The sequence below is a fragment of the Telopea speciosissima genome, chromosome 3 (genome assembly GCF_018873765.1).
Source record: "Telopea speciosissima isolate NSW1024214 ecotype Mountain lineage chromosome 3, Tspe_v1, whole genome shotgun sequence".
NCBI lineage: Eukaryota > Viridiplantae > Streptophyta > Magnoliopsida > Proteales > Proteaceae > Telopea > Telopea speciosissima.
Window position 1 is genome coordinate 14,379,508 of NC_057918.1, and position 139,357 is coordinate 14,518,864.

At 37.7% G+C, this 139,357-nt stretch overlaps 17 protein-coding genes and 2 long non-coding RNA genes across 22 annotated transcripts; 7 read left to right on the forward strand and 12 right to left on the reverse strand.

Moving 5' to 3' along the window:
• Positions 1-363: 363 nt before the first annotated feature.
• On the reverse strand, positions 364-1,479 carry LOC122656677. Its single transcript, XR_006332137.1, has 3 exons — positions 1,390-1,479; positions 651-884; positions 364-509 (listed from the first exon to the last, which is right to left on the reverse strand). It is a non-coding gene; the product is annotated as an uncharacterized LOC122656677 (long non-coding RNA).
• Positions 1,480-2,343: 864 nt separating this feature from the next.
• Positions 2,344-5,136, reverse strand: LOC122656670 (exocyst complex component EXO70E2). The gene has a single exon (XM_043851283.1). The coding sequence runs from the start codon at positions 4,512-4,514 to the stop codon at positions 2,571-2,573; it is 1,944 nt and encodes a 647-aa protein (XP_043707218.1). The 5' UTR covers positions 4,515-5,136; the 3' UTR covers positions 2,344-2,570.
• A 7,389-nt stretch (positions 5,137-12,525) lies between these two features.
• On the reverse strand, positions 12,526-16,810 carry LOC122656676 (serine carboxypeptidase-like 25). The gene is made up of 8 exons (XM_043851291.1): positions 16,499-16,810; positions 16,204-16,416; positions 14,847-15,022; positions 14,375-14,665; positions 13,868-13,998; positions 13,135-13,230; positions 12,921-13,026; positions 12,526-12,669 (listed from the first exon to the last, which is right to left on the reverse strand). The coding sequence occupies exons 1-8, from the start codon at positions 16,746-16,748 to the stop codon at positions 12,526-12,528; spliced, it is 1,407 nt and encodes a 468-aa protein (XP_043707226.1). The 5' UTR covers positions 16,749-16,810.
• Positions 16,811-21,181: 4,371 nt separating this feature from the next.
• Positions 21,182-53,330, reverse strand: LOC122656671 (serine carboxypeptidase-like 25). 2 transcript variants are annotated; one of them, XM_043851286.1, is made up of 8 exons: positions 52,966-53,330; positions 52,038-52,241; positions 51,094-51,269; positions 50,225-50,518; positions 49,966-50,096; positions 49,761-49,856; positions 49,551-49,656; positions 21,182-21,384 (listed from the first exon to the last, which is right to left on the reverse strand). In XM_043851286.1, exons 1-8 carry the CDS (start codon positions 53,261-53,263, stop codon positions 21,241-21,243), a joined length of 1,449 nt encoding a protein of 482 aa, XP_043707221.1. In that variant the 5' UTR covers positions 53,264-53,330; the 3' UTR covers positions 21,182-21,240. The 2 variants fall into 2 exon arrangements, with proteins under 2 accessions (XP_043707221.1, XP_043707219.1); XM_043851284.1 differs by lacking the exon at positions 21,182-21,384 and adding an exon at positions 49,258-49,455 and having other exon boundaries at positions 52,966-53,325.
• On the reverse strand, positions 21,447-24,969 carry LOC122653764 (serine carboxypeptidase-like 25). Its single transcript, XM_043847702.1, has 7 exons — positions 24,711-24,969; positions 23,625-23,828; positions 23,069-23,244; positions 22,537-22,824; positions 22,262-22,395; positions 22,031-22,126; positions 21,447-21,597 (listed from the first exon to the last, which is right to left on the reverse strand). Exons 1-7 carry the CDS (start codon positions 24,967-24,969, stop codon positions 21,447-21,449), a joined length of 1,308 nt encoding a protein of 435 aa, XP_043703637.1.
• On the reverse strand, positions 28,383-31,931 carry LOC122653766 (serine carboxypeptidase-like 25). Its single transcript, XM_043847703.1, has 8 exons — positions 31,646-31,931; positions 30,562-30,765; positions 30,214-30,389; positions 29,660-29,970; positions 29,409-29,531; positions 29,178-29,273; positions 28,635-28,740; positions 28,383-28,526 (listed from the first exon to the last, which is right to left on the reverse strand). The coding sequence occupies exons 1-8, from the start codon at positions 31,911-31,913 to the stop codon at positions 28,383-28,385; spliced, it is 1,428 nt and encodes a 475-aa protein (XP_043703638.1). The 5' UTR covers positions 31,914-31,931.
• LOC122656675 (serine carboxypeptidase-like 25) lies at positions 36,177-39,274 on the reverse strand. Its single transcript, XM_043851290.1, has 8 exons — positions 39,004-39,274; positions 38,629-38,829; positions 38,338-38,513; positions 37,819-38,100; positions 37,362-37,492; positions 36,713-36,805; positions 36,514-36,619; positions 36,177-36,385 (listed from the first exon to the last, which is right to left on the reverse strand). Exons 1-8 carry the CDS (start codon positions 39,272-39,274, stop codon positions 36,242-36,244), a joined length of 1,404 nt encoding a protein of 467 aa, XP_043707225.1. The 3' UTR covers positions 36,177-36,241.
• Positions 37,897-49,659, forward strand: LOC122656678. Its single transcript, XR_006332138.1, has 3 exons — positions 37,897-37,908; positions 38,838-38,841; positions 49,524-49,659. It is a non-coding gene; the product is annotated as an uncharacterized LOC122656678 (long non-coding RNA).
• Positions 41,391-45,075, reverse strand: LOC122656674 (serine carboxypeptidase-like 25). Its single transcript, XM_043851289.1, has 8 exons — positions 44,745-45,075; positions 43,574-43,777; positions 43,083-43,258; positions 42,563-42,844; positions 42,330-42,466; positions 41,904-41,993; positions 41,695-41,800; positions 41,391-41,612 (listed from the first exon to the last, which is right to left on the reverse strand). Exons 1-8 carry the CDS (start codon positions 45,028-45,030, stop codon positions 41,469-41,471), a joined length of 1,425 nt encoding a protein of 474 aa, XP_043707224.1. The 5' UTR covers positions 45,031-45,075; the 3' UTR covers positions 41,391-41,468.
• LOC122656672 lies at positions 47,922-48,619 on the forward strand. Its single transcript, XM_043851287.1, has 3 exons — positions 47,922-48,182; positions 48,288-48,393; positions 48,513-48,619. The coding sequence occupies exons 1-3, from the start codon at positions 47,956-47,958 to the stop codon at positions 48,555-48,557; spliced, it is 378 nt and encodes a 125-aa protein (XP_043707222.1). The 5' UTR covers positions 47,922-47,955; the 3' UTR covers positions 48,558-48,619.
• A 6,291-nt stretch (positions 53,331-59,621) lies between the features above and the next one.
• Positions 59,622-60,487, forward strand: LOC122656673. Its single transcript, XM_043851288.1, has 3 exons — positions 59,622-59,890; positions 59,984-60,089; positions 60,257-60,487. Exons 1-3 carry the CDS (start codon positions 59,703-59,705, stop codon positions 60,299-60,301), a joined length of 339 nt encoding a protein of 112 aa, XP_043707223.1. The 5' UTR covers positions 59,622-59,702; the 3' UTR covers positions 60,302-60,487.
• Positions 60,488-61,565: 1,078 nt separating this feature from the next.
• Positions 61,566-64,110, reverse strand: LOC122654443 (protein CHLORORESPIRATORY REDUCTION 7, chloroplastic). Its single transcript, XM_043848528.1, has 3 exons — positions 63,976-64,110; positions 62,826-62,953; positions 61,566-61,998 (listed from the first exon to the last, which is right to left on the reverse strand). Exons 1-3 carry the CDS (start codon positions 64,073-64,075, stop codon positions 61,726-61,728), a joined length of 501 nt encoding a protein of 166 aa, XP_043704463.1. The 5' UTR covers positions 64,076-64,110; the 3' UTR covers positions 61,566-61,725.
• A 2,879-nt stretch (positions 64,111-66,989) lies between these two features.
• LOC122654442 lies at positions 66,990-69,636 on the forward strand. 2 transcript variants are annotated; one of them, XM_043848526.1, is made up of 3 exons: positions 66,990-67,903; positions 68,557-68,817; positions 69,312-69,636. In XM_043848526.1, exons 1-3 carry the CDS (start codon positions 67,113-67,115, stop codon positions 69,481-69,483), a joined length of 1,224 nt encoding a protein of 407 aa, XP_043704461.1. In that variant the 5' UTR covers positions 66,990-67,112; the 3' UTR covers positions 69,484-69,636. The 2 variants fall into 2 exon arrangements, with proteins under 2 accessions (XP_043704461.1, XP_043704462.1); XM_043848527.1 differs by lacking the exon at positions 68,557-68,817 and having other exon boundaries at positions 66,992-67,903; positions 69,312-69,634.
• A 2,429-nt stretch (positions 69,637-72,065) lies between these two features.
• On the forward strand, positions 72,066-76,131 carry LOC122654445 (replication protein A 70 kDa DNA-binding subunit B). The gene is made up of 12 exons (XM_043848531.1): positions 72,066-72,283; positions 72,750-72,896; positions 72,985-73,140; positions 73,357-73,534; positions 73,651-73,921; positions 74,037-74,139; positions 74,220-74,344; positions 74,445-74,523; positions 74,636-74,783; positions 74,994-75,154; positions 75,252-75,372; positions 75,664-76,131. Exons 1-12 carry the CDS (start codon positions 72,153-72,155, stop codon positions 75,853-75,855), a joined length of 1,812 nt encoding a protein of 603 aa, XP_043704466.1. The 5' UTR covers positions 72,066-72,152; the 3' UTR covers positions 75,856-76,131.
• A 4,582-nt stretch (positions 76,132-80,713) lies between these two features.
• LOC122654437 (LRR receptor-like serine/threonine-protein kinase RPK2) lies at positions 80,714-84,600 on the forward strand. Its single transcript, XM_043848521.1, is given in 2 exon segments — positions 80,714-83,183; positions 83,185-84,600. Coding segments are annotated over 2 exon segments (3,444 nt in total). The 5' UTR covers positions 80,714-80,810; the 3' UTR covers positions 84,256-84,600.
• Positions 84,601-89,216: 4,616 nt separating this feature from the next.
• LOC122654439 (glycerophosphodiester phosphodiesterase GDPD6-like) lies at positions 89,217-96,912 on the reverse strand. 2 transcript variants are annotated; one of them, XM_043848524.1, is made up of 8 exons: positions 96,877-96,912; positions 95,210-95,388; positions 94,469-94,652; positions 94,114-94,188; positions 92,277-92,386; positions 91,815-92,033; positions 90,203-90,358; positions 89,217-89,498 (listed from the first exon to the last, which is right to left on the reverse strand). In XM_043848524.1, the coding sequence occupies exons 1-8, from the start codon at positions 96,890-96,892 to the stop codon at positions 89,259-89,261; spliced, it is 1,179 nt and encodes a 392-aa protein (XP_043704459.1). In that variant the 5' UTR covers positions 96,893-96,912; the 3' UTR covers positions 89,217-89,258. The 2 variants fall into 2 exon arrangements, with proteins under 2 accessions (XP_043704459.1, XP_043704458.1); XM_043848523.1 differs by lacking the exon at positions 96,877-96,912 and adding an exon at positions 96,677-96,781.
• Positions 96,913-101,950: 5,038 nt separating this feature from the next.
• Positions 101,951-105,065, forward strand: LOC122654877 (LRR receptor-like serine/threonine-protein kinase RPK2). The gene has a single exon (XM_043849144.1). It carries the CDS (start codon positions 101,951-101,953, stop codon positions 104,717-104,719), a length of 2,769 nt encoding a protein of 922 aa, XP_043705079.1. The 3' UTR covers positions 104,720-105,065.
• Positions 105,066-109,686: 4,621 nt separating this feature from the next.
• On the reverse strand, positions 109,687-117,268 carry LOC122654438 (glycerophosphodiester phosphodiesterase GDPD6-like). Its single transcript, XM_043848522.1, has 8 exons — positions 117,152-117,268; positions 115,685-115,863; positions 114,944-115,127; positions 114,588-114,662; positions 112,750-112,859; positions 112,288-112,506; positions 110,671-110,826; positions 109,687-109,963 (listed from the first exon to the last, which is right to left on the reverse strand). The coding sequence occupies exons 1-8, from the start codon at positions 117,246-117,248 to the stop codon at positions 109,724-109,726; spliced, it is 1,260 nt and encodes a 419-aa protein (XP_043704457.1). The 5' UTR covers positions 117,249-117,268; the 3' UTR covers positions 109,687-109,723.
• A 7,170-nt stretch (positions 117,269-124,438) lies between these two features.
• LOC122654440 (ninja-family protein AFP3) lies at positions 124,439-127,225 on the reverse strand. The gene is made up of 3 exons (XM_043848525.1): positions 126,631-127,225; positions 126,343-126,594; positions 124,439-125,104 (listed from the first exon to the last, which is right to left on the reverse strand). The coding sequence occupies exons 1-3, from the start codon at positions 127,178-127,180 to the stop codon at positions 124,686-124,688; spliced, it is 1,221 nt and encodes a 406-aa protein (XP_043704460.1). The 5' UTR covers positions 127,181-127,225; the 3' UTR covers positions 124,439-124,685.
• Between the last annotated feature and the right edge of the window lie 12,132 nt (positions 127,226-139,357).

Consider the following 139,357-nt stretch of genomic DNA (forward strand, 5'->3'; position numbering starts at 1 on the left):
ACCAAGACGAGTTATACTTTATCGCAATCAAACAGACGCAACAAGGGGAGCAAAAACGGGATACAGTCAAACACCATGAAAACTTGCTAGCAAAATGATCAGAGTCAAAAACAAGAAAATTGACTCACTGAATGTAGTAAATATTAAACATCAGAAACCATATCTTTTTCACCCTGAGGTACAAAATCAAATTCAACCAAAAAAATCCTCATCTGATTCAATTATCAGTATTAAAATAAGGCCGTATTTTAAAAAATATAGCCTTATTATCCACGTCTGGGAAAATAAAATATAACTAGAAAATGGAATATCTATACCTGATTTCAGGCTTTCACCACCCAAAATGTCTTCCTATCAACCAAGCATCTGAAGCAAGCTGAAATTACCTCCAGCATTACTCTCATTCCCTCCAAGGACTGAAAACAAAGTACCCAACTAGTAACTGCACATCTGCACCAGACCTCTGAACATGCATTCTATGCTGTGAGAGAACCATAGAATTTGTTCACCTGTCGGAAGTAATTCAAATTCAAACCATGAAAAAAAGGGGGAATCCATGATATAAAGCTCCAGAAAACTAGAATTAAAAAAGGGCAGAGAAGCATAGGTGAAATCTTATTTTTGCATAGATTTAAGCCTTCAATTCTTACCTTCATGTGGATTTAGGTTAAGTTCTGTCTAATTGCCTGACCACTCTGTTAGCTATTCATCAGATGATGAAGCTGGTTTTCAAAGAAAAAGAGGAAAAGACTATTGCTTGTCTTCAACTGCACCAGGGGTGTGTGCAAATGATAACGGAAGGACAGGACTTCACAGTGCAGAGAGAACAAGAGTGGATATGGTGGCACCAGTGCAGCTGATGTCTTCACAGAGACAGCTGTGGCCTTCTAATGTCCAATTGACTCCATAATTCCCAATAAATTCACAAGGAAAATAAAAATTATGAAAAATGGGGAATGGCATAAGAAAGTTCTCGTGAAACAGTACAACTCCTCCGTACTCTACAGTATTGATGAGCAAAATTATTAAGAAAGGCATAAGAGGGAAAATGTTGTGCCAAAAGTAGTATCTCTTTATCAGGTTCTAAAAGTGGAATAAAGCACATAAGTTGTAAACTAGGATTTACAAATGTCAACTTGTAGGGGAGCTAGTCTACTATTGAATTAACAATGCCCACAAACTTAATCATTCAGCTACAGAGCTACTACACCCACTTGTATTTGTACAAAACACTGGCAAACCTATCACTTAGAGCCCATCAGACATACATTCTAATTGGGCTCCCTTTTTTTATAGGTAAAAACCATGTAAAGGAAAATTTTAAAGTAATAACTCTAATTCTTTTGTACTGAGTTTACTCTGAGTATTTTCCTTTGATGTTGTTCTTACCTGGAAACAACTGGAGCCCACGAAAACATTTTGTGCATGCTTGGCACAAGCATTGAGCATAGTCCCACACCCACCTGATGCCTGTTGCCCTTCTCTTCTCAGCCCCCAGAAGACCAAAAACCACATGACCATTCCAATGCATTTTTTTCGTCACAAGCATCCCAATGGCATGTCATGTCCCAATTTGCACTTGGAAGCTACCTACCACAACGTGGGCTTAAACATTTTTTATTGGTGCATGAACCATTTTCTTTGTAGGCAAACTTAAACCTGAGGAATAAAAGCCAAACAAAAACCAAAAGTTCGAGAGTACAGGCAATCTTAGTCTTCCATCTCTACCTGTTAGGCCATACAAAACAAATATCTTGAAACAGTAAAATTTTTATTTTTATTTTTTATTTTTGCGAGGTGTGGGGTTAGAAAACAGAAGAAAGTTATATGAGGAATAGGATATGTAGACTAGTGTAGTTCTCTAATGATTGAGTTGGCTCTAAAGAAGGAATTCAGGGGGTTGGATGCCAGCCAGCTGAGCATGGTTTCCATGCTTTTCTGTTCAGGGATGACAACTGAAGGAATGGTGGGTCTTATCCAGTTTTTATCACTGTGGTATCAGATGTAAATTATACCTTAAGGATAGGAAAAGAGGTTCAAGGGTGGAGGATGTGGGAGTTGTCAGAGTTATGACTTGCATTTTCAACTAAAATTTGACATGATCATATCTTAAAAGGTAGAAGATTGAGCTGTTCCCACAAAAATCCAATCCTCAAGAAGCTTCACCCTCAGCAATAATAACCTGATGGGATATGCTTGATCCTGACTCAATCACCGATGATTCAAGATAATAATGGGTTCCCAACATTATTGTTCTGTCCAAAAATTTGAACTGATGTACAAAACAGAAGTCAGGGACTAAAAGAGATAAAGTATCAAAAGCAGTAATGAAGCTGCATAATGTAAGTACAAACCAATAATTATACTTTCATTTGCAAGTCATAAAATTACAACAGCCAAAGTTTTCTTTAAAACCTACAGCTCCACCAGTATGATACAATACATGAAGCAACGTACCATTAATGTCCAAGTTTATGGACATGAACAACAACCATGAAATTATGGAAATAGAGAAAGACAAAAGAAAGGAAGAAACAATAAACTCTGAAACTCAACAATTGTTGAGTTCTTCACCTCCTGCGGGGTGTGTGCAATGATTTTGGGGACCCCTCAAAGAGATCCAAGAGGAAATTCTGCAGATCATCTGCATTGTACTTGATGTACTTGTCACTTTGCCTCCCACCATCCAGATGACTGGCATATCTCCCCACAAATGTCCGGTATGCCTGGATAACTTTCAGTGACACTGAGATCCGTAGATCCTCCCGAAGCTGAGGATCTGGGATCAACCACACTGTCTGGTTCTTGTAAACCTCCTCAAAAGCTAGATTAAAATTTCTAAACCGCTCTTTAAGAACTATTTTCGAGACAGAATTTGAACCTGGGTTGCAGATCCCCTCATCCTTCAGTAAAGAAAGGATAGAACTCCAAGTGGCTCTCTCATAACTCATTGCATGCTGCTGGAATTTCCTGTTGTGTTGTCGGATCCAATTATCCCCAAAAAGGGCTCCAAGTTCAGAACCCTTAACCTTTTGAACCATGTAACAGATGTTATTCATCAGGAAAAAGTGTTGCAGAGACTCATCCCTGTACAACCTGGATTTACCATCAAGGTTGGACTCTAGAACTGAAGTGATTGACCGTATATGGTGAGCCATGGAAGTACTGGAAGACGAGCACTTGTTCTCATTCTCCTCCTCTACAACAGGGTTGGTATTAGACAGTGAGGAAGCAGGATATTCATCATGGTTCTCAAGAAGACAATTAAGGGTATCACTGTAATCAGTAAGGACCTTGATGTAATTCATGACATATTTGGTCAGAGGGTGGATCCCACCTCCGGCAAAGGGATTCGTGGATGTGTTCGATTCAATTGCATTCTCAAATTCAAGAAAAGTACCCAGAACAGAATCACCCAATCTCCTTAGGACCTCATGGCACTCAATTCTGATTGAAGAACCAGTCTCATCAGAGAAAAGAGTTTCAATATCAGGGAGAAGTTCAGCCAGCACGTCGTACATGTCAAGAATCTTAAACAACTTTTCTGGTTGACGGGGACCAACTGCTATAGCATCACCAAAATTTAGGAGTTGCAACATTGAACCCTTTGATACCTCAGCAAAACAAACTGAATTAACTGATGCAAACTCCCCCAGTATCTGGTCGCAAAGCTGTTTCTCACTGGCAAGGTAAACACGCACAAAGATCTTCACTGCTCGTATCCATTTCTTGATCATGCAATTCAAGCTACTCCACTCCATCTTTAGCACATCTTCGATACTCAGTTTCTCCACTTCAAGAATGAATAAGCACTCATCCACCGCATCTTTTCGGATGCTAATGTAAGCCTGACAACATTCCTGATCATAATTTGATGCGACCATTGAACTTGCAATGCATTTGAGGTCAGGAATTACATCTGGATGGATCAAATCTATGATGAATTCCTCCAAGCCTTTGGAGGTAGTACTATCTCTACGAAGCGAGTCATTGCCCGAGTCATCTTCGACTGAGATGGTCGATTCCACGTCCACAAAATCTACTTCACAGCAACGGAAGGGCTTATGCTCAGGTTCAAAAGGTTGCCTATTCTGCACAAGTATGTGACTGAACTCTTCCTCAAGCTTAGCCATTCCCATTTGAAGAACACTGTGAGCCCGGTTAAGGAGCTTCACTGCTTCATTTTCATTCAAAGATAAAGTCCCCAAACTTTCCGTCAATCTTCGGACTTCCTCCACAGCTTGAAGATACTCAGAAGCTTCCCCTGAGCTGGAGTCCCATATCGACTGATCAGATTCCCAACTAGCAATCTTCTCCTGAACAGAGTCAAGTCGTTTTTCAATCTCATTTATCTCTCTCTTGTTTGCTGACAGTAGAGTCATGGTGGACAATCGAGAGCCAAGTTCTTCCAGAATTTTCTTCACATCATCAGTCAAGTTACTATTTGTCCCTAATGCCGTTACAATGTGTTGTGCCGCTGCAATGACATGATCGTCATCTTTACAATCTGCCATAGCATGTAAACTAGAGCAGCAAGAATCACGTGGCCCAAATGAAGCCTTGAATTCCTGAAACCAAAGCTATCTCCTAGAATGAAAACTGAAATGCTTCTTGCCAAATCCGAACTCAAGCTGGCATGTGGCGTAATGGAATAATAGTGACAGGAATTTGGGAACTTCCCAACAGTGAAAAGATCCACTATCCAGTAGGCATGATTAAGAAATTGAAATTAGATTGAAACAATCAAAATAGATCCCCTCACAAGAAGCAAATAAATTGAGAGGAACTGCAGAGAAGGTGTTTGGGAACAATTTCACAAAATTTGATCAGAGAACGACAAAGAGTCAAGTGCAAGAATTTCAGGAACCTCTCTTGTATAATCACAAATCGATGGAAGAACGGAATAGAAATAAAAGGACCAAAAGAGAGTGAAGATACCAAAATCAGTTGCCTAGAAAAAGGAGTAAACCCACCAGTTTCTTCTGAGCTACTGTTTTAATCTCGAACAAGCAACTACGGATATGAAGAGAAATTGGAAGCTTTTGTCAGTTCCCAATGCGCAGGAGACCCTTACAGCTGCGTGACCAATTACTTAAGATCTTAAAAAAGACCCAATAATATTGGACACAGAACCTTCAAAGTTCAAACCCATGTAAAAACTACACACTCTTGCCACTATTCCTTCGTTTTGAAATCCTTTCGTCCTCCAGAAAATAAGATCCTCGCAGACAGTAGAAAATCAAAGCTGAGACAATCGAACAAGGATCCCTACGAACTTCAAATACTTAACCAACAGAGAATCGAGCAGTAATTTGAGCAAGAAATTGTAAATGCTCGAAAACTTCACACAAGATTCAACCAAAACCCTTAATTGTTCGTTGTTGGAAATCAATAGATACCCAAAAAGAAAACCAAAATAGAATTTTGGAGCTTATAAAGAGAAGTGATTGGCGTGCAAAACAACAACAAATCAAATTAACAATATCTGACAGGAATCATCAGAGAAATTAGATAAGAAATAACGTGGAAGCTAACAGAGATAGAAACTATATAAAGAGGAAACAGAAAGAAAGCGAGAAGGAAAAAACCTCAAAACCCTCTTCGGAGAAACTTCTTCTATGGCGTATTTATCCAACTTCAACTCTTTTGTACGGAGGCTTGGGGGAAGGGCTCACAGATTCACAGCTGTTTTGAAAATGTTGACTAAAATATATGAATTGTCCAAAATGGTCTTAGTTCAGTAGTGTAATTACAAAATTACCATTGATTTTTTCCACTATTTCTGCATTCAATTTTGACTTACATTTATCTTTCAATGTTTCTTTTCTTTAAAAACATTAGTAGTAGAAGTCTTCTTCAAAATTTTTGAAAATTTCAACCTTCTAGTAAACATTGAATTGAAAATGGAATAAGTTTGAAGAGGTGGGGTTTGTTTAATATTTGATATAAAACAAGTGGAGTATGTTTTATAGATGATCTTGTCCATAAGATATTCATGAATGGTTTATCTATTTGAATCACATAGTGGGTCCACGTGGGACGAAGGAAGAATTGATGGGTTTAGGTGAGTTGGAATGAACATGGAGAAGAGTGGGAAAAGCATTATCGATTTTATATAATAAAAAATAAAATAATTATGATTTTAGATGAATGTATTTTTCTTTTATCTACGGTGGAATAAAACTTTCTCTAGAGTCAAATGATTCAAGTTTCAATTCAATTGACGTTGATCAAGTGATAAAGATTTAATTCATAAAAATCCAAGATCACGAGAAAGTGTGTTAAATGTTTAGAATGCCAAGAAGGTTCATGATTATAAATAAACATTCTTTCATATATCGAATGGTTAAAATTGATATAGCACTTCCACATGGCGCAACTAGGTGTGAGTCACATATACTTTATGGGCGGGATTATCGATAAAACCTTTTGCCTGAAATAAGTTTATCATCTGGTGAAGTCAAACAAGTATACCTGGGAACTAGGAAGCAAACCAAAATGCTATTATAGATTTTAATCTTAGTCTCATATCGTCTGAAAAAAGGAATAGTTTTACTAGTGACACTTAATTTTCGTCAGAAGGTCATGTTGCAGCTACCTCCCACATCCACCTCATTGGTTAAACTTCACAGAACAAGTAGCTGAAATGGTTTTTCAAGGATACCAGAGTCTTGAAGTAAACTATGCAGGTTGGTCGTTCATTATCTTGCTAAATGGGAGTCTCAACTTTTGTGTAGCCGGTTTTGTTTGTTTGTTTTTTTTTTTTTTTTTGTTTTTTTGTTTTTTTTTTGAAGACAAGAGAGGTATCCGACTTTAATAATTGTGAATATGCATCTGAAGTTGTGAGTATTTAGAATGGGCTTGAGATAGCGACGGACCAGGGATTGCAGATTAAAAAAGTGTGGTGTGCTTCTCAAGAGATAGCTAACTTCCTCCCATATCCATCAACCAAGCCTTGGCCATGGTACGCCTGTACTTAAGGAGCTGTTACGTATAAATAGTTTAGGCCAAGATATAAATTATAGGTCCTCTCCACATCCATTTTGTCAATTATTAGCTGGTATTCTGGCCAAATCCGCTAGTATGTCCAAAGCAATGTACATGTTTTGTTGATAGTTTCTCTAATATATATTTCCCTTTTCATAAAAAAAAACCAAAAAAGTAGCTGAAATGGTTATAAAATGAATGCAGCAATGTCTTATAAGAATATAAAAGTGCTAAATTAGTTAGGATCAATGTGAATGATATTTTTATAGGTGTATTTAGAACATGTAACGTTCTTTTGACCATTCATTGTCTTATTCTCAAAAGATTTTAAGTAAAGATAAATGAAAAATATTTTCAAAATAATTTGAAAATGACTTAAATCATATCATTTTCAAGGAGTGTCATTGTCGATTTTTTTTCCTGTCTTGTTTCCTACCCGGTATAGTGGTCCAGTTCCTCTCATAGGAAGGCGGAAATGACGTTTTAACCTCCGTCAGGCAGTGTGTTTGAGCAGGGGGTTAGGTCGTCATTTCTCACCCCTTATGAGAGGAACTAGACGTGCCAAATAGAAAATAAGAGACGATAATGATCCATCATTGTCTTACGATCTTTTCAACTACACATGAAATGATAAAATTTAATCCTCGTTCAAAAAAACAAGTGAACAAATTTATTAAACTAAAGAGAGTAAAAAGGTAAAAATACCAATTATTTGAGACCTTAAACCAAGGTGTCAATAAGAAATTCCCTTAAAAAAAAAAATCCCTTGTTACTACGAAATAAATAAATAAATAAAATCTGAAACTAATAGTGTTTTATAATTATTAGAGAGAGTGATTTCCTAATTTAGCGGTCTTAATTCAATATTTCGGGATGTGTTAGATAGTGAATTGAGCATGGAACAAAAACTCGACCGAAACCTGTTGAAACCACCGAGTTAACTCGGTTTCCAAGGTTTCGAGACGAGTTGAAGGGGGATTTTTTAAAATCCCTGGATTCGATCGGGTTTTGATGGTTTCGACTCTTTTCGAACATATTTCGGTGGTTTCAACACATATGCCCATTAAAACTAGGAGAAACTTGGCTCGAAACTAGGACAATCAGGTATTTATGCCAGAAACCAGGACAGACACTTAGTTATGTCTAATATCATTTAAGTAAATGATATTTACTTAAGATATTATTCATAAATAAGCAAATACCCCCTGTTTGAATCCAATAAAAATAGTTAAAAAATAAAATTCTAAAAAGAAAAAAAGTCAATCCCCCAGTTCAAGAACAAAAATCAGATTTTCGACGATAGGTGCAATTTTCAACTTTCTAATGCTGAGGTTTTCTCAAATCTAAAAATTCTATAAATCTTAATATGGTAAAACATTGCTAAAAACCAAAAGTGCGGTAAATATTCATTTGTTTTGATGTCTAAAAACATATTTTCATTCAAAGCAATTTGACAGAATTCACGTACGCCAAATTAAGTTTGACCGGTACATAACTTCTTCAATATAAATCAGATTTAAGTAATATTTAATTTATTGAAAAGCTGTCAAAACAAAGCTTTATAACAAATCCAAGATTGTTTATATCTCATTTATATTGAAGGAGTTATGTTCCGGTCAAACCTTATTTGATACCATGTCCAAGAACAATATACAGTATCAAACTTGAATCAAAACCACAAGTAATATTTGTAGTGTTCTCTATGTGAAATTAATACATGGATTGAGTTTAAAGTATAAAAAATAGGCAACACAACAAGAATCAGGGGGAAAAAAAAAATAACTTTTGGGCCTCGAAACCAAGGTTCAAGTTAGCTAGGAGAAAGTCCCAAGTTTCGATCGAAATATGGTTGAAATCGAGACGAACTCGTTTTCTGGCTGGTCAAAACCTAGTCGAAACCCGAGTTTTAGAACCTTGGAATTGAATAATCAATTCAATCTTTCAATTATTAAACATTATTTGTTTCAAATTTAATTGGTCGGTCTCAGTTCAATCTTTCGGGGAGTGCTAGATATTGAATTGAGTAATAAATTCAATCTTTCAATTATTAAACACAATTGGGATTTTCTTATTGACAATTGCTCCACATAGTTCTCCGTCGTCATTTCGCCCTTCTCTGTGTTTGGACGAAGCAAACAAACAACGGGCAGAGAGAAGATTCCTTGAAAGGTAACATGACCCCTACGCCAGCGAAGGGCAATGGAAGCGTCGACAGAAGCATTAATAAGGACGAGATTTTTGCCTTTCAGGCTTCCATAGGGGGTGAGGCGATCATTTCGCCCCCCCCCCTCCCCATGTGTCTGGGTGCAACCTATGCTCCCGGATACCATAGGGGGCAAAATGACCTCCCCACCCCTCATGAAAGGCAAAAATTCCACCCTCAAGATGCTGATGCACATACTCTCAAAGACTGTTTCATGCACTGGCTCCTGCGCTCCCCCACAGTGAACACTCTCCTGTGTATATATATTTTACCACATTGTACTTAACTACTTATTTGTCTTTTATCTCGGCTGGTACAAAACAAGGAGTTCCTTGGGTAGGCCCATGCCAAACATAGACTTTATAACCACACGAAGTAGGGATTTTCCACCTAGTTTTTTTTTGGTTAAATGGTCCCAAAAAACCTAGACATGTCTCCAAGTTAGAGCACTTATAACACAATTATTGTGAGGAAAATGAGCTGATACAAATGGAATAGGTCCAATTCTTTTTTTCTTTTGTTTTAGTACTTCTCTAGTTTTAAATTTATGTAGAAACATTAATGACTTAGGAGATGGCATTATCATCAACAATCTCAATAAATCATAGGTACATAGACATGTAATTTGTCTTGTAGGACAAAAGAAGTTTCATATCACAACCATCATTAGTAACTGCTCTCGAACAATTAGGATATTATTTATTTATTTTTTTTTAAATTCAAGTTTTAATTCTAGTTGTAACATGATGTTAGGGGATTCAAATTAACATCTTCTCAGAAAAAATATTATAAGAGGAGTATACACGAACGTTCTTTGTCTGGGAACACATCTAGGTGCAGGCCGTGCCCAACACATGGGGCAGGACAAGGACACGATTTGGGTCATTGGGATTTTGGGGGGGAGGAGGATGGTCACTTAAAGAAGCTTTTTTGTTTTTTTTTTTGAGAATGAAAAGGGAAATTGACCCAGTCAATGTCATGAAAAGGGGGAAAGGGTGTCCACAGTATTCGGCTTGACAAATGAATCAAAGGAAGAAGTTTTCCATGGAGATAGATTACTCAGTCTTTTTTTTCTATTATTTTCTCTTTCCTATACAAACCTGTGGTCCTAGTAGATATTATGTGTTTTGGGTACATTACATGTCATTTCTGGTTTTCAAACAAAACTCAAATCATCTTCTGGTTTTTTAAAATACTCAAATTACCTCATGTATTAGACCTCAATATGACAAATTAGTCCCTACCATTAGTTTTATGCTGTTAAGTGATGATGTCAATCAGTTAAATAAATTTAAATCCCTAAACTATCCTTGATCAGTATTAATTCTAATGTTTAAGTACAAGGATAAAATATTCCTTTCACACCAATAACTAACAATAGACTAATACCGTTACTATAAAGGGGGACGGATGAGTATTTTCAAAAATCAAGGGGTGATTTGAGTTTCGTTTGAAAACCAACGGTTGATATGTAAGTTAACTTATAGAGATTTTTTTTTGGGTTGAACTTATAGAGACAGAGTATCGTTCAAGGCTCCACCTCCTTAGCTTTACTAGCTAACCACTTAAACCAACTTATCAAAAAAAAAAAAAAAACCACTTAAACCACAAAACTACCTCATGCTTTATTTTAAATATTAAAAAATTATTATTATTTCAAATTAAAAATAAAGTATTCAAAACAATAGAAAGACATCTTTTTGGCCACGCCATTTCCAGTGGTCGTACATAGATGATATCGTTCTTGTGTTGCCATTGGTGTGATGTGAAAGATAATATCTCTAGATGACGTGGGAAACCCTCTCCCATAAATTAAAATTGAACCTTAAAGTTGTCGAACAATAATTTTTGATTGATGATAAATAGATATGACTTTTGTTCTCCATACCATAGAAAATTAAGAACAATGAGTTAAATATATTCAACTTTTTACCTTGTGTTCTAAACTGCTGGATTATGGAATGCTTACGACCTCACCACTAGAGGACCATTGCATTTAGATGGAATCATATGATCCTCTCATAGTAGATATTTATTTCAATCGTTTAAAATGTTGAATAAAATTGATTTATAGATTGCTATGCTTTTTTATTAAAATTTGTCACAAAATATAGCATTACTTGTGCACCATTTATCTACCATTTTTTTAATGGAAGATAAATATCTGCCATTCGAAATATATATAAAGATGCCAGTTGACATTCATGTGTCTTAGGTTGTGTTTGGTATGCATTCTATGCCGATTTTTCATTTTTGAATTGGATGATAAAACAACTATTTTTATCGTCTGTAAAATGCAAAATCGACCTAAAATGCATTTCAAGAATGCTTACCAAACACAGTGTTACCAAACGCAGTGTTAGTGTACATGTGATTGTTTGTGTGCGTGTATATGTCTATATTAAATTGAAGATAGCTAATAAAGGGCGCACCCAGTGGATGAGACTTCTCCCACTTGAGGTCTGAGGAAGATCATAACTCATAATGAAAGCAACCTTACAATTAGGATGTGCCACCCTTGCACTACATACAAGTCCTAAATTTGGTAGGTTTATGGTTCTGGTTGCGTTAGTTTGGGCTGGCCAGATCCAACTTAGAACGAAATTTCAATTATTTTTTTATGTTTTCCTTTAATTTTCTCTTCGAAATTTTTATAAAATCATATTTGCAATTTGTAACTCCAAATTTTGTAATCTATATGTTGTTGGAAAGCTTATTCCTAGTACTATCTACTAATGTTAAAAATAAATTTTTTTTTTTGGCCTAAATGAATTATAAAAAATTATTTAAAAGTGAATTCCACAAGTCAATATTGGAATATTTCATGAAAGGGAGAATGTTCGAGGGTGCAGGCTGTGCCCAGACATATAGGGGTGGGCGCAATGACCACCCTACCCCCTTGAGTGGCGGGCCTATGTGTCTGGGCGCATCCTGCGCTGTGGCACAGAGAGCATGAGCCCTTCATGAAATATAGTCTTTTGAAGTATTTTTTCAAACCATTTTCAACTACGAGGGTTTCATAATGAGAAACCACCTAACCATGAAACTTAAAAGACCGATTTCAACGAAGTTTTACTTGTTAACCCTATCAGGGGCAATTTAGTAATTTAACACCTGTAAAACATTTTAAGGTGAACCGGGGCACCAAGAACAAATCCACCAAAATAGAGGAAACTTTATAGAGCAATGGATGTAGTGAGAACATCAAATATCACCTACTTTTCTCTCCTTATAATTCCCTCAATTGAGATGGAAGTCAATACAAGCCATACAAGCTACACAAATAACCTTCTTGAGATAAATTACATTTTTCTTGGTCAAAGAATGGATTTCTCCTATAATTTTGGTAGAGGTGTCCCACTTAGAAATGATTTGATGAGCTGAAGGGCTTCTTGGGGTTTATAAAGTGGGACTTCATGACCTGCCCCCCTCACTGTTGCAAAGGTTAGCCCTTCATATACCTCTGTCCATCCTCCCACCTTCACAAAACCATAAACAATCATTCATTCCCCTTAGATAAGCACTTATAAGCATACAATTCAAGAAAACCTTTAGGCAGTGTTTGGTATGCATTCTAGGTGGATTTCGCATTCTCGGATGATAAAAACAACTATTTTTATCATTCGAGAATGCAAAATCGAGCATAGCAAACACAACATTACTGTCCTCCATAGCAAACACAACATTACTGTCATCTGTAAATCAATAGTAATAGTAGTGGTAGTAGTACCTGGTTGTTCACATACCATGGATACCATGGAATTTTGGTTGTCAAATTAAGCTGAGCAAGGGAGTATTTGGTGGAAGTAACCGACACCACAGAATCCACGTCACCACTGTAATTAATGTACAGTTTTATAGTAAAACCATCAATTAATAAAGAAGTAAGAATGAGTAAGAAATATTGAGAAGCTTGGAATTAATAATGTGCAGTAGACACCAACCTGTACACCCAAATTTTCAAACCACCAGCAATCATCTCATTGTAGATTGGCAGAATCGAAAGATCTGAGTCTTTCCACTGTTGATTTAGATCCCAACTGCAGTAAATATATGGACACTTATTAGAATTAAATTATCAGGTAATCACTTGAAAATGGATCAGAACAGTTTATGAGAATGGACTGCGTATGTATTAAGCTTCCATCTTAACACCAATTGGTTCAAAGTGGAATGACCTCTTGTGGTTCTTATACTTGAAAGTTGGAGCACTCAAAACCAATGTGAGATTATTACCTCAATACTCCCCTTTATGTGCAGGCCTTCTTGGGCTCTGTCTTTGTGGGTGGAGTAGGGGATCGATATCGTCTCTTGTTCCTTGCTCGAGGGAGGTTAAAACGTCATTTTCACCTCCCTATGAGAGGAACTGGACCACTGTACCGGGTAGGGAATAGGACAGAAAAAAAATTCATGGAATAGGGTCCATCGTCGTCAGAGGCTCAATGTATCCGCTTTGATACCATATTAAGCTTTCATCTTAAAACCAATTGATTCAAAGTAGAATGGGCTCTTATGGCTCTTCTTATACTTGACAGTCGGAACACCCAATACTTGATGTGGGGTTATTACCTCAATAATATGTCAGCTTAACTAATATATGAAGCTTTCTCCAATAAGAAATTATTCAAGAAAACAATGTAAAAAACTGAAAAGAGAAAGAAAGATAAAAAGGGTTACTTGCAAGCACTCCATTTATAAGGGATTTTAGTTGTGTTGGCATGGAGGGCTTTCTGCACATCTGGTCTGTTGTAATAAATCTCAGCATAATTTTCTGTACAAGGATCAAATCCTGCCATCTGTCCGGGAATCTGATTTAAAAAAAAAAAAAAAAATCAAGAGGCAAAGAAATGTTAAGATTGTAGCCAACAAATTCAGATATATATGGATGATCAGTCTTGAACATCTCGGTCTCGGTATAGGTTGGATCGGATTGATCGATACTGATCGGGATCGCCCAAACTCGGACAAATATGACACTTTTGTCTTTGTTTTTTTATTAAAAAGCTTTTTTTAAAAAAATTTTTACCCTTGTCTGTATAGTTGGAACGAATCGATAGTAGGATCGGTCTCGACCAATTTCAATCCGATCCAACCAAAATCGACCGATCCGATCTGATACCTCAAACCATGGTCTTGAAGGATTTCATTTTGTTGTTTATAAATATTTCAGTTTAGTAAAAATACCGAAAAAGGTAGTAGATGAGGCAAATGCAAGATCCTTTGGGCAGCATTATTGGTGCCACTTGATGACTTGATGCATCTAGGTACAAATATGTTGTAGCGATCAATTTGTCCAATTTCTTTCGCGACGTATTGATTTATCAATTTACACGCAACCGAACCGTTGTTTTTTGTATGGTAATCGCATTTGTTGAGTAGCTGTCTATGCGATTCATCAGAGATAAGGGCATGGGTCCACAAGTAGTCGACTAAGCCAAGGTTATCTTGGTTGTTGTCTATAAGTGCGTTACCAACCTACAAGACAAAGACATTTTTTGTAGGTAAAGTGAGACAGACTATGAAATACCACTTACGGGTCCAATCCAAAAGCCTGAAGCTATTAGGTTGGGAAGTCCAGTTGTATATGAAGATACATCCAAGGTTCCAAATAATTGATGCGAGATTATATATATACTCAAGAAGATAGAAAGATTACCATTATCCCTTTGAGATTTATAGGATACTTAGTCCTTGAATTATATGTCATAATCTCTTTGGCCAATTGGGGTACGTAATGCCCGGCATAGCTCTCTCCCGTCAAATAAATATCTCGTTGTTTGTAGTGTGGAAACCGGTCCAACCATCTGATAACGAATTCCAATGCCTCCGTTGCTGAAACACAACTTCCATCAATTAGATCATACATACTACTATACTAAATGAATTACTTAAAATGCTCTTTAATTAATTTAAATGAAATCTAGAACATTAATGTAGGACTAATAATAAGGGAAAATTTCATATACCTCCCTTGCATTGAGGTATGACTAATATACACTTAATTTCACCCGTGAGGTTTGGAAAATTTCACGTACCTCCATTGTTTTCTAAACTAAGTAACAAAAACAACCAGTTTGTTAACGGTACACGTTAAACATTAAAATTGTGTTTTAATTGACCAAAATACCCTCATCTTCCCCAAATCGTTTAAGATTTGAATAAACTTGCAACTTATTTTTCCCAAAACATTTCCCCAAAACTTGCAACTCATCTTTCCCCAAACCTGCAAATTCACTTCAATGGTTTCAAGTTTAAGAAAAAAATAAATTCAAATAGATCTTCACAAGCCAGATTCATGCTCGCCATTAATCGAAAGGAAGAAGAAATCAAGCCGAACCAAGAATTGAAAAAGGAAGACTCAGAAGAATGGTTTTGAAACCCTCTACTCTCTTTTGATTCCGGTCTAAACTATGCATGCCTTGTTCATGAAAGATCGATGAATTGAACAAGGCACTGGGAGCATCTTTCTTACCCCTGAGTGTCCCAGAGTTTAACGGATCAACTAAGGCCTTTACTGCATTGGAACGCAAGCAATTTTTATCTTGTATTCTTCCAATACCGATAGACTAAATAAAGTTGTAGAAGAGTTCTCTATTTTAACGTTTAAAAGGCACCGAAATCAAGGAAGGGTTTCAAGGCCTGTAGCATCCACAGAAAGGTGGCTGCTACTGTTGATGGCAGCAAACTCGATTGAGATATGAGAGAGAGAGAATCTTCAACAGTCCCTCTCTTCCGATTCCTCCTTGTTTTCCTTGAAACCCTCTTCTGAAACTCAATATTTTAAGGGTTTTTTTTTTTTTTTTTTTTTTCCAAAACCCCTAAACGATTTAGGGAAGATGAGGCCATTTTGATCAATTAACACAATTTTAACAGGTAATGTCTACAGTTAATGGAATGTAAGACCAGACAAACGAGTGAAACAACAATCGAAGTGATCAAAACCACATAAATAAGGTAGCATTCTTATGGAATTTCCCTTTAACCATAATGAAATCAGTAAGTGGATCATATACCAGTGCGTTGATCGCCTGTGTTGAGGATATCGGACGTTGCGTTGGTTGTGTTGGTGTAAGAGAAGCCGACGCCGGCCGGAGATTCAATGAAAAGTAGGTTGGCTACAGTGTTCCATGAGAACTTATTGAGGTACAAACCCGTCCCATTCTTCTTGATCTTGAATGGGCCTATCTCCTCCGAAGCTCCAAAAGCCAACGAAGAGCAACCAGGCCCTGTATATAGAGTAAATCAGAGAGGGCTGAGAGTGGAAAACAAGAGAGGATCGAGAGAGAGAGAGAGAGAGAGAGAGATGACCTCCATTGAACCAAATGACCAAAGGTTTGGACTCAGGGAGAGAAACTGCTTCAGTGTGCCAAGAGAAAAGAGCTCTGCCGGCCACTTTATTAACAGTAACATAGCCAGAGTAATGCTGAAATGAGACTTTGGGTTGTCCTGGAAGTTTAATTATTCGATCTGCTTCTGCTTCTCCTTCTGCCCCAGTTGACACAACAAGGAATATATAGGCCATGGCCACAAATAGTATCTCCCTCTTACCCGAAGCCATGCCTATCACTATGAAGTCCAAAAGACTTCAAGTATTGGAGGAAGAAGAAGAAGAAGAAGCAGAGGTGAGAAGGGCAATATCTTATTAATTAAGTCTAGGAAGGAAGTTGTCCAAGAGAGCTTTATCTATGTATGGGTTAAATGAGAGTTAGTTTTAATAACCCGAGTCCTTAGGAGATAGGAGGACCTGAAGATACGTTGGGATATGGTTGGTTATCTTCTTAAGTTGTAAGAAGTGGCTTTAAAAAGTCTTAATTTTAAGGGTAGGTCTTGATTGAAGGAGTCCTTCAAATGGGTGAAATTGGAGGAATTAGGGAGTGTCTTTAGGAGTTTGACTCGAGTCTGGATCAGGGTCCTAATAACACAAAGACCCTAACTAACATCCTTGTACGGTTTGTGATTTGATTCGAGATGATGAATTGGACCCGGGAACCGGGACCCAAGACCCGCAGTTTCATTGGACCTCCAACAAATTGATTCAGACCTAGAATTGCATCATATTATTTATTTATTTTAGTTTACGATTAATTGTTTAATGTTATTGAACGTAGTTTTAAGATTCTTATTATTTCAGATTTTTATTTAGTTAATGAGTCAGTTCAAGCCTATGGATAGTTATTTAATAAATATAGATTCTCAAGGAATAGAGTTTTCTAAGGTGGATGAAGTCAAATTTGGCTCCCATCCAGCCCCGTGGCAGGAGTTGGAGGATCCAGCCTAGCCAAAACATGGGTGTTTGGGTCATTTCATAGGCAGGCCTCACCCTATGAAATGACCAAACCCCTCTGTTTTGGCTGGGCTGGAGGAAAGCCAGGTTTGATGAAATCTCCAAGAGTTGTCTCCCAAAAGAGAGTGGAAGGGGTGGTTAAAGTACTACTCCATGTTAAGAAAACAATGCCCAGAAGTGGCGATTTGCAGAAGAAAATGAAAAAAATAGAGAAGATACACAACGCATAACACCAAAGATTTACATGGTTCACCCCCAACATGGAAGCTACATCCACGGCTGAGCAATAGAACAGATTTCACTATTTTGAAATGTTACAAAGCCTCTCTTACAGCCCTCCCAGAGAAAAGAACATTATATAGAGAAGCTCTAACCCAGAAAGTACAGAATTGCCCCTAGAGCCCCAAAAAGACCAACTAGTCAGGGTCGGACCAAAACATAACATATGTCTCAAAACATATCGATTCGAAGGTTTCGACGAGCTCTACACAACTCACAGTCTTTGGCGATGATGTATCCACTTTTTAAGCCATCTGAGATAGTTTCGAGGCTGAAATGACCCTCCGAAAATCCTCAACCACTTTCTGGGAACAAAATCAGGCAGCACCAATAACACTCCATTGTACCAAGGAAACCAACCATAATTGAGGTTACCTTGATTAAGCTTATTTTCTCTTCACAATCTCAACCTTATGATTTAATTAGGTGGGTGGTTAAGCTTGACTAGGGTTTGTTTAGGTTTTTTTGTTTCCCTTTAAATATGTAAAAGGAGAACAAGACAAATGCATATTGAATTGAATTTGGAGTTTATCCTTTTTGAAGTCTTGAAGAACTTTTTCTCTTCTAAGCCTTGAAGATCGAGCTTGAAGACATGTCTAGAAGAGCTTGTATCGTGCTGATTGAAAATATCCCCACCTTCTATCATTCCTTGAAGAGTTGGTATTTAGTTTCAACATATATATATATAGAACTAAAGCCTCAATGTTTATACCTTCAACATATATCTATGCTAAGCCTTTTCCTTATTTTGTTTTCAAAATAATATGCTATCAATCCTTCGAAAATAATCAAACAATGCTAATTGGGCCTTCATTCACCACATACATATGGAGCGACCAATCGTTTCTCAGCACAAGATGCATGGCCGGCTGTGTAATAGTATGTTCTGACTTCTGAGAACTAGCCCGGTCATGGTCATGGATCAGGCTGGTCCAATCCCGATAACTGGAGAGAAATTACCTCTAAAATATGATCAATTGGAGAGAAGTTGCAAGGTTCTGGCGATTTGATGCATTATGGGTACTCGTGGAGGTTTAAAAATTAAAAGGGGAAATATCATCCCCTCCCCTCTAAGTATCCATAATATCAATCTGGTACCTAAGTTTTGAATAATAATAATAATGCGTCCTTTACTTTTGAAAGGTTCTATCAACCATACCTAAGTTGTTGTGTTAAAACAACAATTCAAAAGACGATATTACCCTTTAATTGACTAACGTCATATTTTTTCTTTTCTTCATCCTCTGGTCTTCTAATTCTTCTTCTGCACCACCATCATCGCCACCACTGCCGCCGCCAATCCTCTTCCACCGCCAACACCACCACCACCGCCGAAACCCATTCAACTCTAGGAACTAATTCAAGAAATTCCTACACAGATTATGTATCTACTGATAATTTACGGAGTTGTTCAGGAAAAATTGGATTCGAACAAAGGGACTACCAGTAACAATTAGATCTAAGAGCGCCCACGGAGAAATCAAAACCCTTCATTCACTGAAAATAAAGGAATAAAAGAAAACCAAAATCTCATTACAGCGTAGAACATCAGATCTAGAAGAAGCAAAAACTAAAATAGATCTAACAGGATCATAAAGGACAATCGTTCTCAAAATCATCCATCCTCTGCAACACCCATCCTCAAACTGCAACCCCACCTCTTAAGGGTACCTAATGACCTCCCTCAACAACAAACCCGGCAAGAGTTTCAGAGATCTGAAACTATCCCTGGCGGTAAACAATGCTCAGGTTTGATTTCCAAATTAGTACATTAGAGTAGGAATGGAATTTGGGGCTGAAACTACAAAGATTGATTCGCTCAAAGGAGGGTTTCCTTGGGGTATAGGAGGATCGATTATCAATTATGGCTGGTTGCAAGTGTTGGTGGAACAGAGGTAAGAGGAGGTGCGTTACAAGGAGTCAACGGAAAAGTAGGGAGAAGGAGAAGAATAGAGAGAGAAGAGGGAGCACACTCACCGGTTCTTGGTTGCAACCAACGAACTCAACCTTGCAACACGAACCCCCACCCCTGTTCTTCATCCAAACCACTACCCCATCCTCTGCAATTTCACCCACAATCCCACACTATGTTATTCCCTCCAACGTTAAGGTTGTGTCAATTGAAAGTTAAAACTTCTGATTACATCCGATTGTCTTTTGCCCAAAACATAAGGTCATAAAACTGAATACACTAATTTTTCTTTGCTCGGATGAAATCTTCCCACATTCAATTACAACCCTCGCAGTTATTATTAGCCAATGTCCTAGTTGTTAGAAGATGGAAATGGGTTTCCGCGGTGGTGGAAGAGGATCGGCGGCAGCAGTGGTGGCGATGATGGTGGTGCTAGGGAAAAAGAAGAGGAAGAAGAGGAAATGGGGTTTTAGGGTTGAAGAGGGCAAAATTGGAATAAAATTACATTAAGAGTAATCTAGGGTTTTGAAAAAATTAAAAATACCCATGTCATCAATTAATGGCGTTTTTTAACGATTAGGGTATGATTGATAGTCTTTAAAAAGAAGGGGAGGGCATTATCATTTTTCAAAACTTGGGAATTAGGTTGATATTAAGGAAACTTAGAGGGGAGAGGGATGATATTTCCCCAAATTAAAATCAAGGGTAAATTAAAGATCACCCCCTGGTTTTCAATCGAAACTTAGATCACCCCCTAAAATGACAAATTAGTCCATAACGTTAGTTTTATGCTGTTAAGTGATGATGTCAGCCAGTAAAATAAATTTATATCCCTAAATCGCCCTTGACCAATATTGAAGATGAAGGAAGGATAGTATTATAAATTTAATTCTAATGTTTTAGTGCAAGGGTAAAATAGTCTTTTCACACCAATAACTAACAGCAGACTAACATCATTATTGTAGAGGGGGGACATTTGAGTTTTATCAAAAATCAGGGGGTGATCTATAATTTATCCTAAAATCAAATGTTACGATCCCATATCAGTGAGTTGATATGGTAAAGTCGCAGACTATCAAGGTTTGAACCAGCATTACCAACAGTAGAGCCAACAACAAAAAGATAATTTTATGGATCATTTGTAGGGATAATCCGATTGCATGTGATCCGTATTCTATCTGTATTTGATCCGTTTACATCCTTAATCCTTTGTCGCGTACATTAAACAAAGATCATCGTAATATTAAATAGTAAATATACATAAACGAGGTGGTCAACCATTTTTTACTTAGAAAGGCATAAGTTTATCACTTTAGTAATGGATCTATTGAGAACATCAAATATCACCAATTAACCTTTCTTTCCTTATTCCCTCAATTGAGATGCTAGTCATTACAAGCAATACAAGACACAGAAATAAGCTTCTTCAAATCGAACTTTCTTTTCTCTCTTATCCCTTCTTGCTTTTCCTTTTTTTTTTTTTCCCCGGCCTTATAATAAATTGCAAATTTCTTGGTCAAAGAATAGATTAATCGAAATTTTGAAGAATATGATCTGCTCCCAAAGAAGTCTCTCCTATTTTGGCGGTAGAGGTGTCCCTCTTAGAAATGATTTGATGAGCTGAAAGCCTTCTTTGGGTCTGGTAGATGGCACTTCATGACCTGCCCCCCTCACTGTTGCAAAGGTTAGCCCTTCATATATCTCTGTCCATCCTCCCACCTTCACAAACCATAAACAAAAAATTCCCTTAGATAAGAACTTATAAGCATACAAGAGAGCCTTTAATTAGTGTCATCTGTAAATCTATAGTAGTAGTGTAGTAGTACCTGATTGTTCAGGTACCATGGATACCATGGTGTTTTGGTTGTCAAATTAAGCTGAGCAAGGGAGTACTTGGTGGCAGTAACTGGCACCATCGCATCCGCATCACCACTGAAACAGAGAATGTTGAGTAGGAAATATTAAGAATCCTAACACCATACAAAACTCTAGAACACGATAAATAATGTCCACAATATGGGGATTGAATGTACCTTGTATCGTGCGTGCGTATATTGATGATGAATAATTTAAAAAAAAAAAAAACCAACTTAGACTTAAGTCTTCTAGAGCCTTCTGTCACTCCAGACATCTTTTCTTTGTGGGAGAAAGATCGGGGGAAAATATGACAGAAGTTACAGGGACCAAGACTAATATATATAATATTATCCCAACCCTAATCTCAGTTTTACAATGAGTTGGGTTGGCCTATCTCTGTGTGTGTGACAAATCCAACCGGTTTATTCATAGACTCCAACTAATTAACTGACTAACCCAATAATTAATTACGCCCACATATATAGAAACTTCTAACATCGACACCAACCTGAACACCCAAATTCTCAAACCAGCAGCAATCATCTCTTTGTAGATTGGCAAAACTGAATAAGCTCGGTCATTCCAATTATCATGTAGAATGTGACTGCAGTTAATATATGGTCACTTATTAGAATTAAATTATCGAATAATTATTTGAAAAATGGATGAGAAAAATATATGAGAATTGCATTCAAAGGTGGAATATAAGGAATGGGTTAAGAAAATAATGTAAACTCACTTGCAAGTAGTCCATTTATAAGAGATTTGGGTTGTGTTGGCATGGAGGGCTTTCTGCACATCAGGTCTGTTGTAATAAATCTTAGCATAATTTTCTGTACAAGGATCAAATCCTGAAATCTGCCTTGAGGAAATCTGGGTTGAGAACATTTTTTTTTTTTTTTTTAAAAAAAAAAAAAAAGAAAAAAAAGGCAAATATTATATTTTTCAGAAACATAACATCATAGAATGATCATATCAGTATTTTAAGAAGTTGATTTTGTTATTTATAAATACCGAAAAAAATCGCTGAGGGATACGCTGAATCCTGTGGTTATGAGGAGTAATGGTGTCAATAATTGAATAGCCGCAGGTAGGTCCATATATATTGTATATGTCAATATTTCCCTTCTCTGTGTCTGCATAATCGTACGCTGCGTAACACTCATCCGTGTCATTTTCTTTATGGAAGTCGCATTTCTTGAGTATTTGCTTATACGTTTCATCAGAGATTAAGGCATGGCTCAACCAGTAGTCTACTGTGCCAAGGGTATCATAGTACTTGTCTATAACTGCATTCCCAACCTACAAATTCAGACATTTGTTTTTGTTTATTTTTAATAAGTGAATTCTCTCTAATAATTAAATATATATGAAATCCATTTGAGGGTTTTAATCCAAAAGCTTAAGCTATTAGATGGAGATATATAGTCCAATTCTATATGAAGACACATCGACACTACAAGAAATCTCATTTTTTGTGATGGAATCATCAAGTGATAAAAAAAAACCAAAAAAGGAAATAGAAGGTAGAAATTAAGATTATTACCATTATCCCTTTAAGATTTATAAAAAACTTAGTCCTTGAATTATATGTCATAATCTCTTTGGCCAATTGGGGAACGTAATGCCCGGCAAAGCTCTCTCCCGTCAAATAAATCTCTCGTTGTTTGTAATGTGGAAACCGATCCAACCATCGGATAACGAATTTCAATGCCTCCTTTGCTGAATCATAACATTCATCAATTAGATCATACATTATATATACTACTATACCAAATGAATTACTTAAATTGCTCTTTAATTTATTTAGTAAATAAAATCTAGAACTTCCATTATAGCAATTATAATTATCATGTAATTAAGACCAGGCCTAAACATGGATGGTAATCATGATAAATGCATTTGAGTACTCAGCATAAGGTATCATTCTTATGTGATTTCCTCTTAAACCATAAAATTAGTAATCAGCTAAACTATCATAAATGATGTACTTAACCATAGAAGAGAAATGTACATAAACATAAACATCCCAATCCATATGATTTCATTAATTATCATCATAATTTGAAGAGAAAGAAAACTAAAAGTGTGGGGTTATATACCAGTGCGTGTATCGCCTGAGGTGTTGAAATCGGACGATGTGTTGGTGTAAGAAAAGCCGACGCCGGCCGGAGATTCAATGAAAAGTAGGTTAGCTACAGTGTTCCATGAGAACTTATTGAGGTACAAACCAGTCCCATTCTTCTTGATCTTGAATGGGCCTATCTCCTCCGAAGCTCCAAAAGCAATTGAAGAGCAGCCGGGCCCTGTATAGATAATAAATTAGTTCCACTGTTAGTTGTTATTTTCTCCATCAACTGTACTGACTTGGCAACATAAAATGGGCATACCCAGTGCATGAAGCTCCTGCAGCTTCGGGGTCTGGGGAAAGTCATAATATATGCCAGTCTTACCTCTGTTTTAACAGAGAGTCCCTTTCCAGACTCGAACTCTCGTGACCTTTTGGTCACAATGTAGCAACCTTACCTTTGCACCAAGGCTTGACCTCTAAAACAATCGCAAAACGCATTTGAACCTCTCAGTTAGAAAGGATCAAAGGCTTGACATATGGAGTTAAGCAAAATACACACCTAAAAATAATTAGGGAAACAAGACTATGTCTGGGAAGCATAGATCCTGCGTCCAGACACGTCATGGGGTGAAATGACTACACCTCCCCCCCCCCCCATGAAACATAGAATTAAATTCCACCAATGTTAGCGCTTCAATCAGCAATCCCATTGGCCCTTGTGCTGGTGCAGGGGTTGCGCTCCTTGACAAAAAAAACTTTTCCCCAAATGATCGATTATATATATTTGTCTTGTTATTATGTTGTTTCTTAGCAATTTGGCTGAAACCCGGGTTGCAACCAAGTTTCTGCTGCCCCCAATCCTAGGCGCAAACTTGGAATAATCTCTTTTCTTTTTGGATTCAAAAATACCCTCTTAGATTTTGGTATTTTCCAAAATACCCTTCAAGACTCCAAATCGGCACCTACAATTAATTGGGACAGCAGCCAATTTTCATCCTCCCGCTAATGCATGTGATAGTCTCATTTTTTGTTTTTTTAGTTCTTCACCCCCACACCTATTAGATGAAGTGAAAACCCACATCAAAAGATTTAAGAGAGAGAGAGAGCAAAAAGAGACCTCCATTGAACCAAATGACCAAAGGTTTGGACTCAGGGTGAGAAACAGCTTCAGTGAGCCAATAGAAGAGAGCTCTGCCGGCCTCTTTATTAACAGTGACATAGCCAGAGTAGTGCTTAAATGAGACTTTGGGTTGTCCAGGAAGTTTTATTATTCGATCGGCTTCTGCTTCTCCTCCTCCTCCTTTTCCTGCTGACACAAGAAGGAATAAATAATAGGCCATGGCCACCAATAGTATCTCCCTCTTACCCACAGCCATGGCTATTACCATGAACTCTCCAAGAAGAAGAAGAAGAAGCAGAAGCAGAGGTTAAAAGGTTATGGACACCAGCATATGTTATATAATGTTCTTGTTTACAAGCCCGGCCACATAAATCGTAATGAAGTGGCAGTATCTTGTCCAACGGAAAATTCTCTCTTCAATGTGCAATTTCCTCAATTCCATTTAATAGGGGAGGTGGACCCTACTTGAACAGTGTGTTCGGGCAGGGGGTAGGGTGGTCATTTTGGCACTCTCTATCAGATGGAATTGAGAAAATTGACGGGCAGGTAAATTGAGGAAATAAAGATCCGTTAGGAGATTATAATTAGGGGATCTTATACTTCGGGATATGGTTGGTTTTGTTCTTAATTTGTAAGAATTGGTTAATTTGAAGAAGTCTTTAACGGTAGGTCTCCAAGGAGTCATTTTCAGGGATGGATGCAAATCCTAAGTTGTCGGAATTTTAGAGCGTCTTTATAATTAGAACAGAGTTTTAAGAATTGAGAATTCACTCTCTTGGATTCCATATGTGCGCCTAAGAACGTATGAGAATGATTCTCAGGAGAACCTGATGAACTAGTCTTAAGAATCGATTTGGGCCAATGATTGATTCCGTGTTTTAAAACCTTGGTCTTTAATTAGGAGTTTGACTTCACTAGTTCATTGTCATTATACGAGACCGGATCATGTCCTTGTACATATATATATGTACTGTCCAATGCCCTCCTCCTATGGATTCCATGTGAGTGGCCCTAGAGGGCCTTGGACGGTACTTGTACAACGACATGATCGATCCAGTCTCTCATTACACTAGGTCCAATGGCCAAGTTCCTAGTCTTAAGTGATAGGATGCACTTTTTCAATGAAATAATTAGGAGGTAGAGAGAGAGAGAGAGAATTTTCAAACAGGATGGGCAAGGAAGTCATTTCAAATGGGGGGAAGACAGAGATAGACATGCGTCGATGTTGTGCCCAGTCTTTTTCCCTTTCTCTAAAATGTAAGAAGTAATAAATAGGTAATGGTGAATAAGAGCCAAAGGCTATCAACATAAGGATGTCAATTGGTATAGTTTTGGGATATCGATAAAGTTTCAATAAAGTTTCGATTCGATATACTCCCATACCAATACTGTATAGAATATCAATTCAGTATAGGTATCGAACCAATTTGATATTATTTGGTACAAATTAAAATAGGTATTCGATATAGTATCGATACGATATAGTATATTTTCAATAATATGTCCATACCGATACCGTACCAAATTTCAACTTGAAATAAAATTCTATTAAGGGTAATCTAGGGTTTTGGAAAAATTGGAAATGCCCACGTCATCACTTAATGGTGTTTTTTAATGATTAGGGTACGGTTGATAGAATCTTTAAAAATTAGGGGAGGGCATTATCATTTTTTAAAACTTGGGGATTGGATTGATATTAAGGAAATTTTGAGGGTAGGGGGATGATATTTCTCCAAAATAAAATGAAAAAATTGCCCAGATCTACTTGATAAGAAAATTAATTACAAGATAAGTAGTGTTAAAAATTGTTTTACATCTATTAGTTTCAATTTTAAAAAGATTTACTTAAACCCCGGAATTAGTTACTACTCCTGAGTTCCAAGAAAAAACTTGATGGAACTTCCAAAAATACCCTTACACTTCATCCTCTCTCTCCTTTTTTTTTTATTCCTTCTTTCTTTCTTTTTTTAACATTTTTATTTAATTAATTAATTAACATGATGGACCCACCACCACCACCACCTCCTATTTCAGCGAAGTTTGTTCCTTCACTTTGCGACTCAGTATGCGTAATTTGGTTTCGATCACCACCACCATCATCATCTTGGTTCCTTTCTTCTTCATCTTCAACGATGCTGAAGCGCAGTCTCCAGGGAGCTTCAACTACAACGACAACATGGTTAACGGGTTCTGGCCAAGTCTCGTCGTCGTCATTGGAATCCTCTCCTTAATGTTCTCCTTGACTTTTCTCCTCCTCGTCTACGCTAAGTTCTGTCACAGACCAGTCCTTCCGACCTTCTCACTGACACCACAACCAACTCTGCTTTGGTACTGGCCGGGATGGTTAGGTATTCAGGGAAGAAAATTTTATGAGAAATCTTGAGAGTAATGATGAGAATGTTTCAGTAATTTTTGAGAGGATAAAGGAAAGTAGAGAGAAGGATTCAGCAGGTCATGGGGTGGGGGACTGGGGGTTGATGAGAGCATGGTGGGGCGGGTTGCAGGTGGCGGTGGAGTTGCAGGGTTGCAACGGTTGGATGCTGCCAGCCTTGCACGGAGAGAAAGAAAGAAGAAGGAAGAGAGGAGGAAGAGGATGTGATGGTGGGTCCCACAATTGATAAAAAATAAAAAAATTAAATAAAAGTATAAAAATAAAAAAGGAAAGTAGAGAGAAGGATTCAGCAGGTGATAAAGGAAAGTAGAGAGAAGGATTCAGCAGGTCATGGGGTGGGGGACTGCGGGTTGATGAGAGCATGGTGGGGCGGGTTGCAGGTGGCAGTGGAGTTGCAGGGTTGCAACGGTGGGATGCTGCCCGCCTTGCACGGAGAGAAAGAAAGAAGAAGGAAGAGAGGAGGAAGAGGATGTGATGGTGGGTTCCACAATTGATAAAATATAAAAAAAATTAAATAAAAGTATAAAAATAAAAAAGGAGAGAGACGATGAAGGGTTAGGGTATTTTAGGAAGTCCAATCATGTTTTTTCTTGGAACTCATGAGCAATAACTAACTACGGGGTTTAAGTAAATACTTTCAAAATTGAAACTAGTGGATGTAAAACAAATTTTACACCTACTTATATTGTAATTAATTTTCTTATCTAATGGATCTAGACAATTTCCCCAATTAAAATCAAATGTTAGTTGATATGGTAAAGTCACAGACTATCAAGGTTTGAACCCAGCATTACCAACAGTAAAGCCAACAACAAAATGATAACTTTATGGATCATTTGGAGGGATAATCTGATTGCATCTGATGCGTATTCTATCCGTATTTGATCTGTTTACATCCTTAATCCTTTGTCGCGCGCATTAAACAAAGATCATCATAGTATTAAATAGTAAATATACATAAAAGAGGTGGTCAACCATTTTCTACTTAGAAAGGCATAAGTTTATCACTTTAGTAATGGATCTATTGAGAACATCAAATATCACCAATTAACCTTTCTTTCCTTATTCCCTCAATTGAGAAGCTAGTCATTACAAGCAATACAAGACACAGAAATAACCTTCTAGAAATCAAACTTTCTTTCCTCTCTTATCCCTTCTTGATTTTCCCCTTTTGTTTTTTTTTTTTTACCTTTTATAATAAATTACAATTTTCTTGATCAAAGAATAGATTAATCGAAATTTTGAAGAATATGATCTGCTCCCAAAGAGGGTCTCTCCTATTTTGGCGGTAGAGGTGCCCCTCTTAGAAATGATTTGATGAGCTGAAAGCCTTCTTTGGGTCTGGTAGATGGCACTTCATGACCTGCCCCCCTCACTGTTGCAAAGGTTAGCCCTTCGTATATCTCTGTCCATCCTCCCACCTTCACAAATCATAAACAAAAAATTCCCTTAGATAAGAACTAATAAGCATACGAGAGAGCCTTTAATTAGTGTCATCTGTAAATCTATAGTAGTAGTTGTAGTAGTACCTGATTGTTCAGGTACCATGGATACCATGGCGTTTTGGTTGTCAAATTAAGTTGAGCAAGGGAGTACTTGGTGGCAGTAACCGGCACCACCCCATCCGCATCACCACTGAAACAGAGAAAGTTGAGTAGGAAATATTGAGAATCCTAACATCATACAAAAACCTAGAACACGATAAATAATATCCACAATATGGGGATTGAATGTACCTTGTATCGTGCGTGCATATGTTGATGATGAATAATAAAAAAAATAAAAAATAAAAACTCAACTTAGACTTAAGTCTTCCAGAGCCTTCTGTCACTCCAGACACATCTTCTTTGTGGGAGAAAGAGGGAGAAAATATGACAGAGGCTATAGGGACCAAGACTAGTATATATAATACTGTCCCAACCCTAATCTTAGTTTCACAGTGAGTTAAGTTGGCCTATCTCTGTGTGTGTGACAAACCCAACCGATTCATTCATAGACTCCAACTAATTAACTGACTAACCCAATAATTAATTACGCCCACATATATAGAAACTTCTAACATCCATACCAACCTGAACACCCAAATTCTCAAACCAGCAGCAATCATCTCTTTGTAGATTGGCAAAATTGAATAAGCTCGGTCAGTCCAATTTTTAAACAGAATTTCACTGCAATTAATATATGGTCACTCATTAGAATTAAATTATCGAATAATTATTTGAAAAAGGGATGAGCAAAATATATGAGAATTGCATTCAAAGGTGGAATATAAGGAATGGTTTAAGAAAATAATGTAAACTCACTTGCAAGAAGTCCAATTATAAGAGATTTGAGTTGTGTTGGCATGGAGGGCTTTCTGCACATCAGGTCTGTTGTAATAAATCTCAGCATAATTTTCTGTACAAGGATCATATCCTGAAATCTGCCTGCTTGAGGAAATCTGCCTTGACAACTTATTTTAAAAAAATAATAAAAAAAATTCAAAAAAGGCAAATATTATATTTTTCACAAACATAAGATCATGAATGATCATATCAGTCTTTTAATTAAGAACTTGATTTTGTTGTTTATAAATACCGAAAAAGATCGATGAGGGAAACGCTGAATCCTGTGGTTATGAGGAGTACTGGTGGCAGTTGAATCGCCGCAGGTAGGTCCATATATATTGTATATGTCAATATTTCCCTGCTCTTTCTCTGCATATTTGCTCGTTGCGTTACACTCGTTCGAGTCATCTTCTAATTTATGGAGGTCACATTTGTTGAGTATTTGCTTATACGTTTCATCAGAGATTAAGGCATGGCTCAACCAGTAGTCTACTGTGCCAAGGTTATCATAGTATGTGTCTATAACTGCATTCCCAACCTACAAATTCAGACATTTTTAATAACTGAATTCTCTCTAATAATTAACCAAATATATATGAAATCCATTTGGGGGTTTTAATCCAAAAGCTTAAGATATTAGATGGAGATATAGAGTCCAATTCTATATGAAGACACATCGACACTACAAGAAATCTCATTTTTGGTGATGGAACATCATCAAGTGAAGAAAAAAAAAAACACAAAAAGGAAATAGAAAGAAGGTAGAAATTAAGATTATTACCATTATCCCTTTGAGATTTATAGGAAACTTAGTCCTTGAATTATATGTCATAATCTCTTTGACCAATTGGGGAACGTAATGCCCGGCAAAGCTCTCTCCCGTCAAATAAATCTCTCGTTGTTTGTAATGTGGAAACCGGTCCAACCATCGGATAACAAATTCCAATGCATCCTTTGCTGAATATATCACAACATTCATCAATTAGATCATACACTATATACTACTATACTAAATGTACTTAACCATAGAAGATCGAGAAATGTACATATAAACATCCCAATCCATATGATTTCATTAATTATCACCATAATTAGAAGAGAAAGAAAACTAAAAGTTTGGGTTATATACCAGTGCGTGTATCGCCTGAGGTGTAGAAATCGGACGATGTGTTGGTGTAAGAGAAGCCGACGCCTGCCGGAGATTCAAGAAAAAGTAGGTTGGCGACAGTGTTCCATGAGAACTTATTGAGGTACAAACCAGTCCCTTTCTTCTTGATCCTGAATGGGCCTATCTCCTCCGAAGCTCCATAAGCAATTGAAGAGCAGCCGGGCCCTGTATAGATAATAAAGTAGTTCCACTGTTTGTTGTTATTTTCTCACTCATTTGTACTAATTTAATTGGCAATGTAAAAATGGCATACCCAGTGCATGAGACTCTCGCAACTGTGGGTCTAGGGAAGGTCATAATGTAAACAGTCATACCTCTGTTTTAGGATTTTCCAGACTCAAACCCCCATGACCTTTTAGTCACAATATAGCAACCTTACCGTTGCACCAAGGCTCGACCTCTAAAACAATCCCAAAATGCATTTGAACCTTTCAGTTGGAAAGGATCAAGAACTAAAAGGTTCAAATGCTTGACTTATGGAGTTAAGCAAAATATACACCAAAAAATGATTAGGGAAACAGGACTATGTCTCGGAAGCATGGACCTGCGTCCAAACACATCATGGGGTGAAATGACTACCCCCCCCCCCCTGAAACATAGAATTAAATTCCACCAATGTTAGTGCTTCAATCAACGATCCCATTGGCCCTTGTGCTGGTGCAGAGGTTGTGTTCCTTGACAAAAAAAACTTTTCCCCAAATGATTATATATATTTGTCTTGTTATTATGTTGTTCTTTAGCCGGGTTGCAGCCATGTTCCTGCTGCCCCCAATCCTAGGCTCAAACTTGGAATAATCTCTTTCCCCTTTGGGTTCAAAAGTACCCTCTTAGGTTTTAGTATTTTCCAAAATACTATTCTAGACTCCAAATCGCCACCTACAATTGGGGCAATAGCCAATTTCATCCTCCTGCTAATCCATGTGATAGTTTCATTTTTTGGTTTTTTGTTCTTCATCCCCCACACCTATTAGATGAAGTGAAAACCCACATCAAAAGATTTAAGAGAGAGAGAGAGAGAGAGAGAGAGAGAGAGAGAGAAAGAGACCTCCATTGAACCAAATGACCAAAGGTTTGGACTCAGGGAGAGAAACAGCTTCAGTGAGCCAATAGAAGAGAGCTCTGCCGGCCTCTTTATTAACAGTGACATAGCCAGAGTAGTGCTTAAATGAGACTTTGGGCTGTCCAGGAAGTTTTATTATTCGATCGGCTTCTGCTCCTCCTCCTCCTTTTCCTGCTGACACAAGAAGGAATAAATAATAGGCCATGGCCACCAATAGTATCTCCCTCTTACCCACAGCCATGGCTATTACCATGAAGTCTCCAAATAGAAGAAGAAGAAGAAGCAGAGGTTAAAAGGTTATGGACACCCGCATATGTTATATAATGTTGTTATTTACAAGCCCGGCCACATAAATCGTAATGAAGTGGCAGTATCTTGTCCAACGGAAAATTCTCTCTTCAATTTGCCTACCTATCAATTTCCTCAATTCCATTTAATAGGGGAGGTGGACCCCACTTAAACAGTGTGTTCGGGCAAGGGGTAGGGTGGTCATTTTGGTACTCCCTATCAGATGGAATTGAGAAAATTGACGAGCAAGTAAATTGAGGAAATAAAGATCCGTTAGGAGATTATAATTAGGGGATCTTATACTTCGGGATATGGTTGGTTTTGCTCTTAATTTGTAAGAATTGGTTAATTTGAAGAAGTCTTTAACGGTAGGTCTCCAAGGAGTCATTTTCAAGGTTGGATGATAATCCTAAGTTGTCGGAATTTTAGAGTGTCTTTATAATTAGAACAGAGTTTTAAGAATTGGGAATTCACTCTCTTGGATTCCATATGTGCGCCTAAGAACGTACGAGAATGATTCTCAGGAGAACCTGATGAACTAGTCTTAAGAATCGATTTGGCCAATGATTGATTCCGTGTTTTAAAACATTGGTCTTTAATTAGGAGTTTGACTTCACTAGTTCATTGTCATTATACGAGACCGGATCATGTCCTTGTACATATATTCATGTACCGTCCAATGCCCTCTTCCTATGGATTCCATGTGAGTGGCCCTAGAGGGCCTTGGATGGTACTTGTACAAGGACATGATCGATCCAGTCTCTCATTACACTAGGTCCAATGGCCAAGTTCCTAGTCTTAAGTGATAGGATGCACTTTTTCAATGAAATAATTAGGAGGTAAAGAGAGAGAGAGAATTTTCAAACAGGATGGGCAAGGAAGTCATTTCAAATGGGGGGAAGACAAAGATAGACATACATCGATGTTGTACCTAGTCTTTTTCCCTTTCTCTAAAATGTAAGAAATAATAAATAGGTAATGGTGAATAAGAGCCAAAGGCTATCAACATAAGGATGTCAATTGGTATAGTTTTGGGATATCGATAAAGTTTCGATTCGATGTACTCCCATACCAATACTATATAGAATATCAATTCACTATAGGTATTGAACCAATTTGATATTATTTGGTACAAATTAAAATAGGTATTCAATACGGTATTGATACGATATAGTATATTTTTAGTATTATGTCTAGGGGTGTAAATGAATAGCCGAAATCTGTTTCCGTATCCGTGTCCGTATCCGTTTAGCACTATCCGAATCCGTCCGAAAGCTAAACGGATGCGGATACGGATAGGCTATAGCTATCCAAAAAGTTATATTTACATATAAACGGATAAAATATCCAATCCGTATCCGTGTCCGCATCCGTTTTGCACTATCCGAATCTGTCCGATAGCTAATCGGATGCGGATGCGGATGCGGATATAGCACTATCCGAGCCAAATCCGATCCATTTACAGCCCTAATTATGTCCATACCGATACCCTACCAAATATCAACTCGGAAATCAAAAATGGTATTCGGTACTCGTTACACATTGACACCCTTTTATTCACCATGGACCTCATAATTAATAGTATGGCATTTTGGGTATGTCTGAAAGTGTTTGTAGCCTATTTTACAATCCCCTTATTCTGTCTCTTTTTTTTTTTCTTTTTTAAATAATCCCCTAACTTTACAATAGAATTATAGCTGAGCATACTGCATAGGGGTAAATATGTCATTTTAAGTTTAATATATGAACGGCCCACGTAGACATAAAAAAAGTCCTTGATAAGGGTAGTTGTGTAAATTCTTCACCTGGAAAACAGGAAAAGAAACAACCGGAGTAGACAAGGGAACTGAATCCATGAGACCGGAGCAAGGGATTGGGTGGTCGCGTACCACTAGCGCAACCACTATGGGATTTTCCAATGGATTCGCTGTGGATGATAGCACGCGAAGGCGCGGTAGGTGGAAGAGATGGGCGTGGCCATGGGAGAGGAGGATTCAATGAGGATCGTGGGGTTTGGTGATTATGGTTTGCAGGGCTATGGTGTTAATCCTCCACAGAGTGTGAGAGCCCTATGTCTACCCGAAGGGTAGGCCGTGGTTCTTCGTTAAAAGAGGAAAAACCCCACTGTATTACCGATCTGGTCCATGTGCGGCGAGGGACCATTTAATTTAGTGTTTGCCCCAATATGATGGAGCCCATAAGGTATTCACAGAAGTGCCTCAGTTGTGCTTCCCCCACTCCCTTTGAGAGACTATATATGCTGCTTATGATGGTACAAAAAATTCTCTGTAACACCGGATCCATTCCAGATCGACTACTTGGAGACTCCCCTGAAAAGTCGCAGAGCGGTGAATGGATTCGAATTGGAGGAAGAAGGGAATGGGTCTTTGGAATGGCGGTAGATGGGTTGATGAGAGGAGATGGTAACTTTATTTGTCCGTAATGGGTTTTCATAGAAATTCAATTCAATTTATGTCCTCATTTGCATTTGATGTTTTACAAAAATTGGACCCAGCCATATTTGGAATTACATTTATTAGACTATTAATCAGGTTAGCCCCTTTGCCTGTTAGGGCTGCAACAGGGTTGGGTTGATCGGATCTTTTAAAACCCCAGCTCAATCTTGAGTCCGGCCTTAGGGTCCGACCGAGCTGACCCTGATTGGCCCTGACTATGGGAGGAAGGAAGATACATGGGCTGGCCAGGCTAAAATATACACATTGAGGGTGGTCAACCATTTTCAATTAGAAAGCATAAGTTTATTATCACTTTAATAATGAATCCAATGAGAACATCAAAAATCACCAACCTTTCTTTCCTTGTTATTCCCTCTCAATTGAGATGCAAGTTAATACAAGCTACAAGGGTTTCCCTTCTTTTTCCTCTATTCGCCGCTGTGAGTTTTAGTCCGCCGCCATGCGTGTTCCTTGTCCGCCTTAGTGCGTGTTTCCCTCTCTCCCTGTTTCTCCACAGCTCTTCTGCCATGACTATCGGAATCTCCAAAGAAGAAGACGCCACCGATGCTGATGACGACGGACAAAGATCATCATCCTCTTCGGTCATCTCCTTCTCAATTTGCTTCCATCACTTGGCCCTCCTCTTCTCCTGCATGCTCCGGTGTCTCGCTCCAAATCTCAGTGTGCTCAACGATACAAACGGTTGGAAGCTGAGCGAGTTGGACGCGATTGGAGCCTTGGTGTATACCCTTTTGGTGCAGATGATGGATGATGAAGACTCAAAGGCTTGCTCTTCAGCAACAAGAGTAGCGAGATCTACGAGCCACTCCCTTCTTCGTCTGAAAGTTTTGGTGCATCAATGCCTCCAGCTTCGACTCTACCTAGACTGTGAACAACCCACAACAAGGAAGCCTGCGATTTCGTCAGGGGCGGCGTCTCCAACATTGGCTCTGGTAGGTTCTTCGACCTGCATGACAAGTAGGAGAAGGTGTCGTTGTTGGTGCTGGCTTTGGGGCAGGACCAGTCCTACATGGCTGAGAGTGTGGCCATGACCCCCAAGGGCTCCACCGTGCTGGTGCTGATGAGTGATGGGCCTGCTCTATGTTTGATTAGAGTCTTTTGCCATCGTCGGCCGGAATTTCCTATTGTTGTACTCTAAGGTTATGTTGTAATGTTTGGAATCTATGTGGGAGATTTTTCTATTTTCTTTTTTTATGTGTTTGCAGGTGAAGCCGATCCAGGTGCTTGTTGCACCGAGTTTATCATCGGCTATGATGCTCCAGTCGCCATCCAATCTTCACCAACCCTCTCAGGTCGTCGGACGATGCTCCACTCGCCGAGTAGGCTGTGGCTGCGTGTCGACATGCATGGGCAATGTGGTGTTGGATTGTTTGGCACATATGGGGCCCCTTCTATTGGCACGTATGTGCATGCGCTCAACTTTAGCAGTGGCTACTGCTTGTTACCTAGAGAAGTGGCTGTGACCCAACCCCTAATCTGGATGACCCAGTCAATAGCATGTGTGACACGGCCAATTTCCATTCCTTGGTCGTGGATACAGTATATCCATGTCTTGTGTTTATCCTACTCTCTATCTTTTTTATGTATTTCATTTCCTTTATTTGGCACCGGGCGCGCATAAATGAATAGCCCTCTTTCTACCAAAAAAAAAACAATACAAGCTACAAAAATAACTTTCTTTAAATAAACTTCTTTCGTCTCTTATATCATCTTGATTTTCCCTTTTTTTCCCCTTTTTGAATAAATTACATCTTTCTTATCAAAGAAAAGATTAATGGAAATATTGAAGACATGGTCTCCTCCCAAAGAGAGTCTCCTATAATTTAGGTAGAGGTGTCCCACTTAAAAATGATTTGAAGAGCTCAAGGGCTTGTTTGGGTTTGACAATTGGCACTTCATGACCTGCCCCCCTCACTGTTGCAAAGGTTAGCCCTTCATATACCTGTGTCCATCCTGCCACCTTCACAAACCATAAACAAGCCCATTCCCTTAGATAAGCACTTATAAACATACAACTCAAGAGAGCCTTTAGTGTCATCTGTGAATCTATAATAGCGGTAGTAGTAGCAGTAGTAGTAGTGGTTGTACCTGATTATCCACATACCAAGGATACCATGGCATTTTTGTTGTCAAATTAAGCTGAGCAAGGGAGTACTTGGTGGCAGTAACCGGCACGACAGAATCCGCATCACCACTGTAATTTATGTACAGTTTTATTGGAAAACCATCAATTAATAGAGAACGAAGAAGAACGAAGAAGAGAGAAAGCAACAAGGCAGAGACCAACCTGAACACCCAAATTTTCAAACCACCAGCAATCATTTCTTTGTAGATTGGCAGAATTGAAAAAGCTTCTTCAACCCAACTTAGACGACCCTTACTGTAAATATCATATGGGCACTTATTAGAATTAAATTATCTCATTTGAAATGGGTCATAATAGTATATGAGAATTATTGGGTTTGGTCGTTTTTATCTAGATCGGTGTGTGGGTTGGTTCAATGGTCTAGTTTAGGTTATCCATTTGAATAGGAGGTGAAAATCGAGTCTTCAACAAGATTGAGTTTTCAAGGGAGTGGAAGTGATTGGTACATGGTTGAAGATATTAAGCAAGGAGGAGTTTTCCAAGAAAAGTGGGTTTTCTCTAAGGAGAGAAAGCAACAAGGTAGAAGAGTTTGGAAAATATTTTAAAAAAACGTGAAAACTAGAAGATAGAGAGGCATCAAGACAGAAAGAGAAAGAAAGAAGAGGTGAGTGACGGACCAAGTGAGAAAAGAAAAGAGATAAAGGGTGTACGTACAAGGGACTTGTGTTTGGGTATCAAATTATAAAATTATACTACTATTTTCTTCTCTTGTTCTTACTGGAAAATTCAATCACTCCGTGGATGTAGGTAATATTACCGAACCACGCAATATATTAAGGGAAAACTCAACCTGCAAGGAGTCCAATTATAAGGGATTTTAGTAGTGTTGGCATGGAGAGCTTGCTGCACATCGGGTCTGTTGTAATAAATCTCAGCATACTGCTCTCTACAAGGATCATATCCTGAAAGCCGCCTGAAAATCTGATTAAAAATATTAAAAAGATAAAATCAAGAGGCATAGAAAGAAATGAATCCAGATAGAATAATATTAATATTTTTCATATATAAACATACCATCATAGATCATAAGGGATCTTTATCCCCTCCAGTTCCCTGCCTGGCCAGTTCCCCAATGCCCCTAACAAGGGGGGAGGGGGTTGCAATAACCACCATACCCTTACCCAAACAGTCTGCCTGTCTGCCTGGGTGGGGTCCAACCCCCCCCCCCCCCCCTCTTTATTTTCCGGATCATCAGTCTTTAATGAGTTCATTTTGTTGTTTATAAATATTTCAGTTTAGTAAAATACCGAAAAGGGTTGATGAAGCGAAAGTAGGTTCCTGCGGGTAGCACCGATGCGGTATGACTTGTCGCATTTAGGTACATATATGTTGTAGTAGTTAATGTTTCCCATTTCGTTGTTGGCTATGTTTCCTATTGATTCACACTCCTTGGAAAAATTGTATTGTTGAGAGAAATCACATTTGTTGAGCATCTTCGTGCGCGTTTCATCAGAGATCATGGCATGACTCCACCAATAGTCTATTGTGCCAATGTTATCATAGTAGTAGTCCATAGCCGCATTCCCAACCTACAAGGCATTTCTGTTTATAAAGTGAGATAGCTCATGAAATATCACTTACGGGTTCAACCCAAAATCTTAAGCAATTAGATAATTAAAGATATCTCAAGATTCTAGATAATCAATATGTGAGATTATACTTATTATAATTCCCAACATCTCAACACCTTTTTTAAGTATTTTTGGATGTTCATGGAAATAAGAAGCAAGTGAAAAATAAAGGGAGAAAGAAGGTTGAAAGATTACCATTATCCCTTTGAGATTTATAGGAAACTTAGTATTTGAATTATATGTCATAATCTCTTTGGCCAATTGGGGAACAAAATGCCCGGCATAGCTCTCTCCCGTCAAATAAATGTCTCGCTGTTTGTAGCGTGGAAATCGGTCCAACCATCGGTGAATGAATTCCAATGCCTCCTTTGCTGAATCAAACATCCATCAATTAGATCATAAAGGATGTACTCATGATCATCATCACCACCACTACCACCACCATAATTAGCAGAGAAAGGAAAACTAAAAATGTAGATCATATACCAGTGCGCTCATCGCCTGACTCGAGATCGTCCGTTGTGTTGGTGTAAGAGAAGCCGACACCGACCGGAGATTCAAGGAAAAGTAGGTTGGCTACAGTGTTCCATGAGAACTTATTGAGGTTCAAACCCGTCCCATTTTCCTTGATATTGAATGGGCCTATCTCCTCTGAAGCTCCAAAAGCCACCGAAGAGCAGCCAGGCCCTGTATAGACAAGTACTCATTTTTGGTAATGTGAACTAAAATAATCCCAAAAACCCAAAACAATTTTGAACCATTCTGGAACAAATACATCTATGAAACAGAGAGGTCTAAGGATTGACATTTGAAGTTAAACAAAATAAACACCCAATAGAGAGAGAGAGAGAGAGAGGGGACCTCCATTGAACCAAATGGTCAAAGGTTTGGATTCAGGTTGATGAACTGCTTCAGTGAGCCAATAGAAGAGAGCTCTGCCAAACTCTTTATCAACAGTGATGTAGCCAGAGTACTGCTGAAATGAGACTTTGGGTTGTCCAGGAAGTTCAATTATTCGATCGGCTTCTTCTTCTTTTCCTACTTTAAGACTTGAACTCGCTGCTGACACAACAAGGAATAAATAATAGGCCATGGCCACAAGTAGTATTTTCTTCTTCTTATCCCCAGCCATGCCTATGACCTTTTAAGGCCAAAATTCCAAGTAGAAGAAGAAGAAGAAGAAGAAGCAGAGAGGTGAGAAGGGTATGCAGAGATGATAAATAATAGCCTGGTCTGTGCATTGTGTTCTTGATTGTAAAGCCACAAAAATCGCATGTAATGAAGTGGCAAGAGCTTTAATAGGTATAGATGTATAACCCGAGTCATTAGGATATGATTGGTTATTTTCTTAAGTTGTAAGAAGTGGTTTGAAGGAGTCCTTTTCTCCAATTTAGGGAGTGTCTTTCGGAGTTTGACTCTATTTTGTTGAAATAATCCTAAATTTTTTTGGTGTAAAAGATCGCTACTTAGGGCCAACGAGAACATGCACAGGGGCATCAATAGGGATGAGAATTTTTATTTCAAGAGGATTGAATGGTAATTTCACGCACTCCTGTATGAAATAATACATAATCAAGGTAATGGTGAATGAGGCACCTAGTAGATTACAAATATATTCGGAGTCCAGATCCTCTTCAATGAGGCGTGCGCCCAATGAGTGTCCAATGAGCATCCAACGGCTGGACTGACTGACTGACCACGTGCTGGGATGTGTACCTGCATGCATCCCGATGCACGCACAGCCAGCCCAGCTGTCTAGTAGTTGTTTTCCCCTTGATTCTAGGATGTGCCGTGGATTTTACAGGTGCAAATAGGGTTGGAGGAAAGAACAGTAAAAACCCAGTTGAAAGATAAGACATTTTCTTGAGATCTCAGAAATCCATTAATTACTACTTGTATTGGATATGTGCCATTATAAATATCTTGAATTTTGTTCTACCTTTATGAACAATATTGGAATTTAAGCCTACAAATCTTAATAAAACCATCGATGGTACCATAATTATTATCCATACTGGATTTTTTCTAGTGTAGACAGAGTTCTCTGTTCTTCAATACCAGTGTGGTGGTTTGAATGTGGGGGGGTTGATTGGTTCAATTCTCTCTATGTCAATTGGATTCTTTGAGTCCTTTCTTCTTTATTTTAGCCTGTTTGGGATTTTCTTCATTATATTCAGAGGTTTATATATGCAAATATACAAGCAGGTCAGTACTCGAGTTCTTTGTTTCAGTTATTATATCTGAATATTCCTACTGTTTTACTGTATTCTATAATCAAGTTTGTTCAGATATTAGTTTCTGATACGAAGTCATAGACTTAATCTTAATTCTTTACTCGGATGAGAGCATTTGTCATAAGAATGGTCTTAGGCCTCTGTTATTACAGTTTCTGCTATCGAAAACCCATATGACAGCATTGAATAATTCTAAATCAAACTATTTGATAAGAGTGGTTGAACAAATTCATCTGCAGTCCTGTATTGGTCAGTGATTTCGCCCGAGTTTAATACAAGCTGCAGTACAACTAGCTGTCCATGTAGAACAATGAGTTTCAACTTGAACCATGTGGAACAATATCTCATGATCATCAAACACAAACATGCCACTAGTTGTGGCAACATCAGGATGGTCTGTATCATTTATAGGTTTTTTTTTAAGATTTGGAAGTCTCAAGAACCTTTCTTAACCACAACCAAAGAGAAGACCTCACATTATTTTACAGAGTTGATTTGAGGCAGTAGTAAAACGCCTCTAATATTAACGAGCAAAACATCAGAGTCGGTAGTAAAATGCTTCTAATATTAACATAGACAGTCTCAAAAAGATATTTTTTTGGTTATTCAATTTGATATCAGCAGCGGTAGGGGAACAGTTTAGACGTGATTCACAAACGCCAGTAAAAGCTTTAGCGACATTTCACGTACAAATTCCACTTTAACCTGCCTATAAAGGATCCAAAACACAATTGTTTCAAGAAATGCCTCTAAACCCCTCTAATCATTTGTGACATGACAAATAGAGACATTTATGCGCCATTAGTAGTAAATGCCCCTAAAGTATTAAAGACATTTGTTTAAGCATTAGAAGTATTTCATGAATGCCTCTAAAGTCAGACTTTGTTGTATTAATAATGAATCTTCCTTGTTCCCTCAATTGAGATGAAAATCAATACAAGCTATAGAAATAACCTTCTTGAAATCAACTTTCTCTCTTCTCTTATATCATCTTGCTTCTCCCTTTTTCCCCGTTTAATAAATTACATTTTTCTTGGTCAAAGAAAAGATTAATCGAAATATTGAAGAACAGAGTCTGCTCCAAAGTGTCTCCTATAATTTCGGTAGAGGTGTCCCACTTAAAAATGATTTGAGGAGCTCAAGAGCTTCTTTGGGTTTGAAAACTGGCACTTCATGACCTGCTCCCCTCACTGTTGCAAAGGTTAGCTCTTCATATACCTCAGTCCATCCTCCCACCTTCACAAACCATAAACAGGCATTCCCTTAGATAAGCACTTATATAAGCATACAAGAGAGACTTTAATAGTTGTAGCAATACCTGATTGTTCAGATACCATGGATACCATGGCATTTTGGTTGTCAAATTAAGCTGAGCAAGGGAGTATTTGGTGGCAGTTACCGGCACCGCAGCATCGATATCGCCACTGTAATTAATGTACAGTTTCATAGGAAAACCATCAATTAATAAAGAAGGAAGAATGAGTTGGAAATATTCAAAAGCTTGGAGTAATTGCAGTAGACACCAACCTGTACACCCAAATTCTCAAACCACCAGCAATCATCTCTTTGTAGATTGGCAGAATTGAATGAGCTTTCTCAGTATAATTTATACTCTTACTGTAAACATTATATGGGCACTCATTAGAATTAAATTATCAAGTAATCACTTTAAATGGATCAGAACAGTATATGAAAATTGCATTAAAGATGACGGAGATTTAAAATGGTTCACACATCAATGTGATGTGCTACCTTCATGGGCGTAGCTGAAAATGATTCACTATGTAATGGAAGAAGAACACAGTGGAGATCTCTTAAGAACACCAAAAGTCGCAGTAAGAATTCTCCCCAGAAAATCCTAACTCGAAAATCCCCAAATCTCACTACTTTTTTTTGCTTACACGACAGGAAAAATGTCAGAGCCATTCATGATTAAGTAACAAGAAGGGAGACATCAACCTGCAAGCAGTCCAATGATAAGAGATTTTAGTAGTGTTGGCATGGAGAGCTTGCTGCACATCTGGTCTGTTGTAATAAATCTCAGCATACTGTTTTCTACAAGGATCATATCCTGAAAGCCGCCTGAAAATCTGATTAAAAAAAATCAAGAGGCATATATAGAAATGTAAAGATTGTAGCCAACAAATCCAGATAGAACAATATTAATATTTCAGTTTAGTAAATACCGAAAGGGGTCCATGAGATAAATCCAGGTTCCTGCGGGTAGAATTGGTGCCATTTGAATTGCTGCATGTAGGTGCATATATGTTGTAGGTGTCAATGTTTCCAATTTCTTTCTCGGTATAGTCGCTTATTGACTTGCACTCTTTCGATTCGCCGTTATGTTGATGGAAATCACATTTGTTGAGTATCTGCCTATGAGTTTCATCAGAGATGATGGCATGGCTCAAATAGTAGTCTGCTTTGCCAATGGTATCATAGTAGTAATCTATAGCCGCATTCCCAACCTACAAGGCATTTTCGTACATAAAGTGAGATAGCCCACGAAATATCACTTGGGGGTTCAACCCAAAATCTTAAGCTAACTATTTCGTAATTAAAGATAGCTCAGTGGTATATGAAGACACATTATAGATAACCGATATGTGGGATTATACCTCTATAATTCCCAACATTTCAACACCCTTTGAAGTATTTTTGGATGTTCATGGAAAAATAAAGGGAGAAAGAAAGTCGAAAGATTACCATTATCCCTTTGAGATTTATAGGAAACTTAGTCCTTGAATTATATGTCATAATCTCTTTGGCCAGTTGGGGAACATAATGTCCGGCATAGCTCTCTCCCGTCAAATAAATCTCTTGTTGTTTGTAGCGTGGAAACCGATCCAACCATCGGTTAATGAATTCCAGTGCATCCATTGCTGAATCACAACATTCTTCAATTAGATCATACATACTACTACACAAAATAAATTACTTAAAAAATGCTCTTTACTGATGTTCTCTGTGCCGCAGCGCAGCCTGCGCCCAGACACAGGGGTCTGCCATTCAAGGGTCAGGGTGGTCATTTTGCCCACCCCCATGTGTCTAGGAGCAGCCTGCGCCCCCGGTACAGAGAACATTTGACCTTAATTTATTTAGTAAATAAAATCTAGAAGATATCATGATCATCATCATCACCACCATCCCCACCATAATAATCAGAGAAAGGGAAACTAAAAGTGTGGGTTATATACCGGTGCGTGTATCGCCTGAGTGGTGGAGATCGGATGATGTGTTGGTGTAAGAGAAGCCGACGCCGGCCGGAGATTCAATGAAAAGTAGGTTGGCTACAGTGTTCCATGAGAACTTATTGAGGTACAAACCTGTCCCATTCTTCTTGATCTTGAATGGGCCTATCTCCTCCGAAGCTCCAAAAGCCAACGAAGAGCAGCCAGGCCCTGTATAGATAATAATGTAGTTCCACTGTTTGTTGTTATTTTCTCCATCATCTGAACTGATTTTGGCAACTTAGAACTAAAATAATCCCAAAAACCCAAAACGCTTTTGAACCTTTCTGGAACAATGACATCTATGACACAGAGAGGGCTGAGAGTAGAAAGTAGGAGAGGATCTAACGATCACTTTTATAGGGAGTATGTGAATGATATATCTGTAGGTGTATTTAGAACATATTCTTAAGTTAGGGGTGCAAAGGGTTTTTTTTAAATAATTTAAAAATGAAAATTAAGGTACCATTGTTATGTATCCAAATCTTCTACGGCGCGCTGCCTGTAGCGGCCTGAGCGGCCCAGACACTAAGGCATGTGCATTGACCGCCTTGCCCCTACTCGAGGGGCTTGCCAAAGCTGGGGTAAGGTGGTCATTGCGCGCACCTCAGTTTCTGGGCCGCTCAGGCCACTATGGGCAATGTGCGTAGAGGATCTGAATTATCATTGTTATACATATATTTCGAGTACACATATGAAATGACAATATTTACCCAGTTGGGAAAAAAAAATTTATGTACTATTGGACGGTCAAAATAATAAGGTTACGAATTATTTAACAGCTTGAGGGGTATATCCATTAGAAATCTTTGTATAATATATCTGTCTTGTTATCTTGTTCCTGCTACTGCATATTCTAATTCTTTTTCTTTCTTTCAGCCCCACACGGCCACACCTATGAATTGAAGTGAAAACCTACATCAGGACAGGATCTGGCTCTCCTACAGCCGTGGTGGGAGCTGGAGGGTCCAGCACTCGGAAACCACCCCAAAACTGGGGGTGAGATTGGTCATTTCACAAGTGGGGCAGCCCACCCCTGTTTTTGCTGTCGTTTAGTGGGGCTGGACCCTCGAGCACCCGCCACGGCTGGAGGAAACCCATTTCCCCTACCTCAAAAGATTAAAAAACGAAAAGAGACCTCCATTGAACCAAATGACCAAAGGTTTGGAATCAGGTAGATGAACAGCTTCAGTGAGCCAATAGAAGAGAGATCTGCCGGCCACTTTATCAACAGTGACATAGCCAGAGTAGTGCTGAAATGAGACTTTGGGCTGTCCAGGAAGTTTAATTATTCGATCGGCTTCTGGTTCTGGTTCTTCTTCTCTTCCTACTTTATGACTTAAACGCGCTGACACAACAAGGGATAAATAGGCCATGGCCACAAGTAATTTCTTCCTCTTACCCACACCCATGCCTATCACCATGAAGTAGTCCAAGATATTCCAATTCCAAGTAGTAGAAGAAGAAGAAAAAGCAGAGGTGAGAAGTGAAAGAGATTGGACTTGTGTGGTATTCACCGTGTTTGATACGGTGAGAGTTGTGTTGTATTTATAATGATAAATATATAGGGCAAGAGAGCCCAGTTACAACAAAATAGTTTACATGGTAAAAAGATAAAAGCTAGCTGTACACGGTTACGGTTTAAGAGATAACGAGTTTGTTATGGACTAGATAAACACAGGTGTTAGGATTTATCTTGGTTAACCGTGTGTATCTATCTTATCAAGAAGAAGGGAATGCACCACCGAGATTATAAATAGTAGAGAATTAATGTTGTTGTAAAGCTAATGAATAAGTGGCATTATCTTAATTAGGAGGAGATAAGGCATCTCATTTGTATCTTCCTAAGTTGTTAGAAGTATGGTTTGAAAGAGTCTTTAACAATAGATAGGGTTTGAGAAGGGGGAATTGAGCTCCTCTGTCCTCTTCAAGGAGCCCAGCATGTCAAGCAGAGAGCATCCAGTCCAACCTGTTGGACTGTGTTACACACATCCCTAGGCATGTACCAAGATCTGTGTGATATATATGACCCAACTCTTGGATGCCTCTTGGGGACACCCTGGGCGCTGGCCTGCCCGGAGAGGAGGCGGATCCGTCCTTTTCTTTTGATAGGAGGAGTTTGACTCTACTGTCATTTCACACTGGGTCAAATGACCAAGTTCCTAGTCCTAAGCTGTATGATGCGCTACCCCTTTTTCAAATTATTAAGAGAGAGAGAGAGAGAGAGAGAACCATGTACAAGTGCTAAGCCAACAAAGAAATTATTGGGTAGGGTATGGGATGGGTTTGTGAGCTTTGATGGTGCAATCAAAGTTGAAAATGTCATGATGAGTTTAGTCAATTCCTCAAGTTCTGCTGATGTTTGCCCAGAGAATCCGGAAATGTTAAAAATAGACAAGAAGTTGGGAGAAAAAGAACCATTGGGCCTTGGTGAAAGAAAAACGTAAAAAGACAAGCTCTAAAAAGCGACCAAATCCACCACGATCGCCCAGAGGTCCATCATTGGATGCTGCTGACATGAAACTGGTCCGAGAGATCTTTGAGCTTGCTATGTTGAAGCGGGCCAGGATTGAGCGGATGAGTAGAGAGAGAGAGAGACGGAGGAGGTGGGAGCAGGGGTAGAGAGGTTGGACTAAAAACCTCGCCGGCAAACACAGCACTCACAGCTGTTCCAGAATCTTCGCCGGAACCTTTCATGAGACTGGCCGGAGCAAAAAGAAACGGAAATCTCAGTTGTGAAAGGGGCGAGAGAATGAGAAGGAAAATTGAAAATCAAAAAGTTTCAGGAAAAGTTTAAAAAAATAAAAAAGTAAAACTCAAAAGTGCAAAAAAGAAAAGTAAAATTTTTTATCTCAAAATTGATCCTGGATCAGTTACAAACACGTGTCAATCATCTAAAGGAAAAATGGAAAAGATAAAAATCCCCTTGAGTTCTCCGTCCGTCTATATCTATACTAAAGGCTCACCTAATTCAAAGCTATTTTTCTCATTTGATATGCGCCATCACTAGAGACCAAAGGTGAGTGATTTTCTTTCTTTGACTTTTTTTTTACTTCATTAATATGGTTGAGGAATCTTTGTCTTCATCTTAATAACTCCTCGGTCGGTTTCACTAGTAGCAGTTTTATTAGCTATAACAATAACCGGTCCAACAAATACTTCAATTACAAGGGTTTTTTTTTTTTTTTTAAATATAATAAAAAAATGGGCAAAAGATCGTTGTCTGGCCTGTATCGCTTACACCAGAGCATGGGCCAATGAGAGCCCACACATAGGCATGAACATAGACAACAAATTTTTGTTTTCATAGAGGAGTGTTACTTTCACATGTTTTTGTGTGTTTTTGAGTTGAGGTATAGGAGTCACGCCAACCGTCCAACCAGATAACATTCTCTTTCCCTCAAAAATATACAAAGTGATTTTTATATGTGTGTTTGTAACTTCGATCATTGCTTGCTTATTTCAAGTAAGCATTGCAATGATTGCACGGCATGGCATGGACATTTACGTCCCATGAGTCAATCTGGTGGTTGCAACAAGTAGAATGGGGAAGAGAAAGAGGGGGAGATGAAAGGACGGTGTTGCAAAGGCCAAGGGGGAGATGTAAATGGTGCAGCGACAATGAAGGGAGAAATGCAATGGTTGACGGGTTGAACAATTTGAATATTTTCCTCTTCTATCTGATGGTTAAAAATGTGCTAATATGGGAGATTCTATTTTACCTTGACAGCTCAGAGATATTAGAAGGAATTTGCATACCACACCAATTTGTGTTGTCCAAAAGATATCATTTATAGAATTTTTATCCTATGCTGTAACAGCACGGTGCTGTACTGCATCGTGTGAAACTGAAGAGACCATGTGCATCATATGGAGCCCGTTGTACCACATGACCTCTGCAGCATCGCACGATGCAGTACAGCACCGTACTGTAACTACAGAAGATAACGATTCATCATTTATATAAGTGGCACTTTTTTTTTTTATTCGGGCGACTCGTGCAAATTTAAATTGACTCGTTGCCAAGGCCCAAAAAGTTTTGAGATACACTTTCGTCCATGTGTCGCAAATTTTAGAATTCGAACGTTGGGAGTTCCCCGTTACCCACCCCCCAAACGGTCATATCTCAATGTCTCTCTCTCTACAATATCTCCATTCTCCAAAGCCTACAATATCGAAACTCTCTTTCTGCTCTCTGCAGAAGGGTCTGGATACTGAACTTCTGTTCCATCATCCTTCGTATGTCTCTCTGATTACTGAAATCCATGGTTCTTTTTCATAATGTTTCCTCTTTCTTTCGTCTTCTCGCCAAGATAAATCTCAAGAAATGCTACTTACAGTCATCATCAATGGCTGATTTTTGCAGGTTTCCAATGGAGAAAGTGATTGAGACGACGACGCCTATCAACAACAAGCCTTCCATCCAATCAGAGAACTGTACTTCCACTTATGGAACTCCACCACCTCATCATGCCTGGTTAAAGGATCAGAAATCCCAAAATTCCGGCGACAGAGGAACGCACAAGCTCACGCCGGATCCCCTTAAAGTCCCCGAAGCATTCAAATACCAAGAAAGGTACTCACTCACTCAGATCCTCCTACAAATTATGCTATTCATGAAAATAATGGATTTTTTTTTCTGCTTCATTGTTTCTATAATTGTATCATTACTTACTTGCAGGTATAAGAGCCCTACTGACTTTATGATGTCCCCTGTTTCCAAGGGCCTTCTAGCCAGAAGCAGGAAGACAGGGGCTCACTTACCACTAGCTGAAAATCCACCCAAGGGAAAGGAAATTAAGGTTTAATTCTTAATTGGGTTTTTGAGATTCTCTCCAACTCAAATATCTTGAAAGTCTAGTTTTTTCAATTTGTCTTAATTTATCAAGTTTCTCATTATTTGCAGATTCAGAATCCCTGTTTTCAAGATGCGGGTTACCCTCAAATCTGAGTATTGTCATTGTCGATGAGCAGAATCAGATGGATTCGTGGTCCCTATGAATTTGTCTGGATTTTTTTTTTTTTTTTTTGCGTAATTAATTTGCCAGCTCCATGAAATTCTGTATAATGTTCAAGAAGCATGTATTCCGAGTATCAATGCAGTTGAGATGCTTTGCTTTTTCGTTTCCTCTACACTAGCATTCATGGAGTCAGTAAAAAGTGTTACTTTGACGCCCAAACCACCTTCTTTTGGGCTGCTTTGTGTATTTGGTATGCCCAAGTCCAATTCGAGGTCCTAGGGGGTTGGTTTATATTGGGGTTGGTTGTCTTGTATTCTGTGGGTACACATAATTATTACGTGATTCGGCAATGTGCATACACATTCACTATTTTGATCACTTCTACAACGATCAAGGAGTGTACCAATCTGATTCGGCACCTCTCCTCTCCAGGGAGCCCAGCACCCAGGGACAGAATATATATATACCATTTTCTAGTAGAAGGCATAAGCCATATATATCACTTTAGTAATAGATATAGTGAGAACATCGAAAATCACCAACCTTTGTTTCCTTATTTCCTCAATTGAGATCCAAGTAAAAAAAAATAAAAATCTTTCTTCAAATCAACTTTCATTCCTCTTTCCTTGCCTTTTTTTTTTTTTTTTTTTTTTTTTTTTTTTTTAAGGTAACAAATTACATTTTTTTTTCTTGGTCTGGAATTAGAAATATTGAAGAACATGGTTTGCTCCCAAATAGGGTCTCCTATGCTTTCGGTGGAGGCTTCCCACTTAAAAATGATTTGAAGAGATGAAGGGCTGCTCTGGGTTTGAAAAGTGGGACTTCATGACCTGCCCCCCTCACTGTTGCAAAGGTTAGCCCTTCATATACCTCTGTCCATCCTCCCACCTTAACAAAACATATAAACAGGCATTCCCTTAAGCACTTATAAGCATACAATTCAAGAGAGCCTTTAGTAGTAGTAGTAGTAGTAGCAGCAATACCTGTTTCTTCAGATACCATGGATACCATGGAATTTTGGTTCTCAACTTAAGCTCAGCAAGGGAGAACCTGGTGGCAGTAACCGGCACCACAGAATCGACGTCGCCACTGTAATTAATGTACAGTTTTATAGGAAAACCATTAATTAATAAAGCACAAAGAATGAGTATGAAAACTTCGGAAGTTTAGAACACTAAGCAGTAGACAGCAACCTGTACACCCAAATTCTCAAACCACCAGCAATCATCTCTTTGTAGATTGGCAGAATTGATATAGATGTGTCATTCCAATTTCGATTTAGAATCTCACTGTAAATATATGGAAAACTTATTAGAATTGAATTATCAAGTAATTTCTTGAAAATGGATCAGAACAGTACATGAGAATTGCATTCAAAGGTGAAAAGGGGTTAGTCACCTGCAAGCAGTCCATTTATAAGGGATTTTAGTTGTGTTGGCATGGAGGGCTTTCTGCACATCTGGTCTGTTGTAATATATCTCTGCATATTTTTCTGTACAAGGATCATATCCTGAAATCTGCCTGAAAATCTGATTTAAAAAAAAATCAAGAGTCCAAGAAATGTCAAAGATTGTAGCAAACATAATATCATGGATGATCATCAGTCTTTAATGACTTCATTTTATTGTTTACAAATGTTTCAGTTTCGTATAAATACCGGATGGCGTCGATGAGGCAAATGCATGATCCTGTGGGTCGAAGCACCAGTACTAGTACTGCCATCTGAATTGTTGCATGGAGGTGCATATATGTTGTACTGATCAATGTTTCCAAACTCTTGATCCATGGCATATGAGTAAGTTGATTCACATTCATTTGATTCCTTTTCTTGACGAAAATCACATTTGTTGAGTAGCTGCCTATATGTTGCATCAGAGATCATGGCATGGCTCCACCAGTAGGCCACTGTCCCAAGGTTATCATAGTAGTTGTCTGTAACTGCATTGCCAACCTACAAGACAATAAATTAGGCTCTTTTGTTAAATAAAGTGAGCTAGCCCATGAAATTTTAAACTATTAAGAGGAGGTAATCCAATGGTAGAGGTGCAAGTTTGGCCTGGCCAGCCCTGAGCCCAAACAGGGCCTGGGCTGAGATACCCTGGCCTTGAGGACAGGTCAGGGTTGGGAATCTCCGGCCCTAAGTCAGGGTCGAGCCAGGCCAGGATTGAGGCCTGTCGTCATCTTCTTCTTCCTGGCCCAGCCCCTGCATCTCCCTTTCCCTCCCCCATGGTCAAGGCCTCAAGGGTATCAGGATCAGCCTGGATTTTTCAGGCACTGAGTTAGGGCCAGGCTAGGTTGGACCCAATTATGGGGACTCAGGATTGGGCTAAGGTTTTAAAAAGTCAAGCCCAAGCTAACCCTGTTGCAGCCCTATCCAATGGTATATGAAGACACATCTAAGGTCCCACATAATCGATTTATTATATGGAAATAAGAAGTTATATGTATTATATAACAATGGACTAAATGTCAGAATTTAACATCATCAAGTGAAATATAGAGGGTGAAAGAAGGTAGAAAGATTACCATTATCCCTTTGAGATTTATAGGATACTTAGTCCTCGAATTATATGTCATAATCTCTTTGGCCAATTGGGGAACATAATGGCCGGCATAGCTTTCTCCCGTCAAATAAATCTCTCGTTGTTTGTAACGTGGAAACCGATCCAACCATCGGATAACGAATTCCAGTGAGTCCTTTGCTGAATAACATTCATCAATTTAATATTCTCTTTATTTAGTAAATAAAATCTAGAACAGTACGTATAGAAAGCATAATAATAATAAAGGCAGAACCAACCACCAAAGTTATCAAAACCACTTAATTGGTTGGGCCAATTTGAACTAGCTTAAATATGGATGGTAATGATGATGTTGATCAAGTTTTAACAGACAAAGAATAACAATAATATTTGGACTAAGCTTTGATTGTATTTTTCTGATTTCACAGCAAATTAAAAAGAATGAGAAACCAAGGTTGGGTAGACAATGTGGCAGATTAAGAACCAAGAGCCATCCAAGAAAGGTCCATAAACTGGACAGCCCAAGTTGGTGAGCTCATCCACTTACTGTATGGAAGATAGTTTCACCCACAAGGTCAAGAACTTCACACAGGACATGATTATTTCTCCCCACCACCACCTCCACCTCCACCATCATCACCATCACCATCAACATCATCATCATCATCATCACCACCACCACCACACCTAGAAATCTAGATATATAGTGTTGTCCACAATTAATATACCCTACTTATGGGTCACTTTCTTGGGTCCATTAGCATGGTTCACTTTCTTGGGTTTCATTCTTATGGGACTTCCTTAATCATCAAATTAGTAGTCAATTAAACTATATCATAGAGAATATACTTAACCATACAATTAGAGAAACACAAACATTCCAAACCATATAAATTTTCTGGGTGAATTAGTTTTAGGCTAAAAGGGAAAATAGTATGGATCATATACCGGTTCGCAGATCGCCTGTATCGAAGAGATCGGATGATTTGTTGGTGTAAGAGAAGCCGACGCCGGCCGGAGTTTCAAGGAACAGTAGATTGGCTACTGTATTCCATGAGAATTTATTGAGATACAAACCTGACCCAGTCTTGTTAAGCCTGAATGGACCTATCTCCTCTGAAGCTCCATAAGCTACTGAAGAGCAACCAGGTCCTGTATAGATAGAGGGTGTTTGCCACCAAAATTCATATTTTCAAACCCATAATCATTAAATCAATATTCATTATTCATTGGAAAAAAAAATAATAAATAAATAAATAAAAAATTCTCATACAGAAAGTGAGAGGACCCCACTTCACTGAAATTATCTAACGGCTGTAAGGCTGCAACTCATAATAAATTGCAGTTAATGAGATCTATCTTAGGTTGCTTTCTTTGCATTCAAGTCCTGTAGTTGCTGGTACAGAGAGAGAGAGAGAGATGGGTTGATGGGAGTGATTCTAGCTAACCAACCTAACTGGGGAAAGATCAAATACCCAATAATGAAAAAGAATTTGCAGAAAATAAGATAAGTATAGACTTTAATTTGTATTAGCAAATAAGCCCCCCCCCCCCCCCAATTGGTTCCAATGTTTGTGTTACTTTCTCTCTCCAGTCTCCATCATCTGTAATGATTTTAGAAACGTGAACTAAAATAATCCCAAAAACCCAAAACACTTTTGAAGCTTTCTGGAACAAAGAAGTCTACTGACACAGAAGGGAAAGTAGGAGAGGATCAAAGGGTTGACATGATGCTAAGCAAAATAAAAACACTTAAAAATGATTATATCCTGCCAGTACCCACATTAAAAGATTCAAAAAAAAAAACAAACAGTAGGACCACCTTCCCTTAAACACACACCAACAACACAAACAGAGAGAGAAAGAGAGAAATGACCTCCATTGAGCCAAATGACCAAAGGTTTGGATTCAGGGAGATGAACAGCTTCAGTGAGCCAATAGAAGAGAGCTCTGCCGGAGACTTTATTAACAGAGACATAGCCAGAGTAGTGCAGAAATGAGACTTTGGGTTGTCCTGGAAGTTCAGTAATTCGATCGGCTTCTGCTTCTGCTGCTGCTGCTTCTTCTTCTTTTGCTACTTTATGGCTTACAACACCCACTGATACAACAAGGAATATATAGGCCATGGACACAAGTAGTAGCTCAGTTTTACACATAGCCATGCCCATGGCCATGGAAGTCCAAGACTCCCAAGTAGTATTTGTAGAAGAAGAAGAAGAAGCAGAAGTGAGTAATGGGTATACACCACCACCCAGCCCAGATGATAACTAATAGTAGCCGAGTCTGTCTTAGTGTCAAATGCACTATTTTCGATGAAATAAATAGCAGAGAGAGAGAGAGAGAATTTGGGTATTTTCAATTTATTTTTTTTTAAATTATAAATAGAATTTCTTTTTATTTCTTTTAATAGTGAAAAGGGTCACATGGTCTCCCCACCCCACGCCCTTGTTTCAGTTCTTGAATCCTCCATTAATTCCTCTTGTATTTATTTGCTTCGGGCTTTGACTACCTTTCCCCTAGTTAAGCTAACTACTCTCTCTCTCTCTCTCTCTGTCTGTGTCTATGTGGATAAGCTTGAGATAATGGAATTGTTAAAAGTGGTTAGGTTAAATGTTTGTCAGCATTCTCATATGGGAATATGGGATTCTCTTCAGTTTCAGTCTTTAAAAGACACCCTTTACGTGCACGCGAGGGTGAGGGGAGGAGGGGTTGCCATTCATTTCTTCCTTAAATTACATGGAAGGTGTGTCAATCCTTATGATGATGGCCATTATGCCATTTCTTTAATTTGGCTTTGCATTCCTTATTTCCTCCAATGCACTCCCCCCCCCCCCCCCCAATCGTTATCATCTCCTGTAATTGCACGGTGCAGTACTGCATCGTACAGCGTAGCAGAGACCATATGGCATAATGGGCCCCACATGATGCACATGGTCTTTGCAGTCGCCGCACGATACAGTATAGCACCGTGCAGTAACTGCATAGGATAAAAATTCCTCCCCCCCCCCTCTCATTCACCTTCTTTGCTTCTCAATTATTTGTATTTTTTTATATATTTTTTATTGCATAAATGATTAATATATTCAATGAAGCATAAGAAATTTTTCTCTCCAAAAAAAAATTAAAAAAGAGAATTCTACGATTAAAAAAACAACAGTCTGTCTCTACAGCTGAATCAAACTATAAAAGAAATCTGAAGATAATACAAGAGAAAAGAAAGAACATAGAACGCTAGCCCCTCTATGACCCAGTCCTAGAAGATCAACATTACTAACTCACCTCTTGAGCAACGGAAGAATCTAGACGACAGTAGAAGGCAACCACTCGACCTACTAACTAATTAAGGGTTACCAACATTGAGGCAGTACTACCCAATTATCTACAATTCTTCTTCTTTTTCTTCCTAACCATTATAGTTAACTTACAACCATACAAGATATATAATTTGGAAAAAAGATCTCTATCCAGGAGTGTGGCCTACACCAACACTCCCATGAGTCTATCTCTCTCTCCTCCTCATATGAAAAGATAACTCTACCCCTTATTTTGAGAAGGAGAGAGATAGACTCATGGGAGTATTGACGTAGACCACACTCCTAGACAGAAAACTACTTCCCATATAGTTTATCCAAAATGATGCATAAGAAACAAAAACAACCCGTCTTTGGCACTAGGAGATTCTCCTTCATACCACCACATACTACTTATAATCAGTGTGCTATATATAGAAATGTGTAAGTGCAAGGAATAATACATAATCATGGTAATGGTGAATAAGTGTCGAAAGCTTTCACCATCGACCTTGTCTCTCATTGTAATTTAATGGGAGAAAGAACGTTATCAGACACATAGACGCACAAAATGACCGTTACATCCCCATGGAAAAATGGAATTTCCCAACTAAGGACACAACTGTTATTTCGCGCACCCCTATCCTATTGCCTCTGCGCGGCCAGATCCTAAATTTATTTGCATGAGTAGAAGTGTAGAAGTGTAGAAGAAGAAGAAGAGTAATTGTAGCATTTATAGCAGTGGTCAGAAGAAGACGCTAGAGATCAGTACTAGAGAGTAGAGACTAGACGGGGGTAAGGTAGTGTAAAAGCCAAAATATTTTGGATGAGAAGATAGGTGAGAGAAATAGGGTCTCTCACCATCCATCCATCATCATCAATGAGTCAAAATGGCCATATAGAAGAAACCTGCAACACTTTGAAAACTCTATAATGTTTGCATTTAATGGCTAGGTATCATCAGATTTTGACTCATCATTCAACCCAAGGGATCTTCTTCTTCTTCTTCTTCTTCTTCTTCTCCTTTTGTCTCAAAGTTCTCAATTTTGTTTCTTTTCTTCTCATCTTGTGTATCACGCTTGCTCAGCTAGCCTACAATGTCCTGCACAGAATACCACCACCACCTCCGCCACCCTCTTTAATGAGTGGTAATGTGAAAGTGTGCATTTCATTCTCCTCTTATATTTCCACTTCACCAGTCCAATTCTCTCTCTACCATTACCATTCATTGATACCCACAACGTATCAAATCACCCCCTTCAACCCCATTTCCTCATCATATTCCTATTTATACATAGCTAATTGCTTACTTGAACTAATTACATCACCTAATGGAGGAATTTTTATCCCATGCTGTAACTTCACGGTGTTGTACTACATCGTGAGGCGTTGTAGAGGCCATATGCGCCATGTGAGGTCCGCTATGCCACATGACCTCCGCAGCATCGCATGATACAGTACAACACCGTGATGTAACAACAGAGGATAATGATTCCCTAATAGAGTACCTACAGAGCCAATATTCTATACCCGCATGGGGTGCCACCCCACATGGGAGGGTCAATGAAGTGGATGGAAACTTCACCCAAGGGTCAGATGGGTGAGATTTCATTTCATTGGTCCTCCCCCATGTAATGAAAATTGGCTATTTGGGTTTAAGTTAAGGGGCAAGAGACCCTACTTGATCGCATGGTCTCCACACAAGCGTCTGCGCCAATGGGTGAGCACCCCCCTGGATATCTATTCAGGGGTAGAGGCGTCATTTCATGGTGCCCTATGAGAGGGCATAGGAAACACCACCAAGTAGAGATCTTTTTCCCCACTAAGTTAAATTTGTGTTTAGAAAAAAATAACCCTAAAGGGTAGTCTAGTTCCTATGCCCACACATAGGATCATGTGATTTTACCATTCAATCTCCAGTAAAATAAAAATAAAAAACCCATTAGGATAGAATGACAGATCTTCTCTCATTGGCCACCATGCTGGTGCAAGTGCTACACAGCCAGATAGCCATCTCTTGTCCTTTGTGGTTTTGTGTTTAGGGGCATTGTTCTCTGTGCCGCAGCGCAGGCTGCACCCAGGCATATGGGGGTGGGCACAATGACCACTCTCCCCCTGAGTGGCAGGCCCATGTGCCTGGGCACAGCCTGCGCTGCGGCACAGAGAACATTCTCCCTTGTGTTTATTATGTTTAAGGGTGGAGGATAGACTCAGTCTGTATTAGTGTTTGTGTGCGGAATGTAAGGGGAATGATACCACTTTTGAATAAGGAACTCATTCAGATTGTGATTCGTCCAGGGTGTATGCCAATCAAACAAGAAGGTTCCTTTGCTTTTTTTTTTCTTTAATGAGAAAAGTTCCTTTGCTTTTGGTCTAAGAAAACATGAGGGCCTGGCACCCTGGGGCTGGCTAGATATTTTCTTATTCTACCCATTAACAGTTTAACAGAAATGGAGATTTATTATAAAAAAAAACATCAGAAAATTAATTACAAAAACAAATAGGGTTTACTATAAAAATATTATGTAGTTTGAACTAATAAAGCATAGGAATTCCCTCAATAATGGGAACCCACCAATCAAACAATTCATGTTAAATCTCATCTTAAATCATCAATTAATAGTAATCTTGAATTGATGAACGTTTTTATTCCGAACTTCCAAATGGAGATCTCAAAAGAGATTGACATAATATATCAGATGTACTTGCTCTAAAAGCCATGAATAAAGGATATACCCAATGTATGAGGCTTTTGGCACTACGAGGTTTGGGAAGGGTTATAATGTACGTAACCTTACTCTTGTTTTCACAGAGAGGTTGTTTTCATACTCAAACTCGTGACCACTTGCTCTAATAGTCATGAATGATAATCCAAATAATTTGACAGAATAAACAAAGAGGAAAAAAAAGCAATTAAACAAGTTTGCATTGGGAGGCTCTTTTGCAAAGATCTTAACTTCGACAATTTTGCACCTCACAAGTCACAATAGATGCATGCTTAGACTTCCTTTCATATGTCCTACCAAAGAAAGACAAATCAAAATCAACTTTCAGATGAACAAGTAGAGTAAACTCAAACATCCACCTCAATGGAACAAAAAATCATGAAATGGGTGTTGAAGATCAGAATTTGATGAAAATGTGAGACTAAACTACAACTCATTGTCCTTATTTTTGTTTCATTCGAGCGTATGATCATTTAACATAAAAATGCACAAATAGTTAGATAATCATCCCAAGGCTCTGTACTCCATATTACATCTAGTACGACCAGATAGCACTTGTCTTGCTCTTCAAAATGTAATTATTTTGTCGGGCGATTTTTTGTTCTTGTGATGTGTGAAAAAACGAGGTTCTTTGGGTTGGGGTATGGCAGGTTATGTCCCCCTTGTATTTTCCCTTTTAGTTGGTTTATTAATAAAATTTGTGGGACTAGCCTGGTCCCACATAATATTTGGGTTTAAAAAAAAAAAAAAAACCAAAAAACAAACAAACAAACAAAACCTTGTAATGCTTCTCCTTCAACTCTCCATCATGCAAAGTCTCAAGTCCTGATCCTTCATTTGGATTGCAAATTTTTCTTATGATTCCCTGCAAAATGGTTCTTTACTGGGAATTGTTGGGAAATAAAACTCCAATCACAACAATCAAAATGAAGCTTAACATTATCATGATTGTAAACCATTTTTCTAAACAATCGAAACTAGATGAAACCCTTTCTTATTAATCAACTCTGCAACCAATTCCTTAATGTTGTCCTCTATGCCAATAACATCTTCATCATCATAGAGCTCGTTCCTTCTCTTTCGCCAATCCTCTTGAAGCCATATGTTTCTACACAGCGAGTGATGTCCTGGATCTTGGATTGAAGCGTTTTGATCTCCTTCCTAATTTTGTGAATTCAAATATATTTCTTTGGATTGAAGAAACTTGCATACTTTGCTTGGAGAATGTAGGTCTCTATGACATCCCCTGCATTGTAAGCAAGGTCTCTGATTTCTGCAATCCAATTACGAACACTTTCACTCTCATCTTGTTTTGCATCTGCATCTTTTAAGAAACACTCTATCTGCTGCAACTCAACTTGAATCTTATAAACTTGATCGGACATCCCACCTAAAAGCTCTGCTTCCTGCATCAGCAACCCACCAAGTTATTGTGAAAGAAGAGACACAACCAACAAAGCCATGTTCTGCAGGTACTCTTGACCTGTTGTTATCTTTTTTGCTGGTAGTTCTACTTGGAAAGAAAGCCCCATGGTTCGGTTTCGATTTTAAAATTGGGATCGTTTAGTTAAATGGTTTAAACAAATTGAACCGTTTTAATCGAAACAAATATTAGTAATATACAATAGCAATAATTAACCATTAGTGCTTTCATACAATAGATTGCTGCTAAATTTGTAAAACAATGAGAGTCAAATATGGACTAGTAGATTTGTATACGTGAAATTTGTAATAAAATAATTGAGTTGGATTCATTCAAATACATTAATATAATAGTATTCAATGTTTCTATAAATATTTTGACTTCTCTATGAATTAAAATTATATCATTTTCAATGTGGCTTATTGAGTACATCCAATAAGCATTGACTTCGGTGTAAATTAGGCAAACCATTTAAGAACCAAGTATCTAAAACCGAAACTAAATCCATTTAGGATCGATAAACCGAAACTGTTTTAAAAACGAGAAACCAAAGCTGTTTACTAAATGGGTTTAATAAACGATTTGATTTTGGTTTCACCTAAAAATCTTTGCACCAAATCGGACCAAACCAATTACACCAAAATCGACCCGTTTATCACCCTTAGCACCCAAACATATGGGGTAGGCAAAATGACCGCCTCACCTCGCCCACCCTGCCCCATGTGTCTTGGGCTGTGCAGAGAACATTTTCCCTCCATGCCTTGATAAATTAACTTGTTATTCATCAACTTCCCTTATAATAACGACAATTATATTCAAGTTTGAGATTTTTGAAATTCCAATTTGGCTGCACAGTTGGTTGACTCTTGACTATATTTTGCTTTCTCGCCGAAGCCAACAAAAGCTTTGAAGGAGACTCCGTTCCGTAGACACTTTCATCTTTTAATTGTCCCATGTGTTGCAAACCTCAGAATTCGAACGTTGGATTTCCCCCATTACTTCCAAATGGTCATCTCTCTCTGCAAAAGGTCTGGATTTTGGTGCTCTGATTACTGAAATCCAAGGTTCTGTTTTCGTTTCTTTATTGCTTCGCTTCCTCTTTCGTCTTCTCTCCAGAAAAATTCTCAAGAAAAACCACTTACAATCATCAGTGGCTGATTTTGGTAGATTTCCCATGGAGAAAGTGATTGAGACACCTCTCATCAACAAGCCTTCCATCCAATCAGAGAACTGTACTTCCGCTTACAGACTTCCACCACCTCATCATGCCTGGTCAAGGGATAAGAAATCCCAAAATTCCGGCAAGCGCAAGCTCACACCGGATCCCCTTAAAGTTCCTGAGGCATTCAAGTACCAAGAAAGGTGCTCAGATCATCCTGCACATTAGACCATTCATGAAAATATTGGATTTTTCTGTTTCATTGTTTCTTAAATTATATTACTACTTACTTTCAGGTATAAGAGCCCAACCGATTTTATGATGTCCCCTGTTTCCAAGGGCGTCCTAGCCAGAAGAAGGAAGACAGGGGAACACTTACCACCAGCTAAAAATCCTCCCAAGGTAAACAATATTAGAGTGAATATCTGGTCTTCTAGGGCATTAAGATTTATTTTTTCTGGGGTTATTTTAGGGTCTAGGGGTCCCTACTGCCTGGATTCTCTACTCAAATATCTTGAAAGTCCTGTTCTCCAATTTTCTTAATTTATCAAGTTTTCTCATTATTGCAGCTTCTGGGTCCCTGTTTTCTGGATGCTGGTCACCCTCAAATCTGAGTATTCGCATTGTCAATAAGCAGAATCAGATGGATTCGTGGTCTCTATGAATTTGTCTGGATAAATTGTTCTTTTTATTTTTTTGGGTAATTAATCTGCCAGCCCATGAAATTCTGTAGATGTTCTAGTTCTTGAACATGTCTTCCAAGTATCAATGCTGTTGAGAAGTTTGCCTTTTCTTTTCTTTTCTTTGACACTAGCATTCATGTAGCATACAGCTTCTGGATCCTAGTTTGAGGTGCATGTAAGCTAAGGAAAAGTTGAATCAAGAAGGCAATGGCTCATATGCACCTAATGTGATTCTGAAGTCAGAAAAAGTGTTCCTTTGAACACCCAAACACCTTCTTTTGGGCTGCATGTAAGCTCTACAAAAGTTGACTTCCAGGCATATACACCAAACCGGCTCTTTCAGTCAGTAGTATAGCTACTAAGTTACAACAAATTAGATCATGAAAAGCATTATTGATGTGTTGTATGATAATTTGATACAAACTTTTGTTGTTCCAAATCATGTAGCTCAAACCAGACTGTATTCTTCAGGCAAAAACGATAAATATCCTATGATTTGTAATTTGTTTCTGAGATCATCCTGTAGGATCCTTTTATTTGTTTTCGCACCAGAATGGACATGGCTCACCAAAAAGTGCATTACTCCAGAAACCCTTTTTCCCCCCTGCATATGCCTATGCAGTGACATACACAAGGCAAGAGAGGTAGTGTATATCAAGCTTGATACTAGGATTGCAGAACAGAGAAATGAAGAAGAAAGAACTTGTTAGTGTTCGGCCAACGACTTGCACTATATTATTAAACTATATTTTCTGTACAATGGGAAGATGGTTTTATACAAGGAGGCAAATCGAAATAAAAAAGAGGACAGTCAAATTCAATATTCATCATCTGGCCCTTCTCTTATTCGATTGATATTGGATGATATGCTCAATCTTCTTGAGATCGCTAAAAAGGTGTAATCCCAGCAATTTAACTTTTACAGTAATGTGTAAACGCAAGATAATGAATATGGTATAGTATCAAGTGGTACAAACCTTTGAATCTTTGATCCGATTGAGCAACAATGGTTGGAGGAATTTCCTAAAATTTGTCATGATGACTGGTCCTAGAATACATTTGAAACCATTTCATGTGACTGTAAACGAATTCATGAGAATTGAGCTTATTATGTAAGTATAAGTAAAGATTGTGCACTAAAAGACTGATTGTATTATAAAGTTTGCAACCTTCGATGGGGATGTAAAGTGAAAGATTCATGTGAATTCAGATATTATTTAAGTAAAGGCTGAGTAAAAACATTACCTTAATAACAGTGTTCTAGGAACAGACAACAACGGCAGATACAATAAAACATTTACAGTCACTCATTCATTAATGACTATGGGACAGGCTTTTATCAAATAGTATTCTTCTCACTCCAACCTAACTTCATACCATTGCACTGAACCGAGTTCTCCATCGATCTCAAGTTCACAGACAGACTTTACAAGGTGAGTTACAGCATCATCAATAGTTTTAAATCTCGCAAGGTCTGGGGGCAAGGCATTGCCAGGCCAATTTTCAAGCCAACCTTTCAACCTGGCCTTCAACTCTTCTTCTGAAACAAACTCCTCACTCTTCCCAGGTTCCATCAGGACATAAGTGTCTGTCTGCGAATATGCTCTTCTCCTCCTCGCAGTACAAATCTGATAATATATTCCAATCATTAAGAAAGTATGCTGGCATCAACTGCAAGTGTTAAAGTTCTGTCCTATTGGATTACTAAGGTCCCTATATTGCTTTATTTTAGTTGTTTAGATAGCTCTCACGGTTTGGGGGGGTGGGGGAGGATATATCTCCACTGTGAGAAGTGTTAGTAGTTACTAGTGCTTTCTTTTGTTAGTTTCCCACTTTGATTATGACTCTGTTTTGGCTTTGTTTTGGCATTATAAATAAACTCATATACCAGCGATAGAATTCATACTGAATCTACCACTGGGTTTGGTTCGTCTCTTTTCTCTCATTGGTCTTCTCTCTTGTCTTGGTGGTTGATTGTTAGTTCTCTGCCCTGTTACAATATGTATTTGGGACGGATAATGAAAATGCAGTGCTTATAAAATCAGTGGAATTTTCATGCCATGTTAATTCACAATCCATTTTAACATGAGATGACACATGAAAATTTCATCATCATAATTTGAATTGGAAGAGATTTTTGAGAATGTTGGCTCTGTTGCACCTGTAGAGCTTTACAACAAAAGTGGCTTGTTTGAACTTCATGAGAATTTTCAATAATATCTGAACTCCTTCCTAATTATATTTAAGGTTATGATTGGTTATAATAAATGCTCTAGTCTGTTGACGACCCCAATTATCAAAGAGCAGTATGGGGTCTGACAATCAAATCCAAAATTGTTGAGAATAAACACCACATTATAAAGTAAACCAAAATGAAAAAGAAAAAAGTAGAATAAAAGGAAACTGATGCAAGGATGAAAGTTCAAGCAGGAGCTGGAGAACTATTTAAATTTACCATATTCTTCTTATGCCTTGGCATTTTCGGCAGTGTGGAATAAACCGAGCAGCCCATATAACCAGAAACAGCTACAGGTCTTGACCAAACAAATGGAGTCTGAATAAAGCATCCACATGATTGTTTGCCTGCAAAGAAAGCATTAAGATTTTACTTTTCACGAGAAAATCAGAAAAAGGAAAAAGAAAATTGTTCTGATAAAACTGTGAATCAACTTAAGAGTATAAGGTTTATGCTGAACTAAAATGACTTATCATATTTTATTTTATTTTTTTTAAAAAAAGGAAGACAAAGCAGAACTCTACTACCTGTTTACATCAATGATTTACAGTAAGAAGCATGAGAAAGGGAAAGTGGGGATCAAGGGAATCGCCCAATGGAACTAGCATGGAAAACTTCTATGCTCTTTGCAACTTATCAATTGCAACTAGAGCCTATGGTGTATCTACCAACAATTTAAGTTGTTGATAATAAATTAAAATGGCTCACCCGTCGCATAGTTGTTTAGTGTCCCAGATTATAAATTTACATTAAAAAAGCATAAAAAAATAAGATCTGGTGAAAGTAGCATGGGTATCTTTTATGCTCCTTAGGCCCTGGGAAGCAAATCTTCCTTTGAATTCCATTTCCAATAACTGAGAATAAAAGGTAGAGAAGATAAAGTGGTCTCTGTATCTGGACATTTCGTCTTATTCAATAGCCTCCTTTGATTCATATCCAAAATCGACCTTAATAATCAATATCAAATGGGTTGATTTCAGAAATCTATGAAACTTAAGTAAATATGTACTCCAAGATTACACCTTCAATTTATGGATTACATACAAACTTTCACAGAAATTCCTTATATTACCCGAACCACGGATCCATTTAATTAATAGGCTCTCTATCCATAAACCCAATTCATTTTTAGCTTCAACAAGAGGATTCAATTAACGAAGTCTTAATGAAACAACAAAAAGCAAAACCTAACGTGCATAAAATCAAAAGTTTCAGGATACAGTATGACTGGTTATTATATTTGATACCTTTTTTGGGTAAAAGAATCCTATTCTAATCTCTTACTCTTCAAAACAAGATGCAAGTGACGCATAGGTATGAACATATCAACCCGATAACAGAACAGAACATTCACAATTAAGAAATTTACCATCAAAGCTGTGAAGTCCACTGCTGAAGATAAGTTTCTCCAAAGCTCTCTCCATCGACGTCAGAGCTTTTGCAGCTTTCAAATTTAATGGAAAATTCATAATCAGAGCAGAGCAGGAAACCCACTACATGTAGTGATGTAGAAGATGAACTGTTCTGTTATCTTCTTCATCGCATTCGAGTTTACGAAATTGCCCCTGGGGCCCAACACCCCACTGGTTTCGGATTCCCCAAGATCGAAAACTGAGCAGGAAACCCACTACATGTAGTGGTGTAGAAGATGAACTGTTCTGTTATCTTCTTCTTCGCCTTCGAGTTTACGAAATTGCCCCTAGGGCCCAACGCCCCACTGGTTTTGGATCCCCGCAAGATCCAAAACCAATATTTTGCTTTCGTCATTACCCGAATTTAACATCTCTCTAAGGTTATGTTCGGTTCGCAAGAAATAGATAGAAAATAAAAGAAATTTTCAATTTTAGGAAAGCGGATTGCTGGCAAGCTACGTGGCCATTGTGCTAGCACGAGAGTGTAAGGAATATGGTTTTTTTTAAGTTTAGGAATCAATAATATTTTAAGAGGCCATGTTCTTGGCTAGGAAGCGCATGGGACACAGACTGCAGCTAGACACATGGGATAGGACACATCGATCATTTCGGCCATTCAAAGAGGGTGAGGCGGTCATTTCCCCCACCCCCTTGTGTCTAAGTGCATCTTGCACCCCCAATGCAAAGAATATTTCCCCAATATCTTATCTACGCATGTCCATACATATTTTTTTTTAAAACGTTGAACAAAGGATTGGCAACATGTTGTCCAAAGAGTTAAGAAAAAAATGGGTGGGTGGAAAACCCCTCTTGTATTTCAAGTCGGATGATGGAATGCAGTTATGGGTAAGAGGGGCTACTAGATTAGTAAAAACAAATGGATTGTTGGTAGGATCTTTATCTCTTTTGGTTCCTTCTCGACCCAGTCCCCAGTTCCTCTAACTTGGGGGGTTGGAATGACCAATCTACCTGTGTCCGAACACTCTAACTAGGTGGGGTCTATCACCCTCCTATTAAAAGAACTGGGGAACTGGACCGGGCAGGAGACTAGAGGAGATAATTTTCCATTGGGGGTGTATAGGTAATTAATGTGTCTATTGTCTACTGTCTACAGCCGGCCAGACCGGGTTAAACTGATTCGTTTGGAGGTCGGAATATTAAACCGCTCCCCGCTCCCGCTCCCGGTACGAATACCAAAGCGAGAGGATATAAATATAGGTTTGGAGTTGGAGAAGAATTGAAGATAAGGAAGTCAAAATGTCGTTAGTGATGTTGGCGCGAAGACCAACTAGACATGGTTATCAGGGCGGGGAAAACGCCGAAAGCGTTGGTAAGCCTCCCCCTTACCCCCCTCCCATGGTAAACTCTATGATCGGAAACCCTAGTAGTTCCCATTCTATCGCAAACCCTAGTTTGCTCTCTTCCGTTACTTTTCAATCTTCTCCCCAACAAAAGAAGAGAAAGGAACGGAAAGAAGTGACGCCAAAAAAAAATAAAAAATAAAAAATAAAAAGGCGTTCGCCTCTCAGCAGATTCCAGTCCAAAACCGTCAGCTCATCAAACCCTTTAATCCAAGGTATCCAGAAAGGAAAAACTCATATCATGTTTCATTTTGGATTCATTTGTGAATCAATTACTTGTTTTTCTTGAAAAGTTTTCCCTCCTTTGTCATTCTTCTTGAATTGTTTTCAGCCTGAATTTGTCCAGGTTTTGATTGCGCTTCTCTTTTTTGTTGTTCTATTCAGTAAGTTTGATTAGGTAAACCCTTTGACGAGGAGGGGAGGGGGAGAGGGAATCAATCATCGACATTGCTGTTTCTTTCGCAATATTATTCAATCGGGTGGTGGGCTGTTCTTGGGCAGTTTGATTCAAACGGGTGGATTACTGATATCTTGGGAAAGATAAGGGTGATTCGAGTAAGTTCAGTATTTTCGATTATTGTTGTTGTTGGTTGATTGATTGAAATCATTATTGTTTGGGGTTAAATGCCTGAAGAACAACACTTTTCATGGTAAAAATTATATTTATTCATCATGGAATTAATTATAGTTAGATGATATAATGTATAAAAGGATCGTGAGAAAATAAAAGAAAAGAATGAGGACTTGGAGGGAGCTCTTATTTTTTAGAACTCCAAATGAGGAAATAATGACCATAATTGTTCTGAAGTTTAATTAGAGAGTTCCTTGAATTCAGTTGAAAATTTTAACAAATATGAATTTTATGTTAATCTTCCCTTGTCAACCTTTTAAGAGTTGAGAACCAAAGAAATGCTTGAAACATTTGGAGAATGAGCTCCCTGCTTGCACCAAAACCGGGGTCAGTATCAAGAAATTCAAGGAGAGAGCAAATTGTGATCACATAGGGCAGTTGTATGATCGAGTGCTTTTAATTCACCCATTTCCTCCTTTTTCAAATGAAAAATCTTGTTGTACCCAAAGTTGGTGAAAAATAAGTTGTAACCTTACTTTTTCCCCCCGTTTTAATATAACACGCTTATTTATTATTTAAAGGAGGTTAAAATCTTTTCACGTGCATACTAAAAAAACGTGCAAGATAATGACAACTCTTAGAGAATGACTTAACGGTAAGTTAGTTTCAAATTATTTTGAACCCCCTTTTCTACTCGGCTTAGAGAACTTTTAGGAATAATACAATGGCAAAGAAAAGAAGGTTATAACTTCTCAATTCACCACTTTGGTTACAGCAAGATGCACCCTTTTTCAAATGGCCTAATTGAAAGTGGTTGACTCAGATTGTTACTTTTGTGATATGCTTGTTTCTTTATCTGTATGTGCATTAGCAAGACCAATTACCTTTTAGTTCATTTTGTTATAATGTGATTGGCTATTGGTTATTTCGTTATTTCCTACTCTATGGATTAAATCACCAAATTCATGTTATTTACCAATCCTGGAATTTGTGCTATACATATTTTTTCATAATGATAACCATCAATTTTACTGTGAATGATTTATTTGGCTTTGTGTCTTCACTGATGCAGTTGAATCTGAAAACCACCGAAGGCAGCATGATATCTACAGAATGAGATGGTGTAGGAGGTTGGAGGTTTGCATCTGATCAGATAGGTACAATGATGGAATCTGGACATGGGAGTGGGAGTAAAAAGCATTTGAAGACATATACTGAGGCTACAGCTGCCCTAGATGAAAATGCAAACTCACCTTCTTCATCTTCCTCATCACACACTTCATTGGATGATTTCTTTCGTGCGGATGGAAGCCATGGTGCCAAACTTGATGAGGATGCTCTGTTATCTTCAAAGGATGTTTCTAGTGACCGATCTCCAAAATCTCTGGAGTTTTCTGATCGGGGGTCACAAAGCGATTCATTCCCAATGGAAGTTACTATTATTTCTCCAAATTCAAGCTCGGATGGTTTGTCAATAACACAATCCCCTCAAATCCAAGTGATGGGTAGATCTGAAGAACCTGATCCATATAGAATTCCATCTTCTGTGTTTGCAAGAAGCAAGTCCACGACTCCAATGGAATGGAGTGTTGCTTCCAATGAGTCATTGTTCAGCATCCATGTTGGAAATAATAGTTTCTCTAGAGACCATATTTTTCTGATGGGTAGGTCTGGAGAGCTGGGGACATCGGGAGAGTCGGTGAACTTTCCAAACTTTCCAGTTAGCCCACCTCCAGTTAATTCTGAAGTGGATGCAAAAAAGAGCATTGAATTGGGGGGAAACTTAGCTGTAACTGAAGCAGCTGCTGAAACCGTGAAGGAGGTTCTGAGGGCAGCTACAGAAGATTGCAATAGACAGAAGAAGCCTCCTGCTGATGGGGTTCGTCATTCCTCTAGCCATTCACACCGATCTGATGGGAGTGGAGTCAGCATCAGTTCTTTTGCATTTCCAATGTAAGTTAGAATCACTTATTCCCTATGTTGGCACATACATTTGTGCTGTATTATTATTATGATGTATGTGCATGTCTACATAGTTGTGCTCTATTATGATGTATGTGCATGTATACATACATTTATGGATGTATGTGTATGTGTTCAATTATGATGTATGTGCATGTATATACATTATGCACATTAGGTCTCTATTTTTATACTTATGAGTGTAGAAATGCATGTATCCTGTGTGCAAATTTATATAAAGATGTCGCACATCTTTTCATGTGCGTGAGGAATATGCCCATTGTGTTAGGGGTGTCAATTTGGAGGCCGAACCGAAAAGACCGATTGAACCCAACTGGAAAATCGAAAACGGACTGACTGAACTTATTGGTTAAGTTTTGATTTTAGAAAAACTCGAATATCAATTTGTTTCAGTCTGGGCTGATGAGACCGATTGAACTGACCGAAACCCCAAAAAAAGAAGCCCGTAAGAAAAATCCACCAGACCGATGACTAATCGGTTTCAATTTGGATTTTAAGGACCAATTAGTTATTGGTCCGGTTTCTGTCTGGGCCAATAAATGCTAAAGGTGCTCTCGGTCAGCCCGACTAAGACTGAACCGAACCAAACCGACCATTTGACACCCCTACTTTGTGTGTTGCAGAAAGAAGAGGTGTGCATGGCCATTCTGCTACTGTACATGGCCACTCTGCTACCGTTGTAACTGTAGTTGGGCGTTCTGCTACTATACGTGGGCGTTCTGCTACTGTTGTAACTGTAGTCGGGGTTGCTGCCACTGTTGTAAATGTAGTTGGACTTGCTTCAACTGTTGTAAATGTATTCGGACTTGCTGCAACTGTTGTAAATGTATTCGGGCTTGCTTCTACTGTTGTAACTGTAAACGAGTCAACTCCTGTTCTTCCACGTATGCTTCTCACTCTCTACCTATTCTGTCATATACCTAGTTATGTTGTGCCTTATGTGCCATTCATTCATAGAGAAAATTTAATTTGTCCATATTTCAATTATCTGCATATAAATTATTATTTCTTTCTTTTTTTTTTTGGGAAATTTTTCTATATTTCTTTTTCTTTCATTAGCCAATAAATTATGGAGAAAGAATCTCTTCATCCAAGGTGATTTGATGCTATGATTGGACTCCTGGAATAGCTAATGTCATCATTTACTCCCACCTCCTATTTACAAAGGTCTGGAATACCCTTTCTCAGTCCAATCGGAGGGTCAAGTCCCGTATATTAAGAGGTTCTCTCTTCACCGTGGGTGAAGGGAATCTTGGTCCATAAATAATACTCAATTATATCTTTTAACACAATCACATTTTTGTATGGACATTAGTTTTCCCTGCAGTTCATGTTGGCCATCTGACATATCCAGCTAATTAATATTTGTTCTTTGTAGTTTGACAGAAGGAGGAAGAAGTAGTGACTCCGTGAAGGCAGACTCTGAGCAGCAACCACAAAAACAGTCACAGTCAGAGTCACAGACACAGCCACAAGCCCCAGGGTCGACACCAAATGCAGCAGGGGGCAAGTGGTTTCCTTGCTTCTCTTGTTGCCCATTCTGTTGTTGAGAGAGTGAGTGTTTTAAAGATTCTCATTTGCTCCCCATAAATGAATATCCTGAGTAGCTTCACCCCCTTACCCACAAGCCTGTTTCATATTCCTGTAGGTTTTTAGTGCTGTCAAATTGGAGCTCTCAAGTGTGAAGGCTTGTAGCTGTGGTTCCTCTCTTCCAGTCACTCTAGCCATTGATCTATATATCAATTTGGTGCTAATGAGGGCAGGATGTGGAGATAGATAGAAGGGCATGATTGAGGATTCCCCATACACATTTATGTCTTATGGTGATGGCAATGGCAACAAACTGGTATCTGATTCTTGTTATGTTGTTGACTGCACCCGAATGGTATTCTGTGTATATGATTGTTACTGGTGCTGTATATTTGTTATCGGTACATACATTATAGTATCGGAGTCATTCATTTACTCACCCATTGTTAAATAATTTTGTAGTTCATATTAGGGTGATTCAGTGGACCTTTGAACATGTCCAGTCCATGTATACAGCATCAAGATTTAATGTAATCAAAAAATTAAAATGATTACAGGTTGGAGCTTGACATAACTTGTGGCTCTTTTAAGGGGTTTACTTATATGCCCCGGCATCTTTCTCTCTTTGGCATCTCCAGTACATTTCCAAACAGCTCCCCTTCCCCTTCCAAGGTTGCTTTCTACTAAATGGTCATTAAAGCTAAAGTCAACTTTATTGGATGAGTTTAACTAATGTTCAGAAACTGTTTTTATTTTTAAAAAATATATATTTTTATAAATCATTCATAGCCAAACTAGTAGCCCAACTTAGTTCCTCCATTGTTAATTTTTTTAATGGACAACCTCATTCGCTGCTTAAGAAATCAAAAGATCTCAGGCTGTATTCAATGTTTTAAGTATTAGTAGGTTTTGTATTGAATCGATCGAGATATGATATTTATTTTCAAAAAAAAAAAATGTATGTGTAAATAGGGGTGCCAATCAGTCGGTTTTGGTGTGAGAATGAGGGAGTCCAAAACATTATCCAATAAGTGTGTTTTATATGAATTTCGGGCTGCCATTTGTTTCTTATCGGGTTATTTTGGTTTCATTTCGTTTTTTAAGTTTGGTGTCATACCAGTTTTGATGTTGTCCAACTTGGTTTCGGTGTCATAAGATCCCATACCGAAACATGATCCAATAAGCTCATATCGGTTTTGATCGATTTGAGGCCTCGGGCTAGGTTCTGACAATCCTAGGGGTAAGTTACACCTCCTTTGAAATTTTGTTTTTCTCTTGGGTGTGAGTTAAATGACATAAAAAATACTCTAATTTTCAGCATTTCAATAAATTTTGAAGATTTACAATGCTCGAATCAATGTTTGAAACTGATTTGGACGAGAAAAAAAAAAAGTGATAAAGTTGTAAATCCTCTCTCTCTCTCTCTCTTGTTTTTTATTTTTTTTTTTTATGAAAGGGTAATCACACAAACCACACACCAATCCCAAAAGGTTAACCGACTTTTAGGACCGTGGAATGGTGGATATACACAACATACACCATACTCACACACCCGATGTGGGACTAAATCCACAAACCCCTTTTTTTTTTTTTTTTTTTCTTGATGAAAGTGTAATCACACGAACCACACACTAATCCCAAAAGGTTAACCGACTTTTTTCTCTCTTTTTTGTTGTACATTATTAGATTAGGTAAAAGCAACTCAAGTCATAGCATCAAGCTGATATATATTTACATATTGCATAATAATGTGTTTAATGCTTCAAAAACATATTTTAAATGCATCAAAAGAGCACCCATGCATTTCTTGATCATTAAGGCAATGTTTGCTATGCATTCTCCATTATGAGAATATGTATTCCCATTCTCAAAATGTAGAATGCATTCTTAAAATCACCACTGCTTTGATATGATATTCGATACAAACAATTATATTCTTTGGCTACATTTGGACACAAAATGGGCTGTACCATGTGCATTTTATCTGTAATCATGGTTCTAAGTATCGGTATCCTATCATCCGTATCGGGGTAATACATACCGGTTTTGCTAGTCACCGATACAGATACCGTATCGGTAGCACAGTACAGACAAAGGGGTATGTTGGCCAGAAAACTCATTTTTAAAGGAGATTTAGTAGTAATTTTGTCTGATCTAGGCCGATACCGTATCAGTTTTGCAGGTTATCGATACCCGTTCTGATGCCGTGCACTAAAACCATGGCCGTAATAGAGAAATGATAACTAATTAATTGGCTGGATTAGACTCACAATTAGGAAGATTAGGACAGTGTTTTTTTCATAGCTGAAAGGGGGTAATATTAGTCTGTCAGTTCAAGTATCCAAGCCCAAGCCCAAGCCCAGGTAGCGTTCTCTTTTACTTTTGTGTATTTCGCGGGAAACATGTGGGTTGCTCCCTCGCTCGAATTAAAAGTTTTAAAATTGAAGAGATTGAAAAACTCCCCCGCTAATTTTGAAAAGCTTTGGCTGCGAGAAATGAACTTAGCGGGTTAAAATTCGAAGTTGTTTTTTATTTGCCGCCACATTGGTCAAATACAAAAGAAGGTTCTCCTCTCCCCCGCTTATCTGATATCTTCAAGCTTCACCGTTCTCTTTGATTTCATTCTGTCTATCGATCTCTGAGGATCTCTGGAAATCTGAGATATAGACTGAGAAGAGACACAGCGGAAATGGAGAAAACTAGCATCACCCCTGATGCCATTTCTACCATTCTAGCTAACCCATCTCCTGGATCGTCCTCTGAAGTCCCAGAACTCATTGTTCAGGTTGTCGATCTCAAGCCTGTCGGCAACAGATTTACGTGAGTTTCTTTTTTTAGTGTATGAATCTGGTTGTTGCATGTTGGCTCTGTTATTAGCCCTATCTACAGCATCAACAATTGTTTTATATTTGTTGGGTTGTTCCATATTCGGATACTGAAGGTTTGGTAGGGTTTTAGATGAGTTTTTTTCTGTTTTATGTTCATGAGTGAAATCTTTAAATTGCTTGGTTTATCCATCTTTCTCCTCCCTCCCCTTCTTTGTTTTTGCCCCAATTTATGGTTTCCGCTGATTTTCTAGATTAATATTGCAAGCCTCATACTTGCCCTTTTGGAGATTTAGCTATAGATCATCTATCCAGACGCCTATTGACTTTCATCTGCACTGTAGTTCGTTCGATTGGTTTATTTTGTCTCTTTTTTTCGTTCTATTCCTGAAAATTCTCATGTTGAGGCTTCGGTGCTCTTTTGAAGGGTTTTACATGCTTGGTTTGTCTTTTGTTTGCAGATTTATGGCTAGTGATGGAAAGATGAAAGTTAAGGCCATTCTTCCGTCCAATATGTCGTCTGAGATTGAGTCAGGAAACATTCAGAATCTAGGGCTCATCCGTATTCTTGACTATACACTCAATGTTATTCCAAACAAGTCTGAGAAGTAAGACCACAGTCAAAGTGTCATCAAACGTTTTTATAAATTTGTATGTGCTGTTCTTGTTGACAAGATTGGATTTAAACTGTTTCAGGTATCTGATTGCAACCAAATGTGAGGTGGTTTCACCTGCACTTAAAATGGAGGTCAAGAGTGAAGTAAAAAAAGAAGAACCTGGCATTCTTTTGAAGCCAAAGCAAGAAATGATTACTAAATCTGCTGCTCAGATTTTGCATGAACAGCAAGGGAAGTGAGTATTTTCAGACTCGGACTAAATAGAAAGTAGATATATATTTGGTTCTCAATAAAAAACATTAAACCTTGAAAGTGGAAATTTATTGAAGCTGCCTTCTCTTTTTGAAGATAAAATGTCAGTTGGCAGGCTTATCTTTGTTATATCCTGGTTAGCTTTCAGATATGCTTGTTGATTTTCACCATTTTGTCTCTCTATTGTGATTTTCTTCAGTATGGCTCCTGCTGCACGGATGGCCATGACCCGAAGGGTTCATCCTCTTGTTTCATTGAATCCTTACCAAGGTAACTGGACCATAAAGGTTCGAGTCTCAAGTAAAGGCAACATGCGGTCTTACAAAAATGCTAGAGGAGAAGGATTTGTCTTTAATGTTGAATTAGCCGATGAAGATGTATGGAATCTTTTCATTCATACATTTGATTTATTGCATCAGTGTTGAAACTATTTATAAGTTTTGCTGTGATTAATATTTTAAAATTATCAAAGTAATGAATACCTATGGTGCAGGGAACACAAATACAAGCAACAATGTTTAATGATGCTGCAAAGAAGTTCTATGACATGTTTGAATTGGGAAAGGTTTATTATATATCTAGAGGAACCCTCAAAGTTGCCAACAAGCAGTTTAAAACTGTCCAAAATGATTATGAAATGACTTTAAATGAAAACTCTGTGGTGGAAGAGGCAACTGGAGAGGAAACCTTTATTCCTGAAACAAAATTCAAATTTGTCTCAATTGATCAGTTGGGACTGTATGTTAATGGGAGGGAACTTGTAGGTATAGTTCCATTCTCAAACCCCATCAAACTGAACCCTTTTAATGACCTTTTTTATAATTTTTATATATTGCTACATACATTAGCTTTTTCTTATTCAGTGTTCAAAATTTTCAGATATCATTGGAGTGGTTCAGAACGTCTCTCCTACTATGAGCATCCGAAGAAAGATTAATAATGAGACGATCCCAAAACGAGATATTACAATTGCAGATGAATCGTAAGTGGATACCCATTCATGTTATTGGTTTTCCTTGTAACTATTCTCTTTGTCTGAGATTTTGGAGACTTGAAATGCAGAAAGAAGACTGTTGTGGTGTCTTTGTGGAATGATCTTGCAACCAATATAGGGCAGGAATTGCTAGATATGGCAGAAACAGCACCTGTTGTAGCAATAAAATCCCTTAAAGTTGGAGATTTCCAAGGTACGATTAATGTTCTATGTATGTATAATAATTCATTTGTTGTTTTTAGCAAAACCTCAAGAATCCTGCATCATGTTGTACCCTTCAATTGCTTCTGCAGGAGTATCTTTGTCTTCTTTGACCAAAAGCACTGTATTGCTAAACCCAGACATCCCTGAATCAAAGAAACTCAAATCTTGGTAAGTCTATAACTTTGTTTAGAAACTCAAATCTTGGCAAGTCATTACAGCTTTGTTTTTTCTTTAGTAATTAATCTTAATATCCTTTGCCCATCCTTACTTTGTGATATAGGTATGACTCGGAGGGTAAGGGCAGTCCATTGGCTTCTGTTGGCTCTGGTTTGGTCTCGACTTCAACAAGAACTGGAAGATCTTTGTACTCTGATAGGGTGTTTGTTTCTCATATTACTGGAAATCCATCTCTGGGTGAAGATAACAAGGTATGTATTAATGGTGTTTCACACATACATATATGCTTACATGTGAAAATAAAAAGATGGTCTTGGGATAAAACTTATGGGATTGACCATGATAAGTAGTATTCTTGTTGCCTGAAATGGTTGAGTTGGTTAATAACCTTTGTGAACAAGATTCAATAATGGAGTTATTTTTTAGATTCAATAATGGAGTAATTTTTGTTTTCTGGCCAGCCTGAGTTCTTCAACTTAAAAGCATGTATTAGTTTCATAAAGCCTGATCAGACAATGTGGTACCGGGCTTGTAAGACATGCAACAAAAAGGTGACTGAAACAGTTGGATCTGGATATTGGTGTGAAGGATGCCAGAAGAATGATGAAGAATGCAGTTTGAGGTTGGAAAATCAATCTCTAAGATTGTCACCATTGTATAGTAGAACTGATTACTCTGTTCCTTTCAATCTCTCATCCTTCTTTCTGTACTTTTTACAGGTATATAATGGTAGTCAAGGTTTCTGATCCAAGTGGTGAAGCTTGGCTTTCCGTTTTCAATGAACAGGCTGAGAAAATAATAGGGTGCACTGCAGATGAGCTTGATAGGATGAAATCAGAGGTAAACTACCCATGAACTTGTATGGTTGTTAGCCCCATGCACCATGGGATGCACACTTTCACAGCAGGCTCATTCCAATGCATTGTGGGCTCCATTATAAGTGTGCATGTGGAGCATCTAGTCTTTGTTCTTCCATAGGATTATTATCTGTAGACACAATTGCAATTGACTATTCCTATTGGATTCATGAATCTCTTTTGGCACTCAAATTGTAGGTTACTTGTTTAAATTCAAAGACTATTTACCTCTTTTTTTAATGGCTCATTTAACAATTCCTTTTCCCCTTCTCAGGACATGGATGCATACAATTTAAAACTGAAAGAAGCCACTTGGGTCCCTCATTTGTTCCGGGTTAGCGTTGCACAGAATGAGTACATGAATGAGAAAAGGCAGAGAATAACAGCCAGAACTCAGGCTTTACTTGATTTTGCTGCTGAATCAAGATACCTGATCGAAGAGATATCCAAGATGCAAGTCTCTTGAACTCAATTTGGTCTACTTTTGTTTTCAGTAACCTGTGATACTCAACCATGGTTATACCCATATTTGACAAAATGGATCTGTTTACACCATGCATGTGGTTCAAGTTCAATTTAGAGTGTATTTTGGGTTCTTACTGATCATGTATTCTCAGCAACTGATATTTGGTGGTTACAAATTTCCTGGAGAAAAACAAAGCTATTGTATATAGCTCCTTGATGTGTTAGTTTTTAAGAAGGTATCTACTGGACATTTTCCAACAAAGATTGATCTGTTTTTTGCAACAAATGTATCTAAAAGGGTGGAAAATTATGTTTGTGATGGAACAACTATAGCTATATTTAATTTGGTAGATTCAGGTGCCAGAAAGGTTTTTACTCACTTTGGTAACATGGTGTTGCACCCATTCACCATTTTGTCAAGGTGATTAGATTAGTGGTTGGGGTAGAATTAAGTATCTCATGATTTGTCAAATATCTGAAGCATGTGTTCATGAAATTGAACAATGTCTAGGGCTCCAAGCCATGTGGCTACTGCCTGTCTCTATCTTTCAATTGATTCAATTTGATGGGCTATGTCAAGTAAATCTCACCATTACATTCATAAAAGAACAATTTTCTAATGGTTTGGAATGTCTATTTGGCATGATTCATGGATCAGATTTTATTTGATTACACATTTTTTTTCTTCAAGTTTTTGCTGGCTCATCCATCATGATTCATGACTTAGTAGATATGGTTACCTGCAAATCAGTGATGTGGACTAAAACTGCAAATTAGCTGCAACCCACAATTGATCTTGGAAAAAATAATAGACATGGCTGTTCCCTCTTCATATGGCAAAATCACAGATTGCACGGCACCCATTCTTTAACATTAAATGATTAACAAATATAATAATAGACATGAAAGCAAAACCTTGTTGACAATTTCTCTATAATTCACCATCTCTCTATCCCCATTAAGTAAAGGCCCTACTTGGGCAGGTGACACTCTGTGCTATGTCATTCTTGCATCATTCTTCTTTCTTCTCACCTGATTGGTGTATAGTAAAGTTTCTTTCTATTGGTCCATCCATGTAATTTTTCATGCATTGACCATTTAATATGTCATATGGAAGGATGCTTTGACAAATCTAACCGTTGAATAAGAAATGTTGGTTTAGATTGATCATCTATTAATTTTCATAGTAAAATTCAATTATTTATCCTTTATGTATATTGGTATTTATTTCTTGTATTTTAAACCATTTATTTTTTTTTTTTTAAAGTTAATATCTTCAAAGATTTATACTACCACACGGCGAACATTGATTGAGTTTTAATTTGATAGATAATTTAGATATTTAAAAAACAAAGAAAGCGTATCTAGAGCACGAGGCATCCGATATTGCGGGATCTGGGGAGGGTAGTAATATATGTAATCTTATCTTCGCTTTGCAAAAAGGCAATTTTCCGACTCAAACTTATGATCAATAAATCACAATGGAGCAATCTTATTATTGCACCAAGGTCCATCTTATTTGAACAAAATTTTTGGATCCTAATGATTTGTCATGTGATGGATATTAGATTCGACCACCTAACATCCTTTGGTTAGACAAACCACTAGAATAGCTCCTTTAATGATTTATTAATCAATATTATAAATTAATTAATTATTTTAAAGGAAGAAAGAAAGGAAAGGTGGAACCCATCTCAATTGCCTTCAAATCATAGTCTTTATAATATTTGAAATACAAGTTTATTTTTTAAAGTTGAAAATAAGAGTTTATGTTATTTTAATTATAATTAATTAGGCCAGGAGTATATTGTAGATTTGTAGTTGGTTTTCCTAATATACATATTTTACATTTTTTAAAAGGAAAAAAAAAAGCTTTGGATGGATCGATTTTAATAACTTATAAAAGTGGTATATATTATGGAAAATTTTCATTGTAGGAATGATTGGAAAATTTTCATTGTAGGATAAATTGTATATATTATGGATTAGCCATGTGTCAAATTTGAAAACGTAGTTCAATGAAAAACTCTCTCGAACAAAGATATTGACATAGTATCTATGTATGCCAATGTCCATCTCCTCGGAAGCTATGCATTATTTCATATTCTTGAATTTTTAAATCTCAAATCTATTACTTGGCAAATTTTGTTTTGACTGAAATTTAAATACGAATAAAGCACCATAGATTTTTTTTATACCTTAAAATTTGAATCTCATCCAATCTACCTTGTCTCTAAGGTACATTCGTATTTTTCTTGATATAAGATTTTAGGACAAGAGATCTCTACTTGGTCGCATGTTCTCTAGACAAGTACTTGTCTAGGCCAATGGGTGAGAACGTTTGGGTATCTACTTAGAGGGCAAAGGCGTCATCTCATGGTGCCCTATGAAAGGGTGTAGGAAACACCACCAAGTAGATATCTTTTTCCCAAGATTTTATCATAGGGAGAGGGTTCCTGAAGCTGAAGGCAGCGTGGCCCCTATGCTAATGAGAACATGCAAGCATCAACACAGGTGAGGTTTCCACTTTTCTATGAGATGAGACACTCATTTCATGCCCTGTTTGGTCGCAGGGTGACGCTGCCTTTGAGTGTTGTTTTGCCCTTTATTGTGAAATCCAGTGTTTGGTTGTTATGTAAGGATGTGGGGTCTATTAGAATCAATTCGATGAGTGTTTATATTGCTTTATCCGAAGGTTGAGATTATCTGTTTTACACAATTCTCATCGCATCTAAGACTTTTTCTTCTGAAAATGGACGGTCCTGATGAACCTACAATCCCTTAAATTCAAAAAGGAGAAAGAACCCCTCTCCTCTCGTGCCTCAACCGGGGGAGTGATAACTGATAACAGATATCAGATACGTGGTGGAAAGTTATATCTATAATTGGGAGAGGGCTCTCTAGGCCGCGAGAGTGGGAAACATTTCCTACACCACAACAAATCAACAATGGGGGTATGGGAATATGGATTTAGTAAAACCGGCCATTTCGTATCCAATGCCATTAAAATTTTTTTTTTTAATACCACATGTCTTTTGCCTATTAACTGTACCACCAATCCGGATCGATATCCCAATTATTATTACTAAATTACCCTAATATATGGGAAAAGAGTGTACATAGTATATCACCCTCTCATATTCTTTTCCTCCTGACACTCTCTCCTCTAATAGATCATTCTAATGACAAATCCTACTATGTCCCTTCTCATGTAGGATTTTAAGAGTCAATCTGTAAAGGTGTCGGTCAAAAACTAATATCAATGTGTGGTTAATATTGGATCGGTGATATAGTATGAATAGAAGGTTAAATGGTAAAAAAAATGGTACGATATTAATTTTTTATTTTTTTGTTTGAAATACGATCTTAATATCTTTGAGGGTAAACTTGTCCGATATGATCAATATAGGCCAATACATATCAAATATGAATATATGATATTGATTTTGCAATTAACTGAGCTAAAAACCTGCTCTGTTGCGCCCATTGGCCTGGTGTAGGGATTCCATGTTAGACATGTTTTAACGACAATGTGTGGATTTGATTAATTATTGGGTCGATCATTGATGGGAGAATAAAAAAATACAAGGATTGACGTGGCTTGCTACTTATTTTATTGAGATTGATCGGACTGACTTGATCCATTTATGAAAGTGAATTAAAGTTTGGGGAGTATTATAAATATTAACGATGAGGGGTCTCTGCAGTTAGTGGCTATTTTATGTTCTCTTTTCTCCACAAGAAAGAGAGGTGAACGGGAGTTTAGGAGAGTGTAGAAGATCCCCATTACGGTTGTCCAAGTTTCTACATGAACTTACATTGTTTTTTCGTGTTCTTCATCAACATACGTGGTGAAAGATACACATTTTTCTTATATTTATTTATTTGCTTCACTGTATTCTAGTTATTCAAACAGAGATTTGAGATTGGGGTTTTGATGAAACCCATGGATTTTTTTCTAACATTCCATCCCATGCCTTGGCTTCTCAAAATATATCTTTGGCAGGGAGACCACATGACCCAAGTAAAAGTGAGCATGGGGGCATCCAACATGGATGAGATTTTTTATTTTATTAGAATCGGAGCGATCGTTTTGCCGTTATTGTGTCTGGTGGAGAGGCCACACAGCCTCATCTTTTTTTTTCTTCTTAATATATTTATTGTATAAGTATAACCCAAGACATACATCTAAGGCCTCATTGCTTTCGTAGTTTACCGTGTGCCTGTGATTAATTGATGATCAAATCAAATGCTAGAAAGATTGAAAGATACTCAAAAGAAAAGAAAAATGCCGAGTTTATCGGGGCAAAGACTTTACGTGGATGGCTTTTAAGAGGGACACGTGTGCATATGAAAAAATAGAGGAATCTTTGTTTTTTTTTTTTATATCCCGGTTGGTCCAACCGGTCTGGGACCCCTCCGTCCCACCCCAAACATTTGCGTTGACGGGTTGATCTGATGCATTAATTGACCAGCGATTGGCACGATTGCTACTGGTAGCCCTGTGGGCCCCACCACAGAGTGGGGGATAGTGGAAAACAAAACAAAACAAAACAAAATTTTTGAAAAGGAAAGATCAGAAGATTGGAAAATAGTAGGCCAAGGAGAAGGGGGGAAGGAAGGAAGGACCGAAGGACTGATGGAGGAATAAAAGAACAAAAAAACGCGTTTTCCCAAAGAACTGTTTTTATCTTTTCTTCCATTTCTCATCTCTCTCTCTCTCTCCTTCGGGGAATTAGGGTTTGGAGAAGAAGAACAAAGCTAAGTCATCGTGGTCGTGGTCGTGGTCGTCTTCGTCTTCTCTGCAATTTGGGGTTTTTTTCTGAAGAAGTTAGTTGAGAAACACAGAAGAGAGGAGAGGAAGGAGAGGAGAGGAGATTTGGGTTGATTTTCTATTTTGGGAGTTTTAGGGTTTTAAGGGTTTGTAGCTTTTGTTGCTTCTGCTCTTTACCGATAATGCGTGGCTTGACTCCGATGAGATGGTGTCGGCGTCGTGAATCCCTAGTTCCTTTCCTCTTGTTCAAGCTCTTCTTTCTCTTTTGGCTTTTCTCCTCTGCTTCAGCTGATGACTTTGCTTCGGATAAATCGGCGCTACTTCAGTTCAAGAGCTCTGTTTCCGATCCTTCAGGGCTTCTCTCCGGGTGGAGTTCTGGTGTTTCTGCTCCTGATTACTGCTCTTGGTCTGGTGTTTTCTGCGACTCCAAGTCCTTTAGGGTTTTGGCTCTCAATATAACCGGTGGTGACGCCGGCAGTGGAGGTAATTCGGAATCTCTCTCTTGTTCTTCAAATTTTGCTCGACTTCCTTTTTATGGGTTTGGGATTAGGAGGACTTGTTCGGGTGGCGGTAGTGGGAGACTGGTTGGCAAGCTTTCGCCATCAATTGGGAACCTCACTCAGCTTCGTATCTTGTCGTTGCCCTTCAACGATTTCAGTGGTGGAATTCCGGTTGAAATATGGGGTCTTCATAACTTAGAAGTGCTTGATCTTGAAGGGAATTCACTTTCTGGAACTTTGCCCCCTCAAATTGGGGGTCTAAGAAGGTTGCGTGTCCTCAATCTGGGTTTCAACAAGATCTCCGGGGAGATTCCTGCCCTTCTTTCCAACTGTGGTGATTTACAGGTATTGAATCTTGCTGGTAACAAAGTTAATGGCACGATCCCGGGCTTCATTGGTGGTTTCTCCGAGTTGTGGGGCCTTTACTTGTCAAATAACCATCTGGGTGGGTCTATTCCTGAGGAGATAGCAAACAACTGTCAAAATCTCGAACATCTCGAGTTTTCAGGGAATTTCTTGGTTGGTAGCATTCCACGGAGTTTGGGGAAATGTTCTCAGCTGAAGTCTCTGCTTTTGTTTTCTAATATGTTGGAAGAGGTTATTCCTCCCGAATTTGGTCGGCTTCAGATGCTGGAAGTGTTGGATGTGTCAAGGAACAGCCTCAGTGGTCCTATTCCTTCTGAGCTTGGAGGTTGCTATGAACTGACAGTCCTTGTTCTCAAGAATCTATATGATCCACTGCCTGCTGCTCAGGATTCAAAAGAGGGCTCCTTGATGGGTGATGATGATTACAATTATTTCCAAGGGGTCATTCCTGCGGAGATTGCCAGCCTTCCAAAGCTCAGGATATTTTGGGCACCAAGAGCAACTCTTGAGGATAAGATTCCAGTCGACTGGGGTGCTTGTGACAGTTTGGAAATGGTTAACTTGGCTCAAAATCTCTTCACTGAAGTAATTCCACTGGCGTTTGGACGCTGCAAGAATATGCATTTTCTTGACTTGAGCTCGAACTTGCTGACCGGGGAGCTGGATGAGAATCTCCAGGTTCCTTGTATGGATGTTTTTGATGCAAGTGGAAATCTCTTGACGGGTTCCATTCCTACATTTACTTATGGTAGCATTTGTCCTGGTATACCCTCCTTGAATCCTTATTTTGGCCAGGCTTACAGCCCGTCCATTGCATATTCATCATTTTTCACACGCAAAACACGTTCTAGAATCCCTGTTACATCTCTTGGAGCCAGTGGCAGTAGTCTTGTGATTTTTCACAATTTTAGTGGGAATAACTTCACTGGTTTCCTCCCATCGTTGCCAATTTCACCTGGAAGATTAGGGAAACAGACTCTTTATGCATTTCTTGCTGGCGGAAACAAGCTCAGTGGGTCATTTCCAGGGAATTTATTTGAGAAATGTGATGGTTTGGGTGCAATGATTGTCAATGTTAGTAACAACAGACTTTCTGGTGAGATTCCAGTGGAGATTGGTACAATGTGCAGATCACTTAGGCTCTTGGATGCTTCGTGGAACATGATTACTGGATCAATGCCAGATTCTTTTGGGGATCTGGACTCTCTAGTCATTCTTGATTTGAGTTGGAACAAACTGCAGGGTAAGATTCCAGTAAGTCTTGGTCACTTAAAGAGCCTAAATTCTCTCTCTTTGGCTGGGAACAACCTAACTAGCAGCATCCCTTCCAGCTTTGGGGAGTTAAGCTCCCTAGAACTGTTGGAGCTTTCTTCGAATTCTCTCTCCGGCGAAATCCCGAAAGATCTTGTGAACTTGAGGAAACTGAAAGTTCTCCTGCTCAATAACAATAAATTCAAAGGTCAGATTCCTTCTGGGTTGGCTAACGTGACATCAATCTATCAATTCAACGTGTCATTCAATAATTTGTCTGGACCGCTCCCATTGAATGTTAATCTGATGAAGTGCAACAGTGTTATTGGGAATCCTTATCTGCAGTCTTGTCATTTGTTTTCACCATCAGCACCAGATGCGGATCTGCAGATGATAAATGGGAATCCACAAAATTATGCAGCTTCTCCATCTGAAAGCCCCCCCCCAGGGAAGTGGGAATAGTGGATTTAATTCTATTGAGATTGCATCAATAACGTCTGCATCGGCCATTGTTTCCGTTCTTCTTGCTCTTGTTGTTCTCTTTCTTTACACAAGAAAATGTGTGCCAAAGTCCAGAGTTCCGGGTTCAGGAAGAAAGGAGGTCACCATTTTTAATGACATTGGGGTTCCACTCACATTTGAAACTGTTGTGCGTGCAACGGGCAGTTTCAATGCAAGCAACTGCATTGGGAATGGAGGTTTTGGTGCTACCTACAAGGCTGAGATCTCTCCTGGAGTTCTAGTTGCGATAAAGAGGCTCTCGGTTGGGCGATTCCAAGGTGTTCAACAGTTTCATGCTGAGATCAAGACCCTCGGGAGGATGCGGCATCAGAATCTTGTGACCTTGATAGGTTACCATGCCAGTGAGACGGAGATGTTTCTGATATACAATTACTTGCCTGGAGGTAATTTGGAAAAATTCATCCAGGAAAGGTCTAAGAGGGCTGTAGATTGGAGGATACTTCACAAGATTGCTTTGGATGTAGCCAGGGCACTTGCATATCTACACGATCAATGTGTTCCAAGAGTTCTCCACCGTGATGTCAAGCCAAGCAATATATTGTTGGATAATGAGTACAATGCATATTTGTCGGATTTTGGATTAGCAAGACTTCTGGGGACCTCTGAAACTCATGCAACTACTGGTGTGGCAGGAACATTTGGGTATGTGGCTCCAGAGTATGCGATGACTTGCCGTGTTTCAGACAAGGCTGATGTGTACAGCTATGGTGTTGTGCTACTGGAGTTGCTGTCAGATAAAAAAGCATTGGATCCTTCATTTTCTCCATATGGTAATGGTTTCAATATCGTTGCCTGGGCTTGTATGTTGCTAAGACAGGGTAGGGCAAAGGAGTTCTTCACTGAAGGGCTATGGGATGTAGGCCCTCATGATAATTTGATAGAGACACTACACTTGGCCGTCATGTGTACAGTTGACTCCCTCTCAATCAGGCCTACGATGAAGCAGGTCGTGCAACGGTTGAAGCAACTTCAACCTCCTCCATGTTAGCTGATAGCTCTCCGGTGAAGTCACTATTTGATTTAACTGATCAAGATGTTCAGTTCAACTTGTACAAGGTATCTGAGATTTGTGCTCGTATGCACAATCCCCTTTTTAGGGGCATCCCTCATATTGGGTTCTGAGTTGTAGTTATCCTGCTTGTAATATATTTCCGCAGCCATTTTTGGATGTCTCTTTCCAGTTCCCATGGGAGGGGTGGGGGGACTCACTGAGATGAATCTGCAGAAGAATGCGGATGTCTGTCTTCTGATTTGGATCAAATTTTCGGAATACAACATGTACTTCAGTTTCTTTTGGCAGTTGAATAACAGTAGAAAAAGAGGTATCATCCAAGGATTTTTGTTAACTGTTAGCCTGTTTCTGTAACTGTTTGTGACAATTTTTTTTTTTGGTATTTGTAACTATTTTTAGAGGAAATTGATCTATTAACTTCCGTTACCATTTTTTGTGGTGGATGGTGGGCACACTTAAAATGTATTTTATTAGTTATCAGAATTTCTTTCTTCTTTCTTTCTCTTGTTTTTTTTAAGTGAAAATGAAAGACAAATATATGTTGTTCTGTGGTCCTAATTACAGGTTGTTCTCGTTATTCATTTGAGAAAAGTAGCTTTTTGGGTTGACATTTGAGGCTACGAGACTCTAAAACGGGATTGGGACCCCAATAGTTCATTGGGTTCCATGGGAAAAAACTAGAGTTCTTGATTTGATGCTATTTTCAATCATCAAAACTGCTTGCACTATATTTTTAATGGGCAGGGCATTGCTGCCAGGTCGTCTGGCTGGTGAAATGACCACCCCGCCCTGTGAGCCCACCCCTGTTGGATGCCTGTTTGCATTGGTGGGATGATGTGTCCAATTTGAACTGTTTGTAAACGTTGCAGCTCTGAGGTTATGGCGACTGGCCAGATTCAGTTGCCCAAGGGGTCATGATCTTATGCTCTTCTTCTCTCAACTGTTGATGGCTAGGCCGACCTTCAACAAGGAGAGAGGTACGCTCTTTGTCGTGTATTCACTTGCCAGATTTTGCATTTCTTTCTGAAACAAAAACCCAGTTTTCCAATCTCAACCTTTAATCGTCAACTTCACCTTGAACATTTTGTTTCTGCTACAGCAATGGATTCTGCAGGGGGGTTACTTCTTTTCTGGTCTGAGAGCTTTCAGGCTGACGTCCTATGGAGAAGTAATTGGTGCTTTCATGCTTCTATCTCCTCTGCAACTGATGCAAGTCCTTGACTTCTTACTGCTGTATATTTAAGTACTAATCCCTTAGTTCGTGCATCTTAGTTTCATACCCTCCATCAGCTGGGGGCTCATTCTCTGATTTACCATGGTTGCTTGTTGGAGATTGGAATGCATGTCTTTCCTCATCTGAGAAATGTGGTGGCAGACTGGCAGGCCATTTAGTCACACTTAGAATTCTTCTTTTGTGAATTTCATGAACTGTGCTGGTCTTCACGATCTTAATGTTTTTAATCCGCCTTTTACATGGATCAATCAATGTTCTGAACTTCAGCGGATTGGAAGAGTGATCAAAGGTTGATGCATGCAAGTGTTGAACAGTAGTATGTGGATTGTTAAACGATCTACTCTCTCCTCTTACTCCTGAATACTGTGGGTACAGAACAACAGATTTGAGGCTTCCAACCCATTTTTCTTTGAAGCATTCTGCACAATGGAAGACCTCCTTTTATGATGTAGTTTGCTCTTGGAATATATCTATATCTGGCTCTCACTCGTATCGTATAAATTGTTAAGATATGTACCATGATAGGTGCAGTTGAGTTTTTGGTTTTTAGTAAGAGTAAGCAGTTAGTAGTTACAGGCTTTCCTATCTTTAGTTTACTATTTAGACTATGTCTATGTTTCCTATTCAGACTATGCTATGCTTGTAAGTTATTCAGATTATAAATCAAGGGGGAATCTATCGTGGCTTTACAATTATTCCATCATCTCTCTCAGCTCTCTTCTTCTTCACAGGTTTTGATTATCAAGGTTTAAATTTGGGGAAAATTTCTTAGATCCATCAAATAAGAATGGAAATTACAAGATAAATAGGTTTCAAATTTGTTTTAGATCTACTACTTTCCATTTTGAAAAGATTTACTTAATCCCTAAAGTTGATTAGTACTCATGCCATGTAGGTATGCAAGAAAAAAATAAAAGCAAACTTTCAAAATTGCCCCAAACTCATTTATCGTAAGTAAAATATTGTTTAAAAGTTTGCAAAGTTTCTCTTTTCACCTAATGATTTTTGTAAAGATACTCTAAAACATAGTAATATAAGAATTGACTTTAAGCTTTCATTTTGGGACTAAGTTTCCTTAGTTTCCTTCCACCCACGGAGGACGGTTCACCCACCATTCTAAGGTTCACAAATCCCTCTTAGGGTTTTTGTATGTTCCAAAATACCCTTCCGATACCCTTTCCCGCCCTCTCCCACCCTACGGTGAATGGAATCCGTGGGTGGAGGGAAACTTGGTCCTTCATTTTATACAATGTTTGAGTTTAATAGATTTTGGCTTAATAAAAAATTGTGAATGGTCACCCACAATGGAAATTAAGATCTTTTAGTGAGGTTGGGGATCGTCTCTAAACACCCACACCTAAAGAGAATGGATGAGTGACAAATGGAAATAGCAAATTAGGATTGGATGGAGAAGGGACCGAGCCATAGTTAGCATTGAAGTACCACAGTCCACAGTGGGCCCCACATTCCATGATATTGTCCACATTGTTTATGGTTCGTCTCACGGCTTTAAAACGTGTCATATGAGTGTATTAGAGTACGCAACCACGATATTGTCCAGTGCAATTACATTCTAACCTACCCGGTTTTGTTTATGAGGCTCATTTTCAGACCTAGAACGCGTCATGTCATGTGAAGATTGACAGTCATTTATATGCATATTTCATGGCTTAAGCACAACCAATGTGGGACTAAATTTCGTGGCAAAACATTCTCGCTTCCACTGCGAAATCATACCAACAGCATTCCCCACACCTTGGCTATGATACCAATGAACTATCATAATCCACGATGGACCCCACTAACATGGGCCATATGGAGGTCTCGAATTTTGGTAATCTGTTTCTTTTGTTTTCTATACCATTCTCTTTGGACTCTGACGTTAGAACTTTGTTTTCATTTTTTTTAAAAACTAATAGGAGCTTTGATTTTCTCCTACAATTAAAGTGCACTTCCCGTTATCTTTTCATGTCATTATATCTCAATCTGTCCTTTTATTTATTGGGATTTCACAATTAAAGTGTACTTACCCATCGTGGTTTGAAATAATTTTTTTTACTTTCGATAAAAAAAGGTTGGGACAATTTTGAAAGTTTGCTTTTATTTTCTTTTTATGCGACATGAGTACTAACCAACTTTGGAGATTAAGTAAATCTTTTCAAAATGAAAATTAATGGATGCACAATAAATTTAAAACCTACTTATCTTATAATGCCCGTTCTTTCTCCTCCCGTGAGTTTTTTATAGTTTCAGTTGTAAAAGGAGTCCTCTATTAGATTTTGTTTCTTATTCCTATTCTTATTAGCTCTCCAAACAGTTTTAATCTGAAGTTTTACTTATTTTTCTATTTACAAATTTGCAAGAGCCAAGACTCCTACAATTTCATGAATAGAGAGTTCATTGTCTTCTTCAATGCAGATGCTGTGAAATTTAGTGAAGGGTGGGAAACCCAACAGTGAGATTCTGGTTCGGGCGCATGGTTGGAAGCCATTGGTTAAGTTTATCCACTCTTATACTCTGTTTTCCTGCAAGTAAGTTTACTGTTTTAATTTCTCTATCAATTGACATTGTTGACCTGTGAATGAATCCCTGGTTTGAGTAATTCAAACTTCAATAATCAATTGATATATATCCATAGTATTAGTCTCTTGATTCACTGGCCTTTAAATGCCTTTACTTGCAGAGTGCTTTTGGAGTCTCCAAACTAGAGAGGATTTAAAAAATTAGTTTGCCAAAAGGAATGAAGGAGGGTTTTAGTTAGGAGTCTGTGATTGTTCGAGTTTATTTTGTTGCTTGTGGTACATATTGTTTCTACTAATCAGTAAACAGATGATGCACATGTATCTTCATACTGTTCTTGCTAATGAATTTCAAACAGTTGTAAAAGCATGCACAGGGACATACAGCCACAATCACAACCATGTGCAGCATTATGCAGCCATGCATTTATCCTCTCAAGTGCGGGGCACTGCTCAGCGCACCACACTTAAGAATCCAACCATTCACTCAATACTTGAGAGGATAAAAAGACACCACTGCCCATGTTTTTATGGTTGAATTCTTATGTGTGGTGCACTAGCAGTGCACCACACTTGAGGATGAAAATCCTGCAGCTATGTGCCGGGTTCTGAAACAAATCCCGTAGCAATTGGAGACAGTATGTAGCACCATCGGTTAACATACACATCGTCATATAGCTATGGTCCAGGGTGACCTAGGTCGACCCAACCAGATTAAATGGATAAGCCTGCTCAGTTATCAGTGTATACTAACATGGACCAAATAAGATAAAGTACAATTATGTAAGGGATTTCCTTATTGACATCCCTTATTAAGGTGTCAAATAATTTGAACCTTAATTTTTTATTTTAGTATAAATTTTTTTTTGAAAGGACAAATTCTGTCATTTCACATGTGTACTCCAAAAATGTTTAAGACAATGACATCTTTTGATAATGATATAATGATACATCCTTTCAAATATTTTGTAAACCCCTTTTTACCCCTAACCTAAAAAACTTTTAGACATAAGACAAGGGGCATGTTCTATATACACCTATAGAGGTGTCATTTAACTACTATAACCATTATGTAATCTGATGACAACGATGACAACATTGTATGATATAGAAACTTTTCTAATATTATTTCTGCCCCCACAGTATGAAAAAAACACCCACCACATTTCTCAAAATGGAAACCGAGCCAACCGTGGTTACACAAAGCAAAACCCAAATATTTACCATCATAATTTTCCATACGCTGAAACCATCACTGCAATTTTGTGCAACAGTTCAGATGCATTGCTTTCGTTCTTAGAGAGGGGAGATGTCCATTCTTGAAAATTATGAAGGCTCCCTGTGAAGTCTGTGAAGAGTCCATCAACGCCAATTTTGTTTATCCAGTAATCATATTCATCATATGGATCTTGATAAAAGTTCAAGTGCAAGGACATGTTGTCGTTCCTATAGGTATAGGGGTGCACCTGAAATAGCATCACCATTAGAACTTACCAACCAAACTCTAAAATATTCAAGCAAAGACAATTTTCATGCTTGTGGCAAAAAAGGATAATAAAGAAGTGAAGGAACAAGACACAAAGAATGGAACCAGTGATCAAAATTTCATATATGCATCAGCAACAGCCAGCAATTGGATCCTCCGAGAACAATATTTACATCTTACAAACAACCTAACTGAAATTAATGCCGTATTTACCAGCAATGATGAGTAGGACCTTTAAAGGCAATTATTTTGGATGGCAAAGATAATCTCTACCAGGTTAAGTTTGGCCTTTGGCCATCCAAGGGGTGGGGCCTAACATTAGGGTTCAGTATGCCATCACTTGCGAAGAAAGGACAAGTAAGTTACCTCCTCCCATCACCAATTTTTTCCCCTTTCCTAAATAGCATAGAATCCAATCTCATGTGCTGAAGAAAATTTTTAAAGTAACAATGGGTTCGAACAGTAACGTATGTAGAAATAACTTCATATAGCTTCTTTTTTCCATAGTTGTGGAGAAAAAAGTATGTGTCTACAATATAGGTAAGTGAAGTAGTAAAGTGTAGTTTAAAAATGACCGACTTTTAAACCACTATACTTGCACATTGCAGCCACAATTATGATCAGCAATAACCATCATCAAAATGTTGTAGGGGAACAAGTTTTTTTATGGAAATCATCACACACCTGTAGGTCATGTGCATGTGCTCTAGCAACTAAATCAGTAGGTGTCATCAAATAATTGTTTGTCACTGGGACAACTGTATCCTTCCAGGGTCCAATGCCAACGACATACTCCTTTATGAATTGAAGGTACTTATCTGAAGTGATCTCCCAATATGACTGCAAAAACAATGGCAATTCAGGAATTAGGTTTTTACTATAAAAAGGGATTGGAATGAATAAGCCAGCAGGAAGCATAGGGACAATGAATACATGAACAAGATAAAACGAACCTAAACAGGGTCAAATCAATTCAAATTTATGATTAGTTGTCATAGGTTGTGAAGCATCTCCTAGCTGACAAGAGGCCCCCTGAGGTATGGCAACCAGTCACCATATATGACGAACTCCCCAGACCTCAAACCTGATGATCTTGCCTGCCTATATTACAAATTTCAATCATTTCTCGTTTCTGCCCTTATATTTTCCAATAGTCTCCCTTTTTCTCCCCTTATATTTCTGTAATCTACCTTGACACCATGGCAGTACCTTGGCCTTCGCACCAATGCGAGAACCAAATATTATATCCCAGGCCATATTTTCCATGTATTTGTCATGAAAACCATGTTCTACCAAAAAAAAAAAAAAGTCATGAAAACCATGTTGATTGTATGATATTCTGTTTCTTCAATAATTGCTTGAGGTCTTTTTCCTAGTTAATCAAATCTATTGTACTGGCAGAGGACACCTCCACTCCCCAAAAAAGGAAAAAATGAAAAGAATTACCATGAAATAATCATTCATTGGAAGGACAAGGTAACCAAAAGAGGACTGGCAACAGTGCGTTGTGTAGCCCAAAAAGAGGGCTCAGAGTTAACCTGTGAATCAAAATTCCCCCGCTCAAATAATTCCACATTCAAATTGTAATCAAGGACACTTTGGACAGTTTTCCATACTTTCCCAATGGCAAGGAAGAAAAGAACTAGAAAGGAGTCACAATCATCTGACAGAAACAAAATTTTACCATGAGAGAGCATGGGTCCAAGTCGCCATGTCTGGGTTGTGGCATTGTGTGGCCAGAACCAGAAATTTTCTAAAACTTGGAACTGACTAGTTGCCCCAAAACCTTACAAGTGATTGTAATCCGTTTCTTTTGTTTTCTATTCCATTGCCTCCTTATAAACTTACATAGAAGACTCAAAAACAGACTCAAACACTAAAAAGGAAATACCTAAAACAATCCTTAACTAATAAGGTAACAGAAACTGACTAAGAAACTAAAACAGTTAAAGAAACAGACTCAAAACAGGTTTCAAACTAAATTAATGAAGCAAATCCCGTTTTCCTACTTTCTACCCATATTTTAGGCCTATTAAATTGGTCAATTACAAAGTAAACTCATGGGATCAAAATCCCAACACCGACATAACCCAACCCAAAGCTTATTTTCAATAAAATAAGCCATTTTGGTGACTTATCTGGCATCAGTTTGGGTTACATTAAGCAAGTTTTAGATCCAGCTATGTATCCTGAAATTTGAGATAAATTGTGGAGTACATTAATCAAAATAGTGCATCAGAAATCAGAAGTTAAAAATATAATATATCAGGAGGCCAACAAGAGGAAATTGAGTAACCTGGTTAGTGTCCTGTGTTGGTACAGTCACATTATCAATTAAGAAGATTTTGGGCAAGTCCGTCAGATTTGAAACATATATTAATGAAGTGGGAGCAAAGGACTGGATAAATGCTGGTTGTTTGAGCCAATCTTTTGACATGTATGAACCTTTGTATCCATACTTTATGAGAGTCTCCACAAACTTGTCCTCAAACCTCTTGCCATCTGCCCATTTTACCTGTTAAAAATAGCAGAGCAATGTTGCCTAAGATCTCCATTCCAATGACATAAAAATTATGATAAGAAATTTAGCTCCCCTTACAAAATTGGAGGCATTGGACTGGAATATCTAGCTTTTCATGGTTCTCATTACCAATTTCCATTCAGGAATCCCATTCAAGAACATACGTAACAGCAACTTATGTATAACCCATTGTAGACAAATGTCCCTACCCTTTTACCATAAAGGAAAATTACTTACATGCTCGTTTATCAACACTGGATTTTTAATCTCAGGATATATACCGACAACTCTCGTTGCATCCAATGCAATTGAAATGTAGTCTTCAAATGTAATAATTGAGAACTTTCCTGCATTTTAGTTGGAATGAGGAAGAAGTAAAACATTGGTACGAATATGTATTTTTGGATGCAAGGCACTTGCAAAAGAAACTTGGACCTAAGCATTTCATCACATGTTTTATAAAAAATAACCATAGGAGCTCTGCACAAGAATTAATACCCCAGTATCAAAACACTTTACATGCATATACACTGAGGGGTTTTGATCAAGATCAAGACAACATATTTAACTCGTAGAATATCCAGTAATAATGTTGTTCTTTGATTCTGTTTACAGAGGACTATTTACAAGGATTAGATTTCGGGTTGACTTTTCCGATATGAACTCCAGTACAAGTTCACTAAGAGTTTAGTATGACAAGACAAAGAGTGAATAGAGATCTCTCAAAGTTGGAATGGTATTGAATGATTCAAACAGAGATCCACTAGGTAAGCCTGTAATCCTGATGGACAAGGAAACCACATATTTATCTCATGCTAGGTCCAGTCAAATCAATTCAACCAGTATCTTCCATATCATCTACGTTAAAATACAGAAAATCCCAAAATGCATAGCAGTCAGGGCACAGGACCGGAAACAATAGTGGCATGGTCACTGAAGTGCAATAGGCTATATGAATATAAGATATCTTTACAAGGTTAAAGGTCTATCCAGTTCAAATCCAGAGATTCAGAGGCAACTTGGGAAAATCTGAGATGCTGTAAGTGGTTGAGTTGAAAACCACTGTCCTCAGCATCACCATACACAACATGGTAGAAAGGATGCCACTGTACAAGTGACAACATGTTTAACCATAGAGCCATAATATTGGGAGCTTAGCAAAGACTTTTTTTATCTTAGTTATTGGTTTCATATCAGTTCCAGTCTCTAAACCAAAACTATATGGTCATGGATATTTTGCTTCAGTACATGTTAAAAAGTAAAGTTAAATGGACTTTGTTACGATTCAAACACAAAACCCTTCATATACTTAATCCTCAAACACTAACCAGATGTAGTTCGCATGTACAAAATCCTTTTTATTAAAATGTATTTCACCATAATTTCTTTATGAGATACAGTACATACAAACATATAATCTTTATAACCAACATGAATATCTATTGAAAAGTTAGACCAAATATCTGAACGACATAACCAAGACAGCTGAAAATGAAATTTCAGTCACTGAACCTAAAACGATCACCAAAATGAAATTCACAACTAAGTCTTAGATCTCATTGACGAAGTCTCTTGTGACATAAGTTCTTAGATGTAAAACATTTGGAAACCATATCATGTATCGTGCTTTTAAAATTTTCTGAATGTCATAAATAAAAACTATTGCTTGAACACAATCATAGCAACCCATAAAACTTTGTAATGTTCTACCACATTTAACCTGTTGATAAAGACTATTGTATTTCAGCATTGAGAAAACTGTTAACAGGAGTGAGTTAACACAATTCAATTCCCCTTGTTTTATCCAGACACTATTCAAATTTAAGCTTTCATAGATATACTTCACTGTTAAATTTGTGTGTGTGTGTGTGTGTTTTTTTTTATGATTAATTCAAGTGTTAGCCTTGATAAAACAAAACAAATTTATATCTTGGAATACAAATTTACTTGCCACTTCATGACGGGCAGATAACATATGAACACCGGATGACCTAATTAAAGATCAGAACAACTTTCGCAATCAAATAAAAAATATTTAGAATGACTGGAACGTTTACACCAAAATGAAACTTACCATTGTATTGCTGATCCCGGAATGGGTACCTCTGCTTCACTCGTAATGATTTTAGTTCTTTCAGTGTGAAATCAACTGCAACATTAATCACATGTTATTCAGCTCATCCAATTCATTAGGCCCTTTTTGGTGTTTAATATTTTGCAGAAAATTATGTGGAATGGGCAAAAAGAGCAAACAACAGTTGATAAAAACACAGCAGAATGAAATTAAAAGGTACACTAGTATTCTACACACAGATAGCCAACTATATATATATATTAATATTATGTAATTAATACACAAGATGTGTTTATTATTGTAGGGAAGAAGCTTCAATATATGAAATGAAGTAGAAAGTAGCATGATTGCATACCAGTGAAAAATCCGGTTGTGTTCACTCCTAGGACCTCATAGGTCCGTTTACGATCAGCAAACTCTTTATGGCTTGCGATATCAGTAGTGTTATCAAGGGTTTCATCATGAAAGCAAATAAGGACACCATCTTTTGAAGAGAGGATATCTGTTTCTATGAAATCAGCACCTTCTTCAATAGCTCTCTGCAACAACCAAAGACTTCAGGTAACTCTTCTCTGATAGAGTAGATGAGATTACTAAAGAGAATCATTATAAACAGGCAAAGATAGTAATAATCATCCATTCAACATCTTATGTGGCAGGTTAGGTAACAATGGGGAGGGAGAGAAAGAGAGAGAGAGCCGAAGGAAAAATGAGAACATCCATTACCAATATGTTATTACTAGGGCGCTTTATGGAACAAAACAAACTTCTGATGAATAATTGGACCCTCAAATTTTCCATTTGTAACATTTCCAATCATGGATCTAACAAAGCTGTGTCTCGTCACTGCCGAGTTGGCTTCACACTTATTTTATCTCTAATAAGAGCACACTCAGTCAATAGCACAAGTTACTTCTACCCATTCACTATTCAATTGTAAGTAAGCAGTGCTGAAATCATAGTTTTCACAATAATAAGAGAAGATATGAACTCAATCACCCCCTAAAATACATACATCCAATCTTTCAGATTAAACATATAAAGAAACAATTGAGAAAAAGAAAAGGTTACATTTTCCCAATATAGAAACAAATACCATGTATGCTGCAGAAGTTTCCTCAGGAATCTCCCCATTTGAACCTCGATGTGCAATATTGTAGGGGCGGGATGTTTGTAACTGTTGTCTATCATTCACGGCCATTTTGCTCGGAAGAGGATAGAAAGGCCTTCCGAGACATCCCCCAATGAGTAATAGAAACAGAATAGGGACAAACACTGCAAAATGAAATGGATACAATGATTTTCTTCACCCTGAAAAGCACATTGCTATGTCTATTAACCAATATAACAACTATAACCAATTCCATGAAAAATATAAGAAAGGGGATCTGAGAGCCATATTGTTAGGCACAGTTCATCACTTCATAGCTATAAGCTGTCTTTCTTGAAATTGATTTATGCACTTAGTTTTAGTCTTAATCAGTGGAGTTGAATCATAAACAGCATATCCATGCATGGTGCACGGGAAGGGAAGGAGTTTCAAATCCAACTTCCATGGGTATCAAGATAGTGTAGATCGGTTCTTAACCACATGTGAACCTAGTAACCATCAGATGTAAACATTTTCTTTTTCTTGACAAACAAAATAATATCTTTGTTTTTCAATAGTGTTCTCCTTTTTATTTGATCATTAAAAATCCATTAACAAACTATTAACTTAGCCTAGGAAGTCTCATATTTCTTAGGCATCTATCTCCCTAGTGAACGGGTCCGAGCCCTGCAATAGTATGAGTGCCATGTGAATCATGTCTCAACTCTCTATCATTGTTTCATTGACTATATGTTGGTCTCTAAGAGACATCGCATTTCACCATATACAACATGTAGATTACAAAATCAGCATCTCTTATAGAATGGAATAAAATGCAGCTTCAAATCAACCATAAAATCTAAAGACAAGCATTTTTTTTTTTTTTTTTTTGGTTCAGAATGAAGAAAATACATGTGTCAACCCAGAATACTTCAATGCTGTACTAGACAAAGAAATTTATGAAAATAACACCCTGCTGGATACTGACTCATGACTATACCCGTGTAATACAACAATCATATTATCTCACCTTAGCCAAGAATTTCAAAGAACAGTGGAGAGACAATTAGCAGAATTAACCCTTCCACCAAAAAGAAGGCAATATTGAGTGAGTCCCGTGATTTCAATTGGCCATATTAACGTAAGAAGATATGCTAAATAGTTCCGCAGATAAAGCACACATCAATGTATTCAGTCATTAATGCCATAAATACAAGTGTTCAATTGATGTCCTAAAACCGTGCAATCAACAACTCAGAACTAAAATCTTAATAGTTTTCAATTATAAGCTATCTAATCATCGCAAACAATTTCCAATCCAAGAAATGAACATACGAACGCATATAAAATCTAAATAGCATCAACAAACAACAACCAGAGAGATTCTTAATTGACAACAAAAACAACAACAGCAGCAGCAGAAGCATAAATTGAACTAAAGAAACGCCTCCTTCAATCATCAAAACCACAAACCTAATATCCATCGGTAACGATAAGAAGAAAAATGACCCAAAGGGGAGGAGATCCTATCAACCAGAGAAGACGAACTAACACGAAATGCATGAATCATTGGCACCAGAAACAATGAACCAAACGGAGAAACGAAAAATGAAGATTAAAAATAGTGTTTTATCAGAAATTGAGATTCGATGAGGTAATTGCTTAATGCTTACAGAGTGGATAAGTCATCGTCTTCTCGAATTCGTTGACTACTCCTCACTTTAATCTCGCTCTCTTTCCGGAGCTTATGAAGCGCTTATACATTGCACCAATCAGTCTCGCCGGTGATGCCTTTATATATAGTCGATAAGGCCTGGACCATTAGTTTCGATCGTTTTCGTATCATATCAGGAAATAAACAAACAAATACAAGTTTTCTATAGTTCCGCAGCATCTCCACCGTTGATTGTTGTGTTAACCGCGAATCGCGCGGTAGATGATCATGTAGGAATTCATATGATAACTAACCGCAGGACAGCGGATCATATCCAAGTTGGAATATTCGGTCCCATACTCCCATGGCTTAACATATTCTTCCTCGAATCCAAGTCTTTCTTATTTATTTATTTATTTTTTTCGGGTCAAGGGGGTTGGTATTTCAATGGGGATAATTCGTGCACGTTCCATTCTCTTCTCCGATCGGCGGGTAGGAATTGGGAGACTAGATCAGGATCTGTATCACCTCCAGTCCCTGCTCGGCCCAATTCCCCAGTTCCCCTAACAAAGGGGCCTGGAATGATCACCCTACCCCTGCCTAAATACTCTACCCAGGTGGGGTTCACTACCCCCTATTAGAAGAACTGGGAACTGGGCTAGGCAGGGAACTAGAGGAGATAATTTTCCAATTGGATCATGTCCTTGTACAAGTATCGTCCAAGGTCCTCTAGGGCCACTCACTGACTCACATGGAATCCACTCTTCATGCGGATCCCACAGTGGATTCCATATGACTGGCCCTAGAGCACCTTGGACTGTACTTGTACAAGGACACAATCCGGTCTCGGGAATGAAAATCGAGAGAGTATTTTGGAATATACTAAAATCCTAGGATGGTGGGTGAACCGTCCTCTATGGATGGAGAAAAATTTTATCCTGAAATATAAGAATATATTAAAAAAAAAAGGGGAAGAAAAGATTCCACCACAACCCTCATTCGAAGTGGACCACATAATGATTCCATTTGGTTGCAAAGAGAAAGGAAATTTTCAACATAAAAAAGAAACTTTTGTATTTATTATCCCACGTGTTTAAGTCATTAAATCAAAATCATTCTTTATTTGGTCATTAATTTTCATTTTACTTTGCATCTAAATTTATTGAATTTAAAAAGTAAATTAAAAATTACATCTAAAAAATATAACTACTAAATATAGTAATACTTCCCTTCCCTTTAACTCTCCTTGTAGCCAAATGGAGCCTAAGTTTTTTGCCACATGGAAAAAACCATCTTGCAGCCAAATGGAGATTACGCTTTTTGGCCACGTTAAATGAATAGTTGGAAAACCATGTTTTGACTCGAACGAGTCATATGAGTCAAGTTAAAAAAAACATGAAACCCAGTAAGGAGTCATGAAGCCTCACCCACGTTTAGAAATTGACCAGATCAGGTTTGAATCAGTTCGAGTTCTTATTGACTTGGTTTATTTGCTCGTCATATGAAATTCATCAAGTCTGATTTCTTTTATTGGGCCATATACAATTCATAAACCATAATTTTTGTCTACAACTAAAGAAAACTCTAAATTTTTTATTTTTTGTCTTCAGCATTAGTCTTTTTTTTTTCTTCTAACATGTAAAGCAACCATAGCTTCAATCCTTCATCACTCGAAAAAGGAAACAAAGGAAGATATTAGAAAAAAAATAATAATAAAAAATAAAACATGATTCATCCTAATCAGGTTTGACTCGTCCGACTTACCAAGTTACCAAGTTTTGAATAGAGCAAGTCAAGTCAAAAACCTTATTTTCAATTTAATGGTGAAAATATGATTTAAAAATCACCATGATTTGAAAAAGCAAGTCGAATAAAAAACCTGATGTTTCAGTAATGGGTGAAAAAGTGATTTGAAAATTCTAACCATTAGATTTTAAGAAATTATTTGAATTCATTAATCACTAAATTTCATTGTAATCCTTAGGTTCCAGATGATAGTTATTAGAGGAGGAGGGTGTGTTGTTTTACTTCTGGACGATGGCATGCCTCAAAGCTCAAACCCACTTACTTAGAAAAAATTCTTTATTTATCACGAGTGTAGAACATATCTATTTATGTTTCGTTCTCATTAATAGATAAAGCACGTTTCTTCCAAGTCATCTCTTGGTTTTGAAACGAAATTCAAATCATCTCCTGGTTTTTTGAAAATACTTATTCGTCCCCCTCCACAGGTGTTAGTCTGCTGTTAGTTATTGATGTGAAATGACTATTATCTTTATACTAAAACGTTACAATTAAATTTACAATACTACCCTTCAAAATCTATGTTTAGATGTCAAGGGTAGTTTAGAGATTTCATATAACAGCATAAAACTAACAGTAGGGACTAATTTGTCATATTGGTGTCTAATACAATGGGTGATTTGAGTATTTTCAAAAATCAGGAGGTGATTTGAATTTCATTTGAAAATCAAGGGGTGACATGTAATTTACTCAAATATTTATGACTCAGAAATACTAATTTGGAACATAAACATAGCCGCACACACTCTTGTGACTATTCTTTTACACAAGTACCTTGTAAGCCTCTTATAAAATTTTGTTAGTAGATTGGAGATTACGGACGTACCGATGCTCCAAATTTTACTATCAAATGAGCCCATAGCAATAAAGGGTCAACTCCTAATCATAAATACAGAAAAAGGCTACTCATAATCTCATATATGGACTTGTAGAAGGAAGCTTAATTGCACAAAGGGAAAAAGAACGTTGTCTGGTTGCATAGCGTACGCTAGTGCCTCCTTGTGTCTCTCTCCTCTCTTCTTATGAAATGACATATCTAGAGAATTAGACACAGAAAAGCACTAACGTACACTACACAGTCAGGCAAGGAACTTAATCCCCTATACAAAATACAATGGGAGGACGGGTTGTTGGTATTAAATGATCCAAAATGACATTCTAATTATGGTACTTCCGAACATATTTTAAAGACACATTTCCATGCATTGATGCATATTTATTAATGGAAGGGGGATTGCTCTCAAGCTGTGTGGCTAATGCAATTTGCAACAACACGAGTTGAGAGCCAATGAGAACACATGGGGCATCCAATAGGGATGAGATTTTTTATTCCATGGGATGCCGGCGGTCATTTCGATTTCCTGTCTAGAGGTAGGCAGTTAGGCACCATGCAGCCTGGCAAACCATCCTTTACCTTCATTAATTTATTGGGTTTTTTTTTTTGTGGACTTGTGTTGATGTTCTATCTTTACATCCAATCACTGCTTTTTTAGAAAAGGAAATGGAAACAAGGAGACAACTCCGTCTACACATCCTTTATATTTTCCTTTTCATCCCTCTTGCTATCTAGCAATAGAAATAGAAATAGTATATGCATATGAAAATAAATTATTTCATCAGAAAATAGTTCTCTTCTATAAAATTTGTACATGACATGGAAAATTTCACTTTCTATTTGCAATTGAAGTGTATTTGAGTCTGTGTGAGTTACAATGAGTCAAGGTGAGTATGACCGAGTCCGATCAATTCTTGATCATTTTGAACCGATTTGAATCAAAATAAATGGAGACTTTAAACCTTGAATGGAGGTCATTTTATTTTGAACTCCTACTACATTTTTTTTTTTAATCTTAGAAGATGGATTTGTTTTGAACCCCAATTACATTTTTGGATTGCTAAAATAAATAAACTTTTAGAAAAGGAAATGGAAACATGGATTCACAATCCCATCTACCCAATCAACCTCTATATTGTCTTTTTTCTTCTGTTTTGTAATAAAATTGTTATATGTATTAAAATGAAATTCTACGAAAATAAATTCTTCATAAGAAAATAGTTATCTTTTTCGTACATGACACGGAGCAAAAAACTTCTCTTTCTATTTATAATTGAAGTATACTGAGTCTGGCCAAGTTACACTGAGTCTAGGTGAGTTTGGCTGAGTTTGATCGATTCCTGACTAATTCTAGAATGATTTGAATCGAAATCAATGGAAACCAATCCTGCAATTGATTTGAGTTTCTAAACTTTGATATAGAAATCATTTTTATTTTGAACTCCAACTACATTTTTTTATCCTGAAAAATGGACTTTTTCTTTTTTGAATCCCAACTATTTTTTTCCCCTAAAGATCATCAAAAGATATATTAATAAATACGAAAAGGATATATACAAACTTAACATCTATGCATCGATGCCTAGACAAGATACAAATTAAAGATTGTAGTTTATCGCTCCACCTATGGACCTATGGCAGAGCCATCAACAGAGCACCAAGACAAACTCTTTGAATTAAGGATCCACCTTCGGCATGGTCTTCAGTAGAATACTTAGACAAAGACAGAAAATAAAAATAGACCACTCAAGATGGAAATCTATAGCGATAACTATCCCGATAATCCCATATTACTATTATTATTATTATTGATGAAACTGATAGTCCCATATTATGTCATGTGAAATAAAGCTTGGATTTTGTTCCCAAAAATTAGAATTTTGAAGCTTTGCCCTTTTCTTAGATAAGGCATCGGCTATTGCATTCCCTTCTCTATAATAGTGTGTGATCTTCCAATTAATTGATGATTGATACAGGATAAAATAAATCCATTGTTGCCTAAAGAACCATGGGATGAATTTGTTTTGAACTCCAACCACATTTGATTTATTATTAAAATAAAAACTATGATTTTTAAAAAAGGAAATGAAAACATGGTTTCGAAACCCGTATACGCATCCTCTGCATTGTCCATTTCCTTCCGTCTTGTAATAGATGTCTTATATGTATACGAAAATAAATTCTTCATAGGAACATAGTTATCTCTTTGATGAGAATTTGTACATGACATGGGAGAAACCTCTCTTTCAATTTATAATAGAAGTGTTTGAGTCTGGCCAAGTTACAACAAATCAAGGTGAGTGTAGCCGAGTCCAATCGATTCCCAATTGATTCTAGAACAATTTGTATCAGAATCAATGGAGACCAATCTTACATCCAATCCTGAGCTTTTAAACCTTGAATGGAGATCATTTTATTTTGAACTCCAACTACATTTTTTTTTTAATCTTGGAAGATGGATTCATACTCCACTTCGCTAAGGTGTTTGTTGGAAGATAAAATACCTAATAACAAAATTTGTGTTAAGCCATTTGTAACTAGTAGAATTGGTGGTAATGCTCTATCAGCAAACAACTGTCAAAATCTCGAACATCTCGAGTTTTCAGGGAATTTCTTGGTTGGTAGCATTCCACGGAGTTTGGGGAAATGTTCTCAGCTGAAGTCTCTGCTTTTGTTTTCTAATATGTTGGAAGAGGTAATTCCTCCCGAATTTGGTCGGCTTCAGATGCTGGAAGTGTTGGATGTGTCAAGGAACAGCCTCAGTGGTCCTATTCCTTCTGAGCTTGGAGGTTGCTATGAACTGACAGTCCTTGTTCTCAAGAATCTATATGATCCACTGCCTGCTGCTCAGGATTCAAAAGAGGGCTCCTTGATGGGTGATGATGATTACAATTATTTCCAAGGGTTCATTCCTGCGGAGATTGCCAGCCTTCCAAAGCTCAGGATATTTTGGGCACCAAGAGCAACTCTTGAGGATAAGATTCCAGTCGACTGGGGTGCTTGTGACAGTTTGGAAATGGTTAACTTGGCTCAAAATCTCTTCACTGAAGTAATTCCACTGGCGTTTGGACGCTGCAAGAATATGCATTTTCTTGACTTGAGCTCGAACTTGCTGACCGGGGAGCTGGATGAGAATCTCCAGGTTCCTTGTATGGATGTTTTTGATGCAAGTGGAAATCTCTTGACGGGTTCCATTCCTACATTTACTTATGGTAGCATTTGTCCTGGTATACCCTCCTTGAATCCTTATTTTGGCCAGGCTTACAGCCCGTCCATTGCATATTCATCATTTTTCACACGCAAAACACGTTCTAGAATCCCTGTTACATCTCTTGGAGCCAGTGGCAGTAGTCTTGTGATTTTTCACAATTTTAGTGGGAATAACTTCACTGGTTTCCTCCCATCTTTGCCAATTTCACCTGGAAGATTAGGGAAACAGACCCTTTATGCATTTCTTGCTGGCGGAAACAAGCTCAGTGGGTCATTTCCAGGGAATTTATTTGAGAAATGTGATGGTTTGGGTGCAATGATTGTCAATGTTAGTAACAACAGACTTTCTGGTGAGATTCCAGTGGAGATTGGTACAATGTGCAGATCACTTAGGCTCTTGGATGCTTCGTGGAACATGGTTACTGGATCAATGCCAGATTCTTTTGGGGATCTGGACTCTCTAGTCATTCTTGATTTGAGTTGGAACAAACTGCAGGGTAAGATTCCAGTAAGTCTTGGTCACTTAAAGAGCCTAAATTCTCTCTCTTTGGCTGGGAACAACCTAACTGGCAGCATCCCTTCCAGCTTTGGGGAGTTAAGCTCCCTAGAACTGTTGGAGCTTTCTTCGAATTCTCTCTCCGGCGAAATCCCGAAAGATCTTGTGAACTTGAGGAAACTGAAAGTTCTCCTGCTCAATAACAATAAATTCGAAGGTCAGATTCCTTCTGGGTTGGCTAACGTGACATCAATCTATCAATTCAACGTGTCATTCAATAATTTGTCTGGACCGCTCCCATTGAATGTTAATCTGATGAAGTGCAACAGTGTTATTGGGAATCCTTATCTGCAGTCTTGTCATTTGTTTTCACCATCAGCACCAGATGCGGATCTGCAGATGATAAATGGGAATCCACAAAATTATGCAGCTTCTCCATCTGAAAGCCCCCCCCAGGGAAGTGGGAATAGTGGATTTAATTCTATTGAGATTGCATCAATAACGTCTGCATCGGCCATTGTTTCCGTTCTTCTTGCTCTTGTTGTTCTCTTTCTTTACACAAGAAAATGTGTGCCAAAGTCCAGAGTTCCGGGTTCAGGAAGAAAGGAGGTCACCATTTTTAATGACATTGGGGTTCCACTCACATTTGAAACTGTTGTGCGTGCAACGGGCAGTTTCAATGCAAGCAACTGCATTGGGAATGGAGGTTTTGGTGCTACCTACAAGGCTGAGATCTCTCCTGGAGTTCTAGTTGCGATAAAGAGGCTCTCGGTTGGGCGATTCCAAGGTGTTCAACAGTTTCATGCTGAGATCAAGACCCTCGGGAGGATGCGGCATCAGAATCTTGTGACCTTGATAGGTTACCATGCCAGTGAGACGGAGATGTTTCTGATATACAATTACTTGCCTGGAGGTAATTTGGAAAAATTCATCCAGGAAAGGTCTAAGAGGGCTGTAGATTGGAGGATACTTCACAAGATTGCTTTGGATGTAGCCAGGGCACTTGCATATCTACACGATCAATGTGTTCCAAGAGTTCTCCACCGTGATGTCAAGCCAAGCAATATATTGTTGGATAATGAGTACAATGCATATTTGTCGGATTTTGGATTAGCAAGACTTCTGGGGACCTCTGAAACTCATGCAACTACTGGTGTGGCAGGAACATTTGGGTATGTGGCTCCAGAGTATGCGATGACTTGCCGTGTTTCAGACAAGGCTGATGTGTACAGCTATGGTGTTGTGCTACTGGAGTTGCTGTCAGATAAAAAAGCATTGGATCCTTCATTTTCTCCATATGGTAATGGTTTCAATATCGTTGCCTGGGCTTGTATGTTGCTAAGACAGGGTAGGGCAAAGGAGTTCTTCACTGAAGGGCTATGGGATGTAGGCCCTCATGATAATTTGATAGAGACACTACACTTGGCCGTCATGTGTACAGTTGACTCCCTCTCAATCAGGCCTACGATGAAGCAGGTCGTGCAACGGTTGAAGCAACTTCAACCTCCTCCATGTTAGCTGATAGCTCTCCGGTGAAGTCACTATTTGATTTAACTGATCAAGATGTTCAGTTCAACTTGTACAAGGTATCTGAGATTTGTGCTCGTATGCACAATCCCCTTTTTAGGGGCATCCCTCATATTGGGTTCTGAGTTGTAGTTATCCTGCTTGTAATATATTTCCGCAGCCATTTTTGGATGTCTCTTTCCAGTTCCCATGGGAGGGGTGGGGGGGACTCACTGAGATGAATCTGCAGAAGAATGCGGATGTCTGTCTTCTGATTTGGATCAAATTTTCGGAATACAACATGTACTTCAGTTTCTTTTGGCAGTTGAATAACAGTAGAAAAAGAGGTATCATCCAAGGATTTTTGTTAACTGTTAGCCTGTTTCTGTAACTGTTTGTGACAATTTTTTTTTTTGGTATTTGTAACTATTTTTAGAGGAAATTGATCTATTAACTTCCGTTACCATTTTTTGTGGTGGATGGTGGGCACACTTAAAATGTATTTTATTAGTTATCAGAATTTCTTTCTTCTTTCTTTCTCTTGTTTTTTTTAAGTGAAAATGAAAGACAAATATATGTTGTTCTGTGCTCCTAATTACAGGTTGTTCTCGTTATTCATTTGAGAAAAGTAGCTTTTTGGGTTGACATTTGAGGCTACGAGACTCTAAAACGGGATTGGGACCCCAATAGTTCATTGGGTTCCATGGGAAAAAACTAGAGTTCTTGATTTGATGCTATTTTCAATCATCAAAACTGCTTGCACTATATTTTTAATGGGCAGGGCATTGCTGCCAGGTCGTCTGGCTGGTGAAATGACCACCCCGCCCTGTGAGCCCACCCCTGTTGGATGCCTGTTTGCATTGGTGGGATGATGTGTCCAATTTGAACTGTTTGTAAACGTTGCAGCTCTGAGGTTATGGCGACTGGCCAGATTCAGTTGCCCAAGGGGTCATGATCTTATGCTCTTCTTCTCTCAACTGTTGATGGCTAGGCCGACCTTCAACAAGGAGAGAGGTACGCTCTTTGTCGTGTATTCACTTGCAGGATTTTGCATTTCTTTCTGAAACAAAAACCCAGTTTTCCAATCTCAACCTTTAATCGTCAACTTCACCTTGAACATTTTGTTTCTGCTACAGCAATGGATTCTGCAGGGGGGTTACTTCTTTTCTGGTCTGAGAGCTTTCAGGCTGACGTCCTATGGAGAAGTAATTGGTGCTTTCATGCTTCTATCTCCTCTGCAACTGATGCAAGTCCTTGACTTCTTACTGTTGTATATTTAAGTACTAATCCCTTAGTTCGTGCATCTTAGTTTCATACCCTCCATCAGCTGGGGGCTCATTCTCTGATTTACCATGGTTGCTTGTTGGAGATTGGAATGCATGTCTTTCCTCATCTGAGAAATGTGGTGGCAGACTGGCAGGCCATTTAGTCACACTTAGAATTCTTCTTTTGTGAATTTCATGAACTGTGCTGGTCTTCACGATCTTAATGTTTTTAATCCGCCTTTTACATGGATCAATCAACGTTCTGAACTTCAGCGGATTGGAAGAGTGATCAAAGGTTGATGCATGCAAGTGTTGAACAGTAGTATGTGGATTGTTAAACGATCTACTCTCTCCTCTTACTCCTGAATACTGTGGGTACAGAACAACAGATTTGAGGCTTCCAACCCATTTTTCTTTGAAGCATTCTGCACAATGGAAGACCTCCTTTTATGATGTAGTTTGCTCTTGGAATATATCTATATCTGGCTCTCACTCGTATCGTATAAATTGTTAAGATATGTACCATGATAGGTGCAGTTGAGTTTTTGGTTTTTAGTAAGAGTAAGCAGTTAGTAGTTACAGGCTTTCCTATCTTTAGTTTACTATTTAGACTATGTCTATGTTTCCTATTCAGACTATGCTATGCTTGTAAGTTATTCAGATTATAAATCAAGGGGGAATCTATCGTGGCTTTACAATTATTCCATCATCTCTCTCAGCTCTCTTCTTCTTCACAGGTTTTGATTATCAAGGTTTAAATTTGGGGAAAATTTCTTAGATCCTTCAAATAAGAATGGAAATTACAAGATAAATAGGTTTCAAATTTGTTTTAGATCTACTACTTTCCATTTTGAAAAGATTTACTTAATCCCTAAAGTTGATTAGTACTCATGCCATGTAGGTATGCAAGAAAAAAAAAAAAGCAAACTTTCAAAATTGCCCCAAACTCATTTATCGTAAGTAAAATATTGTTTAAAAGTTTGCAAAGTTTCTCTTTTCACCTAATGATTTTTGTAAAGATACTCTAAAAAATAGTAATATAAGAATTGACTTTAAGCTTTCATTTTGGGACTAAGTTTCCTTAGTTTCCTTCCACCCACGGAGGACGGTTCACCCACCATTCTAATGTTCACAAATCCCTCTTAGGGTTTTAGTATGTTCCAAAATACCCTCCCGATATCCTTTCCCGCCCTCTCCCACCCTACGGTGAATGGAATTCGTGGGTGGAGGGAAACTTGGTCCTTCATTTTATACAATGTTTGAGTTTAATAGATTTTGGCTTAATAAAAAATTGTGAATGGTCACCCACAATGGAAATTAAGATCTTTTAGTGAGGTTGGGGATCGTCTCTAAACACCCACACCTAAAGAGAATGGATGAGTGACAAATGGAAATAGCAAATTAGGATTGGATGGAGAAGGGACCGAGCCATAGTTAGCATTGAAGTACCACAGTCCACAGTGGGCCCCACATTCCATGATATTGTCCACATTGTTTATGGTTCGTCTCACGGCTTTAAAACGTGTCATATGAGTGTATTAGAGTACGCAACCACGATATTGTCCAGTGCAATTACATTCTAACCTACCCGGTTTTGTTTATGAGGCCCATTTTCAGACCTAGAACGCGTCATGTCATGTGAAGATTGACAGTCATTTATATGGATATTTCATGGCTTAAGCACAACCAATGTGGGACTAAATTTCGTGGCAAAACATTCTCGCTTCCACTGCGAAATCATACCAACAGCATTCCCCACACCTTGGCTATGATACCAATGAACTATCATAATCCACGATGGACCCCACTAACATGGGCCATATGGAGGTCTCGAATTTTGGTAATCTGTTTCTTTTGTTTTCTATACCATTCTCTTTGGACTCTGACGTTAGAACTTTGTTTTCATTTTTTTTAAAAACTAATAGGAGCTTTGATTTTCTCCTACAATTAAAGTGCACTTCCCGTTATCTTTTCATGTCATTATATCTCAATCTGTCCTTTTATTTATTGGGATTTCACAATTAAAGTGTACTTACCCATCGTGGTTTGAAATAATTTTTTTTACTTTCGATAAAAAAAGGTTGGGACAATTTTGAAAGTTTGCTTTTATTTTCTTTTTATGCGACATGAGTACTAACCAACTTTGGGGATTAAATAAATCTTTTCAAAATGAAAATTAATGGATGCACAATAAATTTAAAACCTACTTATCTTATAATGCCCGTTCTTTCTCCTCCCGTGAGTTTTTTATAGTTTCAGTTGTAAAAGGAGTCCTCTATTAGATTTTGTTTCTTATTCCTATTCTTATTAGCTCTCCAAACAGTTTTAATCTGAAGTTTTACTTATTTTTCTATTTACAAACTTGCAAGAGCCAAGACTCCTACAATTTCATGAATAGAGAGTTCATTGTCTTCTTCAATGCAGATGCTGTGAAATTTAGTGAAGGGTGGGAAACCCAACAGTGAGATTCTGGTTCGGGCGCATGGTTGGAAGCCATTGGTTAAGTTTATCCACTCTTATACTCTGTTTTCCTGCAAGTAAGTTTACTGTTTTAATTTCTCTATCAATTGACATTGTTGACCTGTGAATGAATCCCTGGTTTGAGTAATTCAAACTTCAATAATCAATTGATATATATCCATAGTATTAGTCTCTTGATTCACTGGCCTTTAAATGCCTTTACTTGCAGAGTGCTTTTGGAGTCTCCAAACTAGAGAGGATTTAAAAAATTAGTTTGCCAAAAGGAATGAAGGAGGGTTTTAGTTAGGAGTCTGTGATTGTTCGAGTTTATTTTGTTGCTTGTGGTACATATTGTTTCTACTAATCAGTAAACAGATGATGTACATGTATCTTCATACTGTTCTTGCTAATGAATTTCAAACAGTTGTAAAAGCATGCACAGGGACATACAGCCACAATCACAACCATGTGCAGCATTATGCAGCCATGCATTTATCCTCTCAAGTGCGGGGCACTGCTCAGCGCACCACACTTAAGAATCCAACCATTCACTCAATACTTGAGAGGATAAAAAGACACCACTGCCCATGTTTTTATGGTTGAATTCTTATGTGTGGTGCACTAGCAGTGCACCACACTTGAGGATGAAAATCCTGCAGCTATGTGCCGGGTTCTGAAACAAAGCCCGTAGCAATTGGAGACAGTATGTAGCACCATCGGTTAACATACACATCGTCATATAGCTATGGTCCAGAGTGACCTAGGTCGACCCAACCAGATTAAATGGATAAGCCTGCTCAGTTATCAGTGTATACTAACATGGACCAAATAAGATAAAGTACAATTATGTAAGGGATTTCCTTATTGACATCCCTTATTAAGGTGTCAAATAATTTGAACCTTAATTTTTTATTTTAGTATAATTTTTTTTTTGAAAGGACAAATTCTGTCATTTCACATGTGTACTCCAAAAATGTTTAAGACAATGACATCTTTTGATAATGATATAATGATACGTCCTTTCAAATATTTTGTAAACCCCTTTTTACCCCTAACCTAAAAAACTTTTAGACATAAGACAAGGGGCATGTTCTATATACACCTATAGAGGTGTCATTTAACTACTATAACCATTATGTAATCTGATGACAACGATGACAACATTGTATGATATAGAAACTTTTCTAATATTATTTCTGCCCCCACAGTATGAAAAAAACACCCACCACATGTCTCAAAATGGAAACCGAGCCAACCGTGGTTACACAAAGCAAAACCCAAATATTTACCATCATAATTTTCCATACGCTGAAACCATCACTGCAATTTTGTGCAACAGTTCAGATGCATTGCTTTCGTTCTTAGAGAGGGGAGATGTCCATTCTTGAAAATTATGAAGGCTCCCTGTGAAGTCTGTGAAGAGTCCATCAACGCCAATTTTGTTTATCCAGTAATCATATTCATCATATGGATCTTGATAAAAGTTCAAGTGCAAGAACATGTTCTCGTTCCTATAGGTATAGGGGTGCACCTGAAATAGCATCACCATTAGAACTTACCAACCAAACTCTAAAATATTCAAGCAAAGACAATTTTCATGCTTGTGGCAAAGAAGGATAATAAAGAAGTGAAGGAACAAGACACAAAGAATGGAACCAGTGATCAAAATTTCATATATGCATCAGCAACAGCCAGCAATTGGATCCTCCGAGAACAATATTTACATCTTACAAACAACCTAACTGAAATTAATGCCGTATTTACCAGCAATGATGAGTAGGACCTTTAAAGGCAATTATTTTGGATGGCAAAGATAATCTCTACCAGGTTAAGTTTGGCCTTTGGCCATCCAAGGGGTGGGGCCTAACATTAGGGTTCAGTATGCCATCACTTGCGAAGAAAGGACGAGTAAGTTACCTCCTCCCATCACCAATTTTTTCCCCTTTCCTAAATAGCATAGAATCCAATCTCATGTGCTGAAGAAGAAAATTTTTAAAGTAACAATGGGTTCGAACAGTAACGTATGTAGAAATAACTTCATATAGCTTCTTTTTTCCATAGTTGTGGAGAAAAAAGTATGTGTCTACAATATAGGTAAGTGAAGTAGTAAAGTGTAGTTTAAAAATGACCGACTTTTAAACCACTATACTTGCACATTGCAGCCACAATTATGATCAGCAATAACCATCATCAAAATGTTGTAGGGGAACAAGTTTTTTTATGGAAATCATCACACACCTGTAGGTCATGAGCATGTGCTCTAGCAACTAAATCAGTAGGTGTCATCAAATAATTGTTTGTCACTGGGACAACTGTATCCTTCCAGGGTCCAATGCCAACGACATACTCCTTTATGAATTGAAGGTACTTATCTGAAGTGATCTCCCAATATGACTGCAAAAACAATGGCAATTCAGGAATTAGGTTTTTACTATAAAAAGGGATTGGAATGAATAAGCCAGCAGGAAGCATAGGGACAATGAATACATGAACAAGATAAAACGAACCTAAACAGGGTCAAATCAATTCAAATTTATGATTAGTTGTCATAGGTTGTGAAGCATCTCCTAGCTGACAAGAGGCCCCCTGAGGTATGGCAACCAGTCACCATATATGACGAACTCCCCAGACCTCAAACCTGATGATCTTGCCTGCCTATATTACAAATTTCAATCATTTCTCGTTTCTGCCCTTATATTTTCCAATAGTCTCCCTTTTTCTCCCCTTATATTTCTGTAATCTACCTTGACACCATGGCAGTACCTTGGCCTTCGCACCAATGCGAGAACCAAATATTATATCCCAGGCCATATTTTCCATGTATTTGTCATGAAAACCATGTTCTACCCAAAAAAAAAAAAAAAAAGTCATGAAAACCATGTTGATTGTATGATATTCTGTTTCTTCAATAATTGCTTGAGGTCTTTTTCCTAGTTAATCAAATCTATTGTACTGGCAGAGGACACCTCCACTCCCCAAAAAAGGAAAAAATGAAAAGAATTACCATGAAATAATCATTCATTGGAAGGACAAGGTAACCAAAAGAGGACTGGCAACAGTGCGTTGTGTAGCCCAAAAAGAGGGCTCAGAGTTAACCTGTGAATCAAAATTCCCCCGCTCAAATAATTCCACATTCAAATTGTAATCAAGGACACTTGGGACAGTTTTCCATACTTTCCCAATGGCAAGGAAGAAAAGAACTAGAAAGGAGTCACAATCATCTGACAGAAACAAAATTTTACCATGAGAGAGCATGGGTCCAAGTCGCCATGTCTGGGTTGTGGCATTGTGTGGCCAGAACCAGAAATTTTCTAAAACTTGAAACTGACTAGTTGCCCCCAAAACCTTACAAGTGATTGTAATCCGTTTCTTTTGTTTTCTATTCCATTGCCTCCTTATAAACTTGCATAGAAGACTCAAAAACAGACTCAAACACTAAAAAGGAAATACCTAAAACAATCCTTAACTAATAAGGTAACAGAAACTGACTAAGAAACTAAAACAGTTAAAGAAACAGACTCAAAACAGGTTTCAAACTAAACTAATGAAGCAAATCCCGTTTTCCTACTTTCTACCCATATTTTAGGCCTATTAAATTGGTCAATTACAAAGTAAACTCATGGGATCAAAATCCCAACACCGACATAACCCAACCCAAAGCTTATTTTCAATAAAATAAGCCATTTAGGTGACTTATCTGGCATCAGTTTGGGTTACATTAAGCAAGTTTTAGATCCAGCTATGTATCCTGAAATTTGAGATAAATTGTGGAGTACATTAATCAAAATAGTGCATCAGAAATCAGAAGTTAAAAATATAATATATCAGGAGGCCAACAAGAGGAAATTGAGTAACCTGGTTAGTGTCCTGTGTTGGTACAGTCACATCATCAATTAAGAAGATTTTGGGCAAGTCCGTCAGATTTGAAACATATATTAATGAAGTGGGAGCAAAGGACTGGATAAATGCTGGTTGTTTGAGCCAATCTTTTGACATGTATGAACCTTTGTATCCATACTTTATGAGAGTCTCCACAAACTTGTCCTCAAACCTCTTGCCATCTGCCCATTTTACCTGTTAAAAATAGCAGAGCAATGTTGCCTAAGATCTCCATTCCAATGACATAAAAATTATGATAAGAAATTTAGCTCCCCTTACAAAATTGGAGGCATTGGACTGGAATATCTAGCTTTTCATGGTTCTCATTACCAATTTCCATTCAGGAATCCCATTCAAGAACATACGTAACAGCAACTTATGTATAACCCATTGTAGACAAATGTCCCAACCCTTTTACCATAAAGGAAAATTACTTACATGCTCGTTTATCAACACTGGATTTTTAATCTCAGGATATATACCGACAACTCTCGTTGCATCCAATGCAATTGAAATGTACTCTTCAAATGTAATAATTGAGAACTTTCCTGCATTTTAGTTGGAATGAGGAAGAAGTAAAACATTGGTACGAATATGTATTTTTGGATGCAAGGCACTTGCAAAAGAAACTTGGACCTAAGCATTTCATCACATGTTTTATAAAAAATAACCATAGGAGCTCTGCACAAGAATTAATACCCCAGTATCAAAACACTTTACATGCATATACACTGAGGGGTTTTGATCAAGATCAAGACAACATATTTAACTCGTAGAATATCCAGTAATAATGTTGTTCTTTGATTCTGTTTACAGAGGACTATTTACAAGGATTAGATTTCGGGTTGACTTTTCCGATATGAACTCCAGTACAAGTTCACTAAGAGTTTAGTATGACAAGACAAAGAGTGAATAGAGATCTCTCAAAGTTGGAATGGTATTGAATGATTCAAACAGAGATCCACTAGGTAAGCCTGTAATCCTGATGGACAAGGAAACCACATATTTATCTCATGCTAGGTCCAGTCAAATCAATTCAACCAGTATCTTCCATATCATCTACGTTAAAATACAGAAAATCCCAAAATGCATAGCAGTCAGGGCACAGGACCGGAAACAATAGTGGCATGGTCACTGAAGTGCAATAGGCTATATGAATATAAGATATCTTTACAAGGTTAAAGGTCTATCCAGTTCAAATCCAGAGATTCAGAGGCAACTTGGGAAAATCTGGGATGCTGTAAGTGGTTGAGTTGAAAACCACTGTCCTCAGCATCACCATACACAACATGGTAGAAAGGATGCCACTGTACAAGTGACAACATGTTTAACCATAGAGCCATAATATTGGGAGCTTAGCAAAGACTTTTTTTTATCTTAGTTATTGGTTTCATATCAGTTCCAGTCTCTAAACCAAAACTATATGGTCATGGATATTTTGCTTCAGTACATGTTAAAAAGTAAAGTTAAATGGACTTTGTTACGATTCAAACACAAAACCCTTCATATACTTAATCCTCAAACACTAACCAGATGTAGTTCGCATGTACAAAATCCTTTTTATTAAAATGTATTTCACCATAATTTCTTTATGAGATACAGTACATACAAACATATAATCTTTATAACCAACATGAATATCTATTGAAAAGTTAGACCAAATATCTGAACGACATAACCAAGACAGCTGAAAATGAAATTTCAGTCACTGAACCTAAAACGATCACCAAAATGAAATTCACAACTAAGTCTTAGATCTCATTGACGAAGTCTCTTGTGACATAAGTTCTTAGATGTAAAACATTTGGAAACCATATCATGTATCGTGCTTTTAAAATTTTCTGAATGTCATAAAGAAAAACTATTGCTTGAACACAATCATAGCAACCCATAAAACTTTGTAATGTTCTACCACATTTAACCTGTTGATAAAGACTATTGTATTTCAGCATTGAGAAAACTGTTAACAGGAGTGAGTTAACACAATTCAATTCCCCTTGTTTTATCCAGACACTATTCAAATTTAAGCTTTCATAGATATACTTCACTGTTAAAATTTGTGTGTGTGTGTGTGTTTTTTTTTTATGATTAATTCAAGTGTTAGCCTTGATAAAACAAAACAAATTTATATCTTGGAATACAAATTTACTTGCCACTTCATGACGGGCAGATAACATATGAACACCGGATGACCTAATTAAAGATCAGAACAACTTTCGCAATCAAATAAAAAATATTTAGAATGACTGGAACGTTTACACCAAAATGAAACTTACCATTGTATTGCTGATCCCGGAATGGGTACCTCTGCTTCACTCGTAATGATTTTAGTTCTTTCAGTGTGAAATCAACTGCAACATTAATCACATGTTATTCAGCTCATCCAATTCATTAGGCCCTTTTTGGTGTTTAATATTTTGCAGAAAAATTATGTGGAATGGGCAAAAAGAGCAAACAACAGTTGATAAAAACACAGCAGAATGAAATTAAAAGGTACACTAGTATTCTACACACAGATAGCCAACTATATATATATATTAATATTATGTAATTAATACACAAGATGTGTTTATTATTGTAGGGAAGAAGCTTCAATAGATGAAATGAAGTTGAAAGTAGCATGATTGCATACCAGTGAAAAATCCGGTTGTGTTCACTCCTTGGACCTCATAGGTCCGTTTACGATCAGCAAACTCTTTATGGCTTGCGATATCAGTAGTGTCATCAAGGATTACATCATGAAAGCAAATAAGGACACCATCTTTTGAAGAGAGGATATCTGTTTCTATGAAATCAGCACCTTCTTCAATAGCTCTCTGCAACAACCAAAGACTTCAGGTAACTCTTCTCTGATAGAGTAGATGAGATTACTAAAGAGAATCATTATAAACAGGCAAAGATAGTAATAATCATCCATTCAACATCTTATGTGGCAGGTTAGGTAACAATGGGGAGGGAGAGAAAGAGAGAGAGAGCCGAAGGAAAAATGAGAACATCCATTACCAATATGTTATTACTAGGGCGCTTTATGGAACAAAACAAACTTCTGATGAATAATTGGACCCTCAAATTTTCCATTTGTAACATTTCCAATCATGGATCTAACAAAGCTGTGTCTCGTCACTGCCGAGTTGGCTTCACACTTATTTTATCTCTAATAAGAGCACACTCAGTCAATAGCACAAGTTACTTCTACCCATTCACTATTCAATTGTAAGTAAGCAGTGCTGAAATCATAGTTTTCACAATAATAAGAGAAGATATGAACTCAATCACCCCCTAAAATACATACATCCAATCTTTCAGATTAAACATATAAAGAAACAATTGAGAAAAAGAAAAGGTTACATTTTCCCAATATAGAAACAAATACCATGTATGCTGCAGAAGTTTCCTCAGGAATCTCCCCATTTGAACCTCGATGTGCAATATTGTAGGGGCGGGATGTTTGTAACTGTTGTCTATCATTCACGGCCATTTTGCTCGGAAGAGGATAGAAAGGCCTTCCGAGACATCCCCCAATGAGTAATAGAAACAGAATAGGGACAAACACTGCAAAATGAAATGGATACAATGATTTTCTTCACCCTGAAAAGCACATTGCTATGTCTATTAACCAATATAACAACTATAACCAATTCCATGAAAAATATAAGACAGGGGATCTGAGAACCATATTGTTAGGCACAGTTCATCACTTCATAGCTATAAGCTGTCTTTCTTGAAATTGATTTATGCACTTAGTTTTAGTCTTAATCAGTGGAGTTGAATCATAAACAGCATATCCATGCATGGTGCACGGGAAGGGAAGGAGTTTCAAATCCAACTTCCATGGGTATCAAGATAGTGTAGATCGGTTCTTAACCACATGTGAACCTAGTAACCATCAGATGTAAACATTTTCTTTTTCTTGACAAACAAAATAATATCTTTGTTTTTCAATAGTGTTCTCCTTTTTATTTGATCATTAAAAATCCATTAACAAACTATTAACTTAGCCTAGGAAGTCTCATATTTCTTAGGCATCTATCTCCCTAGTGAGCGGGTCCGAGCCCTGCAATAGTATGAGTGCCATGTGAATCATGTCTCAACTCTCTATCATTGTCTCATTGACTATATGTTGGTCTCTAAGAGACATCGCATTTCACCATATACAACATGTAGATTACAAAATCAGCATCTCTTATAGAATGGAATAAAATGCAGCTTCAAATCAACCATAAAATCTAAAGACAAGCATTTTTTTATTTTTTTTTTTGGTTCAGAATGAAGAAAATACATGTGTCAACCCAGAATACTTCAATGCTGTACTAGACAAAGAAATTTATGAAAATAACACCCTGCTGGATACTGACTCATGACTATACCCGTGTAATACAACAATCATATTATCTCACCTTAGCCAAGAATTTCAAAGAACAGTGGAGAGACAATTAGCAGAATTAACCCTTCCACCAAAAAGAAGGCAATATTGAGTGAGTCCCGTGATTTCAATTGGCCATATTAACGTAAGAAGATAGGCTAAATAGTTCCGCAGATAAAGCACACATCAATGTATTCAGTCATTAATGCCATAAATACAAGTGTTCAATTGATGTCCTAAAACCGTGCAATCAACAACTCAGAACTAAAACCTTAATAGTTTTCAATTATAAGCTATCTAATCATCGCAAACAATTTCCAATCCAAGAAATGAACATACGAACGCATATAAAATCTAAATAGCATCAACAAACAACAACCAGAGAGATTCTTAATTGACAACAAAAACAACAACAGCAGCAGCAGAAGCATAAATTGAACTAAAGAAACGCCTCCTTCAATCATCAAAACCACAAACCTAATATCCATCGGTAACGATAAGAAGAAAAATGACCCAAAGGGGAGGAGATCCTATCAACCAGAGAAGACGAACTAACACGAAATGCATGAATCATTGCCACCAGAAACAATGAACCAAACGGAGAAACGAAAAATGAAGATTAAAAATAGTGTTTTATCAGAAATTGAGATTTGATGAAGTAATTGCTTAATGCTTACAGAGTGGATAAGTCATCGTCTTCTCGTATTTCGTTGACTACTCCTCACTTTAATCTCGCTCTCTTTCCGGAGCTTATGAAGCGCTTATACATTGCACCAATCAGTCTCGCCGGTGATGCCTTTATATATAGTCGATAAGGCCTGGACCATTAGTTTCGATCGTTTTCGTCTCATATCAGGAAACAAACAAACAAATACCAGTTTTCTATAGTCCCGCAGCATCTCCACCGTTGATTGTTGTGTTAACGGCGAATCGCGCGGTAGATGATCATGTAGGAATTCATAAGATAACTAACCGCAGGACAGCGGATCATATCCAGGTTGGAATATTCGGTCCCATACTCCCATGGCTTAACATATTCTTCCTCGAATCCAAGTCTTTCTTATTTATTTATTTATTTTTTTCGGGTCAAGGGGGTTGGTATTTCAATGGGGATAATTTGTGCACGTTCCATTCTCTTCTCCGATCGGTGGGTAGGAATTGGGAGACTAGATCAGGATCTTTATCACCTCCAGTCCCTGCTCGGCTCAATTCCCCAGTTCCTCTAACAAAGGGGCCTGGAATGATCACCCTACCCCTGCCTAAATACTCTGCCCAGGTGGGGTTCACCACCCCCTATTAGAAGAACTGGGAACTGGGCTAGGCAGGGAACTGGAGGAGATAATTTTCCAATTGGATCATGTCCTTCTACAAGTATCGTCCAAGGTCCTCTAGGGCCACTCACTAACTCACATGGAATCCACTCTTCATGCGGATCCCACAGTGGATTCCATATGACTGGCCCTAGAGCACCTTGGACTGTACTTGTACAAAGACACAATCCGGTCTCGGGAATGAGAATCGAGAGAGTATTTTGGAATATACTAAAATCCTAGGATGGTGGGTGAACCGTCCTCTATGGATGGAGAAAAATTTTATCCTGAAATATAAGAATATATTAAAAAAAAAAAGGGAAGAAAAGATTCTACCACAACCCTCATTCCAAGTGGACCACATAATGATTCCATTTGGTTGCAAAGAGAAAGGAAATTTTCAACATAAAAAAGAAACTTTTGTATTTATTATCCCACGTGTTTAAGTCATTAAATCAAAATCATTCTTTATTTGGTCATTAATTTTCATTTTACTTTGCATCTAAATTTATTGAATTTAAAAAGTAAATTAAAAATTACATCTAAAAAATATAACTACTAAATATAGTAATACTTCCCTTCCCTTTAACTCTCCTTGTAGCCAAATGGAGCCTAAGTTTTTTGCCACATGGAAAAAACCATCTTGCAGCCAAATGGAGATTACGCTTTTTGGCCACGTTAAATGAATAGTTGGAAAACCATGTTTTGACTCGAACGAGTCATACGAGTCAAGTTAAAAAAAAACATGAAACCCAGTAAGGAGTCATGAAGCCTCACCCACGTTTAGAAATTGACCAGATCAGGTTTGAATAAACAAAGTTCGAGTTCTTATTAACTTGGTTTATTTGCTCGTCATATGAAATTCATCAAGTCTGATTTCTTTTATTGGGCCATATACAATTCATAAACCATAATTTTTGTCTACAACTAAAGAAAACTCTAAATTTTTTATTTTTTGTCATAAGCATTAGTCTTTTGTTTTTTCTTCTAACATGTAAAGCAACCATAGCTTCAATCCTTCATCACTCGAAAAAGGAAACAAAGGAAGATATTAGAAAAATAATAATAATAAAAAATAAAACATGACTCATCCTAATCAGGTTTGACTCGTCCGACTTACCAAGTTACCAAGTTTTGAATAGAGCAAGTCAAGTCAAAAACCTTATTTTCAATTAATGGTGAAAATATGATTTAAAAATCACCATGATTTGAAAAAGCAAGTCGAATAAAAAACCTGATGTTTCAGTAATGGGTGAAAAAGTGATTTGAAAATTCTAACCATTAGATTTTAAGAAATTATTTGAATTCATTAATCACTAAATTTCATTGTAATCCTTAGGTTCCAGATGATAGTTATTAGAGGAGGAGGGTGTGTTGTTTTACTTCTGGACGATGGCATGCCTCAAAGCTCAAACCCACTTACTTAGAAAAATTCTTTATTTATCACGAGTGTAGAACATATCTATTTATGTTTCGTTCTCATTAATAGATAAAGCACGTTTCTTCCAAGTCATCTCTTGGTTTTGAAACGAAATTCAAATCATCTCCTGGTTTTTTGAAAATACTTATTCGTCCCCCTCTACAGGTGTTAATCTGCTGTTAGTTATTGATGTGAAATGACTATTATCTTTATACTAAAACGTTACAATTAAATTTATAATACTACCCTTCAAAATCTATGTTTAGATGTCAAGGGTAGTTTAGAGATTTCATATAACAGCATAAAACTAACAGTAGAGACTAATTTGTCATATCGGTGTCTAATACAATGGGTGATTTGAGTATTTTCAAAAATCAGGAGGTGATTTGAATTTCATTTGAAAACCAAGGGGTGACATGTAATTTACTCAAATATTTATGACTCAAAAATACTAATTTGGAACATAAACGTAGCCGCACACACTCTTGTGACTATTCTTTTACACAAGTACCTTGTAAGCCTCTTATAAAATTTTGTTAGTAGATTGGAGACTACGGACGTACCAATGCTCCAAATTTTACTATCAAATGAGCCCATAGCAATAAAGGGTCAACTCCTAATCATAAATACAGAAAAAGGCTACTCATAATCTCATATATGGACTTGTAGAAGGAAGCTTAACTGCACAAAGGGAAAAAGAACGTTGTCTGATTGCATAGCGTATGCTAGTGCCTCCCTGTGTCTCTCTCCTCTCTTCTTATGAAATGACATATCTAGAGAATTAGACACAGAAAAGCACTAACGTACACTACACAGTCAGGCAAGGAACTTAATCCCCTATACAAAATACAATGGGAGGACGGGTTGTTGGTATTAAATGATCCAAAATGACATTCTAATTATGGTACTTCCGAACATATTTTAAAGACACATTTCCATGCATTGATGCATATTTATTAATGGAAGGGGGATTGCTCTCAAGCTGTGTGGCTAATGCAATTTGCAACAACACGAGTTGAGAGCCAATGAGAACACATGGGGCATCCAATAGGGATGAGATTTTTTATTCCATGGGATGCCGGCGGTCATTTCGATTTCCTGTCTAGAGGTAGGCAGTTAGGCACCATGCAGCCTGGCAAACCATCCTTTACCTTCATTAATTTATTGGGTTTTTTTTTTTGTGGACTTGTGTTGATGTTCTATCTTTACATCCAATCACTGCTTTTTTAGAAAAGGAAATGGAAACAAGGAGACAACTCCGTCTACACATCCTTTATATTTTCCTTTTCATCCCTCTTGCTATCTAGCAATAGAAATAGAAATAGTATATGCATATGAAAATAAATTATTTCATCAGAAAATAGTTCTCTTCTATAAAATTTGTACATGACATGGAAAATTTCACTTTCTATTTGCAATTGAAGTGTATTTGAGTCTGTGTGAGTTACAATGAGTCAAGGTGAGTATGACCGAGTCCGATCAATTCTTGATCATTTTGAACCGATTTGAATCAAAATAAATGGAGACTTTAAACCTTGAATGGAGGTCATTTTATTTTGAACTCCTACTACATTTTTTTTTTAATCTTAGAAGATGGATTTGTTTTGAACCCCAATTATATTTTTGGATTGCTAAAATAAATAAACTTTTAGAAAAGGAAATGGAAACATGGATTCACAATCCCATCTACCCAATCAACCTCTATATTGTCTTTTTTCTTCTGTTTTGTAATAAAATTGTTATATGTATTAAAATGAAATTCTACGAAAATAAATTCTTCATAAGAAAATAGTTATCTTTTTCGTACATGACACGGAGCAAAAACTTCTCTTTCTATTTATAATTGAAGTATCTTGAGTCGGCCAAGTTACACTGAGTCTAGGTGAGTTTGGCTGAGTTTGATCGATTCTGACTAATTCTAGAATGATTTGAATCGAAATCAATGGAAACCAATCCTGCAATTGATTTGAGTTTCTAAACTTTGATATAGAAATCATTTTTATTTTGAACTCCAACTACATTTTTTTATCCTGAAAAATGGACTTTTTCTTTTTTGAATCCCAACTATTTTTTTCCCCTAAAGATCATCAAAAGATATATTAATAAATACGAAAAGGATATATACAAACTTAACATCTATGCATCGATGCCTAGACAAGATACAAATTAAAGATTGTAGTTTATCGCTCCACCTATGGACCTATGGCAGAGCCATCAACAGAGCACCAAGACAAACTCTTTGAATTAAGGATCCACCTTCGGCATGGTCTTCAGTAGAATACTTAGACAAAGACAGAAAATAAAAATAGACCACTCAAGATGGAAATCTATAGCGATAACTATCCCGATAATCCCATATTACTATTATTATTATTATTGATGAAACTGATACTCCCATATTATGTCATGTGAAATAAAGCTTGGATTTTGTTCCCAAAAATTAGAATTTTGAAGCTTTGCCCTTTTCTTAGATAAGGCATCGGCTATTGCATTCCCTTCTCTATAATAGTATGTGATCTTCCAATTAATTGATGATTGATACAGGATAAAATAAATCCATTGTTGCCTAAAGAACCATGGGATGAATTTGTTTTGAACTCCAACCACATTTGATTTATTATTAAAATAAAAACTATGATTTTTAAAAAAGGAAATGAAAACATGGTTTCGAAACCCGTATACGCATCCTCTGCATTGTCCATTTCCTTCCGTCTTGTAATAGATGTCTTATATGTATACGAAAATAAATTCTTCATAGGAACATAGTTATCTCTTTGATGAGAATTTGTACATGACATGGGAGAAACCTCTCTTTCAATTTATAATAGAAGTGTTTGAGTCTGGCCAAGTTACAACAAATCAAGGTGAGTGTAGCCGAGTCCAATCGATTCCCAATTGATTCTAGAACAATTTGTATCAGAATCAATGGAGACCAATCTTACATCCAATCCTGAGCTTTTAAACCTTGAATGGAGATCATTTTATTTTGAACTCCAACTACATTTTTTTTTTTAATCTTGGAAGATGGATTCATACTCCACTTCGCTAAGGTGTTTGTTGGAAGATAAAATACCTAATAACAAAATTTGTGTTAAGCCATTTGTAACTAGTAGAATTGGTGGTAATGCTCTATCAGAATTTAGAACTAAACATTCACAAACTCTGGCTGTGTTTGGTATGCATTCTAGACTGATTTCGGATTCTTGAGTAATAAAAACAACTATTTTTATCATCCAAGAATGCAAAATCGACCTAGAATGCATTCCAAGAATGCATACCAAACATTGCTTCTATCTATCTATGTTACTGTATGAGAGGTGTACTAAGGGTTCAGTGGAGCCCGACAAAATTTTATATTTTTATTTTTTATGAATCTATCTATTTATCTACGCAACCTCTCTGTGAAACATTTTGACCCTCCCCAGACCTCGCAGTGACGGGAGCCTCGTGCACTGAATACGCAACTTGATTTAAGGGTGCAAAATGGGTCAAATTCAGGTTCAACAACAAGCCGATTTGAGACGGGCTTGGCTGGGTTGGGCTTGGGCTCAGAACCTGATTCCAAATTCATCAATCCCCAACCCCCACCCTAGGCTTATGTTTAAGTACTAGCATCAGAATTCATTCCAGTTGGGTAATATTCCTTTTGTTTTATTTTCCTACTTCTTGTGTTCATATATCCTTCATAACCATCTATTAAGGGTCTCTAGAGTCCAGTAGTTTAACTACAATCAAAATAAAGAAGCATTTCTTGAGAAAAGATTAAGCGGGAATTATGGAATATATATATATATATATATATATATATATATATATATGAGGTAAACTAATTGTTTTAGAGTTAATCTCTTTCATATCTTAAGGATTAGGACATAAGATCTCAACCAAACATTTTTCCCTTTAAAATAAGTCCCATTAGCAGGAACATCGTTATCATGTATGCATGATTCGGACCCAACAGAAAACACTATCATATAAACCAATTCCTAAATCTCAATCTATAACCATCTAAATATATAAGAAATGGAAAAAGTTTCTGTAAAACGCCCACGTGCGGATTCCATTGTACGCCAAGACACAAAAATGGTAGAACCCACTCTCTTTCTCTCTCTCTCTCTCCTCCAAACCATCCTATTTCGCGGTCTGTAATGGGTACCCCTCTATTCGCCTGAACGAGTACTTGATGTCCGAGGGCACCCTCTCCCATAAAAAATATAGTTGTTGATTCTCTCTATAAAGCAGGGGTAAGGCTGAGTACATTATGACCCCCTCCAGACTCCTCAATAGCTGGGGCCTCGTACACTGAGTTTGCCCTTTTTTGACCCTCCTTACACATGCAACAAATGATACTTCTAAGTTTCAACTTTTTTTCCTAGGGAACATAGAGTTTGTATCACATGAAAATAAATACATGGTTGTCAAGCAACCTACTACTAATTTGCATCAAAATTTAAGAGCAGTAATTTGAATTTAAAATTTAAACTTTTTTTTTTCTGTGGTAGTTGGGGGATGTGGAAGAAGAACAAGCTAAGGTAGGGACATCCACTCTCCTTTCTTATTGTAGTTGCAGTTGGTAGCTGCAGTAGCACTGTTACTACCAGTATTAATCTTGAGATAATCCTTGAGACTCTCTTGGATTCCATCTGTGCACCTAAGGGTGTACGAGAACCATTCTTGTACGAAAACCTGATCTGCCCTCATAATCCTGAAGATTGAGACCCCCTGTTTGTCCAGATTGTCGAGTTCATCGCATTCTACAGACACTAATTACTAATGTAGCTCTAGTAGTGAAACAATTTCATTCCGAGTGACAATCAAGGCAGCCATGGCTATTGATAAAAATAAAAAAAAAAACTAGAACTTTAGGATATACCAAGGCAGAATAATACAAGAGGAGAATAATACAAGAGTATAGCACTCAACCAAATTCTTTTTTTTTTTTTTTTTTTTTTTTTTGATTAATCTAAATTCTCTGTACATAGAAACATGACTGTTAGAATTGAGGAAGAACAACTAAAAAGAGCTTCAGAGATGTACATGTGAAAATCTCTTCTTTGCACTTACAACTACTTTGTTTCCTAGCAGAAGAGGCATCATGTACTCCATACAATCAAAGCGCCCTTCTAGCAAAAGAGAAAAAAAAACCCAAATAATTAAAAAAAAAAGGTTGCTTCTCATCCTCCATTTCTTTAAAATTTCCTTACTCTTCTACTATTCTAGTCCCTCCTTTTCTCTTCTTTTTGTAATATCATTACTGAAGGATGATACCATGTCACCACCACTACAAAAAGGAGGGAGATGGGTTGACAACTATATGTTTTAAAGGGTGTTCCACGTCACCACCACCGGCATGCTCGACAAACTCGGCCGGAGAAAGAAATTTGCCATGACACACACAAACTATCCTCACCTCCTCCCCCTTCCTGTACTTATATAGGAATCCTTCTATTCTCTTCCCATTGGGACCATCTCCTGTTGTGGACACACAAGGCATCTGTTCCAACACATTCCTTCCCATCTCCAATCTATTGACTCCATTCCCCACTATCTTAGATTTCTCTGATGTATCCATTTCTCCTCCAACCAACTTGCCTGCTGTCTCAGTTGTTGCTTTGGGGCTGATTACAGTTTTCTGTTCAACCTGCTCCGATAGTGATTGGACACTAGCAGGGCTTCTTGCTTCAGTGCCACTGCTAACTCCTGTGAGGCATCCCTAAAATTATAAGAACAAAGAACTAGTACAGAAGGTACTCCAGTTTCTGCTACAATGGACACACCTTGTTACATTATAATGTACACTTCCCATTTTTTTATGTAATGAACTAAGTATCGTATTCAAATGTCTTCCACATGCTAAGGTCACTTCCAGAAAAAACAAAGATGCATGCAACAAAATGTGTAGCAAAATTTTGTCACAAGACCTTCCCCAAAGTAAAGTGATATCTATGTTTTGCTCCTTGACCCAAAGTGTCACTTTGGCCACACTATACCAGGAAATCGTTATTACTCAAGTGAATCTATCATTGGAACTCAATGTAGATATCATATTTCAAAGCCTCTTCCACCAGGCAATTAGGCACTAGATATAACATTTGATTTGAAGCATAGTTTTAATAGCTGACCATGTATGATGACAAGCAAAATACAATATGGGAGACAAGTTTAAGCTTCTCAATTGTGTTTGGACTACTAGATAGTTAATTTGGGGAGGTGACACAGGTATAACTGGCTAGCACCTCAAGTTGGCCAGAAATTTAAGTCAACAGAAAGAACTCAACCAAGTACTCAAACTTTAGCTTTCAGAGCTACAACTGTGATGATTTGGCCAAGTTAATCAAAACAATAAGAACTCTCTAGTTTAGTTTGTTCTGGTGTTCTGTTTCAATTACAGGAGGACTGTTTTCTAGTAAAGTGAAGGAATCAAATTTAAAAAATGAATAGCTGTTGTAACTTTGATACGAACAGAAGATATAAGAAGTGTAGAAATGTAAAATTACGAGGGGAGAGCAGCAAGAGTAAAGGAAAAACTAGAGCAAGAGAGTACAAAAAACAAGCATTCAAACAAATCTTAAGAAGAGAATAACACATAAAAGATGCAAATCCTAAACACATCTAAGTTTTGGAATAAATTGACCCAAAATTTTCCAATTAAACTAAAGAAGACCAAATCCTCCATTCCATCCAAACCCAATTTCGAAAATCATGAAATAAGACTCTTTTTTTTTTTGTTAAAAAATAACTAAAAGCATTCAAAATTAAAATTTAAAAAAAAAAAATTTAAAAACAGAAAAGGGAAGGAAAAAGTAATAAGTTAGACCCACCTAGGAGAAATAAATGTACTTAGAATACTAACACAGCAATTTCCAAATTGTACCAACAAAGATCAACAAGAACATAGATTAGCAGCGACAACAGATTCCAAGAGAAAAATGTAGTACCTTGAACCTGTCTGCCCTCGAAATCTGAAATCCCAGAAGAACTACTTCCCTGTGATCCTAGCGATCCCTGTGATGTCGACGCTGGATACCCTCTCATAGCAGCAGCAGCTAAGATGCTACCTTTCTCGTTCGCTGTGGCATCAAACCCATGAGGAAGAGCAGCACCTCTTGGAGATGTAGCCCAACTGGGAACCCCAAACTGCTGCGCCCCAGTAGCAGACAATCTATTTGCAACCCTAAATTGCTGTTGTTGTTGTTGTTGTTGTTGTTGCTGCTGCTGCTGCTGGTCTTTGACCAAAGCAGCAGTAGCAACAGCGCCCTCGACCTTCCCTTTTAAGTCCATGGCCTTTAGAGCAGTTTCGTCTTCAACCCGCTTCTCTTCCTCAACACTTCCCTCCAAAGAGAGTCGATCTCTACCAGCCCTAAAATTCCTCTGTTTTTCTGATCTCTTCCTCTTCGCCTCCATCCTCCTCAGACACTGTAACTCCTTTCGTTTCCTCCGTTCTTCTTCCGTCTCAGTAGGCAACGAACAAGTTCTGGGCAAAGGCGCAACAGGTGGTGGAGTAACAGCTTCATCTTCCCGCAAAAAAGTTGTTAACCCAGCGACCGAAGATGAACGTATGAGCTGCCTCTTCTCCTTGGGGTCTACCCCAAAGCAACCACCTAAAGAAAGCCCGAGATTCAGTTCGATTTCTTCACTATCTTCCGTTGCGGCCTCAATTTCGATCGCCCGGTTACTCACAGACGTGAATCTCTTCAACAGATCTATTGGGTACCCAGTCATTGGCAGAGAGAGATGCTCGATTTCACTGGGTTTACCTCTCATTGCTTCACCCATGGTTTTGAAACGAAGAAGAAAGATAAAAACTGTAAACACTTATTTTAATCCTTTCTCCACCTATATAGTGATTCTTTTTATCAAATTCTGAGAAACCCAGATGCAGCAGCTCCAGCACGAAATGCCATAACAACAACCAGAGAAAACCAGCATAAGGAAGCCATGACGAGACACACCCCAATAAAAAAAATATTACAATATCCCCACGTTGGGATACAGAAGCTTTAGATTATTCTGAAATGACTCTTCTAAGACCCCTTTCGCCTAATTCCAACTTATCCGTTAAAACCAGAGACAAACACCACCGGCGATGGAGGAGAAGCCATTAGAGAGAACGAGAAAGAGACGAGAGAGAGAGAGAGAGAGCGAGAGAATTTAGAAACGAATGAGACCGAGGGGTGTGAAGAGAGGAGTTTTAGCAGTCAAGGATTCTGAAATGACGAAAACACCCTCACCTAAAACTCAAAACAAAGAAAACGGACCTCGAAGGACCACGTGGCTGTCAGGAATTTCGCCACAGCGAAACGTGGGGCTGGGCGCCAGATTTAGCGGCGACGCCAAACAAGCGTCTCCACCTCTAACTTTAGGCGAGGGGGGCTAGTCTAATTGGGTTGTCGTAGGAACACGTGTCGTTCTGGGAATGTTGGAAAGACGAGAAAATGGCACGTGTCGGTAAGAGTCTGGGAGAGGTCTCGACCTCGTAAAGCCGCAACGTCTTTTTCTTCTCTCTCTCTCTCTCTCTCTCTCTCTCTATAGAATATCATATCATATAATAAATCTATCACTTTCTCTCTCTCCTCTTAGCTGTCTTCCAGAACTACGGACGCTTACCCCTGAGAGATTGACACGTAGTGGACAACCTCGCCTCTCGAGTTGCAGTTTCCGTCCGGGTCTCTTCGACCGAGGAATCGACCGTAGCCGAGGATCGTGGGGAATCTGATTCTGCCATCTTCCACAGATATTTAAAATGCGCCGTTAGCGTAGTGTAACAGTGTATTCCATGCGCAGGCTGCGCTTTAAAGACTTTTTAGTTCTAATCCAACGGTTGAGATCGCAAATCAAACACCAACAGCCTTGTTTGACGTGACGCGGCGTCAAAGGATTGAAGTCTCAAACAGATTCCTCGTGGAAAATCGGCGAGGTAATCGGATTTTTTTAGGAGAGAGAGAGAGAGGGAGGGGGTAGGGAGGGAATAGGTGGTCCCTATATGGGACGCGTGCCTCGGTTAATAAAGGTAGGACCCAGCGTCGCTCAAGTTGCACTTTTATAACAGGTACGGCAAAGGGGGGCCATGGACAACACGTGTCGATAGCAGATGTTAAAATCCACGTGTATCGAAGGAGTTATGGGCCCCGCAGGTTCAGTAGTATCAACTTGCTGAAGGCGACGTGTCGAGCATTGTCGCAGAGGTTGCTGACATCACGAGCTGTCGAGCGCACGCATTCTGTCAGAGATTATATATCATATATGAGAGAGAGAAAAAGAAGAAGGGAGGTGGGAGATCTTATCAAAAGATAATCCAGCCAGAGAGCGCAGAACACGTCAAGGTCGTACGTGGATTTACAGTATCAGGCGGGTCTCTCGTTGCCACGTGTATATATGCGAAACGACAAAAGTAGTTGAGCTGCCAAATGTTGATGCTGCGGTTAATTTAGATGTCACGTGTCACTTTTTCTTTCTCCTCCTCTCCTCGTATTCTCCACACTCTCGACTTTCGATATACAAATTGGGGGGGTCAAAAGTTTCGTTAAAACGAGTCAACTCACTCACCTCACCCCGGGGCCCAACGTATCTCGCATTTTGACCCGGTCCGCCCAATGTCAATTATTGACTCAGCTGGGTTATCAAGTGGCAGGTTTGGTTCGATTTTGATCCGTTTGTTTATATATTGGGTCGGACCAAAATTGGACCAATAAGATGTTTGATATACAAAGGCTAAATTGAAAACAATAACAATTGGTCCGTTTGGTCCATTAGGCCGTGTTTGTTTAGAGGGGTCTTAGTTGTGGTGGGAGTATTGGGGTGAACTTGCAAAAGCTCAAGAATGATCATTAAATGTTTTGTCTGCAAATGTGGCACTTCAGAGTATAAAATCTCACCCTTATCCTATCCAAATGGTGGGATTTTAGTTACAATTCATGAAAAAAAGTAATTTTACCTCAACATTTTAAACCCACCAACATGTGAGAACCTTCTTTCAATAATCTCACCTCACCTTCCTTGCAAACAAACGGGGCCTTTATTGATTTCTTTTATCGATCTGATCCCATCTTCTCATATAGAAAAGAAAAAATATAAAAAATAATGATATTGATTTTTATTTATTTTTCTAACCAAAGAGGGGATTTGCAAGACATTTAATAGGAGGGGCGGCTCGATCATTTCACACGTCTCTTGTGTGTGAGTGTATGAAAACATTGTCGGATAGCATTCTTTCTCTCATATAATTATCATTATCAATTGCATAAATAAGAAAGCCTCCATCCACTACATGGATGGAAGATTGTTTACATCTCAACAACTTCTAGTTTTTTTCTTTTTGAGCATGTTGTTCTTAAATTGGCCGATTATAAATAGATTTTTGATTGCATAGTTATATCTACCATGTGATACGTTGATGGGCTGAAATTTATGGGTAAGTAGACCCTAAGATCCTTTACTCACATTTTAAGTCTCAATTTACAAAATTTATCAAGCTGCAAAATAAAGTATTGTAAAATTATTAAAGATCCATTAGATAATAAAATAAATTTAAAACCAGCCAAAGAGATATGGTTAGATATACAAATGAAAGAAGCTGGAGATGACTGGAAATAAAGAAAATTAGAAATTACAAGAAATAAACTAATTGTAACATTACCAACATTTTGGATGGCAAGTAGATCACATATCTTACTATTTAGAAAGCCAATAATAAATAAAGCTGAAAAAAAATAGTTAAGTAATTAAATTAGTATATCCCTAGTATTATAAGAAGAACAAAAGTAATACACCCTTGGATCAAAAAATGATGTAAAGTAAAAGATCACCTCAATGTGTGGCCATTATTCTATGAATAAGAGCGGTTATATACTTTTTTTTTTTTTGGGTTGACCGTAGAAAATTGACTTCTAAAATATAACTGAAACAAAATTAATCTCAACAATAAAATATACCTTTCATTCTTCTTCTTTTTTTGGTCTTTTTTTGTGGTAGGAGTATACCTTTCATTTTCAATCCTAAAAAAAGGGTAAAAGTGAACGTCACCCCCTGTAGCGTAGCATATGCTGTTCCTGTGCCAAACATAAGGGCATGCAAAATGACTATCACACCCTTGATCATTTCTATCTTTCTAGGGGGTATTGCAGGAATGAGAATATTCGGTATTACAATAAATCGGAAAAACTGAACTGATACTCTTGATCGAACAGACTAAATACAACAAATACAATAAGAGCAATAAATGCAGTAAATCAGATCGATATTCCTAACCAACTAAACTAAACACAAAAAATTTAAGTAATAAATGTTGTAAACAAAGATTGGTGTTCAAATTTTATTTACAAAAGTACAAAAATGATGTATCAATGTAATGAATTTGAATGGAACTGCTATAATTTGTTATTAAGGAAAGTTTTCCTTGACCATGGATGAAGAAAGAATATCTTCATTCACATGTTTTAACGCTTTGATGGGATTTTTGGAATAGTACGTGATCCACCATATGATCTCATCCTTAATCCATCCATATTTTTGATGGATCAAAGTATCTTTTCAAAGTCTCATCTAATATGTATAAATATTACCATCCAATAGGCATGCGAAACGTGGCAAGGATAATTCTCAAATTGCAAGATACGTTAAGTCAACCTATCATATTGGGACTCCTCTACTGCCCCACGTATCACATCTAGTCTTTACTTTTATTAGGACCTTCCAAACTAAGATCTTCCATTTATAGCATCCTCCTATTGGGATATCTATTAGAGAACGAACTCTACCGTAAGACGGTTTAAGGAAACCTCCCACACAAGGACTCTCCATCATAATCTACATTCCATCAGAGTCTTCCACAAGGATCTAGTCTCCCTTTGGATGAATGCAAATTTCTCTATTATCACATGGCTCTAGGGATTGAGGAATCAATATCGAATAGATATTAATCTAGATTGACCCATATCAGATGAATTTGCCCATGATTCCATTTAAATTTGAATTTTATTTTTTTTTTTAAGGTTACCATTCTACTCTAGGTCCGTATCAATCCATTGATACGGGGTCGATCAGGAATCGATATTGACCCCTGCTACCGAAACAAATTGACAGATCCAATACCAATTCCTTGAACTATGCATGGATCACCAATAATTGGTTACATATGCTGCAAATTTGGGATCTTTATCCTCTCAATTACACTGTCTGTACTTGACGTCAAGTACATCTAACAGAGGAGGCAGAAATGACTATCCTACCTACCCCCTGCCCAAACACATTGCCCAAGGTGGGGTCCACCTCTCTCTATTAGATGTACTTGACGTCAAGTACGGACACTGTAATTGAGAGGATAAAAATTCACAAATTTGTGTGATATATTCCTATGGTTCCTAAGAATCTGTTAACCATAACCAATGAATAACATGTTGAGAGTATATCAAAATAGAGGAAGAGTAGAGATACTTTTATTTGATATATTTTTAGAAATGAATGAATCCAATCAGGAGTGAACAACTAAGATGATCTAGTCTTTAAAAGTAGTCAATGGAAGTGAGACGAAACATATCCATGGATGTGACACGTTACCTGGTGGGCACAAGAGGGAAGGGGGTGGACACGACAATGGCATGCACTTAGCCACTCACTAGTCTTTTACTACTAAAGTAATGCTATACGTACTTGTCATGTAGTGTTCGATGAGGACAGCTTTAATTTCCTTTTGGGTTCTTTGTTTTCTGCTCTCAAGGAAGGAGGGAAGGAAGGAAGGAAGAAACGGACCAGCGACAAGCAGTCCATCTCATCATCTTTTTTAAGTTACGAATATGCAACTTCTTGTTGAACAAAGATGAGAGAGAGAGAGAGAGGGGTACTTGTCACATCTCTCACACTTGTCATTTCTATATTTCATCATCAAAATGGTGCTTCTGACTCCTTACCCTTGATTTAGATTCTCTCCAATGAGGAGATCGCGCGATGAGACATCCAATGGTTGGACTGTTTGACATACATCCCGGCATATTCAATCACCACGCCCAAGAAGCGCGCCCTTTTACCCCATCTCTGTTGAGGTGAGGTGGTGGAGCTACTGGTGCTAGGCCTATGACGATTTATTTCTATCATCGCTATTACTTGAATCGATCAATATGTATTGATATTAGTGGACATTGATATCGATATTGATCTAATGTCATTCTTTGACATGGGTACGAAATCCCAGTGATACCCTTAGCTCAAAAGATATTGTATCAGTATTTTTTTAAGATAAAATCGTTTAATACGCCAATACATATCGATATTGATCCTGGTATCGATTAGTCAATTGATGTTTTATTTGTTTCTCTATTTTTATTTTTATTTTCTTATTTCAATTTTTCTGAATGGTTTACTTTGATTCAAAATAACAAGATCAAAGATCAAGTATAAGGAATCGAACATGGGATCGGCTTCCATTGATTAAGAATCAAATCGAAATGCAACATATTCTAAGAAATTGAAATTCAGAAAAAAGATTAATAAAAAAATATTTAAAATGTTTTTTTTTTTTTATAATTTAAATTCATTGGTGTTCTGCTGAGTGATAGGAATTCAAAAAAGGGTTGTAGACATTGACTAGAATTGAAATCGGGTTCGGCTATGATATCATTTGGTAGCATTTTGGCAAAGTGTTTCTAGTAATTGTTTTTTTATTATTTCATGAGAAAAAAAAAAATTTGTATAAGAAATGCACTTGATAATACCATTTTAATTTTGTATTCCTACAAAGTGAACTAGACTTTCTTAATAGAAATGGATAAGTATTTTAAAAATGTACTTTTCACTTTCGAAATAAATCGTTTTGCGAGGGGTAAATGCCCCTCGCTCCATTCTAAGAGGTGGAATTCAAGTACATCACTTCATGGCTCTCTGTCCTCTTCCTCTCTGTCTCTCTCTCTTTGGCCGGTGAGATCTCTTTTTCTTTCTTTCTTTCTTTCTTTCTTTAGTTATCAAAACGTGCACTTTTTTCTTATATATAGAGAGGTGTCAATATAATGTCTATCTTTTATCTCCAAAATATTGGAGAGATAGCATTTGCACCTCCCCACAAGTGCTTTGTGGCTTCATTGTTTGTGCAACATTGCTATTGATGTCACCTTGAGGCGGTGCTCTAAGTTAGGGATATAATAAAAAAACTTTATCAACGTGGGCCATATGGTTGAGAGAAAATCCAAATTATAAAAATGATTAATCCAATGAATGTACAACCAGTGTACACAACCATGAGTGTTTGACTAAATCAACTCCCAACGTGATTCAAATTAATTAACTTTGTGGCAATTAATAAGAATGGACCATGTAAGAGGTATTTCCCTTTAGTTTAAAATTTTAAAATAAGGACAATATTAACAAGATATGTAGTGGATTATTTCTTTAATTAAATGATGATATGACTTTTGTTAATAATTATTATTAATAAAATATTAATTTAATCCACCAATGGTTGTTGTTGTTAGTCTGCTCAGCTTCAACATTACAAAGAGAGGACCCACTTGACTACCCCAAAAGGCTCAATAGAAGAAATCAATTTAGTGGCTGATGTGGCTGGCTCAAACAGCAAGTATTGGATTATAAGATCAAGATGATTATTCACATAAATGGTTTTCTTGTCATTGTCAGACCCATAATCCAACTTGTATTTTACTCTCACTTAAATAATTAATAATTCTATTTTATTATTCCTAATTTTTATTTGGGAGAAAGAACACTATCAGGGCCCTTACAAGCAACGGACACAGGGGTGCACAAAATGATCGATGTACTCTTGGAATTTTCTGTCTTTCCATGGTGGTGCATCGATCATTTCGTATGCCCTTGTGTCTGGGTATAGGCGTAGCACATTGCATGCACCTAGGTAGCGTTCTCTTTCCCTTTTTATTTGGCAAAAATTATCTCAATATGAGATTCTTTCTACCAACTTTGTAAAAAGATTATGGTCACATAATTGTTGAGGATTGATGTCTTGTATACTATAATTTAAACTGGGGGTAATTTTGAAAATTGAATCTTTTTTGTTTTCCATTATGAGAGATTTATTAGGGTTATAGGAAATTTTTTGTAAATAATTTTTTTTTGTAACTATTCTTTCTTAATATAGAGAGGTGTGAGAAAGAGAGCTTGCAACCCTTTTCTCTATTGTTAGTGAAGACGCTGTCATCTCTATAGATAGAGGCACCTGATGACATTTTTTTGACTGTCAACTCAGTTGTCATGTCTAAAAACTGTTTTAAAACAAACCCTCTTATTTTTTTCGATAGAAAATAAAACAAACCTGACAATCATTGCCGGTGACCAGTGTCTTAAGGGCTAAAAAATTCACCAAACATACCAACAAGTTGATATATCTTTATAATTTTGTTTGGGCGGGTGGGGTTTAACAAGAATCAATTTACAAAGTGAAAGTATTTAAGTGAATGAGATCTCAAGTTGCAATAATAAGTGTGAGCCATTAATTTTCCTTCAAACAAAAAACTAAACAAATTTTCATTTAAAAGTATAAAAATATAAGGGAGAGGTTTTCATGCACGACCGCATGAGAGAAGAAACGGGTTACAATGTGTAAATAAAGGGGTTTGTCATTTCGGCCCCTTCATGTGAGAGGGCGACAAGACCGTGCACGGAACCTTTTGCCAAAAAATTTTAAAATTCAACTAAGCCTTTTCTTACATACTATACGCGTACCAAATTTATGGATTTAGCAAGATTAAAAGATAATAATATTCGATCAAATATATGTCTTTTGGATTAATTAGTCAACTTAATCAAAGCTCAACTAAGCCTTTTTTCTAATTAAATGGGATTAGTACAAAACTACAAAAGCTTCTGTTCCACCATTCAACTCTATTTAATACCAATTCATTGGTGGATTTGAAAATTCACAAAAAATAATAAATTGAACTCTGATTGAATCATATTTTTGAGTCCCATCAAAGTAAACATTTTTACTACTAATTTAATGATAAATGACATATGACCTGAAAAAAAGAAGATCTTTTAATTATAAATTGGTCTGCCAAAAAAAAAAATTATAAAAACTCAATCTTTGATTCTTGAGCACGTCTAATGGTGTGATCATGTGGAAGGACAGAGTGGGAGGCAATAACTATCACAAGTTGCAATAGTTGCAAGTTGCAATAGATGCAAGTTGCAACCCATGAGGTCATAAGATTTCCAGAAAAATCCTAGTCACTAAGAGAAGAGGTTCAATGCTTAAATCCACAACACATGAAGAGACAGTGGGGTTTCATTTTTAAATTAAATAGATGGACAAGTAGGTAAAAAACAACACCATCTTTTTCCCCTTTTTCTTCCCTTTTCTTCCCTTTTCTTCCCTTTTCCAATTTCTTTTCTCCAATCTCTATTATAGGTTAAGTTTTCCTGACATGGACACCAGTTAGGATGAACGGTACTTCTCTAAAGTTAATAAACATAGTTCATTGAACTTGATTTCCCAAGTTCATATTCATGTAAAATTAATGAAACAAGTTAAGAGAAAGTTGAGGAAATTGGGAGAAACAATGGTAATATAGTACTGGTTGGAGTTTGGACACCTTTATGAGTTCAATTATCAAATATTAATTCCATCCATCATTATCATCACCATGATCAGAATTCAGAAAAGGACATAGGTAGAGTGATTAAGAAATGTAACACTATCAATAAGAAATCTAAAAAAGATTGCTTGAAAAAGGAAACTGACAGCTTAACACTTTCCAACCTTTTCTTGCAACTTGTTGCAGCTGTTGGAGACCAGACCAGACCCAGCAGAAGAAGAAGAAGAATTGAACAAGAAGTTCTTATCTGCCACTACTTGATTGATCTCCCAAATTTTTATATTTGCTGACTTGTTAATGTTGAGAGCTTCTGGTCCCATAACTATAATGCTACTTTAGCTTTATAGGTTAGGTGTTTGACTAGTGGATCTTTTTAAGCTTATTAACATCAACAATCCTTTATTATGTTAACAGAATAGCTGATCAGGATAATACGCATACACCATGGTCCCCTTGGGACCAAGTGATGGGCCCCTTTCCTGATTTGGCTTGATGGGTCAACATAAACATCATCATGATTTATTATTTTAAAAAATAAAAATGTTGTTAATAGATAAAAAGGGTAAATGATCCCTACAACGGTCGCATCATTTGTTTTTTTATATTCTCTCTCATTCCTGACACTCTACCCTTGTATACGAACCATGTCCTACCCTCTTTCGAGCTCCTATTGTATTTTTATGTTATAGATAAAATTTTGTATTTTGTTCTATGTAACCATGGTGGGTTATACTGTGACTATCACCATAGGGTTTTGCCATACTATGCAAGAGCTGTTGTAATAGTATTTTGAACATGATTGAAAGTTTTTTACCATACAATACAACCTACATAATAGTTCAATTCCTTTGTATTATTTAGTCCATATCAAATCGTATCCTACGCAATGGTGGTTTTGATCATTTCACATGTGGGATCCAAGTGGGTCCCCCTATAAAAAGACCATGACCCCCCCCTCCTGTTTTTGGGTGTTTTTGTTGGGCTGGACTCTCCAGCTCCCACCACGACTGAAGGAGAACCAGATCCTCCACAAACTCGTAGGATACAAAGTAAAAGAAACAAAGGACAAGTAACAAGAATGCAGAAAGATAACGTTCACAATAGCCTTTGAGGCCCCAATCAAAGGTCGAAGCAGATCATTGAAGCGCCAAGGTCATAGTAAGATAGTCAGAAAAATCACCAAACAGGGAGCTCATGAAGACTCAGTGCTATAAGGATAGCATCACGGATCACTTCAACCTCCAGAGAAGTAGCTGAGAATACCTCGTCAACCTTTGTGAGTGTTACAGAGCACAAACCATCAGACTCGAAATTGACTTAGAAGTGAAACACCAGCAAAAGTGGGCTATTTGTCTGGGATTATTTCATATCGTTTCGTAATTCGGATTATATTGTGCTAAGCCGGACATAACACCATGACACCATGTCGTGTTCGGGTTGGTGGGTCATTATCATGTATTGTTCTTGTCAAATTAGTTTGTTTGGGCCAATTTAATAAGAGGTGGTGCTCTAGGATGATTAGAATCATTTGATGGCATTTTGATAATTTTATTAAAACTTTGATTCCAAGTTTGAGCAACTTTTATTGATTATTTTGGATTAAAATTTAGCCATTGAGATGTATGTGGGACTTCTATCACATGAGCTAACCTATGTACTACTTAGAAGGCTAGAAGCAATAGTAATGAATTATACTTTTCTTATGTGCCTAGTGGGACCCACTCTAGTGTATAAACGTTAAATTGGGTCAGTCTAATATGAGATAGGTTAAAGGGCTTGATTTAACGTATTCCATCAACTCTGGAGCATTTGACGTATCGGTCAAGTACCTAACTTTTGGTATCAAAGTTGGGCATCACGTCACAGGTTCGAATCACGGAAAGGGCTACCTGAAGTAGAGTGAAAGCCGTCAAGCTAAAACCCTGGAGCAAAGTGGCACTAGATTGGACCAACCTGGTATAAGATAAGTTAAAGGGTTTGATTTAACGCATTCCATCAACTCTGAAGCTTTTGGCGTACTGTTCAAATACCTACAAACTTCACTCGACACAGTGATATCTAGAAGGACCCATATGTAAACGCTGGCACTGTGCCCAGCTTGGGACAGTATCTCTAACACTCCCTATGGAAATGATCCCCCTGCCCTCCCCTTCCCACCCTCTCTATTGATCACAGCCTCTAGCTCCCGAAAAGCCAGCTGCGTGCCCAGCCCAACACTAAAACATTAATAACATATTACCAAACATAGGGTTAAACTACGGAACTACCCTGAATATGTGAATAAGCGATTTCATGTTTGTTAGATGGACAACCTTATTTGCATGGAGAACACGCTTTACTCATTTATCAATCAATCGATGCTTTAACTTTTAACAAGTAGAATTAACAGAGACCCTGGCCCCGGGTTAGGGTTGGGCAATTAATAAATTTTGAATCTCGCCAAACCTGAGACCCAAAATAATTCTAAAGCAGTTCTAACTAAACCCAACCAAGTCCGCATTCTCATTTTTAATCTTCTAAAAAATAAAATTAAAAAGTTTTGGATCTGATCACTTGATCCTCTCAAGAGAGAACGCTTTCAAAAGTTTTTTTTCCTTACTGTTTCTTTGTGACTCTCTCTTTTCTACCCCTGTTTTAAAAGCTTGACATGGGGGTTGTCAGCCAGTTGTCCCCGATCAAATTTTGGTTTTTTTTATAGAAGAGTAGTCCACTGATTACAAGCCATGGTTACCGTTCTACAATCAAGTTCATAACAAACAGGCTACAACCGGACTCGAACAAGAATGCATATTTTAACTCTCTAGAATAGTTACTGTCTGAATTAAAAGTCAGTAATTTTTTACTTGTTGCATTATAATACCAAATTTTTATCCTGTCCAGTACAGTTATCCAGTTCCTTTTATAGATAGGTGGAAATGACGATTTAACCTTACTCGAGCAGTGTGTTCAAACAGGGGGTTAAGTCATCATTTCCATCCCCCTATTAGAAAACCAAACAACTATTCCACGCATGGAACCGGAGAGAATAATGATCCCATTATACCCTTTATTTCCCTGTAGAGGTGGTTTCTTTTGATTGACTGATTTCTGAGCCCGCCATCATCCTCTCTCCACTACAAATGGGGAAACCAACTATCATACACATGAATACAGATGGATCCTCTATGAACCTCAAACACCCTTGCTCCAAATTACAATCACACGTTTTGGTACCCTCCTAACAAGGAGATAATTGGGCTGATAGAGGACATCTCTACAAAACAAGGTAAAATAACCTTAAGATCAAAAGGAAAAGGAGCAGTAAGAGAACACCCACTGACGGATGTAGTGGGGATTGCAGTGACTACAGCTACGCTGGTGATAATTATGTAGGCTGTGGTGGTGGATATGGAGAGTG

What these genes read in the sequence shown, in the direction of transcription:
- LOC122654438 (XM_043848522.1), bottom strand. Translation starts at nt 117,248, where the DNA reads ATGATTCATGCATTTCGTGTTAGTTCGTCTTCTCTGGTTGATAGGATC. An exon ending in CACAACCGGATTTTTCACTG is followed by an intron (nt 114,663 to 114,943) that starts GTATGCAATCAT and finishes TTAATGTTGCAG; the next exon opens with TTGATTTCACACTGAAAGAA. An exon ending in CAGTGTTGATAAACGAGCAT is followed by an intron (nt 112,507 to 112,749) that starts GTAAGTAATTTT and finishes TATTTTTAACAG; the next exon opens with GTAAAATGGGCAGATGGCAA.
- LOC122654877 (XM_043849144.1), top strand. Translation starts at nt 101,951, where the DNA reads ATGGATTCATACTCCACTTCGCTAAGGTGTTTGTTGGAAGATAAAATA.
- LOC122654439 (XM_043848523.1), bottom strand. Translation starts at nt 96,773, where the DNA reads ATGATTCATGCATTTCGTGTTAGTTCGTCTTCTCTGGTTGATAGGATC. An exon ending in TCGTTACCGATGGATATTAG is followed by an intron (nt 95,389 to 96,676) that starts GTTTGTGGTTTT and finishes TTCATTTTGCAG; the next exon opens with TGTTTGTCCCTATTCTGTTT. An exon ending in CAACACAGGACACTAACCAG is followed by an intron (nt 90,359 to 91,814) that starts GTTACTCAATTT and finishes TTGTTTTTGCAG; the next exon opens with TCATATTGGGAGATCACTTC.
- LOC122654442 (XM_043848526.1), top strand. Translation starts at nt 67,113, where the DNA reads ATGATGGAATCTGGACATGGGAGTGGGAGTAAAAAGCATTTGAAGACA. An exon ending in AGTTCTTTTGCATTTCCAAT is followed by an intron (nt 67,904 to 68,556) that starts GTAAGTTAGAAT and finishes TGTGTGTTGCAG; the next exon opens with AAAGAAGAGGTGTGCATGGC. An exon ending in GTCAACTCCTGTTCTTCCAC is followed by an intron (nt 68,818 to 69,311) that starts GTATGCTTCTCA and finishes TGTTCTTTGTAG; the next exon opens with TTTGACAGAAGGAGGAAGAA.
- LOC122654443 (XM_043848528.1), bottom strand. Translation starts at nt 64,075, where the DNA reads ATGAATTTTCCATTAAATTTGAAAGCTGCAAAAGCTCTGACGTCGATG. An exon ending in TGGACTTCACAGCTTTGATG is followed by an intron (nt 62,954 to 63,975) that starts GTAAATTTCTTA and finishes CTTTCTTTGCAG; the next exon opens with GCAAACAATCATGTGGATGC. An exon ending in CAAGGCATAAGAAGAATATG is followed by an intron (nt 61,999 to 62,825) that starts GTAAATTTAAAT and finishes ATATATTATCAG; the next exon opens with ATTTGTACTGCGAGGAGGAG.
- LOC122656676 (XM_043851291.1), bottom strand. Translation starts at nt 16,748, where the DNA reads ATGGCTTCGGGTAAGAGGGAGATACTATTTGTGGCCATGGCCTATATA. An exon ending in CACAGGCGATCAACGCACTG is followed by an intron (nt 15,023 to 16,203) that starts GTATATGATCCA and finishes GTTGTGTTTCAG; the next exon opens with CAACGGAGGCATTGGAATTC. An exon ending in TAAATCTCAAAGGGATAATG is followed by an intron (nt 14,666 to 14,846) that starts GTAATCTTTCTA and finishes TTTGTCTTGTAG; the next exon opens with GTTGGTAACGCACTTATAGA.
- LOC122654445 (XM_043848531.1), top strand. Translation starts at nt 72,153, where the DNA reads ATGGAGAAAACTAGCATCACCCCTGATGCCATTTCTACCATTCTAGCT. An exon ending in TTGCATGAACAGCAAGGGAA is followed by an intron (nt 73,141 to 73,356) that starts GTGAGTATTTTC and finishes GATTTTCTTCAG; the next exon opens with TATGGCTCCTGCTGCACGGA. An exon ending in ATTACAATTGCAGATGAATC is followed by an intron (nt 74,140 to 74,219) that starts GTAAGTGGATAC and finishes CTTGAAATGCAG; the next exon opens with AAAGAAGACTGTTGTGGTGT.
- LOC122656675 (XM_043851290.1), bottom strand. Translation starts at nt 39,274, where the DNA reads ATGGCTGGGGATAAGAAGAAGAAAATACTACTTGTGGCCATGGCCTAT. An exon ending in GTCAGGCGATGAGCGCACTG is followed by an intron (nt 38,514 to 38,628) that starts GTATATGATCTA and finishes TGTTTGATTCAG; the next exon opens with CAAAGGAGGCATTGGAATTC. An exon ending in CGCTTCATCAACCCTTTTCG is followed by an intron (nt 37,493 to 37,818) that starts GTATTTTACTAA and finishes ATTTTTAATCAG; the next exon opens with ATTTTCAGGCGGCTTTCAGG.
- LOC122654440 (XM_043848525.1), bottom strand. Translation starts at nt 127,180, where the DNA reads ATGGGTGAAGCAATGAGAGGTAAACCCAGTGAAATCGAGCATCTCTCT. An exon ending in TACTGCTGCTTTGGTCAAAG is followed by an intron (nt 126,595 to 126,630) that starts ACCAGCAGCAGC and finishes AACAACAACAAC; the next exon opens with AACAACAGCAATTTAGGGTT. An exon ending in CGAGGGCAGACAGGTTCAAG is followed by an intron (nt 125,105 to 126,342) that starts GTACTACATTTT and finishes GATGCCTCACAG; the next exon opens with GAGTTAGCAGTGGCACTGAA.
- LOC122656674 (XM_043851289.1), bottom strand. Translation starts at nt 45,030, where the DNA reads ATGGTGATAGGCATGGGTGTGGGTAAGAGGAAGAAATTACTTGTGGCC. An exon ending in TGGACTGCTTGCAGGTTGAT is followed by an intron (nt 41,994 to 42,329) that starts GTCTCCCTTCTT and finishes TAATGTTTACAG; the next exon opens with TAAGAGTATAAATTATACTG. An exon ending in TTGAGAATTTGGGTGTACAG is followed by an intron (nt 41,801 to 41,903) that starts GTTGGTGTCTAC and finishes CATTAATTACAG; the next exon opens with TGGCGATATCGATGCTGCGG.
- LOC122656670 (XM_043851283.1), bottom strand. Translation starts at nt 4,514, where the DNA reads ATGGCAGATTGTAAAGATGACGATCATGTCATTGCAGCGGCACAACAC.
- LOC122656673 (XM_043851288.1), top strand. Translation starts at nt 59,703, where the DNA reads ATGGAGAAAGTGATTGAGACACCTCTCATCAACAAGCCTTCCATCCAA. An exon ending in GCATTCAAGTACCAAGAAAG is followed by an intron (nt 59,891 to 59,983) that starts GTGCTCAGATCA and finishes ACTTACTTTCAG; the next exon opens with GTATAAGAGCCCAACCGATT. An exon ending in CAGCTAAAAATCCTCCCAAG is followed by an intron (nt 60,090 to 60,256) that starts GTAAACAATATT and finishes TCATTATTGCAG; the next exon opens with CTTCTGGGTCCCTGTTTTCT.
- LOC122653766 (XM_043847703.1), bottom strand. Translation starts at nt 31,913, where the DNA reads ATGGTAATAGCCATGGCTGTGGGTAAGAGGGAGATACTATTGGTGGCC. An exon ending in TAAATCTCAAAGGGATAATG is followed by an intron (nt 29,971 to 30,213) that starts GTAATAATCTTA and finishes CTGAATTTGTAG; the next exon opens with GTTGGGAATGCAGTTATAGA. An exon ending in TTTATAAACAACAAAATCAA is followed by an intron (nt 29,532 to 29,659) that starts GTTCTTAATTAA and finishes TTCCTCAAGCAG; the next exon opens with GCAGATTTCAGGATATGATC.
- LOC122656672 (XM_043851287.1), top strand. Translation starts at nt 47,956, where the DNA reads ATGGCTGATTTTTGCAGGTTTCCAATGGAGAAAGTGATTGAGACGACG. An exon ending in GCATTCAAATACCAAGAAAG is followed by an intron (nt 48,183 to 48,287) that starts GTACTCACTCAC and finishes ACTTACTTGCAG; the next exon opens with GTATAAGAGCCCTACTGACT. An exon ending in TAGCTGAAAATCCACCCAAG is followed by an intron (nt 48,394 to 48,512) that starts GGAAAGGAAATT and finishes CATTATTTGCAG; the next exon opens with ATTCAGAATCCCTGTTTTCA.
- LOC122656671 (XM_043851286.1), bottom strand. Translation starts at nt 53,263, where the DNA reads ATGGCCATGGGCATGGCTATGTGTAAAACTGAGCTACTACTTGTGTCC. An exon ending in TACAGGCGATCTGCGAACCG is followed by an intron (nt 51,270 to 52,037) that starts GTATATGATCCA and finishes AATGTTATTCAG; the next exon opens with CAAAGGACTCACTGGAATTC. An exon ending in CATGGTATCTGAAGAAACAG is followed by an intron (nt 21,385 to 49,550) that starts GTATTGCTGCTA and finishes TGGTTTGTGAAG; the next exon opens with GTGGGAGGATGGACAGAGAT.
- LOC122653764 (XM_043847702.1), bottom strand. Translation starts at nt 24,969, where the DNA reads ATGGCTGTGGGTAAGAGGGAGATACTATTGGTGGCCATGGCCTATTAT. An exon ending in CTCAGGCGATACACGCACTG is followed by an intron (nt 23,245 to 23,624) that starts GTATATAACCCC and finishes GTTATGATTCAG; the next exon opens with CAAAGGAGGCATTGAAATTC. An exon ending in TAAATCTTAAAGGGATAATG is followed by an intron (nt 22,825 to 23,068) that starts GTAATAATCTTA and finishes CTGAATTTGTAG; the next exon opens with GTTGGGAATGCAGTTATAGA.